At 37.6% G+C, this 144179-nt stretch overlaps 1 pseudogene; it reads right to left on the bottom strand.

Moving 5' to 3' along the window:
- Positions 1–121159: 121159 nt before the first annotated feature.
- Positions 121160–122871, bottom strand: LOC149220651 (ribosomal RNA small subunit methyltransferase, mitochondrial pseudogene; annotated as a pseudogene).
- Positions 122872–144179: the final 21308 nt, after the last annotated feature.

The raw sequence follows: 144179 nt of genomic DNA, 5'->3' as shown, positions 1-144179 counted from the left end.
AGAAGTAAGAATAAATACACAGATACACAAGAATTGGATCAAAACAATCTTTATTAGATGTAATCGTTCAAATACAAACTCTTTTTCTCTGTGCATGCAGTTGCAGGGGCCCACGCACTCAGCCTCCAGACTTACCAAGGTATCTGTGCACTCAGCTGCAGCAACCTTCCCCTTCGCCTAATTACAAGAAAGAGACCTTTCCCACCTTAGCTTACTTGCCCTCACAAGGATTTCTATCAATCCAATCATCCCTTAGACTCTCTGTGACTCTTTTATTTATGGCCTTTCTTTTACAATACCATGGTCCACGGACCATGGGTGAGTCTCAAAACCTTCCTATCACCTACCCACCTAAGGGACTAAAGCCCCTTTGACTCTGACTATCTTCACGCTCCACTTCCACATTTCGTAGAGACTTTACATCTTTACAAAAAGAAATTACAAAATTTACCAAAATTTACCCTAGGGACCCCATCCTAATAGGCCCCCAACACAATTTGGTGACTCGTCCTCGAGTCACTCACTAGCACTACAATCTTGTCCTAGAGTTCATGGAACTCCATCTTCAGAACCTACATATCAGTTGTGCCCTACATAGCTGCCTGTTGTACTTCCTCAATGAGCTTCTTTGTAGTGGGGCCTTCCATCACTAGGCCCATAGTCCTTTATGTCTGTTGGACGCCCTTTAACTTGTTCTTCACAAACATACTGAGATGTCTAGCTTCCTCTATCCAAGGTTGGGTTATGTCCCTTAGAATGGCCTCTTTCTTCCATTACGCAGCCTTCTTACCTCGTCATTCCCACTTTCGGGAAGTGTAGTTTATAGTCTCGTATTTCCTTGCAGCTGCCTAGAGTACTAAGACTATCCCACCATCATATAGTCATTGTGCAGGGGCAGGATCACCCTTATTTAATTTCAATCGACTGCCATTGACTCTTCCTAGAAACAATTATCCATTCATCTTTGCGAGCTGTACTGCGCCACCATATATAATTTCCTTTACCACATAGGGTCTGAGCCAATGCATTTGAAACTTTCCTGGAAATTTCGTAAAATTGTTGTCATATATTAAGACCAAATCATGAACCTGGAAGGTGTGCTGCTTTATATGTCAATTGTGCCATGCCTTCTCACGCTCCTTTTTCACTTGTTGGTGAAATCTTGCTAAAAACCGATCCTCCTCCAATTCCATCAACTGCACGAGGCCCTTCTCCATAGTCTTGCGATCAACCATATTGATCAGCACTACAATCCGCAAACTTGGCACAATATATTCCATGGGCATCACAACGTCCTACCATAGACCAACCTGAAAGGGTTTGGCCTGTCAGCTTTTTACAGGTAGTTCTATATGCCCACAGAACTACTAGTATGTGCACATCCTAGTCATTTTTCTTCATGTAGCAAACCTTCGTTAGATCGCTCTCCAGAATTTTTTTGAAGGCTTCAACTGTACCATTAGCTTGAGGATGATAGGGCATAATTCTCTAATGATACACATAGAATTATTCAAGCATCATGATAATCGTTTCATTTAAGAAATTCATACCCCAATCACTCATTAATATCTTAAGACAACCAAATCATGACAAGATATACTCAAAGATAAACTTCACGGTGGTAGCTACGGTATAGTCCTTTACCAGCTGCACTTCCACCCATTGCATCAAGTATTCAGTCGTTGTAATATTATATCGTTCTCCAGTATTCCTCCTTGGAGGTTGGATCATACCCACAAAATCAATCACCCACTTATCAAATTCCTAAAGTTATCTCTGGATTACAGGGCAATTCGTCCCTCTTCGCAATGGTCTCCCTATCCTTTAGCAAGCATTGCATGACCTACAATATGATTTTTCATCCTTATGCATCGTTCGCCACCAAAGTACTGCACCCAGGATCTTCTGCACAGTCGTTCCTCCTGCATAGTGGCCTCCTCCCACTCCTCCATGTGCTTCTGCGAGGATGCTTGGTCATTCAAACTCTGGGACATATCAGCGCAATGTCTCATCGCAGCCCATTTTATATAGGTGTCTAGTGATCATAGACAAATCAGCTGCATGAACCACCCACTCCTTCTTTTGTTGCGTAGAATATCCTTCTATGGCTATGTTAGTTGTTAAAAACTAGATTATGTCATCAAAGTGATCATCTACGACACGAACAGCAAAGAGCTGCGCATTAGGCAACCCTTCTTCCAAACTAGTAGGCTCATCACCAATCTCAATCCAAGAGAGATGATCAGGACAAAAATTCAATCGTCTAGGCTTGAAAATTACCTCAAAATCGTACCCCTGAAAGAGAAACATCCATCTGTAGATCTTCCCCCACAACATAGGCTTATTGACCAGGTATTTTAGAGTAGAATGGTCTATATACATCTTGAAGTGTGCACCTAACATGTCAGAATTTCTATAGCGCATACACCATAGCTAGTCCCTCGTGCTCTTTAGTCGAGTAATTCTTCTCTCCCTTATAAAACTTCCAACTCGCAAATGTTATAGGATGATCAATTTCACCTTCACCTCATTAGGTCAACACCGCACCTAGTGCAATACAAGAAGCATCCACATGCACATGAAAATCCTTTTTCTAATCGGGGAATACTAGAATGGGCATGGTGAGAATCTTTTTCTTCAAAATATCTAAACTGTAATCACATTCTTCATCCCAGCATAATGTCACGTCTTTCTTCAGCAACTTCTCCATTTGCACAGTGATTTGCACATATGCCTTAATAAACATTCTATAATATCTTGTATGGTGCAATGTCGCGTGCAGTTGTTTTACATTCTTCGAGGCCTCCAAATTGACAATAAATGTGGTCTTTGCAGGATCCACCATCAATACCTTCTTGCAAACCACACAACCTACCAATATCCCATAAGGAACACACAAGATGCATTTTTTCAAATTCAGGGTGATCTGATGTCTGTGATAAGTGTCCAACATAAGGCACATAATTGCAAAGTGGCGTTTTACCAACCCAAATACAGTCCAATCATAAAAATACACTTCTAAAAATTTGTGGATGAATTCCTTAAAAGTTGCAATTACTACCTGTGATAAGATCACAGGTCCATTCTTCAATCCAAATGGCATTACCGTATATTGAAAACATCCCCATTCTATCACAAAGGTGGTCTTGATGCAATCCTCCAATGCGATCTTGATTTGATGGGACCCCGAGAACCCATCAGTGAATGAATAGGCTTCCTTCCCTCCAACATTCTTCAGGAATTCATTTGTAAATGGTGTTGGAAATGGGTCATGAACGCACGCATTCCTTAGATCTACGCATATATGGATTTCATCCTGTTGTTGTTTCTCCTGAACTGCCATAGGACTTACCTAATCTAATTCCTCCACTAGCTCAATGATCCCAACTTCGAGCATCTTGTCCAACTCCTTGCCCACATTTTCCTTATATTTGGATTCAAACTAATCTTCATCACACAAGTCCCCTACTATCCCCTCTAGATCTGAAAACTTGGTGGGAAACAAGTCCTGGTATTCGCGCAACAGTTCTGTGACCTTATCAACTATATCCTCATCCCAATAGTCACATATTTTAGAAAACTTCGACTGCGCATCTGATCCAATGTTTACCTGTCTAGTCTTCAAAGGTTCTACTATGTCAGGGATTGCTGCTTTGGGTCCTTCAACTTCACATTTTCCCTCAGACTCTGAAATGTTGATATTTCTAGGATCATCTTCTTCTTCTTCTACGGTCACGTTATAGCATTCCAGCACATGGTGCAGTTGTGTATTCCAGTTTCGTTGAACCCATTCTACCGGGTCCTCAGGCACTCTAAAGATTGCAACCTTAATTTATTTGATCTCTTCATCAATACATTCGAAGCCATCCTCAAAGCAGAAGGTTAACAAGAAACTCTCCCTACAGATATCCCACTCGGTTGTTCCATGGAATAGCTCCATTTCCAGGTACCAATTCATCGGAATGGTATCCAAAGAATGACAAAATATGTGCACCCATTCAGGCTAAGGTTCCTCTCCCCAAGCTTTAATCCACCTCACCAAATTCTTGCACAAATTGTCTTTTCTATTATATCTCTCTGTCATACGAGTATTGGCATACCCCAACCTTAGCTTCATCATTCGTCGATATTCCTTACAGTCGGTGAAGCTATCCTTATGCGTACCCCACCAGTGGGAAGGCGTAGCACGCAGTGCCATATCTAATGCCTGGAACCGATGTTCTTCTGGCACCTCCCTTTCAAACTTATCAAGAAATAAATTAACATCATCTAAACCATCATAGTGAGGTAGATTTCCTACCTCCATAGATACCTAGTGGAGTGCTTTTGTCAACATGTTGCAACGCAGCGAGGAGACTTCATGTAATATGTTCTACCAATGCTCAAGCTCTTCGTTGAAATCTAAAGTGTAGGAGCTATATTTATCCCCGTAATTCGTCCATCTGTTGTAGTCTAAATGGTTAAGATACTTGACTCTCACTCGAGAAACTCAGGTTCAAGTCCTGGCAATGGAACCATTTGTTGGCTTGATGGGGCCTAACCTAGGTTCAACATTAGCTGCTTCAACCAAAAACACCCTAATTGTTAGCCCTTTGAGTAACAACCTGCATAAAGTAGGCTGCAGTCTCACTTGAAGCAGTATTGGGGGATGACAGAACCAGGTTTCTGCATCCATAGGCTTGTGTGATAGGTTCTTGCGGTTCCTAGGGTTTAGTGCTACCTTCGCAAACCCTAATCCTTCCGAAATAGATAATTACAGTAATTCACTTAAACAACTTCCAAATCTTCGTGAAGGCATTTAATTATTCATAACATGTATAATTTGTATTGATCTACTACTTTCACACACAAATTAAGCATTCATTCATATAAAGTGCAATATAGAGCGAAAATACAGAAAAGTGCAGAAGTAAGAATAAATACACATATGCATAAGAATTGGACCAAAATAGTCTTTATTAGATGTAATAATTTAGATACAGACTATTTTTCCCTGCACACTCAGCTGCAGGAGCCTTCCCCTTCTCCTAAGTACAGGAAAGAGACCTTTCCTGCCTTAGTTTACTTGCCCTTACAAGGATTTCTGTCAATATGGACATCCCTAAGACTCACTATGACTCTTCTATTTATAGGCTTGCTTTTACAATACCATGGTCCGCGGACCATGGCCGGGTCTCAAAACCTTCCTATCACCTACCCACCTAAGAAAATAAAGCCACTTTGACTCTAGATATCTTCATGCTCTACTTCCACATTTCACAAAGACTTTACATCTTTACAAAAAGTAATTAATTTTTTTTTACCAAAATCTACCCTAGGGACCCAATCCCAAAAACGACCCTGGGAAGTTGATGTACCAATTTACCCCAACGGGGCCCACATTCATTTAATGCTTCATCTCTTGGCGTTTTATTTTTGGATGTTTATGGTTTTCCATTGTTTATCAATAATAAATAGGCATTCAAGCCTATATTAACACAATTCAAAATGGATGTAGCCACCACATCTCTTCTCAAAGATAAGATGCCATCACATGTGTGATCTGTATTACAAACTTGAAGGTTTATGGAAAATCTACAAGTAATTTTTTATGACTTTTAGGAAATGGAGCAAGTTGAAAAAGCACATAAATTAGTGTTTTAAACTCAGTTTGCAGCAAATAAATAGAGACAAATAAACCATACACAACACTACAAGATAGAAAATTGATAAAGGAGTTCACCCCTCCTGGGCTACATCTCCTGGTCCAACTTCCAATGTTGGGCCTCTTTAATTAAGTGATCAATTTTTTTATTACATGGTTTTATAGTGCTCAAAATACAAAAATAATGTCTCCAATGGCTCCAAAAGACCCAAAAACCCCTAGTAGGGCTCTTGTTGGGCTCAAACAGGCCAAACACTTCTCAAGTTATGGCTCTTGGAAGTTTTGGAGCAAATTGTTCTACAAACTGGCAGAATTGGCTGTCACATTTTCCACCCTTCGGCATCCCACCAAGCGACAATTTCGCTTGGTGCTAGCGAGATTCGTGTCGCAAACAGTGCATTTTTTCGAACAGTTAAATCGTTTAATAACTCTTATGCGCCGAAATTTGAGCACCCACTCCTGGTTTTATTGAACCATAAGGCTAAGGGTCAGGCTAATAGCGTGCCCCCACTGGGAAGGCTCCTCCATTCACACTGTTAATTCCACGATGACCACAGGACCTGGCGGTCAGTCCTTATCCTTTGCGACTTCCTCACCATCTCCTAATGAACTCCACTATGGGTTCTATGGTGCCCATCTGTCTTGGGTTAGGGCCTTAAGCTCTGTCCCCCATATTTTGCACCTTATCCTCCATCTAGGGTCCTATGAGTTGTTATATGACCATGGGTCAGTCCCTACATTTCACTCCCCTGAACTCTATTCTCGGTCCTATGCTTTTCCACAGTGACCGCTGGTTCAAGTTACGCCCTGAGCTTCTTGATCTCTTCTCCCATTGGGTTCATGTCGGGTGTTGGATGACCAGGGACCAGCACTTAGTCCCAACCCCTGCCGCTAATGCACATTTGACTTGTCTTTAACATAAACCATTGATCTTGATAGGTTAAGTAACATGTTGATGGCACAATGGTAGAGCTTGGAAATGTTGAAAGGCAGGGCATGTGTTCGATCCTGCCTGGCTTGCGGGCTAACCCTATACAATTTTATTTAATGTGGAGGTTCCACGTGGCGGCCTCTAGTTCATCCACGTGGCATCCTCTCACAGTCCATGAAACAACCTCCAACTAATAAAAACTAACCACTTGGAAAAAACACATTTTGACACTTGGCAACACCTGATTAGCCCGATGGTACACCCAATTAGACTGTTGACTCAATTGTACGAACTACCTAGTCAGCAATCTAGTCAACAACCTACAAAATTTTTAATTGTTTAGAAAAATGGTCAGAACATGATATCCTAAGTATAAGATTTTGGTTTTGAGTGATTCAAGTTGTGTTGGATTCATAATGGAGAGAATTTTTGAACACTTTCACTTTTTATCACTTTATTGATCCCTTGGATCAATCCTCCCCATTGGAATCCTTTGGACCACCAAAAGATTATTTTCACTCAATAGATAGGTGAGGAGACAAATTCCTTACCCTTTCAATCCAATCCATTTGGCTTTGACTGGATTAGTTCCCTTGAGTCCTGCGTCAAGGTATTTGACATTACCTCTTCATCAAGGCCTTATTTTTCTATCAAGGATAGTATCTTGCTGCAATTTTTCAAGATAATCAACAGAAAAGTCTTTGATTGTTGGAATATGAACATGCTCTCTAGGGAAAATTTAAGGATGGAAAATTATCTTGAAGTTCAAAAAAATTGGCGAATCTCACTAGTCCTTAATATGAAAACTACAAAATGCTTATTGATGTATTCGTAAAACTATTCAAATTTATAATGATTTTATATATACCCTTTATATAATGTTAGCTATTTTAATGTAAAATAATTTTATATTGTAAAATTTTGGCGAATCATTTTTTATAAAAAAATGGAAATTGGCGAATCTTTTTTTTTGGAAAAATCATGGAAAATTAGCCCATCTACAAATATTAGCCCCTAAAATTTTCCATGAATTTCTCTCCTTGATCTTCAATCAAAGGAGGCTCATATAACCTTATATTCTCAACATTAACAACTACATATATTTTCATAAATGGAAGCAAATCTAACCAGAATGTATTACTACCAATATTTTCTAAAATATTAAAATGTTCATATATGATTGGTTTTTTTTTTTTGCCTTCTCCTTGAAGCCTTTCCTTGATAATGTAAAGCCAAACTTCATCTCCAACTTGAAAACTTTGGTCAACACGATGCTTGACATGTCTTGTCTTGTACTTGGCTTGAATATTTTCCAACTATTCTTAAACCATTTGATGCACAAATTGAACTTGTTCAATGAAGCACTTGGCCTTGTCTATGTCATTGTTTCCTTCAATAGAAACATCTTTCCGAAAGATAAAATCTTAGGAATAATTTCGTAAATATCTGAAGCATGCTTGAAATGGATATGTTTGAGTCGAAGAATGCTTGGCCCTATTGGAAGCATGCTAGATGTAGTGCAACTGTTCATCCCAAATATTGGGATGTTTGTTGCAATAACCACGAAGGAGATGTACTATTGTTTTGTTCACCACTTGTGTTTGGCTATCATTTTGTGGATGGAATGATGTTCTCTTCTTCAACTTTGTGTCAATGAGTCCCCATAAACTTAACCGAAATTTCCCGACAAATCAAGAATCTCGATCAGAAATAATAGATGTGGACAACCCAAAATGAACCCATACATTTTGAAAGAACATTTGTGTAGTCTGTTCAGTTGTAACCTACTTCTTACAAGGCATCAAAATACACATTTTTCTAAAATTATCCATGACAACATAAAGATAATCATGACCTTTCCTAGACATAGGTAGCCCTCCCACAAAATCCATAGAAAAACTTTCACAAGGACGGGAAGGAATAAGAAGTGGAGTATACAATCCCAAATTTCTATTTCTAGGCTTACTTGTAGCACACAAAGAACATCCTCTTACATATCATGACACACTTTCATTCATATGAGGCCAATAACAATATCTCTGTAATTGTGCCACTATTTTTCCTACACCAAAGTGGCCAACAATAAGAGAAGTATGTGCTTCCCTTATGATGTTGACTCTTTCACCCTGTGGAATACATAGCTTTCCAATATGATACAACAATTTATCATGAACATGATAATCCAATTCTTCTACTTGGTTGTCTTGACACAAAGTTTCAAATACATCCTTAAAATCTTCATCTCTAGCATATTGTTCAACATATCTCTCTTGAATGATAGAATTATAGTGCTTAAGAATGACATATGCACTAATAATTAGTCTAGATAACATATCAACAACTTTGTTATAGATACCTTTCTTATACCTAATTACCAAATAGAATTGTTGTAAGAAACACATCCATCTAAAATTCCTCACTCGTTGTAGCTTGGTTTGTGATTGCAAAGGTTGATGGTCAGTGTGAATGATTGTTTCCTTACCCATCAGATAATGTTTCCATATTTTCACACTTTGCACTAAAGCATACAACTATTTGTCATATGTTGGATAGTTAATCACTACACTGGTAAAGGTTTTAGAATGATAACAGATAATCTTACCATGTTGCATCAAATTCGCTCCCATGTCATAGTCATTTGCATCGGTTTGTATCTCAAATGATTTCTTAAGATACGTAAGTGTAAGAACTGGTGTTGTACTGATTCTATCTTTCAATGCATCGAAGGATCTTTGTTGCTTTCCTCCCCATTGACAAAACTTGTTTCACACTTGTGAAAGCATGTAATGGAGCTACAATTAATGAAAACTTAGAAATAAACTTTCTTCAATATTGGGTTGATCCCAAAAATCTTCTAACCTCTGTTGCAGTATTGTATTTAGGCCAATTCAAAATTACTTCGACCTTTGAGGGATCAATCTTCAATTCACCCCGTCTAACAATATGACCCAAATAAACTAAAGAGGTTTTCCGAAATTCACATTTAGACATATTCAAAAACAATATTTATTTCTTTAAGAAATCTAGAACTTGCCTAACATGCTTGACATGCTCTTCACGAGTCTTTCTGAAAATCAAAATATCATCTAAGTGGCCTATAACAAAATCATCCAGAAATGGCCTCAACACATAATTCATAACTCTCATGAATGTTGTAGGATCATTGCAAAGTCCAAATGGCATAACCCATCATTCAAACAAACCATGCTTTGTTTTGAAAGATGTCTTCCAAATATCTCCTTCAACAATCCTAATATGATGATAACCACTTCTCAAGTCCAGCTTAGTGAAATAAACATCATCTTCCAATTGATCTAACAAATCATCGATATGAGAAAGAGGATAGAGGTTCTTTACCGTGATTTTATTCAATGTTCTAAGATCCACACACATGCGCCATGTACCATCCTTATTTGGAACCAAAAGAATAAGAGACCCACAAGGAGATGTTCTTGGTATGATGACCCCTTTGTTAAGCGACTCTTGGATTTTCTTTTTAATTTTTGCATTTTCCATAACTGACATTAGGTACATGGCAATATTTGGCAGAGGTGCATCCTACTGCAATTGAATCTCATGTTGGATTCCTATTTTAGGAAGCAATCCTTCTGGTTCCTAGAACATCTTATCATATGTGTTAACAACTTCAATTGAATCAGATTTAAGTTTTGCATCACATCCTTGGAAGGCTTCAGATTCAACATCATCTTTGGGTTTGATCACCAACAATACAAAATTATTACTAGCATTAACAAGCCTCTTCATTTGTCTAACATTTACAAGAGACAAATTCTTTTTCTTGCGATGTGCTCTAACAATATATTCAAACTCATATTGAAACAAATGACACTTGTTCTCATGGTCATAAAATATGGCTTTCCTATCATATAAGTATGGACTTCCCAAAACAATACCACATACGTCCAGTGAAACAACATCAAGCTCTACCTCATCAATAAAGTTTGCAGTGGTGACAAATTTAAATTTGCATTTTCTTGTCACTTGCAATTTGGTATTGTCACACACCCAACCCAAAGGATAAGGTTTAGGATGAGGAATGGTTTCCAAATTTAGTTTCTTGACAATGGCTTCTGAAATATGGTTGGCTTGGGATCCACTATCAAACAAAGTATCTACTTTGTTAGTTTTTGTTATGACACTAACATGGAAAAAGATCAATTCTTTTTTTTTTTCCATTTTGAGTTTCAATGGGCTTGCTAGAAGAACTTGTACTTGAAATAGAATCATTACCTTTCAATCCCATGGCTGCGATTTTGGTCTCATCACTAGAATCGAATCCTAGATCTCGTTGAATTGTTGCAACAATATTTTGTTTCCCCTTGTTGTTAAATTTTTTTGATCTCAACTCTAGATGAAGTTTCCAACAATGTTCTTCATCATGGCCTTCTTTTGAACAATGTTTACATGTGAGTTTTTCTCCATCTTTCTTGACTGCAACATTCTTTTTACCCTCTCCTTTGAACTTCCCATTTCCTTTCTCTCCAAATTTGAATGGATTTTTTTTAGTCTCTTGAGGAACATTTTTCCCTCTTGCTTCTAAATGAGTTTCATGTACACACACTTCATCTAGATTTTTATCGTTAAACATAAGAATTGTATGCCTCAAGTAACTATGTAAACCACCTATCTATTTAAGGAGAGTGTCTTGAGAGGATAACTCTACACCCAAAATGAGAGATCTTATTCTAAACTCTTAGGTATAACTTTGAACACTCATACCTTTTGCTTGTCTAATGTTTTTCCAGGCCATTATTTCTTTCTACATATAAGCTAATGGACACAATTGTCTCCTTAATGCAACTATGAAATCATTTTAAGACACTTAGCCTAGTTTGGGAGATATCGCAGTTCACTTCCCTAGCAACGCAAAAGTCCTTGAGCCGCAAGTTAGGGCTGCACAAAAGCCAATTATACCATTTCGCAAAGGTACTGAAGGGTGGAATAGAGGGCTAAGAAACCTGCACGAAGGCAGGTATAACCAGAATAAACCGACATCACAACCATCTCTGGGTGCGGAAACTTGGTTCCAGCATCCCCCCATACTGCTTCGGATGAGACTTCAATCCGGGCTCTGCGGGCTGATGCCAAAAGGGCCAGTAGTGTAGGGATTTGTTTGGCTAATTAGCACTAAACCTGGGTTAGGCCCCCTCAAGCCAACAAATGGTTCTGTTGTTGAGACAGAAATATGCATAAAAGATGTGTGATGTTGTATCACTGGAATCCAACTAAGAAGGAGATTGGAGACTGGTTGCATAGAAAAATCCACGAATTTGCGGCACAGGAGGACAGAAACCCGCGGCTGATAAGGGAACAATGGTTGGACTGGTACCTATATACAGAGATCCACGAAATCCTTTTCTTCTCTTTCCCTATTGAGCTATACGAGTGGATCACGAAGCTAGCAGATAGCCAAGGAAGGTGGAAACTTGGTGGTCCTATTGTGTGGACCCCAGAGCTAGTGCGAAGGTTGGAAGCATCGAAAGATAAGATCGCCCGCGCTGTCGATCATTGGCTCGAGTCATAGGAGGATTTGTTACTGAATTCACGATCAACACCTCAGTCAGCTATAGCGAGGTGGAGAAACACTTTTTCAAAGGACCATGAGGTAAGTACATAAAATCTTTGAATACTTGGATTAAAATGTTGTTGTGCGAAAAATGGGTTATGAAGCTACCTTGATGTTCGGGACTACGCGAAGCGGAAAATTTTACAGAAACGAAGGAAATAAGGGTCCATAGTATAGCCCCTTGATTTCACCTCCACGAAGGGACGAAGAAGAGAGAGTGTAGGTTTCTCCGTGAAGCGCTATTTACTTAATAAGACGAGGATTCCCGCGAATACCACCTCAACCCACGCCACCTTCGACTTCACCGCCATCGCCTCTAACTTCACCCATACCACCTCCACCTCCATCGCGGTTCATTATGGAAAATACAATGAAGTTTCCTTTGTTCAAAGGCTTGGGAAATGAGGATCTGGACCAATTTTGGTTCATTGTGAGGGCTATATGGGAAGATCAAGGTGTTACAAATGATCACATAAAGAAGGAAACACTGGTTAGTGCTCTGCAATAACGCGTGTGCTAACCTGGTATATTAATTACTCTAACGATAACTCAAATGTTGGAGTAGCAAACATCCAGGCAGCACTAAATAGGGAGTTTAACCAGCCTAAATCTGAGGCGCAATTGATTGTGGGATTCAAAGAGATCGTGATCCAACCAGACGAGGTGCCTTGGGAACTAGATCAGAGGTTGAAATGTACAATCCACAAAGCCAACATGAATTTGAGAGATGGACAACATCGCGAGTGGTTTGTGGCTTCGCTACTACCACACTTAAGAAGTGCGTTATCACAGTAGAAGATAACAACTCAGGCAGAGGCCTTGGAGATTGTCATGAGACTACATGAGACTCTGATGCAAGATCCTAATCTAGGAGTTCAGCAGATCCATGTGTAGCTAAAGAATCTGTGCTTTGAGATGCAAGGTCTAAAGCAGGACAAGACGGTTTGACCAGAGGTACGTGAGGAATTATGGTGCTTGAAATGAAATAGTTCAGGTCATGACAAAGACCATTGCCCAATCTTTGCGAATTACCTTACAGGGGGAGGACTGATTCCTTTAAGGCTGGAAGCTCAAGCAAGACCTAGCACGGGGCATGCATTGTGGTGTGTTATTTATAAAGTAGCCGGAAAACATGCCACAGATAACTGTCACTTGCTACATAAGTATGTACAAGCACTGCAACAGCTGTTCTACAACTTTTTTAGGTTGGTAAGACATGATAAACGTACTTGCAGGAGCTATGAATTAATGATGGATAGAACTCCCGCCTACAGGGTTTAGGCCGAAACGTGGCCCCTCGACCAGAATGCAGGAATGGCGCGGATAGGATTTCAGGGGCACAGACCAGGCTAAGGCAGAGTGTTGGAATATAATCCCAACATCTACATTTATTTTTTAGCCTAAGTATCCTTGACTTAGCCACATGCACTAAAAATCATGTTCACACTTGGTTTTTGGTAAACTAGCTCGGTGGACCAACTTTCCCTTGTTTTTTGCCTTTAAAGGCTTAATATTATGGAAATATTGGTCCAACCACTTTCCTAAACCATTTAGACATCTAAGTGCATGTTCACACCTAACCACACCTCATCCACTTGAGTTATTTGAGGATTGGCACCCCACATGAAGATTCCCCCTTAAATCAAGGGATTTGGTCCCCCGGACCATTTTAGCATGTTTTAAAGTTGCCTTCCTTGGGAAATGTGCCCCTCCTCATGCTTTCCTCATGTATGATAGTTGGCATAGGTTTTCTTGAGTCATTTTTGCTATTTTAGGCATCCGTTTAGCTTTTCTTAACCTTTTCTAGTTTTTTACTAGTTTTTTCCTAGTTTTCTAGATTCGGCAATTTCTATATAACCACCTCCCTTTGGGATTAGAGGTTTGGTTTCTCATGTATTACTATTGTTCATTAATTTAATACATTTATTTTATGGAGAAAATTCTTTCTCTCCTCTCTTGAATATAAGCAAATTACTTGTGTTTAATTTAACTAGAATTCTAGATCTATCAGAATTTCTGCAGGAATCCTACATGGTATCGGAGCTAGTTCGAATCTAGTGGATTGTACACGGTTTAATTTGTAGGTATATATCATCAGGAGGCACAGCAAGCAGCAATGGATCATCTCTCTCAGCCCACAAAACTTGTTCTAAACCCTTTCAATTACTTCGAATGGAAGACAGAGATTACTCTGCTCCTCCGAAGCAAAGGGCTTTACAGGGTAACAATGGGAACGGAGACTAAACCGACTTTTGCAGTGGAGAAGATAGAGTATTTCAATAAATTAGATTAAGCAATTGGGCTAATATGCCTATCAATTTCCATATAACTCCTCTTTCATGTCAGTCAATCCACTACTCCCGATGCGGTCTAGACCACATTAGAAGGACTATTCGGCATGCAGGATGAAATGAGAGTGCATCAACTGGAGAATGAACTGATATCCCTCGGTCCAACTCATTTCAGAAACCTGGAAGAATACTTCACCAAGTTTAAACCCCTCCTCGTTGAACTTTATGCATGTGGATTCAAGAAAGAGGAAGATCAACTCATCCTTTCGATTCTCTCAAAATTAGGCCCTGAATATTTCGTATTTGTATCGTCTTTTCAAGCATCTAAATTGACTCAGGAAAAATGGAAAATTACTCCATTGAATGAATTCATTTCAGTATTGACTCAAGAGAAAGCTAAGTTATTCCAAATGGGTGCCATCAAGCATTCAAAGAACCAAGCACTTGCGGCTACTGATGCTCCAAAGAGCACTGGAAGAGACAAGAAAAAAGGGAAGGGTAAATTTAATGAATCGAAGAAGAAGAGACTCGTACAATCTTCAAAGAGCTCTTCTTTGCCTAAGGGTAAGAATAAGGAAAGAACACTTTGCAGCTACTATTCCAAAGGTTTTCATCCCGAAGAAAATTGCATGAGGAAAACAATCAATGAGATGGCTAAGCAATTGCAGCAGCACAATCTCACCATGCCCAAGAATGCAAAGAAGAAGGATGATAACAGAACGGGAGATGGGAGAGGGAGATCACAAGATGGTCATGCTTTAATGGTTGTCACATCCACTCCATCAGCTTGGATCCTTGATTCAAGTGCATCACACCATATGGATGCATCAAAAGATAAATTTTCCTCCGTCGAAGAAAGCACCAGATCCCCAATTTACTTGGGATATGCCACACCCGCAAAGGTGTGCGAAGAAGGAATTGTAGACCTTGAAGGGGGCTGCTTCACAAATGTGCTTCATGTTCCCTCACTGTCTACAAATCTTCTCTCGATATATCAAATCACTCATTCCGGCTCTAGAAGGAAGGTGGAGTTCACTCTGGACTCCGCAGTGATTACCGACATTTCCACGGGCTCACAACTTGCACATGGAATTGCAGATCACAGTTCTTGTTTGTATTTCTTCTCCCACTTTGTTCCTAAATCTATTAGCACTATATTTCTGTCACAATCTAATGATATCAGCAGGTTATGGCATGAAATATTTGGCCATCTAAACTATAATTACTTGCATCAACTCAGCAAGGAAAACATGGTAGAAGGATTGCCCGTTATTAAATTCACAAGCGGTGTATGTCAAGGATGCATTCTTGGCAAGCATCTGAAGCAAAAGTTTGACAAAGGGAAGGCACATAGAGCTTCTTCACCTCTTGGGCTGATTCACAGTGACATCACGGGCCCATTCCCACAGCCTTCAATCAGTAAGGCTCAATATGTACTCACCTTCATAGATTATTTCTCTCACTTTACTTGGGTATTTTTTTGAAATTAAAATCGGAAGTATTTGAATTCCTTATAGAATTTAAAGCACTTGCTAAGAATGAGTCTGGGTGTAAGATTAAGATACTCCATACTGATAATGGGGGGGAATATGTCAACAAAGATGTGCAGAAACTTTGTATTGATGCAGGTATACAACTACAACACACAATGACATATACACCACCACAAAATGGTGTCGTGGAGAGGAAAAACTGGTCGTTAAAAGAGATAGCCAATTGTATGCTACAGTCCAAATCATTAGCTCCTAAGATATGGGCTAAAGCTATTAATTTTGTAGCATACATTTAGAACCACATTCCTCACAAAGCACTCAAAGGCACCACTCCATTTGAATGTTGGACCAGTAAGAAACCGAAAGTGTTGCACTTTCGTATTTTTGGTTCACGAGCATGGGCTCATATTCCGACAGATAAGAAGAAGGCTTTGGAGCCTCAAAGTGTTGAATGTATCTTTTTTGGATATCCTAACAGTGTCAAAGGATATATATTTCTAGACTCTCACAATGAAAAGTTCCTTGTAGCTCAAAGTGTGAAGTTTGAAGAAGAATCACTGCATGATTTTTCAGCAGACCCTGCTGAGGAACCGCTTATTGCCACTGATGAGGAGGAGTCTGAAACTTCTTCGAGAACTTCAGAGCAACCATAAAAGAAGCATATTGGGTCTGATTCAGAGGATGAGGAGCATGTCATGTTTGCTCCAACTCAGCTGCCAACTTGGGCAAAGAAAACCCTGCAAGATGCGGGTGAACTAGTCGGTGATCCTGCAGATGCAAGAAGGAATAGATCACAGTTTTTTGGGGCTCCTCAAGCCATGGTTGCCCCCGAACCATTACTTCCCATAAATTTATATATGCCACTTGGTTTAGATCCATAGTCACACTCTGAGGCTACTGGAAACCTGCTTTGGGAGGCTGCCATGGAAGAAGAGTACTCTGCTCTCATGGAAAACAACACATGGGACTTGGTTCCACTTCCGAAAGGAAGAAAGATTGTTTGATGTTGATGGATCTATCGAACAAATATTTCTGCAGATGGTGATATCAAAAAGTACAAAGCTCGACTTGTTTCAAAATCATACTCATAGGTACATGGCATAGACTACACAGAGACATTTGCACATGTTGCAAAAATGGACTCCATTCGACTAGTTTTAGCCATTGCTACTTCTCGCAGATGGGAAGTTCATCACATGGATGTGAAGAGTTCATTTATTCATGGAGATATCAAGGAGGAGATATATATGTAGCAGCCACAGAGATACATTTAGAACTCTTCCCTCGTTTGCAGATTAAAGAAATCTTTGTATGGCCTAAAACAGGCTCCCAGATCCTGGTATGCAAAGATGGATTCTTTCCTGCTTTCCATTCGATTCATTCGATGCAAATCTGATCCGAATGTTTATTTGCTGCAAAATGATGATCCCATTTTGCTGATAGTACTTTATGTAGATGATTTACTGATGACAGGGAACCTTACCTCAGCTATTGATTCGGCAAAATCAGCATTGCACGATCGATTTTCCATGATAGATTTGGGACTGTTGCACTACTTTCTTGGTCTTGAAGTTCTCAGCTTACTTAAAAGATGAAGATGGTATAGTCTAAGTATGCATCAGATCTACTTTTCCTCTTTCAGATGATAGAATGCAAGCCAACAACATCTCCCTTTCTTTCGGGGATCAAATTTGAGGATGCGGGTACTACACCTTTGGTGGACAGTACACTGTATCGATAGTTGGTTGGGAGTTTGTTGTATCTTACTCACACCTGACCTGATATATCTTTTGTAGTAGGAGTTTGTTCCAGATATATGCAAGAGCCCCATGAGCTTCACTGGAAAGCTAAAAAGAAAATCCTTAGATATGTGAAAGGTACTTCCAGTTTTGGTTTCTTTTATGCTGCAAATTGCCCACTTTCATTGATTGGGTACATATGTTCTAATTGGGTTGGCGATGGTACAGACTCAAGTCCACCTCTAGTTATGTTTTCAACTTTGGTTCAGGGCCTTTTTGTTGGTCTAGCAAGAATCAATCCATGATTTCTTTATCTACAACCAAGGCAGAGTATAGAGGTGCAGTGAATGCAGCTACATAGGTTGTTTGGTTGCAGGGACTTCTCTTCGAGTTTGGTATTCAGTATCCACTTCCGGTTGTCATATTCTGTGACAATCAGGGGTCCATTCAAATATTGATTAATCTAGTTCAGAGGCAGAGGACCAATCACATCAAGATTCACATGCATTACATCCGTGAGTTGATCCGTGACCGAGTCATATCACTGCAGTACTGCCCCACTGAGCAACAGGTTACAGACATCTTCACCAAGTCTTTCCCTAAAAATATTTTTTTAGAACTGAGAGCTATGCTTGTAGTGGTGGAGACAGTTGAGTAAGACATTCTGGCCACTTATCCCTTTTTTCCTCTTTTGGGGGAGGGGGGTGGGGGGTGTTCCCACGAGGTTTTCCCTCTTTCTTCATTTTATGAGGATCTTTTATTTATTGTACCTGAGAACCTAACATGGAATCCTGGCCAGGACTCAGTTTAGATAAGTGAGTTAGGATGAAGGGGGGTGTTGGAATATAATACTAACATCTACATTTATTTTTTAACCTAAGTATCCTTGACTTAGCCACATGCACTAAAAATCATGTTCACACTTGGTTTTTGGTAAACTAGCTTGGTGGACCAACTTTCCCTTGTTTTTTGCCTTTAAAGGCTTAATATTATGGAAATATTGGTCCAACCACTATCCTAAACCATTTATACATCTAAGTGCATCTTCACACCTAACCACACCTCATCCACTTGAGTTATTTGAGGATTGGAGCCCCACATGAAGATTCCTCCTTAAATCAAGGGATTTGGTCCCCCAGACCATTTTAGCATGTTTTAAAGTTGCCTTCCTTGGGAAATGCACCCATCCTCATGCTTTCCTTGTGGCTGATAGTTGGCATAGGTTTCCTTGAGTCATTGTTGCTATTTTAGGCCTCCCTTTAGCTTTTCTTAGCCTTTTCTAGTTTTTTACTAGGTTTTTCCTAGTTTTCTAGATTCGGCAATTTCTATATAACCACCTCCCTTTAGGATTAGAGGTTTGGTTGATCATGTATTACTATTGTTCATTAATTTAATACATTGATTTTATGGAGCAAATTCTTTCTCTCCTCTCTTGAATATAAGCAAATTACTTGTGTTTAATTTAGCTAGAATTCTAGATCTATCAGAGTTTCTGCAAGAATTCTACACTGAGAAGGACCTCGTAGAGGTCGAGGACAGTTGTTTTGCTACAATTGTGGAGGAATAGGACACTATGCCCACTATTGCACTAATCAAATTCATCCTTCATGCAATTATTTCACGTTGTTTGACCATGAAATAGAAAACTATCCTATGCTGATAGCTAGGATACGAGACAAAGGGGCGCTACCACCTCCACCGACTCAGAACCTATAGATGATGAGGTCTGAGCTGCATGAGGAGGATCTGAATGTAAACATAGTGCTCAGGAGTGGGATCGTAGTAGGGGATGACAAGGGGAAACAACTAGAAGACAGTACATGGGCTCACAAAGCCCCAACAAAAGAGGTTGAATTCGACTTGGAGAACGCTCGTATAGCCTTCATGGAATCTAAGAAGAGCTTCGTTGAGGCCTCCACCTCAGGAAGAAAGGATGAGCCTGAGTCGGAGATGGACCCTTCTATGCTCACAACTTTCTTGGAAACCTATATGAAGTTACTGTGTGACAGTAAGGCTGTGAAATGGTTACAAGAACTCATCAATAGATGTGCTGGGACCACACCAGGTGAGCCGCATGTAGTGAGAAAAATTGGCAAGCATAAAATGAGGACGGGACAGGAGATGAGACTAACAGTAGAAATAGGAGAGTATGAAATGGATCAGGTCATTTTGGACCTGGGGACAAATGCGAATGTCCTACCAAAATAGACTTGGGAACGAATGGGGAGACCTGTGTTGCAATGGTCTCTGATTCAGCTAAGGATGGTGAATCAGCGGAAAATCATCCCCATGGGGCGACTGCAGGTGGAGACCGTGGATATCAAGGGATAAGCGTGCTGGCGGATTTTGAAGTAATAAAGATAGTGGATGAAACCAATCCCTACCCTATGCTCCTAGGAATTAACTGGGCTACTGATATGAACAAGGTAATCAATCTGAAGAAGTGAAAGATGATCTTTGAGAAGAGGTCACTACACGTAATAATACCCCTGGATCTTGCTGAAGGATCACGCTATACGGAACCAGTCTGTGATTATGAGAGTGATGATGATCTGGACTGCATCTATAAGATAATAGCGCGAGACTAAGACTGGGTGAATCCCACTGTGGATGGAAAGATTACATGGGATCGCGAGAGTTCCTACACTTCGGATTCCGACGAAGAAATAGAACGCATCGGTTACACGAAGTAACTATGCTAAATTGCAACATCATGACCCGGTCGATGCGTTGTGTGTCGTCAAAGGCAAGAAATATGGCTATTTATGATGCTCCAAATGAGGTAGACATCTTTGTGGATGCATTTGAAAGGGAGATACTAGAAACGCAATGCTCCCAGGCCTTGGACTGGGCACTGCGCGCTACGCCCAAAAGATGGTGGGGTATGCAAAAGGGAAGCTTTGATGATTGGCACAAATGTAGGAGGATGATGAGAACACAATTTGGGAAGCCTAAGATGGGACTAGCAGGCAAGTACAATGGGCAGAATGATCCACGCGTGCATCTGGCCAAATGGACGCAGACTTATGGAGAAAAGCCCCAACCTGAGTGGGTGCACCTATTCTATCATACCCTGGATGTTATCCCAATGAATTGGTATATAGAAATAGAGCTCCACCATGGGACAGGTGATTGGGATATCCTATGCAAGGATTCATGATGACATTCAGTTTCAAGGACGGGTTTGACAGTATTTATGAGGCGCTACAAAAGGTGAAAGCAGCCATATTTAGGATACCACAGGATCCTTTAAACCTAATTTAGCCTGAATGGGCTACTCAGCTGAGTCACGCACTCAAATGTTATAATGTAACTACTAAAGATGAGGATGAGGATCCATGGAAGATTAAAATTCCGGAAACAGAAGGCCATCGCGAGGTTCAAGGACTGCAGATTGAGAATCCTGATATAATCGCACTAGTGAAAACAAAACAAGTGAACATTGGTACAGAGGAAAAACCAAAATTCGTGAAGATTGGAGACTACTGGGATGATGCAATGGTGGATAAGGTCGCTAAATTTCTCCGTGAATACCAGGACTTATTCCCTACCAAGTTTACAGATCTAAAAGGAATAATCAGAGACCTAGTAGTGATGAAGATCACGTTAAAACCTAACGTGAAGCCAGTTAAGCAGAGGCCTTACCACCTCAATCCGAAATACAAGGAGAAGGTCCGCTCAGAGCTAGACAAGATGCTAGCAGCATGCATCATTGAGCCTGTGGAAGAATTTGATTGGGTAAGCCCCATGGTGGTGCAAGAGAAAAATCAGAAGGATGAGCTAAGGATATGTGTGGATCTCAGAAAACTGAATGACGCTTATGTGTGTTATCCTTTCCCGACTCTGTTCACGGATGAAGTGTTGGATAATGTAGGTGGCTAAGAATCATATTCCTTCACTAATGGGTTGTCTAGGTACCACCAAATCAAAATCACACCGGAGGATAGGAGCAAGACAACCTTCGCGACTGAGTGGGTTTTTTTTTTAATACACCGTAACGCTGTTTCGATTAAAGAATGTGCTTGCAATCTTTTAGCACGTGGTTGTTGCGGCATTCAAGAAATTTATTCATAAGTTCATGGAGGTATATTTTGATGACTAGACTGTATTTGGGCTAGTTAAGCACCACGTAGCAAGCTTGCGCCTGATGCTGGATACCTGTCGAAGATACCAGATCATGCTCAATCTCAAGAAGTGTCTGTTTTGTGTTCCTTTTGGGAACCTATTGGGGCATGTGGTTTGCATAAAAGGATTGATGGTAGACCCTGTGAAGATCGCGGTGATACTGAACTTGGAAGTGTCGAGGAGTGTGAAACAGTTATGTGCTACTCTGGGACATACGGGATATTACAGAAATTTTATCAAAGGCTATGCCCAGATCACCGCACCGATGGAAAAATTGTTGAATAAGGATGTCACACTCTATTGGAATGATGACTATAAAAAAAGCTTCGATATATTGAAATAAAATATGGTCACCACGCCGATTCTAATCTTCCTGGACTGGAAGAAAGAGTTTCATGTACATGTTGACACGTCATGTATAGCACTGGGGGAAATACTAACACAAGATGGTGGAGAAGGCTTGGACCATCCTATTGCGTTCGCAAGCTGTAGATTATCCAAAGAAGAGAATAACTATTCTACAACTAAATGCAAAGGGCTAGCTATGGTGTATGCGCTCTAGAAGTACCGACACTGCTTCCTAGGAGGCCATTTTAAGATGTATAGGGATCACTCCACAGTGAAGTACTTGGTTAATAAGCCTGTGTTGGGGGGGCGAATCTGCAGATGGCTCTTATTTTTCTAAGAGTATGATTTTGAAGTTGTTGTGAAGCCTAGATGATTGAACGCAGGACCAGACCATCTGTTGCGCATCGAAACAGGGGAGGAACCTACTAACTTGAAAGAAGGATTTCCTGACGCACATCTATTTGCAGTATGTGTCACAAATGGTCATTTCAAGGATATAATACACTTCCTAACAACAGGAACTGCACCTAAAGGATACTCTATCCAGCAAAAGAAGGAATTAGTGGTGCGCGTGGTAGATTTCTCTGTCATTGTTGGGCATCTATACAAGGTGGGGACTGATGAGATATTGCAACAATATGTACCTGAGTTTGAACGAAACAACATCCTCATGGACACTCATGGAGGTGTCGCGGGAGGACATTATGCAGGGAGAACAACTGCACAAAAGATTCTATACGTAGGGTTGTTCTGGCCAAGCATTCATCAGGATTCAAAATCATATTGCAAGGCGTGTGATGTATGTCAAAGAACAGGCAGGCCATCGTAGAGGGATGAAATGCCTTTGAATCCACAAATGAAATTGCAAACTTTCGAGAATTGGGCAATAGATTTCGTAGGACCCATTCAGCCACAAGGGAAGACATGGGTAAGGTACATTATCACAGTGACGAAGTATTTGACTTATTGGGTAGAATTGCAGCTGGTGAAGGATTGCACAGGGACGACGGCCACGAAGATCCTATTTGAGCATGTACTGCCATATTTGGATGCCCATGGATCTTGATGAGTGATCATGGTACGCACTTCCTGAATGAGACGATCAGTGCACTAACGGAGGAATTTCAGGTATATCACTAGAAGAGCACACCTTATCAGCCACAAGCTAACAGGACACTAGAGGCGTTCAACAAAGTGATTGAAAACGCACTAACCAAGGTTTGCAATGCTCAATGAAGTGATTGGGACCTACGCATCCCTGCAATATTGTGGGCCTATCTAACAACATGCAAGAAGTTGAGGGGACAAACCCCTTTTAGGCTTGTCTATGGTGTGGAAGCCATAATGCCTATGGAATACATCATGTCTAGTCTGTTCATAGCAGCACTCACATGTATAATGGATCGCGGAGCCCTGGAAGAGAGGCTCGTGCAACTGGATAAGATCGAAGAAGAAATATTTTTGGCTGGGTTTCACCAACATATCCAAAAGGTGTCCAAAAGCAGCGTGAAAAGGCATTGCATGATCGACACATCAAGCTACGCACATTTAAGGTAAATGATCTAGTTTTGTTGCATGATAGTAAGTTTGATAAATTCCCCGGAAAATTCAAGAGGCACTCATTAGGGCCTTATGTTATTAAGAATATTACTGACGGAGGAGTGGTATAGTTGGTCAAGTTAAATGGAGAGCCCTTCCCAGGAAAGGTGAATGGCAGTCGCTTGAAGCCATACACCGGCAGTCCGACCATGTGACTAAATGAAAGTAGCATAGTCTTAGCGCTCCAGGTAGCTGAAAGGAGACGCGAGACTATAAAATACACTGCCCAGGTTGGGGAGCTGCACGATTTTACGATTGCGCAAAGCATGGAAGTGTCACATGATCCGTGACAGTGTGATGGCAGTTGTACTACTCATGGAAATAGCGCGCAGGTCCGCAGCAGGCACTTAAGGTGAAATTTATGGATTAGATTCTTGAAAATCTGTCACCAATCTAGCATTAATGGGCTGAATTTGAGGAGAACGGTCATATTTGAATTCAAAAGGCCCTATAAATTACAAGTGGTTATCCAGCGAAAAACACTTGGCATTTTGGAAATTCAGTTGTCGCGCTATCAGGTGTGTATGGACCGTGTGAATTTTTGAACAATCATTCGAGGTCTTAACCACCCTACAGGAGGACCCGAATGTAAAGCGCTTAGATACAGAGGCGCGCAGCTACAACAAAGACATGATGAGGTCAAAGGGACCGCACAGACGGTCGCCCTTACTTCGATGCTTGCACGGATGCAAGAGGCAAAGGTGCTTAATGAATAGGTGGATGTCACTTGGCACAAAGAAACGATCCTAAAAGAACACCTACAACCATGGATAGACGAGGCATATATGATCACAGCTTCCATTGAAGGAAAGCTCGCAACACTGCAGGCAACTCAACAGAAGATTCAGGGTGGCATTTCAACAGTAGTCACCGAGGAGAGAATGGAAGAAGTCCAGCAGGCAGTCGCTCAGTGCGCTGTCGAGGTTGCGGTCATCCAAACGGAGCTGGGAGGTCTTCGCACCTACAGAGTGACTCGAGGGTGAGTCACGATGTTTGTGTTGGGGGCCTATTAGGCACGAGATCCCCGAAGGGTAGTTTTGGGGCTAAAAGTCCATATTTTGGTCAAATTTTGTAATCCAAGTGTAAAGATTTCACATTTTATGGTCACGGAGCGCATAGGTGTTAAAGAGTCATAGGGTTGTCCGCCCTTATTTTGGAAATGTAATGTCAGTTGTAGAATATCTACCCATGGTCTGTGGATCATGGAATTGTATAAATAGAGCTAAGCTCTAAGTAGTTTGATAGCAATCAGCAAGAATAGAATATGGATAAGAAGATATGATGTATGAGAGATAGCTCTGAGATATAAATCTAAGTTTGGGTCGTAGCATAGGTAGAGGCTCTACAACTGAGGTTGCAGAGGCCTAGGGTAGAAGTCTGCATCTGAGTGCACCTACCCCTGCAGCTGAGTGCACAAGGCGGGTTCAGTCTGTAATCATCCGAAATTATCAATAAAGAGAAGTATTCTACAATTTTTGCATCTTTATTTCCAGTTTATTCATCTTGTTGTGTTGGGTATGAATTTCACTTATAATTCTTATATGATGCGCGAATGTATGTAAATGTGTTGGTTAAGTGAACGTAAGTAAGAACATCTATTTACACAAAGATAACTAAGATCGGCTAATAAGATAAGTAACACACTTAACCTACTTTGGGAGATATCACAGTTCACTGCCCTAGTAGCGCGAAAGTCCCTGAGCTGCAGGTTAGGGCTGCGCAAAAGCCAATTGTACCCTTTTGTGAAGGTATTGAAGGGTGGAACAGAGGGCTAAGAAACCTGCATGAAGGCAGGTATAACCGGAATAAACTGACATCACAACCATCTCTGGGTGCGGAAACTTGGTTCTAGCATCCCCCCATACTGCTTTGGGTGAGACTTCAGTCCGCGCTCTATGGGATGATGCTGAAAGGGCTAGTAGTGTAGGGATTTGTTTGGATAATTAACGTTGAACCTGGGTCAGGCCCCCTCAAGCCAACATCAACCTTTAAAAAAGGTATTTTAAAATGTCATTTTGGATTTCTTGGAGGAGTATGTGAAGGGGTTGAAATGGGTAGGATGAAGGTGAAGATGGAGGTGAAGGAGGAGGAGAAGATGGAGGTGGAGGTGGAGGCTTACTCCTATCTCCTCCATTACTTTTTGTTATATTTGAGATCACTCTTTGCAACCTTATGTTCCTTTCTTCAAACAAAACTTTCACCATTTCAAACATTTCAAAGGATGATTTTCTGAAAGTTCTCTCATCCTCAGACATAATTTCTTATTCTTCTTCATGTGCCATGAATGGTGAAAATTGAGGTGTCTGTGGCTTCCTTGAACCCACTTGAGGATTTGTCTCTTCAAGCACTCTTCCTCTTTTCATATTCAACCTTGTAAGCATCAGAAAACATTTGCAAGAAAAATCAAACCTTCAAAATAACTAGAGATCTCATACCAAACTAATCTATATTACAAACTTGAAGGTTTATGGAAAATTTACAAGTTTTTATGTCTTTTAGGTAATGGATAAAGTTGCAAAAGCATATAAATTAGTGTTTTAAACTCAGTTTGTAGAAAATAAACAAAGACAAATAGACCATACACAGCAACACATGGCATAAAATTGATAAAGGAGTTCACCCCTCCTCGGCTACATCTCTTGGTCCAGCTTCCAATGTTCGGCATCTTCAATTAAGTGCTCAAATTTGTGATTACATAATTCTACAGTGCTCAAAATGTAAAAATAATGTCTCCAATGGCTCCAGAAGACCCAAAAATCCCTAGCCGAGCTCTTGTTGGGCTCAAAAAGGCCAAACATTTCTCAAATTGTGGCTCTTGAAAGTTTTGTAGCAAATTGTTCTACAAACTGGCAAAATTGGCTAAGAGTCATACGTTTTCTTCCCTTCAGCAGCTCGTCAGCCAACAATTTTTCCTAGCACCGGCGGCATTCGTGGTGCAAATGGTGCGTTTTGTCAAATGGTTAAATCATCTATTAACTCTTATCCACCGAAATTTGAGCACACGCTCCTGGTTGTATTGAACCATAAGGCTGGGGGTCGGGTTGGCTCATCCATTAGTGTCATTGGTTCCACAATGACCACGGGACCTAGGGGTCAGCCCTTGTCCTACGTGCCTTCCTCACCAGCTCCCAATGGACTCCACTACGGATTTTATGGTGTCCATATGTCTTGGGATAGGGCCTTAAGCCCTGCCCCCCCCATCTTTTGCACCTTATCCTCCGCCCAGGGTCTTGCGAGCTGCTATATAACCATGGGTCGGTCCTTACATTCTGCTCCCCTCAACTCAGTGCTTGGTCCTATTCTCTGTCACGGTGATCACGGGTTGGGGTTAAGCCCCAATCCCCTTGGTCTCTACTCTTTTCGAGGTCACGTGGGGTGCCAAATGACTATGGGCTAGAGCTTAGTCCCATCCCCTCCTGCCAATGCACATTTGACTTGTCTTTAACATAAACTCGACGGCCTGATAGGTTAAGTAACACGTTCATGGCATAGTGGTAGAGCTCGACAATGTTGGAAGACAAGTCATGTGTTCGATCCTGCATGGCCTGCGGGTTGATCCCATACAATTTTATTCAACTTGGAGGTGCCACGTGGCAGTCTCTGGTTAGGCCACGTGGAATCCTCTCATTGGTCCATGAAACAACCTCCAACTAATAAAAACTGACCACTTGGATAAACCACATTTTGACACTTGGAAACACCTTATTGGCTCAATGGTACACTAAGTTAGATTGTTGAATCAACTGTACGGACTGCCCATTCAGCAGTCCAGTCAGCAACTTGCAAAATTTTTAGTTGTTTAGAAAAACGATCAGAACACGATATCTTGACCCTACAATGTCAGTTTTGAGTGGTTCAAGTTGCATTGGATTTAGAATGGAGAGCACTATGTTTTGGAACCAGTTTTGAGCACTTTCAAACACTTTCATTTTTGAGCACTTTACTAATCCCTTATATCAATGAGCTAGTTTATTTCCATTTTGCATGTAAACAATTTTCAATACTTTGTTATTAATGAATTGAAGTTTTGTTTTTGCTACATCTTTGTGTTTATATTTATATCTGTATTTCATTTCGTTCCTTCATAAATATTGATCATAGAACATGTCACTTCAAGTTTCTTGAAGCATATGAAAGTATTAAATGTCATTCCTTTCGGTATGCTTGAAGAAATAAATCTACATATTTGTGGCAGAATATGACATTTTCTAATGTCACAAGGGAGAGATGATAAAGCATTCAATATTATTACAACCTTTACTCAATCTAGCCACCATGTTTATTGGAATTTCTATGGATTTCATTATGGGATTATGAAAATTAAATAATAAATTAGGGATCATGGTAGTCATTAATTATCTTTGTAAATATGATCACTTGTATGCATTACAACACACCTTCAAGGCCTTGAATGTCACGTAACTATTCATGGAATGTATTTTTTAAATCCATGCCATGCCTCAATCAATTACTAGAGATGATGAGTTGAGCTTCACTATAAATGTTTGGTGGGAGTTGTTTCAATGTCAAGGTACCCAACTAAATCTTAACACATTATATGAACCCAAAATAAATGGTTAGATATACATGACCAATAAGTGTTGAAAGTTTATTGACATGTTTTTCCTCATAGTTATAAGCCCAATGCATATAGTGGTTACTTTTCAAAGAATAATGGTAAAATAACACCGATCACAATGCTACTCAAATGATCCCCTTTAAAATTGTCTATGGAAAAAATATCCTATCAACTTTCTCCTACTTACTACGCCTATTTAAAATTTAAGAAGTGACCAAAAACTTTATAACCCATACTAACATTATTTGTACCTTAAAGATATTTTGGTGTTACTCCATAACCAATTGAAGAAATAAACTTATCAACCTAAAGTGAACCCCTAAAATTTAGGTTCTAACAAAAAAATAACCCAACCAAATGTTAGAACCTAAATCTAGGCCAACGCTACGAAAAGAAAATATTGAATAATATCTTATTATAAAGTAATTTCTCAACTCTCTCCTCCTTAACTAAGTCATTGTTTACTATACTCAAGTTTAAATCACTTACAATTTCCAACTCACCTAAATTGATTATCATACATGATAAGGACAAAACCCATTACAACTTTAAAACATGTGAAAGTCTTAAAAAAATACTTTAAATAAGAAATTTATTTATAATTAAATATCTTATAATTAAATATCTTGTTTTTTGATAGATATTTATTTTTATTAGTTAATTTATTATAATGATTTATTAAAAATATTTTATCTAACTAATTTTTATAAATAATAAAAAACGATTTTAAAAAATATCCAATTTTTAAGGTTACATTGGAAACTTAATTTTTTAAAATTTCAACCTTTTGGGTGGCACATGCCATCATTTGACTGCATTCGAGAGATTGGGTTTTCTAAATCATCAATTTTTCAAAACTTTGAGTCAAAATTTAAAATTAGAAAGACATTATGGGTCCCCTTCCTATGTCATGCTTTGCCATTCCTAAACTTTCATTTTCGTAACCATCATTCCCACCTTGAGTTCCACTCAATTATTTAAATTCGATTCCTCGTAACATTTTAAGTAACATTTTATAACAAATAAATGGTTTTTTAATGACTGTCATACTTAGAAATATGAGGAAAAATCAAAAGGATCTCGTCATTGATTTTCTCCAACCGACAATGGACAACAGGGGAGAGTCGTTTCACCATCATTGGATGGATCTTGACATTGGTGGAAGAAGAATTAAAAAAATGAATGTTTTCCCCTTCATGGTGGTGGGAAGGAAGAATTGAAATGATTATTCCAATTCATGGGGGAGAAACATGAAACATTATTCAACTATATCAACATATCATATATCAGCGAGGTAGATGAAGTTAGATTACCTTTTTTGGGATATATATATATAATTTTTAGAAAAACTTAATTGATGTGTAATTAAGTGTGTTAAGTAAATTGTGTTTTTAGTATTGCAACAATAATGTTGTAATTTTAAGGATCTCAATTTTAATTATCAATGTGGGGTTTGTACCAACTTAAGAGTGGTTGACACCATATGTGCAGCATGCACTATCTTCTTCTCTCACCAATTTTTATGCAAATGGAAAGTATTGAAATGAAGGTTAGATGCACAAAGACCAAGTTAAGATGTTAACTAAGTTATGCTACAACAAAAATAGATTTATGGAAAAGGAAATGGCACACATACTTCTATGCTACTAGCAATGAATGAAAAAGCACACTTTCTGAATGGAACACACATCTATGTTATCCGCAATAATTGGAAAAACACACATGCTAGAAATAAATGACAGAGAATCAAAACCCTAATTTTCAAAAGAAAACAATATTAAGAAAGCAATTTACAAAGGCACCTATGGACAACTTTATTAGGTCTTGATTGGTCAGATTAATTGTCTTTTAAATAAGGACAAATTAACCATGCTCACACATAAATTGTCAACAAGGGTAGGTCTTTTACTTCAAGTCTATTGTGAAAAGTATATGCAGGAACAATGTATAACTAGCTCTAGTGACATCAACCCTTAAAATGTTGTTGCAATCATCACTCTCAACACTCAGAAATCATCATTGTCACACTCACACAAATCACTCAATCACTTAGTCACTACTTGCAAAGGAAAAGTAACACTCATCCACTCTACTCTTAATTTAATAAAAGAACACATTTAACCAAACTGAGAAGAATTTTGAACAATCACACAACAATGCATCAATATGAACCTCCAAACTGTAACAATGAATTAATACTTAGCACACATGATCATGAGTGGACCAATCTGGAACTTAAATTGTTACACAAGTAACTAAAACCACTATTCTACAATTCAATCAGTTAGTAACTTCAATGCATCAAAAGATCAATTACAATAACAATGAAGGAATTATACATCAAAACAGAGAGAAACTAAACATACATATGATAGCACCTTACTAACTCAACAATCCCTACAAAAGAGGAGGGTTTTTCCTCCTTAGTAGGGAGTTGGTACACACATCTCACAGGCCAATCAATAAAGAAGTAAGATGCCACAAGTCATAAGAGTTGCATTGATATTAGGGGTGATTATGTTTACATAGTGTTCTCCAAAATCACAATGTAAATGCCACCCCCGCAAGGCAGAGGGCTTCCTCTTTTATAAATTAAAATATATCTATCTTTGAAATGTAACCAATCATGAGAATCTCTTGATTCTTTGATTACACAAAACAAGAAACATATTACAACAATTTTCTATGAATATAAAATACTGTAATAGTCTTTCCAAAATACAAAAAGGCCAATAACTGGAATTCCAAACTGCTTCGATCAATATTGGTAGTATCATTAATATTTTTTGCTGACAGAATGGCCGATGCTGACCTGACCAAGTAACAAACCAAGTCGATCGTTGCCATAATCGTTGGAAAAACAGAGGATCTAAGATAAAGAGTATTAGCACAACAACAACAATGTCAACACAAATTTGACTTTGGAATTAGTAGGACAAAAACTAGAACATAACATCCATGCAACAGCATCTTTAGTGAACCAAGATTCCCCTGAAACAATCCCTTTTCATTTTTGTTAATAAAATAATTGCCTAAAATAGTCAACCTCACATGAAAATACAAGAAAAGTTAATATAGTAAGATCATATGAAAAAGAAACATACATTGGTAAGAGGGCAACGAATAAGGTAATAGGGTATAGCATTTAAGGTCAAAATAATGAGAAAGATAGGAAAAATAAGTACAAAAAGGTGCCAATTCAACGTCCCAACATCTCCCCTTAACTAAAGAAACTACAGGTTCTCATGCAGACTTATTCAGTGATATTTTAATGTGTGTTGTGAATGTAGTTCAGAAAAATTGTATGATGCTGCTATATCATCCTCGAGAAAGAAACAAATCCAACCACCATCCTACATTTGATGAATCAAGTTGATATGAACGTTGATACTCAAGTATAATAAGACAAATTAATGGAAACTTGAATCTAAATCCCAACCAACTAGATCCACATTTTCTAACACAGTCAAAATACTAAGGAATCCTAGAGAGTGCATGTATAAATTTCTGAATACAATATGGGTCCTCATTTTTTATATTTTTGTCACAAGTCTCCCATCTTAACCTACTTCCATCAAGTGCATCTTGCTTCAGCAGCTTAATACTCCTGAAAAAATGTTCCATACTTTGTTCTTTATCTCCATAATTTTATTATGTGCTTTAAGAGAGTCCAAAATTTTATTGAATTCTCCCAATACCACATCAGTGGACCCTGGTTCATTTCGAAAATACAACAAAGTGGTCTTCAAATTTTTTGTTACAATATTTTGGGCTACCTTCCAACTGACTTGGTTCTATATGAAAGAAGTAAAATCCCTCAATGGAATTCTTCCTACATAAGGTGTAAAATTGAACTTTGTATCTCCAAAGAAAACATACTCATGTAGTTATAGTTCACACAACAAATATTGTTCCAAAACGTTGGTCTGTTGAAATGTTTCTAGGAAAGTATGGGGATTAGTCATTTTGTATGGTCTTTTCTCCTTAATGGTTGTCAGTTTAAAAAAATGTTTCTCCGGTAAGAACAAATGGTAAGAAGGATGGGGGTTCCTACAACTTAATTCCTATCATCATCTCTCCTTTTATAGTTTATTTTTCCACCTCCTATAAAAATGCAACTTAACCTAATGAAGTACAACCTTTCTACTGAAAATAAAAATGATCCATCCGAAGTTAATGTTGTTACCCTAGCAACAACTTCTTCTGTAACAACAATTCACCATCCTCTTACTGTCGAACCATGCTCATTCAAGTTCTATGCAAATTCAAGAGAAATTTGATCATCAAACCCTTGAAATCTATCAAAATATGTGATAAATATTGCATTTTGAAATATTTTGCAGTCTCTTGGATGGTTATCCAAATCCTTGGTTGAATTTAGTTCCTGTCTGACTACTACTCTACCCATAACTCAAAGAAACCATAGCAAACACAACACTTAAAGTTCCAAAATATTGTTGCAAGTTCAACAATCCTTCATGGAGATGCTCATCGAGAGACAAATTTTGAGTTCATTGGAATTACCATATTTTAACTATGGAAGGCTTTAATTAAAATAAAGTATTGGTCATCGCATGCCATAATTGGAGGGTAATCCAAATGATTTGGGGAGAATTGTCAATAGCCATGTCAATTTTTATTGGGAAACGACGACAAGATAAATAAATGCAGGTTTAAATTGGAAATATGTTCAATCGGAAAGATGATAATATATCGTAGAGTAATTAGTACAATTCATCCCTTGCAACTTTCATATGATGGCCATCCTCGGCCTTTATAATAGATAAATCACGTCACCCTCAATATTAATAATGCAAGTATATGATTAGAGGTTTTGTCGGTGATAGACTTAACGATAACGCTACCATGGTGAATTTAACAGTGGTGTTGACTTATCTAAAGATGTGTAACAAAAGACTCGTGGAAAAGTGTCCTTTGGTGAATTATGATGTGACTATAATGGTATAAAGAAGTTGTGTGTTAGCAAGAATTATAAGTATAAGCATAAATCTATGAATGAAAAGCATGATCAAGAGTAGAAAGTACAAGTGGTATGTCTCCATTAACAACTTGTAATGCTTAGTAGTTACAAACACACATGATCTAAAGCAAGAATAGATTATGATAATCAACAAGTATATCTAGTCTATAGCAATATTAGATTGTAATAATTAGTAGGTAGAGGTACATCTAGTCTTTAGCAAGAAAAAACTTATAGTGGTTGACAAATGCATTGATCCATAACAACACCAATAATCCTTTCTCTATATCAACAAAATTTTAGCAACAACAAAACAATTACATGTAAAACAAAAAAGATATAAGAGGACTATAATTACAAAAATAAGGATGTGTTGACTGCCAACGAGTTAGTTTTTTGTCACCACTTTTGTCTAACCATGCCCCAAAAGGGTTTTTGACCATTAGACACTTATTTTTATTTATTTATTTATTTTTATTTTCTTTTACTTCTTCTTTTTTCCTTTTTTTTTCTTTTTTTTTCTTTTTTTTCTATAATAGGAAAAATCAAATTAAATACTTGGCGGTGTGGGAATGTCTTCATTTGCCCCAACAACTTCAAGTTATGAATTTGAGAAATTGCTAATGAATGAATCCTTAGAAGTTTTTTTGTGGTACACATGAAGACTATGTCCGTTGGCAAGCATAGATGTTTGCGACTTGTCAATGGTTGTCAATCGTATAGTTCCATTATTGAAAATTGCATCCACTTCATAAGGATGTAGCCACCTAGTAAAAATCTTCCCTTTAAAATATTTAAATATTGAATCATACACAAAGCCCAATCACCTTTTTGAAACACCTTTTTCTTGATAAATTTATCATACCACTTGACACATTATTGTTGAATAATATTAGTGCATTGCATAACAACCAAAAAGATGTATCCTAACTCATTCAACAACTCCAATCAGTGCTTTTGTGTTTTCATTAAATCCACATTTACCAGGAAGTTCTGAGTGTCTTTATTTAAAATTCAATTGGAAAGATATGATTCTTACCATACACAAGTTAATAGAGAGAGAAAATTATGGTATTTCACCAAGTGGTCCTATAATCCCATAATACCTCCAGAAATCTTTTAAACTAGTCTCATCAGTGGCCCATCATAGTCTAAGTAAGAGTTGCTTCAAGCACATTATTAGTATTCTCCACTTTCTCATTAGCTTGTGGATGTGTTGATGTTTCGATCACCAAACTCCAAAAACTTTCCTACACATGAATTTTTGAACCTACTGAGGATCTAACGATCTATCATTCTATAGTCACTTCATGATCAATTAATGTTATGCTAAGTGTTTAAGTCTTCTTCTCAGTTTCTAAGTGTCAAATCGCTTGCTCACATGCTAAGTTTGTAATGATTTCATGAGTGCATTTATTAACGCAAGATTGAAGGCATAACACAGTCCAGTAATATAATGCATATGCAATGTTCAACATATATCGATAGTTAGTGCACACTTTCATTGACACTTTTTCACTTTTTGTTGCGATTGTACTTATATTTTGGTGGGCTTTTCTAATTGTTTCTTTTGCACACATCCACTTTCACAAGTGTCGCTTTCATGTTTACGACTATTAATTTTGCTTGTTTTCACTTAAATAGTGTCATATTTATGTTATATTCACTTTTTGTTGTGTCTCTTTCAATATCGTTTGCACTTGCAAGTGTCGTTTTCACTTTTCTCTTACTGTCGCAAGTGTCATATTTTGGCATGGGAAGTGGTGCACATTGAAAAAGTGGATTTATGGTTCATTTCAAGGGGTAAAGTTGGTGTTGATGAGTCCTATTTATCATATAGACACGTATTACACTCATTCCCAAATTTTCATGCATTGTTGTACTAGTGTCATCATTGCGTCGCAAAGTTCATGCTAAGTATCACACTTAGAGGATCATATTGTATCACACTTAGAGGATCATATTGTATCACACTAAGTATTCTCGTCACATTGAGGGGATCATATTGTTCTTGTGCACTGATTATTCATTGTTGTGTCATCAATTTTTCTGAGTGTGTGATCATTCATAAGTTCAAACCTAGTTTAACGTATATTTCGTTGATCCCACACTTAGTCAAATTTTCTAAAGTTCCTGCCTGATCAACTTGACCTCACTTAGCCACCTAGAACTGTGCACTACGCAATGTCAACCCTCAAGATAATCCTTTGCCTCTTGGAACTGTGTAATATGTATTTCTTTCTTCCAAGAACTACACATTGTGCAGGCTCAGTGCTCAACCACAACTATGTAGTTCATCCTCCCAATCAGCTTCCTTATGTGCACTACGCAGTGGCAAGCCTCAAGCTATCCTCCTTCCTACTTGAGATGTGAAATTGTGCAATCCCTAGGCCTCTCTCTCTCATGTACTATGCATTGGGAAACTTTAAGACTCAAGAATGCCTCATAGAGCTCCTCAACTATGCATTCATCTTTCCTAGGCCTCTAAAACTAAACATTGTGCAGTTTGAAGCTTCATCCCATCATTCCTGGCCTCTGGAATTGTGTACTATGCAATCCTTGAGTCTTCCTCCCTGTCCAGTGCCTAGTCCCAACTCAATCAGTCATTTTCAGGAAGCAAGATAGACTAGGATATTTTCGTACTAATGTCATCTTATCATGAGTGGATTCCACTTGCAGGTACTACATCTTGACATGACAGGATGATGCTTGGAGAGGAAGAGAAGGAGATCATACAAGAAGACACTTGTGAAGCTGGAACCATGAAGAAGTCATTGAGCAAGAAGATGAAGGGACACTAGCTTACCACAAAATATCAAATATCTAGATCACATGAATACTCCATATCAATCAGCCCCTTGGAGGATGAAGATGAAACACATGTAAGATCCATCATGAAAATGAAAAGAAAGCAACAAAAGGAGAAACTTGGAAATTCCACATCATCATGAAGTTCCATATCATCATTATTAAGAGCCATCTAAAGAGTCACATTTGTCATAGTGTCTTGTCACATGATTTTTGGAATGTAATTATGTAATTCTCAAAAATGAGAAAATGTAAAATGTGTGCAAGACGAAGGGTCCCACTAGGAATATGAAGAGTCACTAGAAATTTCCAAAGTCATATAAAAGCCCAAATGTAATGTAAGAATTCTAAAAATCATTTTAGAACCTAAAGAGTCATGAGGGAGGTCAAGAGTCACATGGGAGGTGGAGAGTCACCTCATTTTTTATAAATAAACCCTCATAACTCAAGAAAATGGAACTTTTGGGACTTGAACTTCCCACCTTGGCTTCTCTAGCATTGACATAGGAGAGAATATCTTTCTTTGGAAGAGCAAGTGGTGACTTAATGTTCCATTATTAGGGCTAGTGCGGCAACATTATACTTGTATGTCTTGGCACTCCACTTAATACTTGAAGCTCGATGAGCCAACACATTTTCATGCATGTATCGTGAATGTCGTAATATTATTATTTAGATGTTTTTGTTATATGTTTCGTTCATATGTACTAAGGAAATTGAACTATTTTGGTGGCTTTGGTACTTATCTTGTTGAGGGTGTGTTTTTTTTGCCTTTATGATCATGGTTGTATTGTTAATTACTTTGTAGGTTAACTAATGATCCTCTTGTTCTCTTATGCATCTTCTTTAGGATAGTACTATTACTTTTCTTCTAGAGGTTCACTTTCTTCTTCCTTTCCATGAAATCCCCTTATATACATTGCAATTTTATACCACACAACATCATCTTACTTGCTTGTGTTAAACAATGTTTGTATAAACACTTATGTTAATAATGGTAGCTAAGAAAAATCCCTAAGAAAAATGGAAACCGACCATATTTCTAGCACCATCAATAGTTGGTGGAAGGAGGGATAGATGACAAGTTGTTCTCGTTGATTTTGTTTTGACTCTCTTATCTCAAATGGATCTTTCCCAAATCATAATGCCAGAGTGTTTTTTCTATCCTATCTCCTGGTAAATTTTCATCTCCACAGAACAGTCTAATGACTTGTCTAAATTTAGGTTTGATGGCGAGGGTGGTACATTTATAGCCAAATATATATCTCCATTTCTTGGTTTCTGTAAATCTCAGGAAATTGATGATGAAGATGGTGTGTGTATATTAGTCACCCTCACTCTTGAAGGTCGAGTTAAGAAATGGGTTCATACCTTTCCAACTGCTTCTATTCATTCATTTGATTGATTCCTCAAGGATCTTCATCAATAATTTGACAAATATGATTATCAATATGTATGTGATAGGATTGATCCACTCAAAATCAAATCTGACGAATCTATACAGGATTTTATTAATCGGTTTCTTCACCTTTGTTACGAGTTTCATGCAGAATATTTTAATTATAATTTTATTGGTGAAAGGTTTCAGAGCTTGATTATTCTCTCCATGAAATCATTTACATTTAAACCTTTCAATGATTCCCCTATTGCAAATTATGTTGATCATGAGACACCCAAAATTTGTGAGGGGGGACCTGCTATCCCTTTTTTTCCTTGTCCTCCTCCTTTTCCAATATCAATTTGGGTGTCTCCTAGTTAATATGTTGAAGTTGGAAATATGAAAATTGAATTACTAACACATCCATTCAACCTCCCCCCATTTCCCATGATCTAATTCCTATTGAGGATAACTTAGAATGGTTCAATAATTGCATAGATCCTGAAGTGAAAGTTTATCCCTTGGGTTTTGAAGATCATATCAGTACAAATAAGTCTAATATTTAATCTAATCCAAATGAGAACTTGGTTGCCTAAAGGGATACCCTTCAACCTCTACTATCTATGTCTCATGATTCCTTGTTTCATGATCCACTCGACCCACCTACTTCAACTCTTAATGATGTTCAACCTCTTGTTTCAAGAAGTGATCATATACAAGGTAGTTTCATTTCACAGGTAGAGGAGAAAAGTGGTGAAAATATGTTTCATATTTCTTGCCTTTTCTAGGATGAAAATGTTGCATTTTTGGCTTATCACCAATCTCACAATATTGATAACCTATAAATGACTCCATATACTTCTTTCAAGTTGATACTTTTGAAAACCATGACCATGACATCCATGTTTCCATTAAAACATGTGGTGATGGGTATCCAAGTACATCGAGCGATGCCTTTCCTACTTTTGAGCACTTCGATTTTTATGGTATCAATTCAGAATATGCTTCTCATAGTTTGCAGTCTTCATTTATGGAACATGGTCCTTTTTAAATTCATAATGATTCTGAAATTTCTTTGAGTCATGCATCTCCATATATAAAATTTCAAGAAATAAGTTGTCAGGCTTTTGAATCTTCAATATACCCTATTGAAGAAAGGTAAGATCAATCTAAATTTTACATTGGTATGCATGTATTCAATCATTATGATGATGAAAATAATCTCATGGGGTATAACATGCATGATCAATCTGATTTAGTTACAATTGGCATTTCTCCTCCTGAGTCTTTTCATCCTCCCTCACCTCTAGCACACTACTCATTGTACCCAGATATGTGTGATAAGTTTGTTATACCAGCAGTCTCTCTAAATCATTTAGATCTTTATCTAGTTGGTCATGGTTGCAATCAAGTATAGGATGGTGTGATTCTATCATCAAAGGATGAAAATATTGAATCTATTATTCATGATTTGTTCAATTTTAAATATTTTATAAGTCAGGAGGAAGATGTTACAAATTTGAACAATCAAGGGATTTTTTTGTCTAATGTACCTCAATGCTCTATCCATCAAGAATATGATATGTTTAATCTTAAGTCTGATCAAACTAGTGGAATTAATAGTGTTTTCATTGATACATATGATGATAATGGTGCATATTTACCTGTTGATTTTTCTAAGCCACCCAAATTCGATGATCCACCATCAGAAAGTTTAGAGACCATTTAGGAAGTCGAGGCACTTCAACCCTTGTTGATTGTTACGTCAGGTTCTCACAATCCTGTTGAGATATTTGACTAATTTGGATCCATATTTTCATGCATAAATCTTTATTCAAGATTCATCCACTGGAGGTGAGCTCATTCTTGAAGGACTTTTAGTGTTTTCAAGCTAATCCCCTAAACCTTCAAGATAGAGTTTTTTATCAGATCGAATATTCTTGTTTGGTTAATTTTATATCATGTGAATGTCTTGCACCACACTCATATTTGGAAGCATATCTTATACGGATACACGCAACTTGAAAGCTTGTTATTCATACCCGTCTTGTGTATGTTCCTCTCTATTAAACACTTCCAAGATCAATTACTTTCATACCCGTCTTGTGTATGTTATGAAGCTAATCATATTTTGGGTACAATATCTCTTCTTGAATGCTAGAAAATTCTTGAGTCGTTTGCTGCATCAAAACCCTTGTGTTTATATGAATACCTAGTTTGATTTTACCCTTGCTTCCAATCTTTTGCCAGCTTGTTATCCTTATTAGTTTCCCAGATTTGTAATTTTAGAAATCATCCTTAATACCTTAATATTTAATATTGCTAGCATGGTGTCTAATCAAGTTCAAAGGGAACCAATGGAGAATCAAATATATTATAGTCACCAATCTGATCATGATACTAGATATAACAATTATCTCTCAATTAATCATTGTCTCATTATCATACCTGATGATAGTTATTTTACATTGATTATTTTTGTTGAACCTAGTGATCGCCATGGTTTATAATTTCATGATTCTAATGATTGTCAGATAGTTGAGGCACTTCAGCATGAGATGATAATTATATTAGGTTCTCACCATCTTGAGAAGGATTCTGAATAAGATCAGATCAATTCCCATCAAAATATTCTCTTTGCGATTTGAATGTGTTAATTGAAAATTCATTTTTTCATGAGCATCAGGGTTTTCAAATTTGTTGTTCTAGATATCATGATCCAATCACTAAATGTTCATAGAAATCTTACTTGGCAAGCTTTGTCACAAATAACAAGTTTCAATCTTTCTTGATGTTTGCTAAAATTGAAAAACACAAATGAATGTACTTCCATGAGAGGCCCTAAAGGTTTGTATGATCATGATTTCAAATAACAAGGTAAAGATCGAAGCTAGTTAAAGGTAGTTAGTATGTCACCTTATTTTGTTAATAAGTGGTACCTTCAATACATTGTCCAAGCTCTTTAGATTATTTCCTTTACTCTTGCACAATTCTTTATATTGCTTTTAATTGCTTGTATCTTTGTGATTGCATGTCGAGAGCAGTTACAGTGGCTACACTGGAAATTCCATTACACTTAGAAGTAGGATTACTTCTATCCCTCTAGGTTAGAAGTAGGATTAGGTGCATTTAGTCCCCTAGTTTCATTACATGACCTTTGCATTTTACTTTTCACTAGTACTTGCATTTGGTTTGTTTTATTTGTTTGTCTTCCATGTTGCTTTACATTCAAGGTTTACTTCCACATTTCTTTCATTTGTTTTCTTACTATGCCTTTTCTTATCTTTCTTGCTTTTGTTTAATAAGACTTTGCATGAAAATTCTCTCACTTGGATCAAAAGACAATGTGGAAAAACTTGAAAAGGGAAATTATGACGACGAGAAATGCTTGGCTTATCTGTCATCCTCTTCTCTATCTTAGGTTTACATATATTTAAATTTGATGATGTCTAAATGGAAAATACGATCTTTTCCAGAAGGAAATCCTTTGGTCAAACTACGAAGCTCGTATCTTTATTATGATCTTCATTCTGACTTGACCTTGTATTTGAATGGTGTTTTTCTTGCCGATCCAATCTATTAGAAGAAGGGAAATGGGAAAATCAATAACAAGCAAACTAATATTAGAGGTATATATAACCTTATATGAGCGAACAACCTCTTATTCTCTCAATAATTCAGGATCCCTCTTCCACACCATGAAATAATAAGTGCTTAAGCACAATTCTCTTAATAAATAAATAAAGGGCGGAAGAAGAGAAAGGCTTTATGCATAGAGAGATGAAGCAAGTAACTTTGTCGGGGTACTTTTTCAGGATTGTTGGCAATGAAGCAATGCTTTTGTTTTTTTATAGTGACTCCATTGGGGTACTATCCAGGCCTACTTGCAATGGAGCAACACCATAAATGAAAACTAAGACTTGGATTATCTTAAAATCACAATTTTATTTTACCCTGCTCCTAAATCAAACAATTGTGATTTGGCAAGCTTTGTGAATGTGTTTAGATAAGAAAAGCAATAGAGGAGACTATAAACATAACCAAGTGAAATGGGGGATCCAAGGTAATCCATGCGACGAATCAGTACTTTCTAAAAGACTAAGGCCTTGTACTTAAGGATAAAAGTTGAACAGAGAAGCTGGAGTTTTACCAGTATATTTCCAAGTGTTGATGCTACAATCAACACCCTCCAAAATATTTCCTACACATGAATTTTGGAGCCTACTGAGGATCTAATGATCCGTCGTTCCATAGTCACTTCATGATCAATTAACATTGTGCTAAGTGCTTAAGTCTTCTTCTTAGTTTCTAAGTGTGGAAGTCATTTGCTTACATGATCATTATGTAATGAGTTCCTGAGCGCATTTCTTTATGCAAGATTGAATAGGCATAAAAAATTCTATCAAGATAGTTGCAATGTTAAACCTCTGTTGATAATGAGTGCACACTTTTATTGAAAGTCTCTCACTTTTGGTTGTGATTGTACTTCTATTTCAGTGAGTTTTTCCAACTATCGCTTTTGCTCACTTTCGCTTTCAGAAGTGTCACTTTCATGTTTAATACTATCACTTTTTCTTGTTTTTAATTTAATAAGTGTTGTTTTCATGTTATGTTTTCTCTAGAATGTGTCTCTTTCAATATCATTCACATTTGCAAGTGTCGTTTTCACTTTTCTCTTATTGTCGCAAGTGTCATCTTTTGGCATGGGAAGTGTCAAGCATCGAAAAATCAGAGTTATGGTTCATTTAAAGGGGTAAATTTGGTGCCGATGAGTCCTATTTATAATATATACCTATATTACACTCATTCCCAAACCTTTATGCACTATCGCACTAGTGTCATCATTGTCATCTCAAATTTCATCATAAGTGTTTCACTTAGAGGAGGTTGTCGTATTCTCATCACATTGAGGGGATCATGATTTTTCTTGTGTACTAAGTGTTTAATGTTGCATAGTAACTTTTTCTAAGTGTGTGTGATCATTCATAAGTTCAAACCTATTTTTACTTCTATCTCACTGATCCCACATTTAGTTAAATTCTGGAAAGTTCCTCCCCAATCAACTTGACTTGACTTAGCCCCCTGGAACTGCGCTTTGCATACTATAAACCCTCAAGTTGATCCCTTGCCTCCTAGAACCACGCAATGCATAATTCCTACCTTCAAGGACTATGCATTGTGCAGTCCCAGTGCTCAACCCTAGCCCATTAACCTCCACAACTGCATAGTTCATCCTCCCAGTGAGCTTCCTTTTGTGCACCACGTAGTGGTAAGCCTCAAGTAGTCATCTTGCCTCCTTAAGCTGTAGAATTATGCAATCCCTAGGCCTCTCTCTCTCTCCTATATTGCACATTGGGAAACTTCAAGGCTCAATACTTCCTCACAGAGCTCCTCAACTATGTAGTCATATTTCCCAGACCTCCATAACTGTGCATTTCATATTCTTAATATTTTTTCCATCACTCCTAGCCCCTGGAACTATGCATTGCACAATCCTTGAGTCTTCCTTCCTATCTAATGCCTAGTCCCAGCTCAATCATTTTCATGAAGAAATTTAGACTAGGATATTTCCGGACTAATTTCATCTTTTCATGAGTGGATTCCACTTGCAGGTAATACATATTGACATTACAGGATGATGCTCGAAGAGGAAGAGAAGGATATCATACAAGAAGACACTTGTGAAGTTGGAACCATGGAGAATTCATTGAGTAAGAAGATGAAGGGACACTAGCTTACCACATAAGATAAAAGATATAGATCACATAAAGACTCCATATCAATCAGCCCCTTAGAGGATGAAGATGAAACACATGCAAGATCCATCATGAAAATGTAAATAAAGAAAAAAAAATGAGCAGCTTGGCATGCCACATCATCATGAAGTTTTATGTCATCATTGTCAAGAGTCATCTCAAGAGTCACATATATCATATTGTCTTCCCACATCATTTATGGAATGTAATTATTTAATTCTCCAAAATGAGAAAATGTAAAATGTGTGGAAGACAAAGGGTCCCACATGGAATATGAAGAGTCACTAGAAATTTCTAAAGTCATGTAGAAGCTCAAATGTCATGTAAGAATTTGAAAAAACATTGTAGAAACTCCATAGTCATGTGGAAGGTTAAGAGTCACATGGGAGGTGGAGAGTCACCTCATTTCTTATAAATATACCCTCTTAACTCACTAAAATGGAACTTTTGGGACTTGAACTTCCCACCTTGGCTTCTCTTGGGGCTAGTGTGACAAAATTGTACTTGTATATCATGGCATTTCCACTTAATACTTGAAGCTCGATGAGCCAACACATTTTCATGCATGTATTGTGAATGTTGTAAGACTATTCTTTAGATGTTTTTGTTCAATGTTTTGTTCATACATACTAAGGAAATTGAACTATTTTGGTGGCTTTGGTATTTATCTTATTGAAGGTGTGTTGTATTTTGTTTTATGATTGCAGTTTTATGGTGAACTACTTTTTAGGTTAACTAATTATCCGCTTATGCTCTTGTGTGTCCCTTTTAGGATAATATTGTTAGCTCTACTACAGATTCAGTGTCTGAGGGTCAAAATCAGGTTGGAAAAGGCTGGTTTTGGTTTCTAAGGACCTGGCAGTACAATTTTGCCCTTCCCCTTCTCATTGGCCTCATTCCCTTATAACCTCGTACCTCTGTTTCCTCCTTTTTCTTTAGTTCTTTTTGTTTCCTTTAAAACCCATTTTTCCCTTTAAACTCCCGAGCATATTTGTTTTGATTCTATAAACCCCAAAAAACTTTAAACCTTGAATTAACCTTTGTTTTTGCATGAGCCTGGGCTTTATCGTTTTAATCTTTTAACCTGTGCATATAATAAAGTTCATGACCCTTAGTTTTAATATAGCCCGGGCTCGTGGTTTTATTTGTCACATCACCTGTCCCATCGCCTGTCATATCAACAAAAATGTGTTGTAGCCCGCCACCATCCGATTATCCCGCATTCCATCCAATGGTTATCGCGACCCCCGCTTCATCAATCCGCTCGTTCGATAGCCCCCGGGAAAGTGGTTTTCCCCGCCATTCTCCCAACCACGTGTTTTCATTTCATTGCATCATGCCGCTTTGTACGTATACCGCCTTTGCCCGAAGAGCAGTGCGATGAAACCGTTTACTGCCATCCAGTACGGTTCCCACCCGCTAACCCTTTCACACCTCCGTCGCCCGTCAACCGTCGGATCGGCCCAACCATGATCCAACGGCCCACGTTATTTTCATACATATGTCTCCCGATAGCTTCCCTATATCAATATTCACCATTTGATTTTCTGGATCCACGACTAATATTTAATCCTGCCCCTGTTTGCTTTCAGTGCCTCCCACTAGTAAATCTTGGCCATCCTTTTTGCCATCCGACGGCCAGTGTTCCTCCTCAGCCCTTCGTTCATTTTTGATGTATATTACTATGTTCTTGGCCAATTTTGGGCGCACAGAGAAGCAAGTTATGATCCAGCTACCTGCATTTAATCATCAGCTACCACAGTCAAGGAACAACATGGTCAAGGATGAGAAAGGACATCCTCGAGCAGTTCAACCATGCAATAGTTATGGAAGTTTATCCAGTCAACATTCCACCTTTTCAAGGAGCACATTGAAGTACCAAAAAATGTCAAATTTTTTAATCAAAACAATCAGAATGTATCAGAGGCCCATATCTTTGTGTAAATGTGGTTGGTGGTCCATTAAGACCCCTCCACTCATAGGCTAACTGAGATTTTTTGTAAATAGATTCTATATATACCCAAAAAAACCATGTAATCAGTTTGATGAGTGTGAGATGAGTGCTAATTTTGTTGTAGGCTTCAACTTTTGAAGACTGTAACTACTGTGAGACCTGCAGTGTATGGTCTTCATTTCCAACTAATGCAGGCTTCTTTTGCTATCATTTGCTCACTTTTCACTTCTTCTATGTTCCAAGCTATGCCTATTTTGCAATTATTCACGTACTGTGAATGTTTAGCATCAGAGGGGTTGCCATCCCAACTCTGTGTTAGGATTTAGCATGTATCATTGAATTTTCTTGCAGGGTTCTGTTGTTTTGATACCAGAGAGATGTCATCCTATCTATGTATTAGATAATAGATTTACAGACCTCCTTACTGGTTGCAGCTGGCCATCACAGGATCCTGTGTATCTGCTGGTGTAGTCAGTCTTCTCCATCATCACATTTTTTTCAAACTGTGAGTAATTGGTGGTTAAAAGCCTTGTAGTTTGGGGGTGTTCACCCATGTTAAAATTGGCAACCAGGGAAAAACTTCATGTGGGTCATCTTATTCATGGCTAATAATATTTTTATTAGATTCCTCTCATTGAGAGGTGTAGGATTGATATAAATATCATCCAATTCCGATAAGTATTCATGGAGATATGAATTTATTTTGATTATGGAATTATTATCAAGCCGACCTACATCTCATGTAGGCTCAGAAGCCCAACAGTCGCATCTATTCACCCACCAACGTTGCGTATAAATATAAGAGGACTTTTCCTCATTTGGACTCACTCATCTCATCACATCTCTCTCTCTCTACTGCGCAGATATGAGTCTCTTCTCTACTGCGCTGAAATGGGTCTCTCTCTCTCACACATGTGAAGCCGGAAGCTGTTGAATTTGAAGCTGCAACTGCAGAAGTAAAGATTGACTTGCGTGGCCTAGAAGGTCTCCTCTTTGGAACTGCGTTGTAGGTTCATCTGAACCTCCTTTGAAAGTTGCAACTTTTGGTGGTGGAATGAAGTCAATCCGACGAACGGTTTGCAAGATATCGACTGCCCTAGTTTGAAGCCGTAAACTGCTGAAACTGAAGGTGCAACTGCAGAAGTAAAGATTGACTTGCGTGGCCTAGAAGATCTCCTCTTTGGAACTGTGTTGTAGGTTCATCTGAACCTCCTTTGAAAGCCGCAACTTTTGGTGGTGGAATGAAGTCAATCCGACGAACGGTTTGCAAGATATCGACTGCCCTAGTTTGAAGCCGGAAACTGCTAAAACTGAAGCTGCAACTGCAGAAGTAAAGATTAACTTGCGTGGCCTAGAAGATATCCTCATCTAAACTGTGTTGTAGGTTCATCTGAACCTCCTCTGGAAGCCAAAACTTTTGGTAGTGGAATGAAGTCAATCCGACGGTCGGTTTGTGAGATATGGTCTGCGCTAGTTTGATAATGAAGTCGCTAATGCTGATGCTACTGATCTAGTGTTTGCTACTGCTGATATGAATCAGATTTATTGTACTATTTCTCTATGCTGAATTATTGAAGATAAAAGAAGATTTGATCAAAGGGTTTCCCCACACATTGTGGGGTTTGTCCCTGGCTAGCCGCCACATCTTGTGTCTCTTGTCTTGGCTTGTTTTCTGTCGATCGTTTAATGTTCTATCTGCACTTTACTTTATGTACATGTGATTGCTAATTGATGGAATATAATAAGAAAAAGAAGTAAATTGTTATAAGCATAGAACATACCATAACTTAACATGGTATCAGAGTTGAGGTGAAGACAAAGCCCGAGCCAGAGCAAGAGCAATCATTGAAGAGAAGATTGGCAAGGCTATCCTAAAAGAACTATGGGGTCCTCAACACTCTTTCCTGCCGAAAACAAGCTCCGTGAGAAAGCTGAATATCACGGATGGAAGATGTCTATCGATCTAACCCTTGAAGATCAAGGAGTGCTGGACCATGTAAGAGGCAATATTGTTGAGCCTTCATCAAATGCATCTGCTGCTGCCCGAAACAAATGGAAAAATGGAGAAGTCAAAACAAAGAAGATCATCCGAGACTCTATCGACAAGCGCTTGGTGGCCTACATCTCTGATCTAGACACCTCCAAGGAAATCTACAATAGACTGGTGAGTTTACTTAAAGTTAATGATGCATATCAAGTTTTGTTTCTTAGAAATAAGCTGAGGTAAATCAAGAAGAGTAAGGATGAAAGTATGCAAGAATACTTCTTAAGAATCACCGAGATCAAGAACGATCTCCTATCTATTGGGGAAACCATTACTAACAAAGAAATGGCACTCACAGCTCTCGTAGGATTACCATCTGAATGGTATGTGTTCAGGACTACTCTTCTGAACAATAATGTAATTCCTAGTTTTGAGGAATTAATGGCTAGATGCATTCAAGAAGAAACAAGGGAATAAGTGCAAGAAATGCCCATCAGGGAAAATTTTAAGAACCCCCCATAAATTTATAAATATAATAAATGGGCGAATCTCCATGGTATATAAGAAAAATGAAAGGCGATTTTATCAATAATATAATATGTATATATAATTTTTTGGCGAATCTCTCACCAGGCATGGTGAGTATTTTACTCAATTATAAAATCTTGTAAGATCTTGGCGAGTCTTTCACTAAATAATAAAACTTTGTAAAGTCCTAGTGAATCATAGCATAGGCTACATGCTGGTTTAATTCCCCCATTTAAATAGGCTACATTCCAGGTGAATACCATGGGTCAATACCATGTGCCATTTTGGTGAATACCATGGGTCAATACCATGTGCCATTTTTATTTTTATTAATTCTAATATTAGGGTTAATAATGGTTTTTTGCATGGTATTAATAACAATCTAGTCCATGGTATTTGTCCCATAGTATTTTGGCCATAGGTTTCACCTAAATATAACCCATTTTTTGAGTGTTCGTAAATATAAGGTGACTTATGGAGTAAATATAAAAAAATGTTTTATTTGTTTACCATACCTCTTGTTTATTTATATTTTTATTAATTTACCATACCTCTTTTACAAATATGGTATTTGGCCCATAGGATTCACTTAAATAAAACCTCTTTCTAGGGTTATGGACTAAATATAAAAAGAGGTTTTATTTATTTACCATATGTCTAGTTTATTTATATTTTTATTTATTCACCATACCTTTTGAGTAAGTATAAAAAGACGTTTTATTTATTTACCATACCTCCACTTTACTTATATTTTTATTTGTTTACACCCTTACATGTATATAAGGTGACTTATGGAGTAAATATAAAAAATGTTTTATTTATTTACCATACCTCTCATTTATTTATATTTTTATTAATTTACCATACCTCTTTTATAAATATGGTATTTGGCCCATAGGATTCACTTAAATAAACATTCTTGAAAATGGGCGAATGGATTCACTTAAATAGAACCTATTCTTGAAAATGGGCGAATGGAAGGTTGTAAGTCCTAATTTCAAGGGCTAAATTTACCTTTTTTACCCTCTCCCTTAAAATAAGGTGGGCTATTTGAGGTGATTTGTAAAAATGTACTATGATACAAAATATTTTCCCACTAAAAAATTAAAACCCCTTAATTTCGCCAAAGGGCGAACATTCGCCCCTAAAATTATCCTTGATGCCCATGCCTAAAGGTCCTCCTGCTGCCTCTTCTTCTCATGCAAAGAGAAGAAAGTACTCACATCGGGACGATGATCAAAATCCCTCTGATGGCAAATCAAAGGAATGACAAATTCAATAGCAAAGGTAAGAGGAGAGCTGGGGATCGAGGAAGAGGACAACCATTCAAGAAGGCTAGAAAGTCCAAGATGTATTAAATGCACCTAACCTCAAAAGGAACCTAGTGTCCATCTTGGCAATGGAAGACAGAGGCTACAAGGTAACCTTCAGCAATGGCAAGGTATGTATATGGAAAAATAATGTTAAAAATGCCTTTATTCTTGGGTTTAGTGTTGATTCATTATATCAGGTCGATGGAAGTCCGCTAGGTGTCATGTCTTGTGACACAACACTTTAGTCCGAACTTTGGCATCAGAGGTTTTCCCACCTTCATTACAAAGCTCTACCCGATGTAAGACAGATGGTAACAGGGATGCCCGAATTCCAAGTAGAGAAAGAAGGTGTATGTTCGGGATGTGCCAAAGGAAATCTCAAAAGGGGACCATTCCCCTCAAGCCAAAGCAAGACCTCTGATATATTACAGTTGGTTCACTCAAGCATACCTGAGGTTGGCATTAAGAGGGAGACTACTACACCACCTACTCCTGAGCAGAATGGTGTGGTGGGAAGGAAGAACCACACGATGATGGAAGCTGTCCAGGCCATGCTACATGATCAAAGACTTCCAAAGTTTCTATGGGTTGAAACTACAATCACTGCCGTATATGTACAAAATCGATGCCCTCATCAAGCATTGGGTTCCTAAACTCCTGAAGAAATGTTCACCACCGGTCAAAGGGAAGTCGTGATTAGTCATGATGTCACCTTTGACAAAGATATGGCTCTCAGCAAGGTGGAAAATCTGCTGACTTTGAGGAGCTCTCAAGAAGCCGACACCAGGGAACCGAAAGAAAAGGATGATGAATCAATGTCTGATGTAGAAGAACCCATGGATCTGATTGATCCTCATCCACATGAGCCTTCCTCTTCTAGGAAGATACCTTCATGGCTTAGGGGGATACTTGATGATGCTGAAGGACATGCTACACCCTGAGGAACCTTCCATCAAAGTAAGAAACTTAACAGGTATCAGGGATACCTGACCAACATGAGCACGATCATACAAAATGAACCTTCATCATTCTTAGATGTAATCAAGAATTAACTATGGAAGGATGCTATGACCATAGAATATGAGTCTATTATGGAGAATGATGTCTGGGAAGTAGTTCCCAGACCCCGGAGAAGACAATTGTTACTTCAAAATGGTTTTACAAGATAAAGCATGCAGCAGATGGAAGCACAGAAAAGTATAAGGCTCGTTTTGTTGCTCGAGGTTTCTCCCAAAAGGAAGGTATAGACTATGATATTTGCACCTGTTGCTAGATATATGACCATCCGCTTGATCATAGCCCTTGTGGCTTCACAAGGATGGAACCTACATCAGATGGATGTTAAGACCGTGTTCTTGTATGGTTCTATCAAAGAAGAGGTCTATGTGGAGCAACCTGAATGATTTGAGATTTATGTTTGAAAATCTCATGTATGTAGGTTGAAGAAGGCTCTCTATGGGCTGAAGCAAGCACCCTGAGCATGGTATGAGAGGATCGATAGCTACTTGATGAAGCTGGGATTCACTAGGAGTGAAGCTGATCCTAACCTTTACTTTAAGGTTGAAGATGACAAGCCTCTCATACTGGTGTTGTATGTGGATGACCTCTTTCTAACATGTGCAAACCCTCTCATTCACAAATGTAAGAGGGAGATGGCTTCTGAATTTAAATGAAGGACCAAGGACTTGAAGTGTGGCAGAAGCCAAGGGAAATTTTCCTATCTCAAGGAAAATATGTGGTAAATATATTGGAAAGATTCTGTATGATGGACTGCAAGCCTGTGACTACCTCGAGGATCTTAACTTTTAGAAGTTATATGGCAGTGATGTCGGACCAGACTTGGGAAATGCCTTTGAGTTTCAAAATCTCATTCGCATTGATGTTCTTGGTGAACCTCCTTCCGAACATATGTTTTGAAGTTAGCATTGTGAGCTCATATTTGGTTGAGCCTCACTGGATTGATGCCAGGAATCTTCTGAGATGTCTTCAGGACACAATCTCTCATGGATTAAGATACACTGCCGGAGATGTGATACTACTTGGATATACTAATGTTGATTGGGCAGGCAGTGTGGTGGACCGTAAGAGCACTTCTGGGTAGGGTTTCACCTTGGGGTCTGCTTCGATATCCTGGATGAGCAGGAAGCAGAAGTCGGTGGCTTTGAGCATCGCCGAAGTAGGATATATTGTTGCTAGCATAACCTCGTGTGAGGCAGTCTAGTTGCGAAAGCTCTTCAGTGAGCTGTTTGGATTTACATTGGATACCACTGTGATTCTCGGTAACAACTAGAGGTGGGATTAGATTATTGAGGAATCATGTATTCGTGAATTGCTCCAGCAGATAGACATCATCTGGGATATGGTAAGTCGATGAGCAAGGAAGCTCCATCACATTAAGATGATGTACAGGTTGATACACCTTGTCAAATCCTCAAGGAAAGATCTAATCTGTGATTTTCCAAAACGACTTGGAGTCGGCAAGAAACCCTTGTACAAGGGTCCTGCATGTTGCATACATTGAGCTCTGGGAGCTCTGAGGGCTTGCGGTTCCTACTGGAGCAACATATGACCACAGGGTGACTCACCCTCCCCTAGTGGCACACACTAGAACAAGATGATTCGCTCTCTTGTGGGACAAGATGATTCGCTCTCTTCTGGAACAGGATGATTCGCTCTCCTCTATAGCAGGATGATTAGTTCTCCTGTGAGGCCTAGATTGATGTGTTCTCCATGGCAGCCTGGATTGATGTGTTCTCCACGGTGATTGTAGCAGGATTGATGTGTTCTCCTGTGAGGTCTGGATTGATGTGTTCTCCATGGAAATTGTAGCAGGATTGATGTGTTCTCCTATGAGGCCTGGATTGATGTGTTCTCCATGGCAGCCTGGATTGATGTGTTCTCCACGGCGATTGTAGCAGGATTGATGTGTTCTCCTGTGAGGCCTGGATTGATGTGTTCTCCATGGCAATTGTAGCAGGATTGATGTGTTCTCCTGTGAGGCCTGAATTGATGTGTTCTCCATGGCAATTAAAGCAGGATTGATGTGTTCTCCTGTGAGGATAGGATTGATTAGTTCTCTTGTTGAGGCATCCTACCCATGTAGTCTGGGACTCATGGGAAGTACCTCTAATCTGATCAATGAGCAGGGAAATGAAGTTAGGGACCATAGTAGTACCGATGGACGCATCGTTGTAACTACCGTACTCCCTACGCTAGGATGACCTCCATTGATATGGGATCAATGATACTGGTCTGAGACCAGTGGTAGGAGTTGTACCATACTATGACGCTGACTTCGGTTCGGTTGAGACTGTTCTGGGATCAGTGGTACATACTCTGAGACTGACTTTGAGTCAGTGGAGGATGATATTGGTCTGGGACCATTGGAGTTGTACTCACTATGACGCTGACTTTGGGTTGGTTGAGACTGGTCTAGGACCAGTGGTACATACTCTGAGACTGACTTTGAGTCAGTATGATACATCCTCGATCATTTCTTCTTCTTCATAATTCGGACAAAAGCAGAGTAGAACAGAACAATGCAAGAGTAGAGCAGAACATAACAAAATAGTACAGATCAGTGCAGGGCAGAACAAGACAAAGTAGAACAGGAAAAATAGAGCAGAGCAGGGCAAGGGTCAGGATGTACAAGGCAGTGCATTTGATGGATGAATAGTAACGACCGATAGACAGATTGCAGATGAAGTTCTCCATGGTTGAGAGGGAGTGTTAAAATTGGCAACCAGGGCAAAACTTCATGTGGGTCATCTTATTCATGGCTAATAATATTTTTATTAGATTCCTCTCGTCGAGAGGTGTAGGATTGATATAAAGATCATCCAATTCCGATAAGTATTCATGGAGATATGAATTTATTTTGATTATGGAATTATTATCAAGCCGACCTACATCTCATGTAGGCTCAGAAGCCCAACAGTCGCATCTATTCACCCACCAACGTTGTGTATAAATATAAGAGGACTTTTCCTCATTTGGACTCACTCATCTCATCACATCTCTCTCTCTCTACTGCGCAGATATGAGTCTCTTCTCTACTGCGCTGAAATGGGTCTCTCTCTCTCTCACATGTGAAGCCGGAAGCTGTTGAATTTGAAGCTGCAACTGCAGAAGTAAAGATTGACTTGCGTGGCCTAGAAGATCTCCTCTTTGGAACTGCACTATAGGTTCATCTGAACCTCCTTTGAAATTCGTAACTTTTGGTGGTGGAATGAAGTCAATCCGACGAACGGTTTGCAAGATATCGACTGCCCTAGTTTGAAGCCGAAAACTGCTGAAACTGAAGCTGCAACTGCAGAATTAAAGATTGACTTGCGTGGCCTAGAAGATCTCCTCTTTGGAAATGCGTTGTAGGTTCATCTGAACCTCCTTTGAAAGCTGCAACTTTTGGTGGTGCAATGAAGTCAATCCGACGAACGGTTTGCAAGATATCGACTACCCTAGTTTGAAGCCGGAAACTGCTGAAACTGAAGCTGCAACTGCAGAAGTAAAGGTTGACTTGCGTGGCCTAGAATATCTCCTCATCTGAACTATGCTGTAGGTTCATCTGAACCTCTTCTGGAAGCCGAAACTTTTGGTGGTGGAATGAAGTCAATCCGACGGTCGGTTTGTGAGATATGGTCTGCCCTAGTTTGATAATGAAGCCGCTAATGCTGATGCTACTGATCTAGGATTTGCTACTGCTGATATGAATCAGATTTATTGTACTATTTCTCTCTGCTGAATTATTGAAGATAAAAGAAGATTTGATCAAAGGGTTTCCCCACGCATTGTGGGGTTTGTCCCTGGCTAGCCGCCACATCTTGTGTCTCTTATCTTGGCTTGTTTTCTGTCAATCGTTTAATGTTCTATCTGCACTTTACTTTATGTACATGCTATTGCTAATCGATGGAATATAATAAGAAAAATAAGTAAACTGTTATAAGCAAAGAACATACCATAACTTAACAACCCATGTCTGGGGTCAGTCATAGTAGGAGTGGTTATCTGGCTTGAATATACAACATTTATTTCATTCATCCATCATTTTATCCAACATTTTGTTGAGTTTATAATGTTACCGAGCATCACTGATATACAACCTAGGTGAGTTTCTTGGGGTGATAACATTAATTGGCGTCGTTGCCGAGGAGAGGAGAATCGAAGCTCAGCTTCCCTGGGAGAACGACACAACTTCAAGCTTTGTTGACAGACAAGGTTTGAACATAGTTTCTGTTTGTAATCATCTGTCGGGCGACTCCATTGGAGGAAGACCATCATTTGGCGACTCCACATTGAAGTTCTGGCTCATTTTGTGACACACACTCGAAGAAATCCTCAAAAATATCTGGCTGAACCAGTACCTGAACCTCAGAGGATTGTTAAATCAAAGAAAGCTTCACAGAAAGGGGCATCAAGATCAGGTAAGCCTAAGAAATCTCATCCATCTCTGAAAGACACAGTTATTGCTAAGGATATACAGATTGAGCATCTAGAAAACAGCTCTGTTAATAAAGAAAAACCTTCAGAGATTAGTTCAGCCCCTTGTACAGTTAGTTCCCCTTTGAATTTCAGTCCTAAGAAAGTTTCCCATCTATTCCAAAACATCCCTTTATCTCTACCATCCATCACATTACTTCCTACTCCTTCATCTGCTAGTATCCTTCCACACATTCCAATCATGGAAGGATAGCAAGCACCTACGAGGATTGAGAGAATTGTAGCTTCTAGATATGGACCTTTGGTGTTTCCTGTGCCTTTGAATCCTATGCTTGTCGGAGAATATCATAAATATATTCCTAAATTCACTGGTACAGAGGGAGTAACAACAGAAGAACACCTTGAAGCTTTTTACAGTTATGTTGATAATCTAGATATAAGTGAGAATGATGTGTGGATGAGAGTTTTTGTCCAGAGCCTTGATGGAGAGGCTAGGAAGTGGTTTAGAGAATTACCCCAGAGATCAATAACAGATATTGAAGCATTAGATGATGCATTTTTGAAGCAGTGGGGAGATAAAAAGGACTTGTTGTATTATCGGACAGAGTTTGGTAATCTGAAGAGGGAAAATGGGGAATCAATACATGATTTTAATAAAAGATTCAATAGAATGTATAGTAAGATACCAGCTAAGGTAAAACCTACTCCTGCATTTTCCAAACTCACTTATGCGAATGCTTTTGATTCAAACTTTTGCCTGTTATTGAGAGAAAGGAGATGTGCTACACTGGCAGACATGTAGGATGTAGCCTTAGAAGTAGAATCCAATATTATGGCTGCATAGAAACTAAAGAGTCAAGCTGATAGAAGAAGACAGAAAAATCAGGCATCTACTTCTTCTGCATCATCTTCAAAGCCTAAATTAGATAAAATGACTAAGATGATAGAGTCATTGGCAGTTGAAATTTCTAAGCTGAAAGTGGAACAGAACTCAGGGAAAACAAGGTAGCAAAATACATTTGCTCCAAGAAATCAGAATCCATTCAGAAGAGCAAATGAACAGTTACAAATAATGCAAAGGGTTGAAGAAACAAAGGAAGATCAGAAAGTTAAGGCCTCTTTCTAAAATATAGTCATGGAGGAAGAACAATTTGAAGAAGATGAGGATGAAATTCGCTGCATGGAAGATAAAGGCAGTGCTGCATTTTTTACATTGGATGAATATGAAGAATCTTTGTTGCAAGAACAAAATAGTCAAGAGTGGGACAAAGGAGCTGTTCTACAAACCGCAGACCAACAGAGATACAATTTAACGTATAATGCAAAAAATGCCAAAGAAAATCCTGCACAAAGAGCTGCTGTCCAAATTGAACCACTGAATGTCAAACAAAGAAAGCCTACAGCTGATCCAATCATCCTCAAAGCTCCAGTTCAAGAGGTAAATATTTTTGATAAGTCATCTTCTTCTTTCAGCTTTGAGTCAGAGGTTTAAAAATTGAAAATGTTTGTGCCTCTGGTTGAGTTGGTGAAGGGTGAATTATTTAGAAAGCCTATCCTTGAAGCCCTTGAGCTAGAAACCAAACAAACCTCCACTGACTCTGTTAATTTGCAAGATGACAAGCCTGCCATTGTGCTCAGCCCTATGATTGAACCTACTGATAATAATTCTCCTTCTTTTTATATTTCTTTGACCATTCATGATAAAATCCTCCACAATTTCCTGCTAGACACAGGGGCCAGCCACAATCTAATGCCTAAAACTGTCATGGAAGAGTTGGGCCTTGATATCACTAGACCCTATCATGATTTATTTTCTTTTGATTCAAGGAAGGTGAAATGTCTTGGATTGATTAAAGATCTGGCTATTACCCTAACTTAGCTGCCCATGAAGAGTATGATGATGGATATTGTGGTAACAGATGTACCTCCCAAGTTTGGTATGTTGTTGTCTAGAGGGAGGATGAAGAGACTAGGTGGGACACTACAAAATGATATATCTTATGCCACTATCCTGATGTTGGGAGGAGAAAGCAGGAGGTTATACAGAGAAGCACAGCTGGAGAGACTGCAGGAGGAGTGATGCTAGTATCTCCACAACAAGAAAGTATTCAGCTGTCTTTCGAATTGGTTTTTCAGGTGAAAAATAATATAACAGAGTATGAGGCTTTGTTGTTGGGCCTTAATGCAGCAAAAGACAGAGGTATCAAAAAACTGAAAGTGTTTGGAGATGCTGATCTGATAATTCAGAAAGTTAATAAAACATTTCAAGCAAGGAACCCAAGGCTAAAAGCATACAGAGATGAGGTATGGAGAATTAGAGACTCTTTTGATTTTTTCTATATTTCATATATTCCTAGAGCCCAAAATCAGCTTGTTGATTCCCTAGTTATGTCTGCTAGCCTATTTATTCCTCCTATGCCTCCAGAACTAGTATATGAAGTCCAAATGAAATATAGACCTTCCTTGCCTGACAATGTCCATCATTGGAAAGTTTTTGAAGATGATAATGAGTTCAACAGGTTCCTTCAAGTCATTGATGAATTTTCAGAGATGCAAATTGACCAAGAAAAAGATTCCTTGGAAGAAAAACCCCAGTCCCAGCTTAGAAATAAAATTGATAAAAACAGCATAGTCCAGCTTCCTAGTAACCATATTCCTAAGAGTCTAATTCCTCTTGAAATATTGTTTGACCAAAATGATGTGCCTTACAAGGCTGCCCAAAAGGAAGACCAATCTGCAGTCTGTAAGCATGATATAGGAAGTCAAGGTCAGTCTAAATATGTGAATTTTTCCACTCATCTGTCTGTTGATCAAAGTGTTGAGTACTGCAATTTAATGAGGCAATTTGCTGATGTGTTTGCCTGGGAGTATAGTGATTTGAAAACATATGATAAGAATATATTCAGCACAAAATCCCTCTAGAAAAAGACACTGTTCCTTTCAAACAGAAGCTGAGACCAATAAATCCAATGCTTCTTCCACTGATTGAGAAAGAAATTAAAAATTTGCTGGCTGCCAAGATCATAGTTCCTCATAGATATTCCAAATGGGTGGCTAATTTGGTGGCCGTGAGGAAGAAGAGTGGAGAAATCAGACTGTGTGTTGATTTCCAAAATTTAAACAAATGCTCCAAGAAATACAACTATCCTTTGTCGAAGATGGATAATTTGCTGCAAAAGGTCTCAGGAGCTAAAGTGATGTCATTTTTAGATGGATTTTCAGGTTTTAATCAGATTGTTGTGCACCCAGATGATCAGGAAAAGACTGCGTTTATGCTCCTTGGGGCACTTTCATGTATGCCAAAATACCATTTGGATTGATGAATGTTGGAGCCACTTGTCAGAGAGCTATGGAAATAGAATTTGTGGGGGAGAAGGATAAATTTGTCCTCATCTACCTTGATGATATAACAGTTTACTCCAGCAGTCATCAAAATCATTTACAGCATTTGAAAAAATTGTTCTTGAAGTGCAGGAGGTTTGGAATATCAGTCAATCCCAAAAAATCCCAATTTGCCTTGAATGAAGGCAAGCTGTTAGGACATGTTGTGTCTATTGTAGGTGTTCAAATTGACCCAGAAAGAGTCAAAGAAATTCAGGCTTTGACTGTCCCCAGATCAAAGAAGGATATTCAGTCCTTTCTCGGCAAAATAATTTTGTGAGGAGGTTTATTCTGAATTTTGCAGAGCTGGTAAAGCATGTGACCTCCACGTTGAAGAAAGGAGAAGAGGTAAGATGGAACGAAGCAGCAAGAAAATCATTTGAGTCAATTAAGAAAGCTATAATGGAAGCTCCCACATTAATAAGTCCTAACTACAATAAGGAGTTTCATCTGTTTTCATTTGCCTCTGAAGAAACCATTGTAGCTGTTTTATTGCAGCAAGATGAAAAAGGTTCAGAACATCCAGTAGCATTTTTCAGCAAGAATTTGAGGGATGTTGAACTGAGATATGATATTATAGAAAAACAAGAATATGTTCTTATTAAATCCTTAAAGGCTTTCAAAGTTTATGTCTTGCATTCAAAAATAATTGCATATGTGCCTTCTGTTGTAATTAAAGATGTCCTAACTCAACCTGATGTTGATGGAAGAAGGGCAAAATGGATCGCTAAAATGATAGAATTTAATATAGAGCTGAAGCCCACCAAGCTGGTCAGAGGTCAGCGTCTTGCCAAATTATTAGCTAAAGAAAATGGAAGGTCTTTGCACATTGATTTCCTATGCATGATAGCAGAAAATGGTCAAGTAGAAGAAGAGGAAAATGCAGCTCAAACAGTGAAAGAACAGTCAGTGGCCAAGAATCTAGCTTCATGTAACTGGTATGCTGCAATAATTAATTTTTTGCTGAAGCTAGAAATCCCTTCAGAATTTACTCAAAGTCAAGCAAGAACTTTAAAACTCAGGGCAGCAAAATATTGCATCAATAACAACTTGCTCTACTGGAGGGATCCATCAGGAATATTTTTAAGGTGTCTGGACAAAGAATAGTCAAAAGAAGTGATGCAGCAATTTCATAACAGCATATGTGGAGGGCATCATTATTGGAAAACCACAGCCCACAAAATTCTTAGAGTTGGGTACTATTGGCCCACTTTATTTTTTGATGTATTTGTTCTTGTTAAATCTTGTGACAAGTGCCAAAGATTTGAAGGAAAGCAGTAGTTGAAATCCCTGCCCCTAAAACCAATTCAGGAAAAAGGACCTTTTCAGCAATGGGGTTTGGATTTCATCGGTGAAATCAATCCGCATTCCATTGGCCAGCACAGGTGGATATTAGTAGCCACTGAGTATTTCACAAAATGGATTGAAGCAGTCCCTGCAAGGAAGGCTGATCATAATGTGGTCATAAAGCTTTTGATATAGAATATATTTAGTAGATTTGGTTGTCCGCATAAACTAGTAACAGATAATGTAGCAGCCTTCAAGGCAAAAGAGTTGGTGGAAATGTGTGACTCAATGGGCATTAAATTGATTCATTCTACCTCATATTATCCATAGGGAAATGGTCTAGCAGAATCCTCTAATAAGAGTCTGATCAGGATAATTAAAAAGTTGTTAGAGGATAATAAAAAGAATTGGGATTCAAAGCTCAAGTATGCACTATGGGCTGACAGAGTGACCATCAACAAATCCATAGGGAGTTCCCCATTCAAACTGGTGTATAGCACTGAGGCTGTATTCCCAGTTCAGTTAACTCTCCCCGTGGCAAAATTCCTTCAAATAGAGCAGTATGAAGAAGAAGACATGGCAAGAAGAATCACTGATTTGATAGAGTTACATCAGATTAGAGAGCAGCTGGTGGAAAAGGCTGCAACACATCAGAAGAGAATCAAGGAAGCCTTTGATAAGAAGGCAAAAAGAAGTAATTTTTAGGTTGGTGATTTGGTATTGAAATGGGATGCACTGAAGGAAAAGAAAGGCAATCATGGCAAATTTGATGCTTTCTGGACATGGCCTTTCATCATTTCACAAGTTCAAGGGAACAACACCTTCATACTGAAAAGTATGGGGGAAGAACCAGTTTTTTGATGGCCCAGTTAATCGGCATTTTCTGAAATTTTATAGGATTTAAGGTCTTTGGCCTTAAAAGCTATAAAATAGTTTGTTTTATCAGTGTTGGTATAGGTTCATTCAAACTCCATGCCCAATGGAACACTAGGAATTTTGGTTAGTTTATTTTCAGTTGGAAATGCATTGGTCTGCAAGTTCTTGAGACCTCACAGGGAGGGTCTCATCCCCAAAAGGAGCCAGTGTTAGCTCTGCTACAGATTCAGTGTCTGAGGGTCAAAATCAGGTTGGAAAAGGCTGGTTTTGGTTGTTAAGGACTTGGCAGTACAATTTTTCCCTTCCCATTCTCATTGGCCTCATTCCCTTATAACTTTGTACCTTTGTTTCCTCCTTTTTCTTTAGTTCTTTTTGTTTCCTTTAAAACCCATTTTTCCCTTTAAACTCCCGGGCATATTTTTTTTGATTCTATAAACCCCGAAAACCTTTAAACCTTGAATTAACCTTTGTTTTAGCGTGAGCCTGGGATTTATCGTTTTAATCTTTTAACCGATGCATATAATAAAGTTCATGACCCTTAGTTTTAATATAGCCTGGGCCCGTGGTTTTATTTGTCACATCACCTGTCCCATCGCCTGTCATATCTACCAAAATATGTTGTAGCCCGCCGCCATCCAATTATCCCACATTTCATCCAATGGTTATCTTCGCCAATCTGCTCATTCGATAGTCCCAGGGAAAGTGGTTTTCACCGCCATTCTCCCATCCACATGTTTTCATTTCATTGCATCGTGTTGCTTCGTTCGTACACTGTCTTTTCCTGAAGAGCGGTGCGATGAAACTGTTTACTACCATCCAATATGGTTCCCACCCGCTAACCCTTTCACACCTCCATTGCCCGTCAACTGTCGGATCAACCCAACCATGATCCGATGGTCCTCGTTCTTTCATACATATGTCTCTCGATAGCTTCCCTGTATCGATCTTCACGATTCGATTTGATGGATCCACTGCTAATATTTAATCCTTCCCCTGTTTGCTTTCAGTGCCTCCCACTAGTAAATCTTGGCCATCCTTTTTGCCATCTGACGGCTAGTGTTCCTCCTCGGCCCTTCGTTCATTTTTTATGTATATTACTGTGTTTTTGGCCAATTTTGGGTGTGCGGAGAAGCAAGTTATGATCCAACTACCTGCATTTAATCATTAGCTACCACAGTCAAGGAACAGCACGGTCAAGGACGAGAAAGGACATCCTCGAGCAGTTCAACCATGCAGCAGTTATGGAAGTTTATCTAGTCAACATTCCACCTGTTCAAGGAGCACACCGAAGTACCAAAAAATGTCAAATTTGTTAATCAAAACAGTCAGAATGTATCAGAGGCCCATATTTGTGTGTAAATGTGGTTGGTGGTCCATTAAGACCCCTCCATGCATAGGCTAGCTGAGATTTTTTGTAAACAGATTCTATATATACCCAAAAAAATGATGTAATCAGTTTGATGAGTGTGAGATGAGTGCTAACTGTGTTGTAAGCTTCAACTTCTAGAGACTGTAACTACTGGGAGACCTGCAGCATCTGGTCTCCATTTCCAACTAATACAGGCTTCTTTTGCTATCATTTTCTCACTTTAAACTTCTTCTATGTTCTGGGCTATGTCTGTTTTGCAACTATTCATGTACTATGAATGTTTATCATCAAAGGGGCTCTCATCCCACCTCTGTGTTAGGATTTAGCATGTATCATTGAATTTTCTTGCAGGGTTCTGTTGTTTTGATACCAGAGAGCTATCACCCTGTCTGTGTATTAGATAATAGATTTACAGACCTCCTTACTGGTTGCAGCTAGCCATCACAGGATCCTGTGTATCTGCTGGTGTAGTCAGTCTTCTCCATCATCACATTTTGTTTAAACTGTGAGTAATTGGTGGTTAAAAGCCTTGTAGTTTGGGGGTGTTCATCCGTTTCTGGGGTCAGTCATAGTAGGAGTGGTTATCTGGCTTGAATATACAACATTTCTTTCATTCATCCATCATTTTATCCAACATTTTGTTGAGTTTATAATGTTCCGGAGCATCACTGATATACAACCTAGGTGAGTTTCTTGGGGTGATAACAAATACTATTACTTTGCTTTTAGAGGATCACTTTCTTCCTCCTTGTCATTAAAGTACCTTATATACATTGCAATTTTCTGCCTCATTGTGTCGGCGTACTTGCTTTTCTCAAATAATGTTTGTATAACCTCATATGTTAATAATGGAAGCCAAGGAAAATACCTAGGGGCAATGGAAAATGATTGTATTTCCGATTGGGGCTCCTACACCAAACGATGTGAGGTCTAATTGGGATTTCACATCGAGGAGACCCCCTTGGTTGACAGATTTCCAACGTCGTTAATAAGTTGATAAGGAGAAGTAACTTGGTGACGAATCTTTTACTTCTTGACAAGGTCATGTATCATCTAAAAATTAAATTTTTCTCCTCCAACTATAACTATCTCCTTTCGCACTCCATACTGAACAAATATATCCTCAAATAGAAGATTTGAAATAACTCGCTCAATGGCTTTAGTTAGTGCTTTAGCCTCAAACCATTTGGTGAACTGTTATGTGTTGACCGCAGTGTAGGAATTCTTCAACGATGGGGGATTGATTGTTCCCATGAAATATAAAGCCCATCTCTCAAAAGATTCCACCACCAACTAAGGTTGTAATGACATTTCATTTGATCATCTGGGTTGGCCCATCCTCTAGAAGATATCACATCCTTGTACATACATCCTTGCATCTTGGAATATGGTTGTGACTCATAAAATGTCATGGATATTCCACTGGAAAGTTCCACATAACAGATCTGATAAAATTGTACCTAAAAATCCAAGATCTATACAATTACAATTTTATTTCTCTTTAGCTTTAGAAATTTGTAGATCACTATTAATAATGTATGCATGTGAATTAAAATTATGCAGAAAATATAGAATAGCGAAATAAAATCTCACACACACATTTTACACAAGATATGACCCAGGAAACCCTTTTAGGATAAAAACACAGTTGTAACATGAGGTTGCTTTGCCATCTTTCTCTAAATATAAAATGTTTGCAAGTACAAAGAAGTATGGCTTATTGCATGTGGGCTATTGTAGTGCACAAATCCTCTTTGTGTAATATATATCCTATCCTTCTCGACTATTTTTTCTTAGCTACTGTACAAATTCACTCAAAAGAATGGAACCCCTTTTCCTCTTATTGGTCTAATTAAAACACAACCTTATAGCCTACCAGTGGTTAGGTTTGACTGACTACACTCTTAACCATAGTTACAATATATACTCTTCTACATATTTCTTCCTCATAATCACATGGATAGCCTATTTTCCATGAATAATGAGGGTTTACATGGCATCCTCTCCATTTATGGTGGTGAAAATAAGAAGGTCAAGTTTTGATTGGTGTAACTTTCACATATCGACTCTGATTGATGTGATTCTTGTGTCATTAGAAAGGTATCTATGTGATCCGCATTGCACATTGATCTTCCCGGCTTAGCGATTTCAAACCCTATGTGTGCCATCCTGTCTTGGTTCCCGGGGTCTCCTGCTCCTGGGACTTGGTCTCCTGCGGCTGGCCAGTGATGGCCCTTCTGGAGTCTCCTCCAAAGGGAGTTTCAACCCCTGCATATCTTCCTGAATCTGTAGCCCAGACGGGAGAAAATGCAGAAGCCTTTGCCTCTCTGATCTCCTCCCTTGGAATGCCTCGAAACAAGCCTTCAATATCCAAGTTTATTAAGAAGATTGATGAAATCCCTAAAATAATCCTCCCCCCTTCCTTCCCTTGTTGTGTTGCTCTCTCTATTTTCGAACATGGGTTGGCAGGATAATTTACTGGGCTTTGGCCCTCACCTTGATCGGTTCTCAAATGGGTGGAAAGAAACTAGACCTCCTCCATTTTGGGGAAAATCTCGATCAGATTCTATGGAAGAGGTTACTTCACCTTCCATTTCGAAACAAAATAGGACAGAGACTTAATCTTTAGAAATGGTCTGTATTTCATGGACTCAAGAGGGCTTTATTTAAGTAGATGGACTCCAGACTTCGATTCAGAGTTTGACATGATGAATGTAGTGCCAGTGTGGGTAAGGCTCCCACATCTTCCTCTACACTGTTGGGGAGATGAATATGTTAAATAAATAGGAAATGCAGTGGGGAAATATATTGACAGAAGTGAGCCAAAGGAAAACATGCATGCCTGCGTAAGAATATGTGTGGAAGTTTATCTGGGGAAATGACATCCGGAACCAGCCAAGATCAAAGTTGATAGCTGGGTTCACATTCAACAGCTGGATTATGAACAAATTCCATTCAAATGCAAGGTATGTCATGAATATGGTAATTTTGCATATAGATGTGCTAAAAAACAAGAAATGAAAGAAACAAAAAAATAAGGAACCAAAATGGGAGCAAGTCAAGAAGAAAAATATAGCAACCAAATCATTTTCCCAACCCTCTATAGTATCCATTCTTCCTCCCTTGACCCCCCCCCCCCTTTCCCCCTCTTCCTCCCCTTCCTGACCTATTCCATCCAAAGATCTTGCCTCTCCCTTTGCTTCCCTTCCTCCTTCTATCCCTCCCCCCTTATCGGATCTATTGGTTTCTTATCCCTTTGGCTCCCTTGCAGGCCTAGATATCCCTTCCTTCCTAACCTCCCCTCCTACCCTTCCCCTCTAATCCCTCCCCTTCCTCACCCATCCCCTCCCATAGCCATTCTCACTCCTCCTTAGACCAAATAATCACTTGTACCCTCTCCAAAGAGATCCTCTCCTCTATTGACCACCCTAAAAGGTCCGGCAAAAAAACCAACAAAGAAATCAGAGATGAAGTTGTGGAAAAGGAAATCGATCTGGGCACCCAACAATCGCTGGATACATTCTTAGAATAAAACAAGGAGCAAAACGCACACCCCATTAGAGGGAAATGCCCCTCTACCCACAACATCAAGTGATAATGAATATAGTATCCTGGAATTGCAAAGGAATGGGAAGTATGCCAAAAATTAAGGAAATGAAAGATTTCATACCTTTAGAGAAACCAAATAATTTTATGATCTAGGAGACAAAGACAAATGAAAAGGAAATGGAAACAATGACACAAGAAACAAAAATTTATCAAACTTCAATTCCAGCGACCAGAGCTTCACGAGGAATATGCACATTATGGAAAATAAAGAACTGGGATCTCATTCAGCAAAAAAAGAGTTGCATTGGATAAAAACTGACTTGGAAAAAAAAACAAAAGAGAAATATGGTATTATAAATATTTATGCCCCTAATCATTATAGGGATAAGGAAGCTTATGGCAGGAAAAACAAGTATATTGCGAGTTGTATAAGAAAAACAGAAAGGAAGAGGAAGAGTGGAGACTAAATTCCTGAAGTTTATGGCTCAAAGCAGGAGACAAGAGTACAATGTTCTTCCATAATATGGCTAGAATAAGGAGAAATCAAAATCAAATAGACAACATAAAAGATAACGAAGGCAAAGAAGTTAGAGGACATGAGGAAATAAAGAAGGAGGCTTATAGATATTACAAAAAATTGTTATCATCCCCAAATTCAAATAATGAGTATGATGAATATCTATAGCATATTCCCAACAAAATCAGTGAAGTAGAAAACAATGAATTCCCAAGAGAAATTGAAGAAAAGGAAGTTGTTGTTGTTGTGTGGGACTTTCATCTGGATAAGGCCCCAGGCCCAGATGGGTTTCCTATTTCCTTCTATAAAAAAAACTGGAGCATTATCAAAAAATATTTGATAAGAATGATCATAAATGTCTTTGGTAAATTCAAGATAGGAGGATTCACAAACTCTTCTTTCTTAGCCCTCATCCCAAAAGACTCGAAATCCAATTCATTTAGTAGATTCAAGCCCATTTCCCTGTGTAATTCCTCCTACAAAATTATAACAAAGATTCTGACAAATAGAATAAAAGTAGTGCTTCTAGAAATAATATTAGAAAACCATGGAGGATTTGTCCCAAAAAGATAAATCCTGGACAACATTCTAATAGTGCAGGAAGCACTGCACTCCAACCTTCTGAAAAAGAAGAAGGAATGATTGTTAAGCTTGACATGGAAAATGCCTTTGATAGGGTTAACATAAGTTTCCTTGCAGCTGTCCTACATAGATTTTGTTTCTCAAAAAAGGTTATATATATAATAAAAGCCTCTATTGTGGGACCTTGGATTGCACCATTGGTCAATGGAAGACCAAGTAAATATTTTCAAAGTTGAAGGGGGATGCACCAAGGTTGTCCTCTCTCCCCTTTTTTATATATCATAATGGCAGACTCTCTGAGCAGAAACCTTGAGAAATGTAGACAATATAGGACCATAACATGTTTTTCAATCTCTCCACAAGTAAAAATCATAAACCACTCTCTTTTTGCAGATGATACCTTGGTCATGGGAGGGGCCTCTTTCATAATGGCAAGAAGAACAAAAAAGGTTCTCAATAGATTCATGGAAGCCTTTGGAGGTATTATAAGCAATCAGAAATGCAGAATCTATGGTTGGAATACACCTCCTCGCATTCTCCAAAAAATCTTAGAAATTCTAGAAATTCCTTTTCAAGAAAAATGGAGCCATTTTCAATATCTTTGCCTCCCTATTTCAAAATAAAACTTGAAGACCGAGATATGGAAAAATTATATTGAGAAAATGAAACAAAAAGTGCAGAATTGAAGTATGATCTAGCTCAATATGGCAGGAAGGGTGGTATTAATTAAGGCATTACTTATAGCTCTCCCAATTTACCAGTATGCAACAATACTAGCCTTGGCAAGTATACACAAACAAATTGAGCAAGTAATCAGGGGGTTTCTATGGCAAGGAGGTAAAATAGAGACAAAGAAGCATATCCTTGTGAAATGGGATGAAGTAACTCTGCCTTATGAGAAAGGTGGGTTGGAAATAAGACTTCCTGGGATAGTGAATTTGGAACTTGGAGCAAAAATATCTTGGAAATTTATAACAAGAAAGAGCAGCAGGTGGAAGAAAATCCCGGAAAAAAATTAAAAAAAAAAAATGTATATATATATATATATATATACATATATATATATATATATATACATACATACATATATATATATACATACATACATACATACATACATACATACATACATACATACATATATATATATATATATATATATATATATATATATATATATATATATATATATATAGATATATATATATATGAACCACAATAGAGTCCACTTATTGGGAAAAGGTTATCCAACTAGGCCCTGCACCCAGGTCTGGAACCTGATTAAAAAAATTGTATCTCTCATTAAAGAAAACTCTTCCATGATCCTTGGGAATGGTAAACTCATCAAAATCTGGAAGGACAAAATAATGGGAAATCAACCTATAGTCTGTCAAGAAAATATTCAGGATCTAAGAAGGTGGATGAAAACAAAAGGAATCGCTACTATGGAGGACATCTCTCTTTAGAGAGGTGGAGAATGGGGAGATTGGAGGATTCTCAACCTTCCTTAAGGCCTTGTCCCTCAGTGGAAGTCCCTAATCACTCATCTTAAGGGGGTTGCTCCTCTGAATCTAGACTTAAAAGATACTATTCGATGGGATCATGACGAAGGGGATTTCTCAGTGAAATCTGGATATGCCACCTTACATCATCATGGAAATCGAGACTGGGATTTCTAGAAAATGGCATGGAAAATTGAATCCCTGCCAAAAATCAAAGTGCTCATGTGGACACTTCTTAAAGGAAAAATTCTGACCGCTGATAATATTAAAAAGAAAGGTTATGAAGGCCCATCATGTTGCGCAATGTATCAAGGGAGTGAAGAAAATATACAACATCTCTTTTTGGGTTGCCCCTTTGCTCGTGTCTGCTGGAAAAGGACAATTAGTCCCTTGGAGGTTAGTACTCTGCAATCACAACCTTTACATGAGCTTTTATTATCCTAGGGAAAAAAGTATCCATATTCTTTAAAAAATAAAGAAACAATAAAAAGATATTGGTTGAGTTTGCCCTCATTTATGTGTTGGAAAATTTGGTTAGCAAGAAATTAGAGGATCTTTAAAGATTGCACCCTAAACACTGGAACAATTTTGGCTAAAACATGGAGCATGAAAACTGAATTCATCAAATCCAAAGGAGCTAAAGCAATAGATGTCAACACATGCAACAAGAGGAAAGAGTATGGGCTGAATTCGCGATGAGCAAGTAACAAAAAATAAACATCAGTAAATCTCCTAACAACATTCAGAACTAGAAAATCATAATTAAGAAAGAGGAATTCAAAACATGGTTAGAAAACTTAAATAGGCCCTGCTTACTATTTGACGGAGCTTCTAAATCCAACCCAGGTAAGGCTAGAGCGGGAGGTATACTTTTCTACCTAGGAGGGAAAAATCCCATCACATATGAATGAGGATTAAGAGAACTAACCAACAATAGGGTAGAAGCATATGGCCTCCTCTTGGAAACGGAAATCTTAAGATAGTGAAGTACAAAGAATCGGTTATAATGGGGGACTATTAAATAATAATCCATTCGATGGTGGAAAGTAGATGCCCCAAGGACAAGGATTTGAGTAAAATAACAAAAAGGGTGGAAAAAAAATTGCAGTTTCTCGATGAAGTCACCTTCAAGCATATCCTTAGAGAAAATAATTGTATCACTGACAAGCAGGCTAATTTGGTTGTCAATTGTTCTGTGGGAGAATCTATAATTGATAATGAGGTTGCTCAGAAACCTATTCCATAGAACCTCGCGCCTCCATGTGCAGAGAATAACACCCAATACTAGAACTTCAAGGTGGAAAACAGTCACTTTAGCTCAAAAGGCTCGAATTCGGAAGATCAGGAAACCTAAGGAAACCTCCAAGAATAGACAGTATAGTCAATCTATGGCTATCAAGCAAATCACAGCTACTCAATCATCCCGTGAAAGGCTAAAGATCTATTTCCTGAAGAGGCCCACTGCGCATCTTTATATTCTCCCCCTCCATTGGTTTGATATTATCTTTATCATCTTCGCCCTCCCTTTCTTTCCTCTCTGTCTCAGAAGTCGTAATATAATTTCATGTAACTCTTGTTGCGCCCCTTTGGGGAATGATTTTATCTACTTTACCTTAGTCTCGCTTCTTCCCTTCGCACAACTTTGGAGGCATATTTCCAGATCCATTTTCCTTTGCACAACTCTAGTGGCCCTCGCCTTCGCGTAGTTCTGGAGGCTGATTTCTGGAATATTTTGCCACCGTGCAGCTTTGGTGGCCCTCGCCTTTGCGTAGCTTTGGTGGCCCTTTCCTTCTAGACTCCTTAGCCTTCGTCTAGCTCTAGGGGATTCTGCTTTCAACACCCTTCTTCCCTCTCCTTGGAACTTTTTTTCTTTGCAGGCTTGTCCAGTGGAAGTTTTCGTTCTTGTCCATTTTTATTACTTCCTCTTCTTCTCACTGCTAGATCGGCCGCTTTCATCCCTTCGAGAATATGGAATGGAACTCGCTTGCAAATGTTCCAAAGTGAAAAAACTACACAGTCAATAGAGCTAACAAATTCATGACTGACCAGGTCAAATAAATGGTCAAAGATTACAAATTTGAAGCAAAATCTTAGAATTCCTTCCTAAAGAGACAACTAGAAGAGCAAACGAAAGAAATTTTAGCTCTAAAAAAAAAGTGTAAGCATCTGCAGGATATGATCAACTACTTGAAGAGATTACTTGTTAATTAGACAAGAGACAATTCTAACATTCAAAGTAGCAAGAACTGGCCTTAGTCCCATCAGGAACCCTCAGTCAACAAAAATTGGTAGTTTTTTCTCCATTCCTCTCTTTCCTGCAAAGGTCTTCCGCTAAAAGTTTTTTTATGTTATGTAAGTGTATATTATTATCGAAACAATATGTAAGTATTTATAATGATAGTGCAATTAGTAACCTTAGAAACAAAAGGGGAAGGGCTTGGAAGATAGGGATTGTTTTCCCTCTGTTTTTCTTCTAGAAAGCCTCTCTCTATTCTGCCTTGATGTAATGGGAGCATGCCTCTCTCTTTTTTTTTTGGAATATACATCTAGTAACCGACTTTGTAAAAAAAAGCATCTATGTGTATAATAGTAAAAAAAGTATTGGTGTTAATACAACAAATTTTTACTCCCAAAAAATGTCATTTGATGCTTCAAGACACTCCCAAAAGTTTTGAGACCCCAATTTTCCAAATTGGGTCTCACTGGTTTTGAGTGCTTAGAATTGATTCTTATATTTTTTCCACTTTTAAAGAATCGAGATGGATGAAAAAAAATTTAATGATCCAATGTAGATCACACCTCCCCATTTTTGAAGGATTCTTGTCCCTAAAAGCTTCTATTGAATGAGGTGAGCAAATTTTTCATCCACCTTCTCTTCGGTGTACCATTTAGATTTTCCTAGAAGTTTCCTTTCAAACCAATCTTCCAAAGGTCATGCTTCCCCTATCTTGTAGTTTTGGAAATTCTTCTACAAAACCATATCTTCTATCAACTATTCTTGAGCATCTGGTACCAAATCCTCCACATAAGATATGACTTGTTCGTCTCCCTGATCTTGCATGGCTGGTTCATACAGTTTCAGATTCTCTACATTCACAACTAAGTAAATGCACATATATGGTGGTAAACTAAATTGATAGGAATTATCACGGACCTTTCCCAGTATCTCAAAGGGACCATACCTCAGAACCTTAATTTTCTTACTAGCCCTCTGTAACCTCTCCTTGTTCAACTGTAGCCATACTTTTTCTCCCACTTTGAACGATTTCTCAGTCCTATGCTGATCATGACTGGCCTGATATTTCTCCTATGACTTTTTTGGTGTCTCTTGTACCTTTATATGGATATTATTGATCTTCTTTATAAATTTTTCATCCCTCAATGCGTCTCTTGTAATATCTTCCCTCACTCTTTGTTGCTTCCCATATGAAATGTCCAAAGGTGAAGGCAGAAAATATCCAAAACAAGTTTCAAATGGGGAGTTTCCTGTAGAAGTGTGGACTACTATGTTGTAATAATGTTTTATACATACATATTTTCATCCCAATTCTTCAGATGCTTCTGTTTGTATCCCCTTAGAAACTGTACCAAATTCATGTTAACTACTTTTTTCTTCCCACTATCTGTGGATGGAATGTTATGGAACCCTTCAAATTTATCTCCATCTTCTCCCATAATGTAGTCTAAAATGCACTAAGAAATATTATGCCCCTATCTAAAATGATGCTCCTTGGTATCCCAAAGTCCACCCGTACCTGTCCAAAGAAAAATTTTGTTGCTTCTTGCCCACTGATAGTATTTTTACAAGGCAGCAGAATACGCACCTTAATAAACATGTCATCTACAACAAATAGGTAATCATGTCCCTTCTTGTTTGTTGGTAAATCTCACACAAATTCCATGTAAATTCTTTCCCAAGGATGAGTGGATACAAGTAACGGATGATATAGACCCATTTTCCTATTGCTAGGTTTGTTGATACAAAAAATCATGCATCCTCTTATGAACCTAGCTACCTATTATTTCATATATGGCCAATACACATACCTCTACAAGTTGGCCATGATCTTCCCTACCCCAAATTTCCCCGCAACATTGTAGGTACGAGCCTCTCTAATCAACTACAATCATTCACATTTATGAACACATAGGTTATCCAGACTGCAGAGTAACCCATCCTCGAGATGGTTGTCAATGGAGATGATAGTATCTCCATTGTGCACATGACTCTGATTTTGCAACTATTGAAACACCTCCTTGAAGGCATCATCCTATGAATATGCCTCTCTATATGCATAATGGGTGAATGGGACTGTCATGTGGAAAGAGTCAATTTTGCGGACAAAACCGACCTCCCTAGAAAACAAGGCTTTTCTAGTGACAAACAAAACAATCAAGCACTATCTTTCCCTAAATATGCATTTAAAATAAAAGCAACCAGGTGTTTAAGGCTTACCTCTAGTCCAACGCTTGTTTGTAGCAGCCAAGCCTCTTCGATCTAAATGAGCTCCTTCTCCTTGAAGCCTGCATTCACTAACAAGAAAACGATTACATAGCACCTGAATAACTCATATAATAAAGCATATTCATCATAAATACCAAGGAGTTTATGAAACAAATTATATATAACAACTTGTTGAGAAAAATGAACTTAATTGCATTAATTGGAAACAAAAGAAACCATTACAACCTGTTCCTTGGTGTTGTGCAGGTCCCTCCCAGGGTCCAGCAAGAGTTCTCCTTTACTTTGATCAGCTCACCCACTTCCAAATGAAGCTAAGAAAGGATTGGAATCTCTCCTCTCAAGCTCTATAAGGGAGTCCTAATTTCAGCAGCATCTACCCTTAGGAATGTTCAACTTTCAACCTCCCCTCCCTCTGGCCCAATGCCTGTATTTATAATGCTTTGGAGGAAGTTAATCAGGTCCACCATGAATGGGATAAGCCCCTCTTTCATTGGGATATCTCCCCTCTTCATGGGATAAGTTCCTCTTTCATTGGGATGCATGAACCATCTGGAGGCGCTCAATCCACGTCAAACCATCTTCTAGAATGCTCTAGAATCGACCACAAGTAATTTTTTTGAAGTAAAACTTGCGCCTTTTGACCTTTACAGGAGTACGCACCCACCCCTTTATAGACAGAGCGTACAAGTACGCAGGTATTATGAACTTGAGGTGCGTACACGCAGGTAAGAGTAAGAGAAACTGCGTAACCAGAGTTATATTGACTTTTAAAGACTTTCTCTCTTTTTTGGAGTTTGACATGAGGAGCAGAGGTATAAGACTTGCCAAGGAGGACAGTATGACTATTGATGGAGCCATACTGACTGCAAATAGTCATGGTGACAAATTTTAGTGTAACAGATTGCCCCCTAAAGTGCGAAGCCTGTAGTAGATTAGGGTTTCATATCATCTAGGAAGGGTGAAGCACTTTATCATTTCAAGGATTATCTTGTGGAGAGCCCAGTTGGAACCTGCAAATATTCAACACAAAATACATATATGAGATCATATCATCGCTGAGGTAGGCATTCCCATACTCAGATCAAAAACTTAACTAACAAACTAACCACTGCTCTGATATAGGAATGATTTCGCAGTACATCATAATCATAGACACATGTACACACAATATGGACGCAACCATCTGTTTATAATTAGTCTACTATATAATGAATACAAAACTCCTTGCAGCCTGGATGGCGGAAACTAGATCCAGGGTCTTCATTTCTACTTCCCGAAATAGTACGATTCTATCCACGCGAATAAATGAGTTGATGTCAAACATGGTAGAAACCACTTGATTACCAGTCAATGATGTAAACTGTTAACAAGTGTGAGAGAGACCACCAGTGATGTCAATGGTTCTCAAAGTACCCAGTACAATCTGTGAGATGTGAATGAATGTGTTGATGTCGAACATGTCACAGAATCCTTCGACCGAAAGTCAATTATGTAAATTGTCGTGAAAGGCGAGAAACCTGCCATTGATGCATGCAGATTTCAGGGTACTGACGATTCCTAGATCATCTTTCTAGATAATGTGTTGATGTCGATAGAAAGCGATCCGTTGTAGCAAGCCCACAACACGAAATCATAGATCAAGTTGAAGAAATGTAGCTGTAAGGACTGACTCAGAGATGGTTAAGATGGATGACAGATATTTTGCAGATGAATGTTTTATTTGCAGTGACCTCTTGAACACATAACGACACAACAAATGGCTTGGTGACAATTGACCCAGAGTTAATACTCGGAAACCGGCTGAAGACTTTCAATGTGGTTTGATCAAGTGTGAGGCAAAGGATTTCCCAACCCAGGTGAAGGAAAAGTGTCGTGTTCAAGAGTGGTGATAAGGTTTTTCTGATACAAAGGATAACAAATAGGCTCATTTTTCTCTCTTTTCCCCCACCATTTCTGGCAAGTACCTCTTTATTTTTTTACAAGCTTGAGGAGGATAACATTTGCTTGATTATAAGCTCATCCTTCGGATGAGTCCAACTTAGTTTAGATTCAAACCCTAAGAAGGAGTGGTCCGTTCCTGTTTGTAATCGAACAGGTCCTTTACTGTGAAATTTTAACGAGTCCAGTATAGGAGAAACTCGGCGTTTTTCAATTTTAGAGAGTCTGAAAAACTTAAGAAGACTCCAGGGTTGACTTTTTTCGTAAGTTTGTGTCTCCCAAGCCCGAAAATGTATAAAACAATACTTGAGAGAACCGCTTGATATTTACGACCAAGGAGTACTTTCATGATTAGTGTCTCTGATCTGAAAAGTAAAAAGCGACCAAGGACACGTCATTTTATTTCCAATATCGAATTTGAAACGAAAAAAATCCGGCAATCTTTTCATGTTTTTACGGTCAGAAAAGGGTTGTAATAGGACCGTCTTTTAATTCTGTTTTAACGAGTGTAAAAGAAACGCTCGGCAATCTTTTCATGTTTTAGGAGTCAGAAAAGGGCTTAAAGATGACTCTGATGTTTTTGTTTGTAAAAAATGACAATTTTCCCTGAAAATCCTTTATCCTATAGAAAAACCAACACATTACTCATACCTGTTGAAGATAGATAAAAATACTTTGAAAAATACCTTTTCATGGTGAAAAATAAACAAATTTACCATTTATTTACCCAAAAAACCTATAAAAAGGGCTTTTACCAATTCATTTTTACCATTTTACTGTTGAGGAGAGAAAAAGGGCTTTTGGCAAGAAACTTCCCGTGGACATTGCAGAGAATCCGACCGTCGAAATCGAATGTCGTCTCTTTCAGGTATTCTACAACATCCTCCTCTTCAATTTCATCCGTTTAGAATTCTTTTTTAGGCCCCTAATTTCATTTTTTGGAGGTTTTGGGGTTTCAAAGACCGCCTCTCGGGGTACGCAGGCATCACACTAGGGACCCGCGTACCCCGACATTTTCTCAGTTAGAAAAATGTCGGGAGTACACACCTTGCCTTCAGGGAACCTGCCTACCCATGCTCTGTTCCTAAAGGCGGGGTGCGTACCCCGCGCAACGAGTTTTCAAACCCAAAATTCTCCAAATTAGACCAAAATGTTTTGATTTCATGGAATCTAATGGATGTTTTCTGGTGTGTAGATTGTTCACCATGCTTGATTGGCGCGAGAGAGAGCACGAAGATGTTGATTTGGCCGCCATTAATCATCAACCCTCAATTGATGCTTTGAAGGCATGCAGCCTTTATAAATACTGGGCCATACCTGGCATGAGGGCCCAAGTGAGCTTTCTAGAGTGGCTGGTAGAAAGATGGAACGTTCAAGACCAGTGTTTTTATATTGGAGGACGCCAGCTCGAGATGGAGCCCACAGATATTTAATTTCTCACTGGTTTTCCCAAGAGATGTGAACACTTGACTCTTTTCAGGACTAAGCCTGGTGGCTAGTCCATCGCTAGTCTCCGACTAGAGTGGTGTAACACTCAGACGTAGGACAAGGGGATAGAGATCAAAACTATATCCTGACCTGAACTTAAGGTGATTGCCTTTACAGTTACCAGACTTTGCGGGGCTGCCGCTTTACACATTGCTACTGGATCCCAGATGCGGATGGCTATTGATTGCTATCGAGGTACCATTTTCAACTGGTGTGATGCTGTGTTGGCCAATATAAAAGGCCAACTGACTAGAGCCAAAAACGGACAGCTAAAGAATTTTGGTTATGGGCCTTTAGTTGTGAGTTTTGGCTTGGAGAGGGTTCTGATGTTGATCCCACAGCAGCTCACTGTTGGTGTTGGGCTTCCTCGAGAGCCCAAATTGATGCGATGGGTTGCGGTTATGGCCCGTCATCCTGACGAGGGAACGGAGGTTGTCCGATTTACTCCGGAGTACTTTCACTGGTTAGAAGACCAGGTCTTTTCTATACAGGATTTTCCTTATGCCGGAGTTGATTTTCGTGGAGATCCGGACATGGTTCTTCCACCGGGAGAACAATGGGATGATACAGGTAACTTCATTTTCCGAAAAGTTTTTAAACTATCTATATTTTCTTTTTGTTTTATATCGTCTCAAAACTGACAGTAATAATTTTCAAAATGCAGATGTAGGCCCACGACGTCCAGCCAATCTCCGGCCTTACGAGAGGAGACTACCAGTTGCAACGGCACCGGCCCCACAGGACGAGGCCACAGAGACTTTAGCTGAGTTGGAAAGTGACCTAGAGCGTATTACAGCAGATTTACCAAAGACTACCATAGATGATATTCCAATCAGGCTTCAGCGCTATGTAGTCGGGGTCCCAGGACCTTTTAGGAGGTTCTTGTGTAGGGTAGCCCGTGTAGTGGTGTCATATAGAGATCATCACCAGTGATTGGATGGTCGTTTTTGTAGACACATGTGACATTTTGGTTTTTTGTACTTATCATTTTTGTCCATCATAAGGTGTTTTTCAACCTATGATCGAAGACGATGTATTTTTTGACACACTCCTATTTATATATATCATTATTACCGGCTTATCTTGTAAATCATGTTATGGAATGGTTTTAAATTTACATGTATGATTATTGCAAATGTATATTTAACATTCGAGAAGCAATTGCATCTACTAATGTATTTAAAGACCTTGGAATATGCTGATATTCAATGTAATCAAACTCATGTTCCAAGAGACGCACTCTCAAAAATAACCTTAATAACACTGGATTTCTAATGGCATACACTCTATTAAGCTGTAATACAACGAGTTCAGAATCTAACCTCACTATCAAACTCCGAATCCCAAATGAAATAGATTCAGACAATAACTCAATCACTGCACTATATTCGGCAATGTTGTTTGTTGTTTGACCGAGGCTCACCCCATGCATAGATACTAACTCGTCAGAGGGCGAATAGATAACCCAAGTTGTGAAAGAGATATTCCGTGTACTACGACAAGCACCATCAACAAAACCAATGTATGTTTGGAGAGGCATTGACATCTTCATCATCAAGAGTAAAACCAAGATAAGCCAGAATAACGACGAAAAACACACTTTCTAAGCTAAGCACATCGTTTAAACTAACAAACGCACCAGCTAGAAAGAAAAACTAACCTAACTAAAAATCTCCATACCCATCTTTTAAGCATAATACCTCTTTAGGTAAAGTCCATTTATGGGTTTATCCAAAGAGTCCCCGTCAAAGTCTACCAGCTCATAGGCCCCTTTTGCTAGCTTTCGCTTGACAATATAGGGCCCATGCTACATAGGAACGAATTTTCCAGCACCTAATTTATCATTAGCTTGATCATATAATAACACTAGGTCTCCTTCCAAAAAAATTCGAGGGGTCACATTTCGATCATACTAAGCTTTCATACATTTTGTGTGAGTCTCGATCGCCAATGCAGCATCACGTCGATTCTCATCTAATTGAGCTAAGTATAATAAACGCTTTTCCTCTTCGGAAGTAGCTGGAAGTAACTCGATGGCCATTTGCAGTGACAGGATTTCGCATTCAATGGGTAGCACAGCTTCCAAACCATAAACTAGTTGGAAAGGAGTGAACCCTGTTGATGTTTTCACTGAGGTTCGATACGCCCAAAGCGCTAAAAATAACATGTTGTGCCAATTTGACCGATGAATACCAATGATTCGTCGGATCATGATAACTAAAACTTTGTTGATGGACTCAACCAGACCATTCGCTTGTGGATAATAAGGAGTTGAACTATCATGACATAAACCAAGCTGGCCTGTAAGTTCTGTCGTCATAACGTTTTGAAAATGGCGCCCATGGTCAGTGATTATCACTTGTGGGACACCAAACCTAGCAATTATATGATTGAATACGAAAATTGCAGTTGTCTTGCCGTCTGCCTCGAATGTAGGCATCGCCTCGGCCCACTTAGTAAAATAATCTACCGCAAGGATGATATACGCATGCCCCCCGGCCGAGTGAGGGTTACATGTAATAAAATCGATACCCCATTTGGCAAAAGGACCAACAGCAATTATAGGGTGGAGAGGAGCAGGTGGAGCGCGCATCTTTCGATCAAACACTTGATAGTTATGGCATTTTCGGACCGCAGTAATACAATCTTTAAATAAGGACGCCAGAAGTAGCCAGCGCGTAATATCTTTTGGGCTGTGGCATACCCAGACATATGACCGCCACACGCTCCAGAGTGACAGTAATTTAGAACCCTTTCAGCCTCTTCATGAGTTAAACAACATCGAAAGATAGAGTCCGCCCCACGTCGATAAAGAGTATCTCCAATAATTTTGTAATGTTGGGACTGGAATCGAATTTTCCGACGTTCCGACTTTGAAACTTTGGGCAGAAAGGATTGGGTCTGGAGATAGACGATGATATCCCCATACCACGGATCTAAAGTGCTGATTAGAAACAAAGATTCATCTGCAATGGGCTCCTCTGCCACAGTTTCCGTATCAGCACGCGGGAAGTCACACATTAACTCTGCAAAAACTAAATATTTCTTAGACTTAGATTTCTCAAACTCCAAGTCGAACTCCTGCAGGATAACAATCCATTTAGAGTACTTTCCCCCTAGAAATTATTTGGTCAGAATGTAGATCATAGGGTTGCAATCTGAAATGTCTGTAGTTTTACAAAGTAAAATATAGTGACGAAAACGTTGGACGGCTTGAACGGCTGCCAATGCCAATTTATCCACAAGTGAGTATTTTAGCTCAGTGAGATTTAACGTTCGACTAAGGTAATATATCACATGTTCCGTTCCGAATTCATCTTCCTGAACTAAGACCATTCTAATGGTGGAATGAGCGGCGGCGAGGTACAAAAAGTAATCCTGGTTGTAGTTGGGAGGATGCAACAACAGTGCATGGGTCAACGCGTGTTTGAGTGCATCAAAAGATTTCTGAGCTATCTCATCCCAAGAGAATTGAGCGTTCTGTTTCAACAACCGTGTAAAACCCTTTGTAACCTCGGTGTAGTTAGGAATGAATCGTCGTAAAAAGTTTGCTTTCCCCTACAAACTTTGGAGTTGGCGAAGACTCGAAGGAGGAGGCAATTTGATGATAGCTTCTACCTTCGAGGGATCGACGCGAATGCCAGCTTTTGAAACTACAAATCCTAGAAATCATCCCACTTCTATATAGAAGACACATTTGTGTGGGTTCAACTGAATACGTAATGCCTACACCTCATGAAGATTTCTCGTAAATGGACAAGGTGATCAGCTCGATGTAACGAATGAGTAGGCAAATCATCGAGATACGGTTGCACAATGTGTTTGATGTCATGAAACGCATAAGACATCACCCTTTGAAAAGTTGCTCTGGCGTTCTTTAGTCAAAAAGGCAATTTGCAATAAGCAAATGTCCCCCATGGACAAATGAAAGTCGTTTTTGGTTGATTGGCAGGTAGAATATTGATTTGATTGTAACCGGAAAAACCGTCCATAAAGGAAAATATTTCGCTGTCAGCACAATCATCAATGATTTGATCGATATAGGGTGTTGGGTAGTTGTCCTTTGGACAAGCTAGATTAATGTCCCTATAATCGATGCATATTCTTATTGTTCCCTGTTTTTTGTTAACCGGAACAATATTCGATACCCAATCCGTTAATGGGATCGGATAAATGAAACCTACTTTCAACAGTTTCTCAACTTCTTATTTAATTGCAGCAGCTTTTCGTGGGTGAATCTGACGAAAACGTTGCCGGACGGGTTTAGCATCCGGGTAAGTCATGATCTCATGAACAACAATCGCGGGATCAATTCCCAGCATTTCCTCATAGGACCAGGAAAACACGTTGCAGAATTCTTGAAATAGGGCCTTGTATGTCTGAATCTCGTCATCTGAACACGAGGCACCTATATGAATGTTTTCAACAATTCCGGGCTTAACTGAAATGTCAATGGGAATAGTTCGAGAGATGTTCCCTAAATTCAGCTCTGAATCAGGATGTTTCATGGGATTCTGAGCTTCCTTGACATATTCAGCTGTAAAAATTGATGAGAAATCATTTTCAAAACGATCATCCTCGGGTAAAAATGAAGATCTATGATGGAGATTGTCCCATGGTAAATCATATATACACAGGACTTCACGAAGTTGCTCATCAGATGACACAACTTCGGGAAACGCTATTAACTCCGAGGTTGATGTGAAAAGTGATTCCTCACGGACCACATTCATTAGGTCAATTTTGGTTGAACACGGGTCAGTAAAAGACTGCACGGCTTCATAGGCAATTTCATATGGACTCAAAGGCATAGAATTACCAAATGAGTCTATTTCAGATTCAGAAGGAACGATCCAAGGATCATCATAAAAAACAGTGTCGGATGTAATCATATGAATGGTTGCAAATGAAGATGATGCGTTGAGCGGAGGAAAAGGAAAAGTTCCCAGTAAATCGGCATCTTTAACTAATCCTACACCAACATCCTTATATGGGATAGTCGTTTTACCGACATGCTGAATACTCTCTGAAGAGGTTGGGTCGGAAGAAAAGTAAGTCAACTGATCTATTGTTACGATCTTTCCATTATGTGGGAACTTTATTACGCGGAAGACCGATGAAACGACCGCTGTCATAGCGTAAGACCAACTTCGACCCAAGAGAAGGTTGTAGTCTAGAGGGGCATCAACCACCTCCACATCTAGACTAACGGTTTTTCCTTCAACCCCTATAGGAAAATCCTGTAGAATGCCAAAAGGATGAAACCCATGGCCATCAAAGGCCTTAAGAATTTTCGGGGATTGATTTAGTGAAGGAGAACCAAGCGATCTCCAACACTGTATCGACATAATACATGTTGAAGCTCCCTCATCAATTACAGTCCACTAAATAGGCCTGTTTTTGACTATCACTGGGATCTGGAAAGCCATTTGATGAGGCAAACGCGGTGCACTATTTTCTAGATCAAAGATTATTAGGTTCGGGTCCTGCACATCAATAGCTCCTATAGCTGACAAAAGTAATTTGCGCTGTGTTGGACATGATTGCAGCATTTCCAAAGCCGACATTGTTGAGGGTGAAACAGCTAAGTCCTCAACAATGTTATAATTTTGGGCCACTCTCGCATGTGGATTGAAAGCAGACCTTCGAAGTACACCCTTGGTGGGTGGCTTGATTACTAAGTCTGGATTAGGTTTCTCGATATGTAGTGGATCAGAACCGGGAGCTGAGGTTGATGGATTAGAATGAGAAGATTCTGCTTCTTTGCCATAAACAAGACTTTTACTACCATAATCTTGCGATCGAGTCGCAATCCTTACATGGGACATCATCAAAATGGGTTCTTCATTGGCACTCGAGGAAGAACCTATCATTTTGTTATCTTTCGGAAATGGATCCTTCAAGACAGCAGGAATTTGGGAACCTTTGACGATTTTCACAACCTCTGCTCGATGAGGGCAGTCTCTTGTAAAATTTTCCTCTTCACAAATGAGACATGGATAACAAGGCTTGCGCTTTTCATCATTGGATTCTGCCTTTTCAGTTTTCTCCTTTAGAGTTTTGTCTGATTTATTCTTCTTCTTCCCTTTCTTCTTCCCACCGGGTTTTGATTTAGCCGTAGATGACTCTACAGCGTGAATATCGGCGGAGAGTTCAGCAGAAGAATCTCCTGTCGGAGAGTCTGGTAAGGTTATAATAGGAGAAGAATTCTTAGAGGATTTCTTCTTGCTTTTAGGGTTCACCGTACCAATCATGCCATCAGCAGCATGAGACCCTGACGGAGCAACAACGATTTGATTTGACTTAGGAAGATCTGGGATCTTTTCGTGTAACGTACCTGACTTAGTGTAAACTAAGTCAAGGTACTGCGCTTGAGCAATCACTTGCTCCTCAGTAACTACTCCGGCCTTAGCTACGTCTTCAGTAATCTTCGGTAACAATGATTTAACAAACCATTCAGCTAAGATCTGGTCCGGGATAAAAACTTTCACTAATCGCCTTCGACGTCTCCATTCATGAATATGATCGGAAATATAAGTGGACGTCGATTGCTTTAATGAAGTTAGTAACTCCGTGCCATTATCATATCTGACCGGCAACTGAAAATGAGTTAAAAATGAAGTAGCTAACTGGCTAAAACCAATGAGAGTGCGCTGGAAAAGACGTAAGCGGATCGAATCATCCGAGATGGAATTAGAGGCACACCAGAGGTGGTAAGTCATCACATGATTCGACGGGTCCTCTCCAGACTTACCCTCGAACTTGGGAATGTCACTGGGCAAATTATTTGGCATTGGTGGCCAAAATGGAAGATAATTAATTGGATCGTTCATTAGGCGCGACAAGTCTGGTAAATCCAAAGTTGCGATAAATGGTAGCTGCCGATTAGGATCCCTAAAACTCTGGGTCACTATACCAGCCCCAGAGGATATCCAGGATAACTAGGAATAGGAATCGCGTTCGGGATATTGTATCCTCCTGGAAAACCAGGATTAACCGGACCGTACTGGGGTTGTTGTGGTTGTTGATAAGTGTACCCAGGATACGGTTGATACTGGTAAACTGGCTACTGGACAGCAGGACTGAATTGGTACTGTCCCTGGTACGGTTGATAAGTGAATTGTGGTTGACTTGTGACAACCGTACTTAAACCAGGTTGTCCTACAGGCATCTGAACCGTAGTTTGAATCGTGGATCCAGACGATGGTAAAGATGTCTGAGGAGTAGATACAGGAACAATAGAAACCGGAGTTGTCGATACTCCAGAAGTAAGTGGGGTAGATGGAACAGATGTTGCGGCAGTTGCAGCAGTCGTTTGAGATGGAGTACGAGGCGAAATAGGCCTAGATTGAGAAACTACCAAAGGTACAGAAGTTTGAATATTAGACTGGACTGGTTTCTGGGGTGAACCAAAAACTAAGGGTTGTCCAGTTTGAGATGACAACTGTACATTTGGCTGTAACACCTATTGAACTTGCGATGGATCCCACACTATGCTCATTCCGGGGCATTGACCCATAACAGGTTGAGAATATTGAGATCCATAACCGGGTTGAGGGTAGGATTGATAATTGAAAGGTACATTTCTTGTTCCTTGAACATAAGATTGACCTTGGGGTGGTTGGAAACCTTGATTTGAATACTGACCTTGGGGTAGATACCCTTGAGGCATGTACTGATACTGGGGTTGACCTTGAGGTATAAATTGATACTGGGGTTGACCTTGGGGTACATATTGAGTCTGGGGTTGACCTTGAGGAATGTAATGTATCGTAGGCATGTACTGTCCTTGAGGTTTCCCCCCAGATGCAAATTGTGTACCTTGAGGCTGCTCCCCAGGCGTTAATTGAGGCTGCCCCCCAGGCGGTAACTGGCCACCTTGAGGTTGAGAAGCGGGAATAAAACCTGACATCAGAAGAATGTCTTCTACGCTCAACGGCTTTGCGCCATTGCTTCCAGTGAATATCCTTTGTTCAATGGGTTGAGGAGATACTCCCGAAAAAGTACCAGCAAGTGACTGATACCCAGAGGGAACAGAAGGACCGCCGTACAAAAACGATTCAGGCGATTGAGTAAACATGGACGACTGACCTGACATATTTATGGGAGTATAAATACCCCTAGGTGGATAAGAAGCACGAGGTGGTGAAAAACTTGACACTAAGTTGTCCAAATAATTAGTTAGAGAAAGATACCAAGTAGTATTTCTAGGTGGACTATAAAAAATTGATTCACGCTTCCTTAGATCAATAGTAGGTTGATTTTCAGGGATAGGGATGCCTATTTCTTCTTCCGGAGCAAGTTCTTCAATAGCTATCAAACCAGAAGGAAGATTTTCAGTGATGAATCTTTCTACCCTAGGTGAATTAGGAGCACTAGAAGTTGGAGAGACTAACCCCGATGTTGGAGTAACAGGTTCAGATATCTCAAGTTCTTTGCCTATATCACTAGTAGATGAAAAGCTACCAACAAGTTCAGAAACTGAAACAACTTCAGGATTATAACCTGTTTCTAGAGTTTGGTAATCAGGATGAACAACCAACGAAGACTCTCCTTCTTCAGGTGACCCTACTTTACTTCCACTAGGAGTTACGAGGACTTTCAAACCTTCGTAATGACCCGGGACTTCTTTAGGAGGTTGGCCCCGAAGTCTACGGGACTTCCTCAACAAATCAGCCACGGTTACAACCTCAGGAGACTGGCCCCGAAGTCTACGGGACTATCTTGGTAATTCAGCCACAACTAAAAACTTTTAACTACTGCACACGCAAACAAAGTAAAATCTCAAAGCAAACTGCCTAAAGTCTCTAAAGAACCAAACAAATTCGAATCACACGCCTAAAGAATCTAGGGCGTCAAATCACACACAAACAGTAACCTTCCGAACCGAAAACACTAGTTGGTGATGAAATCCAACATCGCAAAATTCAGTACAGAAGTGGCGGGTGGAACAGTTACCCCGGCAACCTGCTTAATGAATAGAGTGGACCAAGTTCCTCCACTTTAACCGTCTCAAGTGAAGCGAACCCCCCAGAAAATCGAAGTGAGTCTAGCCAACGTCTGCTCCAGGTAAAGTGGGATCTTCCCTCCACCGTCACCTTAGGAAGAATCCTAAAGATAATAGTCACTAAGGTCACCAACAACAACAAATATACTTGGGGGAACAGTCTATGATCCGATACACATGCAAGGGCAGAGTAACAAGCTCAATCCCCTTGCCGGCTCCTTGACAATAATCCAAGGTTTACCGACAAGTGACCCCAGGCTCCTCGACAATGGTTAATCCGAGGTTTACCGTTTGTAGTACGTGCATATCTGGCGTCGTTCCCAATGAAGGAGGATTGATTCCCTCTGGTTCGGACACGATCTCGTGCTTCTCCTTTAAGAGGAGCTTTCCCAGAGCATAAATGTAACTATTGGATTTATCCTACCGCAAGATAAGCTACTTGTTTGTTTTCACTGTCTTGGAGAGTTAATTACTCTCATACTCCAAAACACTAGCCTGATCTATGTTGGTGTATCAGAGCCCTATTAAATAAAAAGTTACTAAGTTAATTTTACTTTAAGCGTTAATTTTTATGGCTTTTCTTTAAGACAAAAGGTAGCGGAGATGAAACTGATGGTGTGTAGACTCGACTGAAATCCACTAAAAAGATGCACCTAGGATGAAACAAAACAATCTTTCCTTTTCAATGAATTCCCTAGCTAAGAGAGTTGGAGAATGCAACATTTATAAAGACAACTTTCTTGGCAATGAAAATCAAAGAAAAAATCTCTTTATCTTTTCCAAAGCACACAACACAAGACCACTAATTATTTCACGAAAACTTCCTTTCTCTTTTCAAAGACTTCAAATGCTACTAAAACAAACTTTCTTCAAAAGAGATTTTGTATTTTTCCTATTTTAACAAAGCATGTAAAACTACTTAACAAAAATCAATTTTAAAATCTATGAAAATCTAAGAGAAATTTACCTAAAAGCAATTCTAAGAGAAATTTACCTAAAAGCAAATATAATGAGGTAAAAGCCTACAAAATATAATTCTAGGTTGTTTTACTCAGTTACAATTCAACCAAGGACTAATTCATGCAGAATCATAAATCAGTCAAAAACAAAAATAAAAAGCTCTTGTTCTTTTTCTTAAGAATGAAATTCATAGCTTAACAAACAAGCCTTCTCGAAATTCCGCAAAGAGACAACACAACGGTAGGTTTCTCAAACAAAGGTGGATTTTACGAAAGGTCCGACTCCTAAGAAGACTGAAAAGACCAGGGATATCCAAGTTTTTTACAACTTCTAAAGCCAGAGTCACTACAAGACCAATACAAAAATCAAACCTAGGGCTAGAATTTCTATGAACTTCACTAAAACCCTTGATGCTAATGAAACAAGCTTAGATGAAAACTTCTGACAGGTAACCAGTGGATCTAGGCAGCAATAAATAAACTATAAACAAAATCTAATAGGAAAAAAGGAAAAATTGAAATTTTCTAAACTTTTGACAGGGTACGCAGGCAGCCTGTTATCACAGGTGCGGCCATGCTCTGTGTACAAAGAAGAAGTGCGTACAGGTACGCACTGTGCTTAATGCAGAGGGTGCGTACTGCTCTCAAAATCAAGAAAAATAAAAACTAACTCAACCCTAAGCTATTCCACCCAAATTCACAGTCAATCAGTGAAAAACTAGAAAGAAATCAGATTTTCTCAAATCAAAGTATCAATCAAAAGAGAAATCAATCAAATCCATGGATTCCCCAGCGGAGTCACCATTTTGTCATGCGGAAAGAGTCAATTTTGAGGACAAAACCGACCTCCCTAGAAAACAAGGCTTTTCTAGTGACAAACAAAACAATCAAGCACTATCTTTCCCTAAATATGCATTTAAAATAAAAGAAACCAGGTGTTTAAGGCTTACCTCTAGTCCAACGCTTGTTTGTAGCAACCAAGCCTCTTCGATCCAGATGAGCTCCTTCTCCTTGAAGCCTGCATTCACTAACAAGCAAACGATTACATAGCACCTGAATAACTCATATAATAAAACATATTCATCATAAAGACCAAGGAGTTTATGAAACAAAATATATATAACAACTTGTTGAGAAAAATGAACTTAATTGCATTAATTGGAAACAAAAGAAACCATTACAACAAGTGCCTTGGTGTTGTGCAGGTCCCTCCCAGGGTCTAGCAAGAGTTCTCCTTTACTTTGATCAGCTCACCCACTTCCAAATGAAGCTAAGAAAGGATTGGAATTTCTCCTCTCAAGCTCTATAAGGGAGTCCTAATTTCAGCGGCATCTACCCTTAGGAATGTTCAACTTTCAACCTCCCCTCCCTCTGGCCCAATGCCTATATTTATAATGCTTTGGAGGAATTTAATCAGGTCCACCATGAATGGGATAAGCCCCTCTTTCATTGGGATAGCTCCCCTCTTCATGGGATAAGTTCCTCTTTCATTGGGATGCATGAACCATCTGGAGGCGCTTAATCCACGTCAAACCATCTTCTAGAATGCTCTAGAATCAACCATAAGTAAGTTTTTTGAAGTAAAACTTATGCCTTTTGACCTTTACAGGAGTACGCACCCACCCCTTTACAGACAGAGCGTACAAGTACGCAGGTATTATGAACTTGAGGTGCGTACACGCAGGTAAGAGTAAGAGAAACTGCGTAACCAGAGTTATATTGACTTTTAAAGACTTTCTCTCTTTTTTGGAGTTTGACATGAGGAGCAAAGGTATAAGACTTACCAAGGAGGACAGTATGACTATTGATGGAGCCATACTGACTGCAAATAGTCATGGTGACAAATTTTAGTGTAACAGGGACCATGTGCATAAGAGTTCCCAAAGCTATGATATTTGGTGTGGGTGGCCTTGAAAACATGTAGGCTAACTTGTTTATGTTTCTATTCTTATACTTAATCACTAAATGTAACTATTGTTGCAACCTTGCCCATTTGTAATGTACGATCTGTTGTAGATTACTCTGGGCTTGCAAGTATTGTAGTAGCTAGTTTTATGTGTGGATTAGTGTCTCTTTTCCCATAAGAGAGTGCTTCCACTTCTTGACATCTTGCACCGGGGCATAGAGCTCCTTGCCATAGGTAAGTTAGTTAGGAACTGCCCCATGAAATACTTTAAAATGGTAGCATACATGGCTTCCTCCATGCATCAAGACCACTCCCATAGCATACCCAATAGCATTTGTCTCCACTTCAAAGGGATGTTGCAATTTTGTTAATCCTAGAACTAATGCATGACTGATATTGTTCTTTATCTCCTCAAAATACCTATGTTGACCCTTTCCCCACTATAAACTCTTGCCACTTGTTGTTATGGTGTGAAGCAGTGCTACTGCCGCTGAAAATAAGGCTATGAATTTACTTAGGTACTATGTTTCGCTAATGAAAATCCTAACCTCAAAAACATTAGTAGACACTGTCTATTTCATGATGGCATCCATCTTGGTAGGAACTATCTTCAAATTTCCTCCTATCATATATTGTTGTGAAAACTCACACATATTGAGATTTTCTAGCAGTTGGTGCTTCTTTAATGTATCTAACACCTACATCAAATGTGAAATGTGCTCCTCCCAGGTAGCATCGTATATGAATATATCATACAAATAGATAATAACAAATGAATCTATAAAATGGCACATTACATCATTCATCATTCTCATAAATGTAGTTGGTGCATTGCATAGGCTAAATGGCATGATTAACCACTCATACAAACCTTGCTTGGTTTTGAAGGTGATATTCTAGGTATCTTATTCTTTGACTCGAACTTGGTGATATCCATACTTTAATTCCATCTTGGTGAAGTATTTTACTTACTGTAACTGATCGAGTAGATCATCTATCCTGGGAAAGGGGCACCTATTCTTGAACATGATTTTGTTCAACACCATGTTATCTATAAACATTTGCTAAGTGCCATCCTTCTTTGGCACAATGATGATGGTGATGTACTCAGTTGAATGACACCATGTCCTAATAGTTGTTGCAACTATTTCTTCACCTCACTTTCTTCTATAACATACTACCTACACATCCCAATGTTTGGCAATGGAGAGTCTGATAATAGTTGGATCTCATGCTCTATTTGCCTCTTAGGTGGTAACCCTTTAGTCTCCCAAAAAACATCCCTGTATTCCTATAGAACTCTTTTATATGTTGTTTTTTTTCTTAGTACACCCCTCCAGGAATTCCCTGCCTCTTACTGACTCTCCTACAAACTAATTTTCTCTTAAAAACAAAAAATAAAACTTCTTGCTAGAACTGATCAATTTCTTGGCTTGGTTGGAACTCGCCAACAAAATTTTTGACTTGCCTTTGTGTGCATTAATGGTAAAAAAAATTCCATCCTTGAGAAGTCTATATTGGTTGCCTCTTTGCATCAATATTGCATCTTGCATGTACATGTAGGGACTCCTAGGAATGACTCCACATACATCAAGGGGAACCACATCTAGTTCTAATTCATCAATAAAATTAGCACTAATAGAAAATCTAATTCTTCATTTTTTAGTTACCTTCAACTTTGCATCCTTATTTACCCATCCCAATGGATATCGGCTTGGATGATCATGAAATTCCAACCCAAACTTCTTTACCAACTCTACTACAATGAGATTCACCTACAATCTTAAGTCAAATAGAGTGTCAATATTAGTCTTATTGACTTGTATCTTTATATGGAAGTGTTTAGTCATTTATTTATCTTCTCGTTGTTGAAGGATACTTAGATTCACCTCCTTATGTATTGATGTACAAACGATCTTCTCATCCACATTTGAGTTGCTTTCAACTTGTTTTCTCAAATTAGTGGCCATGATACTCTTCTTCTTATTATATTTCTTTTTGTTCTTTGGGTTAAGATCTAGATGAAACTTCCAACACTTCTCCTTTTTATGGCCATCAATGTTGCAGTGGTTGTGGTGGTTATTGGGATATTTTCACTAGTGAGTTGTGGTTGTTGTCTTTTTATCTTTTCCCCCTATGTTTCTTATTCCCATCCTTAGAAGTGTTTTGTTACTCCTTCTGATTCAATCCACTTGATTTCAATTTATTCAAGCCTATTTTCTCTAGGTACTATGCCTATACACAAGCCTTGTCCACTAATTACTTGAGGAGTACATCTGGCATCATTGGGGAGATACCCAACATTATGGTCATCGTTTTTAACTCTATGGTATTCTCTTGCACTCTTTTCCCCAGCTTTTGCCTGAAGTAGTTCCACTGGATCCACTAGTCCTCTACATACCCAACATGGTAAAAATGTGACTTAATGATGGTTTTAAATTCCTTTCACTTGGTCATTGGAGGCTCTCCCTCCAACCTTAGGGTATATGTGTGGATTTCCCACCAATTTATTGCAGGGCCCTCCAATTTTTGTTGCATGAAAGAATATTTTGTTCTTTCACTTTGATGGACACTCAAATATGCTTATAGTTGCTGAAACTAGTGATTTAGCTTCAAAGCATCAATCTTGTCATGGTATAGCTTGATATGAACCTTTTCTTCCATTTTAAATAATGGTTGTGATTGATTCATGACACTCAAACTGGGTTGATCTTTTTTGGGTTCTTCCTTCGGCTGGTTCTTCATTTTTTCTTGATCTCTTGATCCCCCTTCTAATTTTTCCTTTGCACCTAGACCCCCATCTTCTCCAAATATTTTTAGCTTTGATTAGGGCCACAATGAGGATATTTTCATTACAATTTATATCTACGACTTCTTATTCCAGCCCCGAAAACCTCTCCTCTATAGGATCACAAGGGTTATTCACAGATTCTTCGGCCATGATTAAGGTATTACGACTTTTGGCATAGTTAATCTATATCCCCTGCAAACATGCATAATATACCCAAATAAACCTACTTTTATACCAATATGATCCGTAAATTTTCATGGATATTCCACAGGAAATTTCATCGCACCAAATTTGAAAAAAAATTATGCTTAAAAATCAAATATCTACACTATTACAATTTTATCTCTTTAGATTTATAAATATGTAGATTACTAGTAATATTGTATGCATGAGAATTAAAAATATATAGAAAATATAGAACAAATAAATAAAATATCTCACACATATTTGAAACAATATATGACCTGGGAAACCCTTTCGGGAGAAAAACCCAGTGGAAGGTGAGGTTGCTCTACTCTCCTTATCTAAATAGAAAATGTACGCTAGTACAAAGAGGTATGTCTTGTGGGATACTACTGTGCAAAAATTATCTTTGTGTGATTTATATTTTATCCCTCTTGACTATTTTTACTCAACTAGAGAACAAATTCGCTCAAAAGCATGGAACCCCTTTTCCTTGTAGTGGTGTAGTTATAGCACAACCCGATAGTCTAATAGTGCTTAGGTTTAACTACCTCAACACTTAAACATAGTTGCAATATAGACTCTTCTAGGGTATTATTCATCATAATAATGTGTCTAGTCCCTTTTCAATGAATAATGGGGGCTCACGTGGCATCCTCTCGAATTATGGTGGTGAAAATATAAGGTCAACTTCTCGGTGGCATAACTTTTGAATAAAGACTTTGATTGACTCAATTATTGCATTTTTGGAAAGGTATCTATGTGTAGAATAGGAAAAAGAGGTGCGGCATTATAGAAACAAAATTTTACCCCCAAAAATCATCATTTGATGCCTCAAAATGTTCCTTTAAGGTTTCAATTAACCCCAATTTGCTAAACTGCGTCTTGCTAGTAAAAATGGTCCTCAAAGTTAACTCCTCCACCTTTTCCACACTGAAATCATTGAGATGGATGAAAAACAAGATAATGATCCAATCTGGATTAGGTTGGAAAAAAATATCCTACCTGAAGCACTTTATGGCCCATTCTCTTATCTACAAATTGGCCTCCAAAGGGATCATCATGGCAGGCCTTCAAAATGTAATGGATCTCATCTTCTCTCCAACGCCTTTTGATTTAACGAATTGAACCAGTGTGAAAGAGGTATCCATCCAACCAAAATTATTGGTCACTTTGTGGAATGATATTTCTCTTTTCCCTTGGAGAAAAATGACACAATTTTTTTCCTATAGTGAGGTAATTGGCAATATATACATACCAAGGTGAGTAAGTAGAATTTGCAAAGTGATATTCATTTGGGAAAGAATATTCTACAAGAAAATCATCACTACTGTTAGGCAATATAGAAATAAAATTATTGATAACATTATCCCTCACAGACCTATCTATAATAGTAATGCCAAACTCTTGCAATAATAATAACCATATAGTGGTCCTAGAATTAATGGTTGGTTTGTTCATTAAAAACCTAATAGCAGAATGATCAATATACACAAAAGTTTGATAACCAATAATATAGTGACTAAACTTGTTGATAACATGTATAACAAAAATAAATTCCTTTTCGGTCACTGTATAATTTAATTCTATAGGGGTTAAATTCTTGCTGATATAGTAGATGGAATAAGGTTTATTATTTTCATGATGTCCCACCAAAACTCTAATGGTTGTATTAGAATCATCTGTTAAGATGTGAAATGACATATTCTAGTTTGGTACTTGCAACATAGGATTTGTTGTTACACATATTTTAAGACCTACAAACAAATTCTTACACTCGTCATTCCATATAAACTCTATCTTTTATAATTAGGGAAAATAATGGAGAAGTAATTTTAGCAAAGTTTTCTATAAAATTTCTATAGTAGCCTACATGCCTTAAAATAACCTCCTTTTATATCTTAGGAGTAGGTATATTCATAATTACCTCAATATTTGTTGGATCTACCTGTACACATGCAACATAGAGATAGTGTCTGAGTACGATTCCTTCATTCATCATCATGTGACACTTTTCAGTGTTGAGAGAGAGATGGGTCTTTATGCAGTGCTTAATTTCCTTTTCAAGGTTTCCTAATGCTCCATGAAACTCATCACCATAAGGTGTAAAATCTGTTGGAAACTAGATCACTAATGGGGGGGTGAATTAGTAATGACGGCCTTTATATCAATTTTAAATATGTTTACCACAATATCAAATAATCATGCACATTCACAACATTATCTTAACTAAATATGAAATCAGCAATAAACTCAAAACATAATAACCATGAGAAACATCAACACAAGCATGCAAACATAAGAACACAAGTATTTCTGGTGACAACCCTTTCGTACATGTTATACAGCAATTTGCTGCACTCCCTATCTCATACCCAGAGCTGTCAAAATTTGCCCAAAATGTCGCAAAGTGACAAAAGCTATCAATGAATTCACCATAAAAAATTGATCAGAGAATCCCGCAAGAAAAGAAGAAGAAATGCCTTGAAGTAATTCTGGAAGAGCTTGTAAAAAAACCCCATTTACAAGCCCAATGCTACTTTTATCGGGCAAACCTGTGCTGGTACCCTTTGGTCTAACTAGTGACTAGAAATGGCAACACGACTTTGGATCGGAAAATCTGTGTTGATCCTCTTCAGGTAGTTTCTCCAAAAATGGAGCAAAATCTTCTCTTACTAGAATCCTCGAGAATGATGATATGGTTATTGTTGAATAAGGATATGGTTTATTTCTCCCATTTTGAGTCATTGATCCTACCTTTAGATATCTTCCCCTTAATATGTGTAACTTCTTCCTACTTTTGTGGATCCCTAACTCCTCTACTTCCCTATAAATGCATTCCCTTACACCCTCAAATGGTTGGTCAGATTAGATTGGTCATGCTGCTCCTAAATTGTGCCTAATTGATGCCAATTTGTTAAGGAGAAAGGAGAGCTTGATAATTCTTGGCTTGGACTTGGAAACCCATCCAAAGGAGGCTTCCAACATCAAGGCAGTGGTTGTATGCTTCCCTCTTGTGTTTATTATTAATACAATGCATGTTTACTTTCCATAAGCGTGTAAACGATTACCTGCTTAATATGATGATCCTTGATCTGTCATATGGTTTACATTAGAATGCATATGACATGTTTTTCTTGTGTTGTATTTGTTTGATCTCTCTTGTAGGAGTTTGTTTACAACATAATGGTGAGGATCGATATTTGGAAGTGAGGAGATTGAGATCGACATCAAAAAGTGACGACATAGGAGTGAGGTAGGCCATCTTTTATCTCTCATGTCATTCTAATTTAAAATAGGAGATTTTTGCATGTATTTGTTTTAGTTGTTACTAGGTCCACTCATTGGACTAGAGGGATCACTTCTATCCGTAGAACGGATTGCCTAGTTAAAAAATTGGCGACTCCACTGGGAAGCCTATAGCCCTTTCAACCCTCCTTTTGCATTTGGAATTTTTTATTAGTTTGGAAACCTTTCAATGATCCTTGGTTTTTAGTGCCTTTGAGTCTATACTTTGAGTAGTCGATCATTTACGGTATCAAGTCTAGGGTTTTCGTCAATATCTACTTGTTTTTCCTAAAATTTCCTTGCTCAAAGTGTTTTTATCAGTTACAGTCACGCTGACAGTGATGATGTTTCCCAGTATAGTAGCGCTAGAAACCCTATCTTCCATTGTATGCCCATGCTATTCCATTTTCTCGTCCAACACAGATTTTTCTATGTAAAGTAGTGCTTCCGGCATGGATTTTTCTATGTAAAGTAGCATTGATGACCCTGTCAGCACGAATTTTGCTATGTAAAGTAGTGTTGATCCTTAAAATTGAAAATTTTTAGGGTTTATGCTAAAATCCTAGTGTGTCCTTATCTCTAAGGTCATCCTCTTGTTCTGTGTGCATTAATTTTTTTTATTTGTGTTAGTTCCTTTGTGGTGTGCAAAAGTCCCTCCCATTGTTTGAAGTGGTGAAAGTAAATTTTGGTTGAGTCTTTGATTATTTGAGTCAATTAGAATTGTTGTTTTCTAGTTATATGTTTGGAAGGAATATTGATTTGTTGTGGTTTGAGCATTATTAGTTCTTTTGAGACCATAAAGAAATTTATTTTGCATTCATTTAGTTTTCATCTCATAATTTACTTTTCGTAAAGTGCATTAGATCACATTGCATTGAAAAGTCATTTTTTCATATTTATCATTCGACACAAGGTATATTATTTTGTTATTGAAAGATAAAAGTGCATCGTGTGCATTCTCATTCATTGAAAGAAAAATTGGAATCATTTTTCTTTTGGTGGTTGTATTTGGAAAATAAAAGTGAAAGATCTAGTTAGGAAATCTTTGTTTGTTGAATTCTTCGTTGTTGCGTCATTGTTTGAATTTCTTCCCTTACTAGATTAGATTTCATCGAAATGGAAAGAATCATTTTCTCATCATAGTTACATCATAGGTGTTAAGGTGACATCTTTTTGAGCCTTAAAACTGAAACTTATTCCAAGATCAACATTAAAATTTACCTCAATTAACCTAAGGAGCATTTGGAATGTTAACACAAACATTTAGAGGTCTAGGCTAGGGGCATGTTCCAGTGTTGTTAAATGTAGGAGCTATCGTTATTTTCCAACATTGTATCCTGGGGGAGAAATCCCATTCCACGTACGAAAGTGTATAGGACCGTTCTTGAGGACTTTCAGGTATATTGGAGGCGCTCCATGCATGGTAAGTATATCAGAACACTCTCATCAAATGGTACACATTAGACAACACTACTACAGACTTCATTCCCACGTACCATCACATATATTTTGGGAGTTCTTATCCATCCATAGGTAACCGAGTCTTCTGCCTCGTATATTGTGATACACTAAACACAACATTTGGGGAGATTGGTTATCATACGTTAAGTTCTTGTTTCGCCAAGGTTTATATTGCATTTCACGATTTCTTGGTAAACATGTATGCCTAGTTACCCCTTTTCTTATTTCTTTATTGTTAATTTATAAAATTAGTTGACTACGAAATAATATCCTTCCTGTGGAAAGACTCCTTAGTATATCTTAGGTTGAGTCTAATGGCAACTATTCTCGATTCTACCAACCAAGGAAACCCCTCTAGTGGGAATCCTAGTACTTTTCATTCTTTTGGAAATGTTGGTTCTCCCTATATGGAAACATTTTCTCTTCCTGGATTTACCATTGGTTTGCCAGTTTGGTTATTTTCAACCCCTATGGTTCCAAATGTCCAAATGTCTCCTCAACTGAGCTCTCCTCCACCTGAATCATATCAACCTCCAATTGATCTTAAAGTTGACCCTTTTCATTATTCGCCCATTCAATATTATTCCTCTTCCTATTCTTCGTTTGGTGAAAACATGTAAGTTAGTAACTAAGTGGATAAGAAGAAAAATAAGAAAGGGGGCAACCAAGAAGTTGATGCTAATAATGCAATTGATGTTGATAAGCCTTCCAATCAACCTCATAAAGTGAAATTCCCTTGCAAGATTTGTAAGGGTGCCCACCTTCTTTGAGAATGTCCTGGTATTCCCAAGATATTAGAAGAGTGGTCCACAGGTTCACATGAACCTTTGTCATCAGCCTCTGGAGATCATGCTAGGGATAAATCTTCAACTAGTGACAATAAATCCCATGGGAAAAAGGGAAAAGTCAAATTTCCCTATAGGTTATGTGAAGGGCATCATCCTATTCACCTTTGTCCTTATATGGATGAAGCCTCTAACGTGTTGGATAACCTTACAGCTTCTCAACCTCGTCTTCTGACTGGTTATAGAAAGCTTTCCCTTGACCCTCCACTAGTAAACCAAGTGATTAATCAGAGTTCATCTCTAGCCAATCCCACTCTCTCTGAAAGTGAATCCAATGATTCCATTCCTGACCAACCATTGTTCAAGAAAGTGGTTGACCTGATTCCACTTTCAGTTGATCATATCTATCCTATAGAGAGTGAAGTTAATACCACTCAGGTTCTCCTTGTTTCTTCAGATTCCAAAGAATTAGGGGGTAATACTCATGTTCCCACGGTACATGGGAGAGATCCTCCTATTCCCATGGTATAGGGGGCGATCCTCCTATTCCATGGTATAGGGGGCGATCCTCCCATTCTTGTATCACAAGAGGGAAGTTCTCCCATTTCGATGGCACCCTCTCCAAATAGTCTAGTTTTGAGTAGAGTTGACTGGTAGGATATCACCTTCCTTCTTATGTGCCTTTTTAGATCACAATACAAGCTTATAATATACCCATACCTGGAAAAAGCATAGATGAAGGTGCATCTGTTAGTATTATGTCTTCAACTACTTTTCAAGCTTTAGGTTCTCCGTAGCTTGTGCCCATTACCCAGAATCTACTAGCTTTTAATAAAGGAACCAATCAATTGTTAGGGATCCTTCCTAAGTTACCTATTACTTTGGGAGAAAAAAGTGTCTATCTCGATGTGATGGTTGTCGAAGGCCCTTTTGATTTTAATTTACTCCTCGATTGTGACTATGTTTATGTCATGGGAGCTCTTGTCTCTTCTCTCTTTCATGTCATATGTTTCTCGCATGAAGGAAGAATTGTGGCCATTGATCAACTTTTGTTCATTGGTCCTAATTTGACTCCCGATCAACCATCTTCCCTAAATGGTCCTTTATTGCAAGTGGTATCAACCCCACCACAAGTTAATTATGTGGCCACCTATTCCATGCCCCTGTCTATTGATTATCTAATCAGTAATATAGTGCATTATGTATTGGGGGAATTGGAACCTGGTCTTTCCATTAGATCCCTTGACATGTATCCCTTCCAGAGCATTTTTCTCCCATCTGATGAGAACCTCTTGGAAGATATAACCTCTTATAGGACGTAATCAAGGTACCATGAGGACAATTCTTTTATTATGTTAACCTCATTAAGAAATGAAATATGTGTCATGAGGATAGTTCTTTTACTATGTCAACCTCTTAAAAAAAAAAAAATAGGCCCCCATGAGGATAGTTATTTTACTATGTCAACCTCGTTAAAAAATGAAATAGGTCCCCATAAGGATAGCTCTTTTAGTACATCAACCTCATTAAAAAACGAAACAAGGTGTCAAAGAAGAGTTACTCTACTTGTGTCAAGCTCATTAAACAATGAAACAAGGTGTCATGAGCATGGTTCTTTTCCTATGTCAAGCTCGTTAAAAAATGAAATGAATCCCCTTTCAATTCGAGTCTTTGATTAGATCTTGTAAATTCCCAGTCAAGTATTTCACTTGATCTCATAAGTAAACTTTCATTCAATCTACCTGTTAGTAACTACTATTCTACTTATGTGAATGAAATGAATCTTAGGGGGCATGTACCTCAAATTGCGTCATTATGTTGGGGGCATGCAAACTCATCTCAAGCATAGTTTATCTTTGTTTCAAGCTTGTGTTAAAATGAAACCAAATCCAATCATGGTTTGTCTCTGTTTCAAGGTTGTGAAAAAACGAAAACCATATTCAAGTATCCTCAATAATAGTTTCCCATGTTTCAAGCTTGTGTAAAAATGAAACCATTTCCCACTTTACCTCTCATGATTGCCATTTTTATCAACCTGTTTTTACCATATGAGCCTTGGTTTTTTCATTCCATCACCACCATCTCTTTGGCCAATCATACACTTTCACTTGGTTGTTCTACCCTTTCCTGAGGAACATCTTCGATGAGTGGTCTTATTAGTTGGCCTCTTGACCTTTACATGTTTTGAGTTGTTCCATCATGACCAGAACCCGTTGCTATCCTTTTATACCACTCGTTCCTCCAGGTGGAGTCATCTTTCATCTATTTTCTGACTCTCAAAATATGGAAATATTGTCGAGCACTTTTCTTTTCGAACTCATTAAATTAAATGAAAGGACATCTACTCAGTATAAGTTTAACCCTTTTATGGACTGAGATAAACTAGCTACAAAAAAGGAATACCTTAGTCGAATATGGCTAAGAGGTTTTCTTGAATATTGTTTTCTACCTTTTTGGATTCGAGAGACTATCTATAAAAATGGACCTCTAAACATGAAAAATATGTCGAGTTACCCCTCTGTCAGACTCGTAAAACTAAAAAGGCAAAGGACTTGTCATCACGACGAGACTGAGCTACTCCTTCCTAGGGCTCGTTAAGAATACTAGTATGGATTCATCCAAGGATGAACTTATAGGAAAATTATATGGTAACATCTTCAACCTTGGGATTAAAAATAAAGAGGTACTCTCTAGAAATAGTGGGGAAAAAATGGAAGTAAACATATATCCTTTATTTTGTATAAATGCAACATGTCACTCTTGAACATGACACTTATTTGTTACTCATGTTGGGTTTTAGTTTATCCTCAATTCATCACTTTCCTCTCTGGGTTTTGGGAATCCATTTTCCTCTTATTTGATTATATCATATTGTCATCATGACCTTTGATGCTATGTTGATTCAAATTCTACCAAAGTCTGGAGTTCTGTCAATGATATGTTCAAGAGAAGTCCCATCGACAATTCGAACCACTTATACACTATTTGAATTTTCTGCAACAATCCTGAATCACTCTTACCAACTCTGCTAAACCCTATGTTTCGTGTCGATGATCTGGGAAACATTATGGGCCTCCTTCAACAGATGACTTCCTTTCAACTTCATCTCATTATCCAGGAAGATGATCTAGAAACTCGTTTGCAGTACCTTGGATCTTGCATGCCTCAATGGAAGGTTCTTCGCATTCGACGATAGGCTCACATCATTGGCTTTCGATCGGATGATTATAAGAGTGTTCTACTTTAGATTACTTATTCACACTCATGGAATGTGTTGTTGTACCTTGAGAGCCATTTTCACTATTGGTGGTTTCTCTCGTACCTGTTAACGATTTACATCATTGACCGGTAATCAGGTGGTTTCTACAATGTTCAACTCTGACACGTTGATTCACATGGTTAGATTTGTACTTTGGTTAGATCATGACAAATATGAAGACCCTAGATTTCATCTAATAAATCCAGGTTGCGTGGAGTTATTTAGTATTCATGATTGTATACATGATCCTTTCTAGTTGGATGGTTGTGTCCATGCCATCGATCCCTACATATGATCCTTTCTAGTCGGATAGTTGCGTCCATTCCATGGATCCATACACATGATCCTTTCTATTCGGATGGTTGCGCCCATGTTGTGGATTCATGTATTGTTAAATTCCTACTCAGAGATTTCATATATGTTGTATTATGTTTGATTTGCAGGTCTCCTAGCAGTAGTTCTCCAAAGTCCTTATCTTGACTTGTAAAGAACTTCAACCATCACTTCTTGTTTTGACTTCATGCTTTAGGGGGAATCTGTTATACAATAATTTGTCACACCCCCTATCTCATACCCTGATCTGTTGAACTTTGCCAAAAATGTTGCAAAGTGAAGAAAGGTGTCAATGAATTCACCATGAAAAACATTGATCAAAACATCCATGAAGAAAAGAAGAAGAAATGCCTTGAAGTAATTCTAGAAGATCTTGTAAAAAAACCCTATTTGCAAGCCCACTACTACTTTTAGCAGAAAAAATTGTGCCGGTACCCTTTGGTATAACTAGTGACTAGCGCTGGCAACGAGACTTTGGATAAGAAAATCCACGGTGATCCTCTTCACGTTGTTTATCCAAATGGAGCAGAAGCTTCTCTTACTAGAAGCCTTGATAACAGTGAGTTGGTTATTGTTGAATAAGGATATGGTTGATTTCTCCCATTTTGAGTCCTTGATCTTACCTTTAGGGATCTTCCCCTTAAGATGTGGACCTTACTCCCCCTTTTCTGGATACCTAACTCCATATCCTTCCCTATCAATGCATTCCCTTACACCCTCAAATGGTTGGTCAAACTAGATTGGTCATGATGCTACTAAATTGTGCCTAATTGTTGCCAATTTATGAAGGATAAAAGGGATCTTGAGAAGTCTTGGCTTGGACTTGGAAACCCATCCCGAAGGAGGCTTCCAGCATCAAGGAAGTGGTTGTATGCTTCCATCTTGTGTTTATTATTAATACAATGCATTTTTACTTTCCATAAGCTTGTAAACAATTAATTTCTTAGTATGATACTCCTTGATATGTCATATGGTTTACAACAGAATGCATATGCTATTTTTTTTCCTTTTTTGTCTTTTTTTTATCTCTCTTGCAGGTGTTCTTTCACAATATAATAGCGAGGATCGAGCTTGGAAGTGAGGAGATCAAGATCGACATAAAAAAGTGACCGCATAGGAGTGAGGTAGGCCATATTTCCTCTCTCATTTCATTCGGATTTAAACTAGAAGATTTTTTCATGTATTTTTTTTAGTTGTTACTAGATCCACTCATTAGACTAGAGAGATAACTTCTATCTGTAAAAGGTATTGCCTAGTTAACAGGAAGAAAACTACCCTGCTACTGTGCTACTCAATTCTTTTATTATTTTGCTGAAGAAATTGCATATGGATTAGATCACACCCATAATCCAGAAGACTTGGCTTCGTTCATAGTATGTTGGCACCTATCAAACAAGAAAAAAATTTCTCTCACTGATCTACGAAAATCTATCCATTGGAAGCTCCCATGACCAACGATCCTTGCCCAAATACCATTGCATTATCAAAATCCTATTGGATAGAGAAATATCTTCCTTCTATTGAATCCACAAAATCACTATCTACTATAAAGCCTCCATGCCTTCACTTCTTCCATGTGAACCACCTTTCATAAATGTTTCATAATATGGCTCTCAATCTTCTCAACATGAGCAACCCAACAACACCATCGTTCTGCAATATAAAATATGAACAAAAAATATGACTCAGAGGGGGGAAATATCACATCAATTTTATGCACACTAATACACCACAAGATTCCAATCCTTCTCCACTCTGACTACTACCATCTGCAACACAAAAAATCTGAAATTATCCTCAAATCATTCTCTGAATTTTGCATACACAATTATGATAAAACACTGCAAAAATATGTGAGCATCTACTACTATCTCTACTCACTCTCAATTCCCTCACAATGGAATAATATCACACTCTCAAGACAACCAACCAAATAGACTCAATTCCTTCCTCTATTTATCATTTTTCTGTGTTGATTAACTTGGTAAATGCTATAGGTTATGGACCACTCAACATTTCTTTTCACACACTTCATATTTGGTTGAGATAGGCTTCTTGACCAAATCAACCACCAACTCCACTAGCCTTTTGATATATTTAACCTTAATAAGCTTCTAGAGACCCCACAACTTAATTTGACCTTTCTCTAGAAATTTCTAATCATAAACTTCACAATAATACCTAAATCAGGTGAGTTTTGTAAGGAATGCAGATAAATTATCGTGAAAAACCTCGGTCGCACACACAACATAGGCTAGATTCAAACAGAGCTCCTCAGTTGCTCCCACGGGCCTATCTTCCAATTACTGGAGCTTTTTAGTCACTCCTATGACCCATTATCCATGTGACTGGGGCAGAGGATGGTCAAAAACATCTTTCCTCAGCTCAAAATCTGCCCAAACTTCTTCTAGAGCTTGAAAAGCCTTTGTAAGACCTATAGAAGTCACTGAAACCTCTGCAACACTTCACCAAGTCACTACCACATCACTATCATCATCATGAGTCAAACTAGGTTGACTTGGATGCCAACCAACAACCATACTAGCACCTGGGCCATCAAACTGTTCCCTAAGAACTCTGCCATCAGTATGCAACTCTACAACATGTTAGACATCCTCCAACATGTGTACAACCATCTCAAGCATTCACTGGTACTTTTATATCCTCTCCAAGCCCAGTGTATAACATCATCAACATGAGATACCTAATCCAGGACATGGAGACCTAATGAACAAGGATCCTCAACTCTAACTCCTACAACAACCTCCAACACTTGTATGCAGCAACATGATCAAGAATATCATCACATCTTCCGAGCTAGTACAAGCTAGTAGACATGTCAAGGTCCATATACACATCATCCATACACAAGGCACCTACAACCACACATACACATGCATAACCAATTCACTTGCAACCCAAACAACCAGGTTGACCTCAATGCCAACCAACAACACACTTGTAGGACCGCAACACACATCAATTCCAACAAAATCATTCATAAAGAATTACAAATAATTATTAACCAAATCAATGAAAATCCATATCATAACACATTAAAAAGTTGCAAGTGCATTATAAGGTCCAAAATGGAGGACCCTATAGGAAAATGTAACCCAAGTGCATATGAATGTGGTCTTCTCCTGACATTTAGGAGCAATTTGGATTTGGTTATAGCCAATAAACCCATCAAGGAACGAAAAAACTATTTTCCAGACAAGGTATCAAGGACCTAGTCAATACAGGGTAGCGGCAAGTGGTCCTTTTGAATGGAATTACTAAGCTCTCTGTAATCGACATGGATTCTCCACTTACCATTCTTTTTTGGAACAATCACAAGTGGAGATACCCATTGATTGTCAAAAATTTGGTATATAAAATTTTCATTCAATGTTTTTTGAAGCTCTTCCTTAACAACATCCCTCAAGACATGATTCATTCCTTTTTAAGGCTAATGGACAAGCTGGATCCTTCTTTCAAATAAATGTGATGAGTAAATACACCTAGATGGATGCCCTTCATGTCATTATATGTTGGGTTGTGTTATATTCTTTCCATGACTAACTGACGTAGTTAAACGGGGGGTTAGAGGGCGGCGGGTAGGCCCCCTCTACGGGGTCCGGGGCAGGGCCCCGGGAAATTTTTTTTTGGACCCTATATTAGGTTGGGCGAACCTACCTATGGTTTTGTGCATGATTTTCGCACATGGTATTGGACGCGATGGTTTTTCGATCCATGGTATTGGATGCTTCGGCATGTATAAATATGTATTGTAACATTGAAAGGAATATAATGAAAAATCAAGCTGGTAGTCCCAGTTTTGGGATTCAGGGAAAAATCTCTGTGCATATGTGTTTTATGGGTTATGCTCTCGCATTGTTTATTTTCTTTGTTTAAGAATTCGTATGCAGGTAATTTCTGTACAGGGTTAAAACCTACATTATAGTCCCATCGAAATGCCTCTTTATACTTTCTTAGCAATTGTATCAATTTTTTTGTTTGTGTAGGGGATAAATTGGATTGATATTCAAGGTTTTTCTAGTTTCTTTCTCCATTGGAATAGTCTTAAGGATATGGGTAGTAGATATCTATTCCATAGTAAGATCATCAACAAATTCTTCCTCATCATTTTTTTCCTTTATATAACTCAACAATTGAGATATTGGATGTGTAATACCAAAGAGGTCATTAATAAAACTATTAATCACATCATCCTCAATCTCATTTTTAAAATATAAGGCTTTCCCAATCGTGATAATTAAACATGTATCATTTTCCTCTAGTTTGAATTCAGGCCATAAGGGATTCTCAAATTTCGTACTTGGTTTAACTTGGGGATAATGAACAAGATTCTTAGTGGTGTTCCCATCATATATGATCATAAACCTAGATATGAAACTAATAAAGGCATCTGCAGTAGCCAAATAGGTTCTGCCTAAGGTCAAAGGATGACCTCCTAGGCATTTTTTAGGCTATAAAACTAAAACATCTACTAGGTACTCCCAACAATCAACTGAAATAACAATGTCTTCCAATATCCATTCAGGCCAAATTTTAGACCTGTCATCCAGTTCTAACATAGTCAGTTTTGGCCTTAAATTAGTGAACCCAAATAGTTCAAAAATATCCCTAGTCATTATATTAATTGCAGCTCCTAAATCAACCAAGGTATTTGGAATAGTTGTTCCTCCAATATGAATAGTTACTATTGGATTTCTTCGGTCCTCATACTTGGTAGGTGGAACTTATCCTAATGTTAATTTTGACAATTTTCCTACCACATGCATAGTAGGAGGATCTCTAGGTATTGTTCTAGGTTTCTTTACACATAATTCCCTCACTATTTTTTCATAACTTGGAACATATCGGGTGGCTTGGAGTAGTGCGATGAGAACATATAAAAATTTTAATTCTTTCAAAAATTCAAATTTCAGTTGAGGGGTATCTTTTAGGATATGGTGGGTGAAGAATAGTGTCAATATCGATAGTAGCTTCACCTATTAAAATCCCTCCAACAGTAGTATCAATAGTTTTCTTAGAGGTTTCAACTATTATAGTAGTACCAACAATGTTAGTAGTGTCAACTATTTTGGACAATTCAATTATTACAGGAATTGAGACATCAGTTGTTACAATTGTTCTAGCTGTCTATTGTCACAATGATGTTGGATGATATGTTTTTGTATGATTAGTTTTGTTGGGCTAATAATAATTACAGATTTATAAACAAGTGCTTGCTTCTTGCTTTATGTGTTGAGGTTTCCTTAGTTGTTGGTGCTTGCAAATAGGTAAATTTCCTTAAGTTAAACAATACATTCATGAGAAAAATAGCTTCAAAAATGAATAATGAACAAAAAACATGTACAGTGTAGCAAACCATCAAAGAGACACATTAACATATTTTTTTGATGAAGGATTTCACCCCTCCTGGGCTACATCTCCTTGGTCCAGCTTCCATGGCTTAGGCCTCTGTATAAGCTCAATGTGGAGAAAATTTTGTTTACAAAATCTCTATGGCTCTTGATACTTGCACCAATGTGTTCAGAAGGTCCAAATTAGCCAAAAACAATTCTTTTTTATCTCAATTTGGTTGAAAATTTGAGTAAGTTATGGCTCAAGCAGTTTTTCCTAGAAAATCTCCGTTATATCTGGAGAGACTCCAGTTAAGTCCACCAAGTTTGGTGGCAGTTCCAAATTTTGTGGGGCCGCCATAAATTCCGCTAACTTAATCAATGGATTAATTAACTTCTAATCTCGAATATGGCACTAATCGCACTTAATGGTGGCGTTGGCCCTTGGACGTGTGGTTGAAGTTCATATGGGGTGGGGGTTGGCTCCCACCACCCCATCGTCGACATCAAGCTATGGTATAAAATATTGTGCATTGCCCCTCTTTTCAATTGTGTACCCGGTGGTCGGTTGGTAATGAACATGATTTAGGAGGGGGGGGGGAGGTCGTGGGTTCCATTCCCCCTCCCTCCACTCCTCATTTAATTTTGCCAACCGATATAGTTTGGACTTTATATATTAAAATGTGCCATTCGAAATTTTCGTGGACTTTGGACTTTGATTAAATACATACCATAAAACATTTAAATGCCATTAAATATGCAGATTTGTAATGTTTTATATATATATATATATATATATATATATATATATATATAGTTTAAAAAATATATAATATAAATATATAATATATATATAATATATAATAATATATAAATAAAAACAAATTCAAAATTCCAACTTAGGATAATTAGGCAATTTCACAGTCACATAACTAAACTGGTGAATCCGGAGGTGACACTTATCGCAGCCCCATTGGGTGAAAACTGAAGAAGATTTCCCTTGCTCATTGGACTGCCATGTCATCATTATGTCCCATTCTGCAATTTTTTTCGTTGTTTAGGAAAATGAATAGTAGGCCTTTTCTCCTTCATGCAGACTCTGTTTTCGACGAAATGAATTGCATTGTGATCATCTTGACGAGACGAACACAACCATATAGTTTTGGAGCCAATCTAAGAACTTGAATTTTGAGCTAAATACTGAGCACCTAATCATTCCTCCCCACTAGAAGCCTTTTGGAACCCAAAGGATATTATTATCTGACAAGTATATGAGGGTAAAACCCCCTCACCTTTCCAAGCTCGATCCAATTGTCTTTTGACAAATTTGTTTCCTTGAGCTCCTCTCTAAGGAAATCAACATTCACTTGCCTTGAGGACCCCATTCTATACATGTATTTGTCTTTGCCCTTTTCAAGTTTATCTTGCACTGTTTCTTGCACCATTTTCAGTCGTTCATAGAAACTCATGGTTTTGTCCATGTGGTGATCAAAAGCAATATCCTTCTTACCAAGACGACATAACAAAATGTAATGCAAAAGGATGACAAATTTCACTACTTGGTTTTCCTTACTCAAGCCCGATTGTACATCTTGAAAGTATGAAATTTTCTGAACATAACTTTCATGTAAAACATAATGACACTTGAATACAACAATTACATAACCAATAGGCCTAAAAGGCATAACAATTAACTCGTTGCTTATACCTCTTTTCTACCTTCGAACCAAGTGAAATTTTTGACAAGTATCCATCCAATGAAAGTGCATGGATCGTTGCAACTTAATCTTTACACCATGAAAATCTTCTGAATGAAATAAGATGGTGAAATTGCTAGCAAAAACTTGAAACTCAAATGAACCTTTCAAGTTTGAAAGAGCATAAAAAAGAATTGAACTGATCTTTTGGTTTGAAGCGACACATGCCTCTTGTTGTTTTCCTCCCCAATGGAAGACTTTGCACACACATGACAATGCATGCCAAGAAGCTCCAAAAGAATAAATGTCAACAACAACTCTCCTCCAACATTGGGCTACTCCCAACAAACCTCTTATCAAAATGACGATCTTGGGTGTTGACCAATCAACAATGGCATCCAACTTGGAGAGGCTTGCCTTCAACCTAGCTCCTCCAATATCATGGTCCAAATGCACCAAAGAAGTGAAACCCAAGTTGTACTTTGATATATTCAAAACATCAAACAATTTTCCTTCATAGATGACATGTGCATAAGAAAACTTTCTCAACATGTTTATGTCACCCAAGTGGACAATTTCTTCAAGAAAGGACTCTTTTTTTCCATAATTCAAATTCATGTATGTAATAGAAGTGCTACAAAGAACATACAACATTAAAATCCATAAAAACCATTCTTGTTTGGTGTTATGTATATTATTGCACTCACCTCTTTTTACAACTTTGCTTTAGCAAAAACTACTCTTTCTGTCCTCTTTCTTGAAATACTTACCATTCCTCTTTGGTACCATAACCATCGGTGCACAACATGGTGTAAGGGATGATTGAATGATCCCATTGTTCAACAAAATTTTGCATTGCATTGGTGTCTCTACACTTTGCAATTTTGTCAACCCTTGCATGCTAACATCACAAAGAGAAACCTCTTGCTGCAAATATATTTCATGTGAAGTTTCTTTCTCCTTGAAGGACGATTCTTTCACAACCTGAAATACTTCATCACTCTAATTAACTGAACCAACCAAATCAGAATTGAAACTTGCATTACATGCAACAAAAATTTCATAAACAATATCATCATTTGGCTTGAACATGAGAAGTACTAAAATTTTACATGAATTCACTAGTCTTTTTGCCTCCCCTGCATTAACCAAAGAAATGTCCAACTTTTTGCGATGGGCTCTCACTATGTACTCCACACTATCCTTGAATAAGTGATACTTGTTTTCATGGTGGTAAAAGATTATTGTCATACAAATATGGACTACCCAACACCACACCTGAAATATCAAGCGGTACCACATCTAACTCTACTTCGTCAACAAAATTTTCAGTGATTGCAAACTTAAACAAACATTTTCTTGTAACTTGTAAACTGGTGTTTCTTGTTATCCATCCCAAACGGTATGGTTTATGGTGAGGTACAGTTTCAACATTCAATCTGTTGACTATGTCTTCAGAGACTATATTCGCTTGTGACCCACTATCGAAGAGTGTGCCAATCTTGGTGTGTTTAGATATGATCATAACATGAAATAACTCAATTCATCTCTTTTCATCTAGAGTAGTAATAGTGTTACAATTTTGTGAACTAGTGCTTGCAATATCTTGTTTTCCTTTGATTCCCTTGACAGTGATTTTGTTTTCATCACCTGATTCAGAACCTAAATCTTCTTGAGTGATAGAAGTGGTTTTATATTTCCCTTTATTTTTGAACTTATTTGGTCTCATTTCTAGATGTAATTCCAGCAATTATCCTCATTATGTCCCTCTTTTGAACAGTGTTTACAGATAACTTTATCCCCTTCTTTCTTCACACTTTCATTCTTCTTTCCCTTCCATTTTCCTCCTTTCTCTTTCTCCTTACCCTTAGGTGGATTTTTATTACTACTCTCTTCATAAGTGTTCTTTCCTCTAGATTCAAGATGCGTGGCTTGCACACATACTTCATCTAAATTAGTTGGATTGAACATAAGAATAATGTGTTTAAGATAGGAATGTAAACCCCCAATATATTTCAGTAGTGTATCTTGAGAATTCAAATTCACTCCTAATAACAAAACCCTTTTTCTAAACTCTTGTGTATAATCTTGGACTGTTTGACCTTTAAGCTGCCTAATTCTACCAACTAATAATGGCTTTTTGAATATAGGCTAAAGGATAAAACTGTCTTTTAATTGTAGAAACAAATTCAGCCCAAGAAATGAATATCTTAACATGGATTCTCATTTCCTCTTGAGTCTTTGTTTCCCACCAAAAGTGCAGTTCCTTCTAGCCTCAGTGAATCCAATTAGATCTTTATGTCATCTTATTGAAGGTGCTGAATTCTGCAGTATACCTCTAACTATCAAATCCAATTGTCCAACTTTTCTCCATTCACCTCTCCATTGTACATGGAAAGTTCGAATTTTATGTCCAATTTCAGTAGTGGAGTTTTTCCTTTTGGGGTTTTGGAATGAGTATGGGCAGTTACAGTGGTGGTAATGGAAGATGATGTTGTGTAAGATGGTGAAGATGATGAGGAAGATGATGAGGATGGTGGATATGGAGGAAACTTTCCACCATTCCCTTTGGAATCCTTCTTCTCATTTTTTTTTCCCTTTTAGATTCCTTCTCCATGTGGATTTTTAGAACTCTCCCCAACCATTCTAGTGTTCCTCTCTTCATACATGACTTTAACCATATCAGTTAAAGTGTAGAAAGATTTATTGAATTCTTCCTCTTTTGAAGAGGTACCTTCAGGCTCTCTTTCTCCAGACATAATGGCTATGGATTCAGGCTCAGAAATTTGTACTCATTGTACCTCTTCAATCTCAATTGAAGGAAAAACTTGAGGAGTTTCAAGTGCACCTAGAATTGGAACTTTGGGTGTTGGAGATTGTGGCCTTATGTTTCTACTTCTTCTGGGCATTACCTCGGGAGTTTCAACCAATAAATTCCCTTCTCCTCTCTACAACTTTAAGCTTGTAAGCATCACAATTTTGCAACCATTAAAACCATAATTTCACAAATTCAAGCAATCAAGCAATTCAACCTTGTGCTCTGTTACCAACTTGATATGTTTTGTATGATTATTTTTGTTGTGCTAATAACAATTATAGATTTATAAACTTGTCCTTGCTTCTTACTTTATGTGTTGAGGTTTCCTTAGTTGTTGGTGCTTACAAACAGGTAAATTTCCTTAAGTTAAACAAGACATTCATGAGAAAAATAGATTCAAAAATGAATAATGAACATCAAACGTGTACAATGCAACAAACCATCAAAGAGACACATTAACACAATGTTTTGATGAAGGAGTTCACCCCTCCTGGGCTACATCTCCTTGGTCCAGCTTCCATGGCTTGGGCCTCTATGTTATCTCAATGTAGCAAAAATTATGTTTACAAAGCTCTATGGCTCCTGATACTCACACCAATGTCTTGAAATGGTCCAAATTAGCCAAAATCACTTCTTTTTTATCTAAATTTGGTCGAAAATTGAGTAAGTTATGGCTCAAACATTTTTTCCTAGAAAACCTCTGCTAACTCTGGAGAGACTCCAGTTAATTCCACCAAGTTTGGTGGCGGATCTGGATTTGGTGGCTCCGCCATAAATTCCACCAACTTAATCAATGGATTAATTAACTTCTAATCTCGATTATGTTTCTAATCGAGCTTAATGGTGGTGCTGGCCCTTGAATGTGTGGTTGAAGGTCATATGGGGTGGGGGCTAGCCCGGAGGGCTAGCTGCCACCACCCTACCATCGACATCAATCTACGGTATAAAATATTATGAGCTACCCCTCCTTTTAATTACGCGCCCAGTGGTTGGTTGGTAATGTACAATATTTAAGGGGGGGAGGTCGTGGGATCCATTCCCCCTCCCTCCACTCCTAATTTTCATTAGAAAAGGGAAATTACATATTGTAGATGCAATACGCATACGTGTATGTAAGGTTGAGCACCTATCAAGTAAGAGAATATCAAAATAGCTCAGTGCACTCCACGCAGGGAGGCTTTGCCTTCAGTATTGTTCATGATAAAGGTAATAAAAAATATCCTCACAGAGAGTAAGTATGTTTGTCATTTATATACATCTGATAATTTAGAAACATAATACTATTAACATGTGAAAAAATAAAAAAAGCTCCTACTGAGACAAAATATATATAATATATAGTTTAAAAACTATATAATATAAATAATAATTATATATAATATATAATAATATTTAAATAAAAACAAATTCAAATTCCAACTTAGGATAATTAGGCAATTTCACGGTCACATAACTAAACTGGTGAATCCGGAGGTGACACTTGTCACAGATCCATTGGGCAAAAAATGAATAAGCTTCCCCTTGCTGACTAGACTGCTGACTGGACTTCCATGTCATCATTCTGTCCCATTTTGCAATTTTTTTCACTGTTTAGGAAAATGAACAACATGCCTTTTCTCCTTCATTCGGATTTTGTTTTCGATGAAATGAATTGCGTTGCAATCGTCTTGATGAGATGGACGCAACCATATAATTTTCAATCCAATTTGAGAACTTTTAATTTTGAGTTAAATACTGAGCACTTGATCACCCTAACTGATTCAACCTACTCTATTCCAAATGACTCTTGAATTCAAGTTTCCCCCCTTGGAGAATTATCCTCTTCGTAATCAAGGGACTTTTAGGTTCATTATTCTCTCTAATCTTAATTGTACTTCATTTCATTCCATAGGTGAGATACATTAAGTGCGAAGAACTAATCTTTCAATTTGTTGCACCACCTTATTATTAGGGTTAGGGTTATGTTGTAGAGGAAATTGAGGTTGTAAAGGAGGGCTACTTACTAGAACATTAGAGGGAAGTTGCAATTGTTTTTGTTGCATTGGAAATGGAATAGGTGGTTGATTATAGAAAGTGGCTTCTCACCATGCTTGAGGCCATGGAAGAGGTTTGTTTTAAAGAGAAGGTCATTGGGGCCATGGAATAGGATACTAGACCATAGAGGGATTAGGGGGTTGACATGATGCTCGAGGGTATTGCATTTACTGAGGAAATTGCTGATAATTATATAAATTATACCATGAATTAAAAGAGGAAAAAGGATCCTAAATCATACCACATGGCCAAGGTTGGCATGGTTTCTTGTAACCAATGAAGTATGTTGTTTGAACTTCCTCCCCTAATTCATTATAAACTCCTTTTTAGTCCTGGAATTATGGGAACTGCTCTTAAGTGGGAACTCCCTAAGAGAGTGCTTCTTCCTGCACTTAGGGAAAAATATGGACAAATCTTGTTCTGCTTCATTGTGTTTTCTTCTTTCCCACAACATATCAAACTGAGAAGTCAGGATGCTCATAATATAATTTTTAAATTCCTCCAATAAGTTCCCAATATTTTACCTAGTTACACTGTCAATGGTTGACCTCTATTCTCTGGCAAAGACATCTCATATTGAGACTTTACATTTTGTTGATCCTCTAGAAATTCTCAAGTAAATCTCAAAATGTCATCATAATATTATTTATATATATTTCCCTTTCCCTTAATATTAAGCATATATAGGTGGTCGTCTTTTGTTCATTTGTCCAAAATAGTCTTCAGGATGTCCTTACTTATATTACTATCCTTGGATATTCAAAGATTATAATGGATACGTTCTATATAGTCTTCTAAACTTTCCTCATCTCGTTGGGAAATTTTGAACAATTCTTCCCTTTAATCCCTTTTCTATAGTAGTCCTGATACTTATCCAATAATTTTTTCTTCATATCATCCCATGAAGAAATAGTAAAAATCCTAGTCCCATAAACCACCTCAAAGTTGCTCCTTTTGGTGTACCAGGGAATAATATTAGTTTATGGGCATTAGGGGCATAATAATAAATTCTACATGGGACATAAAATTCCAAAAGTAATGTATTTGGATCTTCACTAATAGTACATTGGAAAATTGGAAGGGGTGATAAAGGAATATTTTTCATTGGATACTGCCCCTCCACATATCCAATGGAAAAATTAAAGGAAGTAATCATTTATTTTGCCATCTTTTCCATCTTCCATATTTTAAAATAAGGGATAATAAGCATTTACCTTTTCAATTGAAAATAATTCCCCATCGGTGGTTCAAGCTACTCAAACTATCCATATGGTTTAGGTTGTTCAAGTTGTTTCACAACACTTTCTACAATAGAGTGATCAACAAGTTGTTTCAAAGCACTACCTGTAATAGAGTGATTAGTTGTTTGTTTCATAGTAGTAACTACAATAGAGTGGTCATCAGTTTGTTTCATAGCACTACCTGCAATAGTGTGATCAATATATTATTTCACAACATTACTTGCAACAAATTTATCAACAGGGTGTTTTATAGCACTACCTGAATCTAGGATGTAATAATCAAGTGGTTGTTATTATAGACTCACTTTCAATTTACATTCATCTGTGTCCCCTTGTCCTTTCACCAAGATTTGATATTCTACCTGTACTGACAAAGATGGACTATAGACTCTTGGGTTTGCCTCTGATGTTGAGGGATCATAAAATTCCACCTCCTTGATGTGTGTGCCCAGCACAAATGATTCAGGAGATATTGGCCTTTGTGGAGTAGCATTCTTCTTAGATAGTGCCCACTACATGGATGATTTTTCTTAATCTTTTCAAAGAAACTCATGTATGTATGTTACTCTTCCCAAATATTGGTTCATCATATTTCTCCCACGTCCTCTTCTATCAACATGGTTAGTTTCTTTAGGTAACCATGTTTTTCTTCTCCTCTATTTATTCCATCCAATCTTATGTTCCTTGACTCCGTACAAGGTTGAGCCCACTTCAATGTGTTGAAGCAATGCATAGGTTCTTACCTCTCATCTTACTTCCCTATCACCACAGATCCAAGAACACATCTAACACACTATTAATCAGTGCATGCAAATAATTTGAGTCACACATATGCACCTATAATAGCCTACTCAGAAATGGAGACAAAAAATTTGGTTAGATTAATTGTAATTTAAATAAGGATCACTATGCTCACACATAAATTGTTAACTAGGGTAGGTCTTTTATTTCAAGGTTATTGTGCAAAGTATATGCAAGAACAATGCATAACTTTCTCTAGTCACATCAACCCTTAAAATGTTGTTGCAATCATCACTATCAGCACTCAAAAATCATCACTATAACGCTCACACAAATCCCATAATCACTCAATCACTCTTTTCAAAGGAAAAGTAACAGTCATCCACTCGAATTTCAATTCAATAAAAGAAAAAATACAACCAAACTAAAAAGCACTTTGTAATAGTGACACAATGATGCATTAGTAGAAACATCCAAACTATAGCAACAAAATAATACATAGCACACATGATCATGAGTGGACAGGTCTAGAACTTAAGTTATTACACAACTAATTGAAACCATTATTCTGCAATTCAATTAGTTAGTAACCATAATGCATTAAAAGATCAATAACAGAAACAGTGTAATACTTATACATCAAAACTAAGAGAAACTAAACATACATTTGTAGTACCGTACTAACTCAATAATCCCTACCAAAGAGGAGGGTCCTTCCTTCTTAAGAGGGAGATGGTACACACAACTCATGAGCTAATCAATAAAGAAGTAAGATGCCACAAATCATAAGAGTTGCATTGATATTAGGAATGATTGTGTTTACACAATTTTCTCCAAAATCACAATGTTGATGCAACCACCTATGACGTAGAGGGATTCCTCTTATATATATATATATATATATATATATATATATATATATATATATATATATATATATATATATATATATATATATATATATATAGATATATATATATATATATATATATATATATTTGAAATGTAATAAATCACATGAATCACTCGATTATCAGATTATCCAAATCAAGAAACAAATTACAATAGTTTTCTATGAATACAAAATACTGTAACAATCTTTCCAAAATACAAAAAGACCAATAACTGGAAGTCATAACTATTTTAATTAATCTTGGTTGTATCATAAATAAATAAATTGTTGTGTTGGTGTAGTGGTCAACACTAACTTGATCAAATGGCAACCCAAGTTGATTATTGCCATCATTTTTGGAAAAACAAAGGATTTGGGAGACAAAGTATTAACACAACAACAACGATATCAACACATCTTTAACTCTAGAATTAGCAAGACGAAAACTAGAACATAACATCCTTGTAATAAAACCGTCATCGATCCAAGCTTTCCACAAAATAGTCCCTTGTCATTTTTGTTAATAAAATTTCCTAAAACTATCTGCCTCACATCAAAATAAAAGCAAAACTAATATAGTAAGGTGAGATGAAAAAGAAACATTCATTGGTAAAAGGGCAATGAATAAGGTATCAGGGTATATATTTTAAGTTAAAAATGATGAGAAAGATAGGCAAAACAAGTACAAAAAGGTGTAAATTCCATGTCCCAATAGTCTCTATACTTCTAAGTTTCATCATCATGTCCTAGAGGTCTTGTAATACATAAAGGAGGTCAAACCAAGTGTCTATTGCAACGCTAAGCAAGAAAAGAGTGTTGGTTAGAGGTTGATACATGTACCTCTATTTTTCTATAAGAGACAAACCATCAAAGATGTAAACTAATTAGGATGTGAATTTGAGATGAGGAAAAGAGGTGGAAATGCTAGGAAATTATATTATTCAATTGATCAAAGCTCAAGGAAACTTGATTCAATCTCAACCCTTATGAAATAAATCTCTGTGTGTTTTCTATGGTTGTAAAACTAGTTATATAGTAAAATAGTGAACAAAAAAATTTATAACAACAAGAGAAATGAAATAGAAGAAAACTTGAAATTTCATTAATAAGTGCTAAATTTTCTAATAGTTGCATAAATAACGTATAAGGAAGAATTGTTCTAAGAACCTCCTACTTAACCATGCATAAAAACCTTGAAAATGTAACTTTCAGAAATGCTAGAAAATGAACAAATGCAAAGTATAACACTAACAAAAGTACAGGAGGGCTATGAATCCTCTAGGTTGGGTCCATGCCAATGATGCTTAGATTATTTAAAGGATAACAAAGCTATGATTTGGAATAAAACATTGCTTCCCTTATCTGAAAAATTTCTCTTACATTACAGGAATGAAAAACTCGTTTCAAAATACAAAACACATAATATCGCTTTCTAATTCTCCCTTTTCTCTATATCTCCCATTGGGAATACTCAATCCTCTTATTTATACATAAAGTGTGGAGCCACCTCCTCAAGTGGAGGGTTGGATTTCCATCCAAAAATTCCTAAAAAATGGGATTTCATTCTTGGTCCACCTTACAACAATAAGAGGGGGCATTAAATTCCATGAGCCAACTGAATTTAAGTCTTCTTGTTGCAGGGAACAAGTCCCTAAAATCTCTTCAATGCTGGATCTATTAGAATCTACTCAACATTTCTTTAAATCCTACACAATAAAATATGAAAACCACATTGAACTCTTCTAAGAACCCATTAAGCTAGGAAAATATATCATTAAGTGCAAAAGGTGGGTTCAAACATAGTTTTATGCACTTAGGAGTGGATTGATGGGATTTATAATTAACCTATTTTGGAGGTCCATCATACCCCACTATTGGAAGTGTTTCTCACCCTTGAGAAACTCATTATTCTTCTCTTATTTTCTCTTGTTCATTCATTTCCCTTATGACCTGCTTAGTTTCCCAAGATGAATTGGTTGTGGTTTCCCTTACTGGGTGAAATCTTGCATTATATTCTATATACTTCCACTCTCGGTACTTTTCTTGCTGGATTTAGTGTTCTTGGAGCCCTAACAGTAAAGGTGGATTGGACCTTAGCCCTATCCACTGAACTCCAAGTCCTTGGATGATTTTTTTTATACAAAAGGGTCCTTTCTAGTGCTACTTGCAACCGATCATGAGAGTGGTACTCCCTTATATTCATGCTATGGGATAACCTTTTCCATCTTCTCTAGCAACCCTGTGAGATTTCTTCCCCCAATAATGTGAAAGTGTACTCAAAATGGAGGACAAATTATACCTATCTCTTCTTCCAAATATATTGTATTTCATGGTCCTTGTAAGGATAACATGGGATGTTGTAAGTATGGATGGGTATGGATGCTCAAGTTTGATCCATAGTGGTTATTTTAGTTCCCCATCCAATATTATTTTTACTTCTTATGTCCTTAGTTATTCATGTATCAACGAGGATGCTAGTGCTAGTAGCTCTACATCCCCTAGGTATGGGCTAGGATCCCATATGGACATGGTAGTAAGTAGAAGGTTGTGGACATAGATCGCAACAATCTTAGCCTTATCTTCCATGCTACAACCTAGGAAACAATCTATGAGATGTTTAGCTTCTTGTAGTTATATTGTTCCCTTTCTAGTATTTGGTTAATCTAGAACCTCCCATTATTCCTTTAGGGATAGTGAATAAGCCCTTGAAGGATTCCTACAACTGATAACTTTCAAAGAGAGTTGTGCCATAGTCCCAAAGGATGTCTCCATTGGTAAAATTTGAGCATCCTTGGCCTTCAACAACTCTTGTGACTATTACAATTGATTCCTTAGCTATTGGTTTTCTTTTTTAAGTTGATTTATTCTCTTTTCCTCATTTATTCTTAAGAAGGCCATTTCCTCCCTCATCTTATTTACTTCATCCTCCATTTTAGCAATGTTAACTATCCATTTATCCTCTACTATCCTTTTCAATTTGTGTGTTTCCACCTTGGCCTTTTCTACTTCAATCACTAAATGGGGTACCAAATATACAGGGAGCATCCTCCTTAATGTCCCTGCAATAAGGGGATCATACATTAGTGGTCAGGAGCATAAGGAAGATGACTTCCTTGGGTAGATTGTTTTGCAACCTTCTTTGTCTCTTGTAGCTCTATGGGTTGTCCTTGTAGATGTATAGGTTGTTACTGTGGATGGACTTGCTACCCTATTACTTCAAGCAATACTAACATTCTTCCTTGCTGTGAATTTTCTCCCTATGCTTGTGGCTTTGGTAGTCCATGTACCTCCTCCTCCCTTAGCTTTTTCCCTTCATGACTGGGTGTTTCTTCAATTGTTATGGGAGTAGTGGAGGGTGGTTTAGGTTTCCCACTAAACTTGATTATGGTACTCTTTCTTCTTGTATAAACAATTTGTTGGCTAGGCTTGCTCACCTTGGACTTTTTAGGGGTGTGTTGTGGCCACGACACCCCGCCTTTTTATTTTTTCAAAAATTAAGGTGTCCCTCCATATAATATTGGTTAATGTTAAATATGCCTTGTTTTGTTTCTTCCTCCTTCAGAGTTTGATCAAGTCTTGGCACATTTTTTTTTATCACCTAATTTTCCTTCACTTTCCCAAGAGCTTTTTAATGACTCGTAACTTCCTTAATTTCGATACTTGGTTTCAAGAAGTTGTCATAATCTCCACATAACATCTTCATAATACTTACCTGTTTAAAAATGTACAAATATATATATATATAGAGAGAGAGAGAGAGAGATAATAAAATAATATTTTTATATTAAATATAATATAACATATTTTTATAATTTTTTTTTTTGTTGACTAGCGGAATCAGCAACGGCGGTGGTATCGTACTCGCGTTACATGGGGTCGAATCCCACGACTGCCACTATAACCTCTAAGAGGAACCGCCCAGCCCGCAAGAACATCCCTCGGTTAAGATAAGACTCGAATTTGTGACCTGCACAACGGCACGGATGACTTAGCAAATCATCCGCTAGCCACGAGACCAAACTTCTGCAAGCATATTTTTATAATTTTATAAACCATGCATTTCTTAATTTATATATATATATATATATAATACCAAAAAATACCACATAAATACACAATCAAACATTATTAAATACATTATACAAAGGCAATGTATTTATATTAATACATGCATTCATCATATATCCATGTGTTTTTATTATGCTAATGCATAATGAAAATTCAAGCTAATGAATATTTTAAACCTATACATGAAATCATAATAAAACTCACGTAACATGTAAATAACAATAGTGTGAATATTGAGTAATGAATATATGATAAATGCTTTATATTATATTCATATTGTAGATTATGTATAATATAAAGCACGTGATGCTTTGTTTTATGATCGCACTTATATAATAACCATGAAAAATCCTCGAAGGTGCTCAAATATGAACTCGGCCATAAATGTGAACGTGTGGATATAAAGAGAATGCATATAAAAAGGAATTGGAAATCATGACCCCACAAAAATTATCATATGAGCGAAATGTGGTGTAGATTTTTATTGCTTATTCAGCGATAAACTACAGAAATGTCGGCCTCACCATTGAAACAATTAATTTACTTCAATCACCACAGAGATCGCAATCAGTGATCAAATTTGAAGGGCAGGTCTTAATTTCATTTAGAAGGGCACATATTTAGGTCGCACTTCTATAATGAAAAGCATAAAAAAAAAGAGCAATTCAATTGACAACAGTAAATTATTTTCAAATTTCTTTTTATTTTTTCACAGGAAAATGGTGGAACAACAACCCCATGGATGTTGTATATAAGGCAGGTCTGATATGAGCCACAGGAAAATGGTGGAACAACAACCCCATGGATGTTGTATATAAGGCAGGTCTGATATGAGCCACAACTAATATATCGAATGCATTTACCATTAATGGATAAAAAGGAGACCTATATTCATGCTCCAGTTTAGATAAGGATTAATTTTGTAGGAAATTTTTGTGACCAAAACGTTCAAGCCAATATACAAGTAGCTCAATCAAATTTAAGTTTATTGCATGAACGAAAAAATTTAGTAAAATTCGAAATAGGTTTAGGATTCAACAAACGAATGTACAAATGTGTATATGTTTTTGGTATCTCCTTTTTTAATATGAAAACATACCAGGAATTGGGAATCCGCAAACAAATCAAATCCAGTATGTTAGGAAGCTTGTTGAATGCGCTCCTCTCCAAGCATAAATTGTGCTTAAACCTTGCTTGAAAGTCGTTTGCTGAATGATGAATCTATGCTCCTCTCCAACTTAAATCGTCATCAAACCTTGCTTTAGGAAACCTTCAAGCACAACCCAATGAAATTACAGACCTAATACATGGCCCATATTGACATCTAGTCGCTCTCAATTGAAACTACCAAATGTAATGGTATCAAGGGATAGTTGTGACATAATAATTAATAAGAACTTCTATCATATGCACAATTAAAAAAAAAAACTCGAAAAGAAACTGTTGTTTTTGAATTGGGAACAACTGCCAAATGTAATGGTATTAAAAGGTAATTGTGACATAATAATTAACTAGCATTTGCATCAGATGTTGCAAAGGAAACGTCGTAAGGCATAAATTGAAGAACACAAATACAACACAAGATTACTTTGATAAATAATAAAAATATATTGACCACTCAAATCAATGCCCCATTAACTGGAACCACTTAGTAGACATATCTATCAACATTGGGATTATACACAATGATCAAGAAATTTCCCATATACAAACAACACCTTCCACAACAACCTTTTGTCACGTCCACATTTTAAAAAACGCCTTGGAACATGATTGGAATCTCCCATATTGTCTTTTTCATTATGTAGATAAATCTTCCCTATTGCTATTTTCATCATGAATATTGTTAGTTCATTGTTGTAAAGTGTTAGTGTGTTAAAATATACAAACAGCACGTTCCACAACAACCTTTTGTCACATCCACATTTTAAAAAATGCCTTGGAACGTGATTGGAATCTCCCATATTGCCTTTTTCATTACGCAGAAAATCCTTCGATCAAATCTTGTGTAATGTGCAAGACTAATCTTTGTGGGGAAGTCACCGTTGTACACTATGATCCTTTAGAGCCTTTCAGGATTTTAGACTCTCTTTCAAAATGTTGGTATTTATATCGGGGCCTACCTTCTAAAGAGTGGTTGTTACCGACGGAGTCACAGATGAGGCTTTATTTAATGAGCAAGGAATATTTTCCCTCGTACTCCAACTTTAGAGTGCAAGACACTAAAAAAATTATGTAGCTGAAAGTGATCCATCTTCAAGATATTTTTCCTGTCAGTTACGAACAAAATGTTTAAAACCTCAGTTCTGCGAAGAACTCTGTTAAGCTGGAATGTAAGAGTTTGCCTTGTATTTGACAAGAGCTTGAGAAAAACTTCGCAGAGGAAATCGTTCAATAGGAGGGTTTCCTTTTCCCTTTTTCAGTTATATCTGTGATCATGAGTTTCCATTAACCCACAAGTTTCTTCGGATCAAGGTCTGATCCGTGAGTATTGAAAACTGTTTTTAGCACAAATTCACCTTAACATAAGCAGGTTTCAGTCTTTTAACATACATCTCATAAGTCCTGACTAATGAGACAACCGACTAGGCTAAACTGCTGAAACCTATGTGATTCCATTCTAACTAACTTGAATGCATGCTGAGACGAATTGATTCAAGGTAAAATATTTGCAAAAACAATAGTTCCCAGAAGAAAAGGTTTCAAACATGTTGAAGAAAATAAATATGAAGAGATCGAAAAAACATAACTAATTTATATTGAAACGCCTGTCTGCTTAAAGTATTTCTTGCAAAGAAAAACCGAAGATGATTTGTCCTTTTAACTAAAAAGGAAAAATTCCTCCATTTGCTCATACAATGCAAATGTACCTATACTGTTTGTTGATAAATTGCTGCCATCCATGCTCTAAATGCCTTTAAAGAAGATAATCTTGGGGAGCAAATAAACAATAGCAGGGATATATGCCTTCAAGATTAAAATTGATGAACAGGAAGATTGCACCGAGAGTCTTATTCTTTCTGGTGAAACACATCAGAGTGAATCTATTCCATTCACTCAAGTCGACTGGAGGAGGCCATGCCCTTGGTTCGATTCTCACAATAGAGGAATCCACTTTAGGGCATGGCATAAAATGCCTCTTGCTCACATCCATAAGGAGCTTGGTACTGGCCAGAAGATCCACATTGACAGCCAGGCGATTGAAAAGGGAATCACCAGGCTTTGCCATGAGGCGGTGGCCAAATTCCTTCTGAAGCATGAGGGTGGCACTTCGAAACTTGGGCATGGTGGACAAAAGCTTGAAGATGAGCGGAGATGATATCTGGTAAGATATAGTGGCTACACATATGTCAAAAGTTGGCAAGTCTGTTCGTAGTATGTCCCCTCGCACCAACTGTCCATAACAGAAAAGAAAAAGGAGATAGTCATATTAGAGAAGAGCAACTTTGATTTATCGTAATCCAAAAAATTAATAAGGTATCACCAAAGACAGCAATCACAAGGAACAAAAAAGGAATTGCAAGAGACTATTATGAAGACATCACAAGGGAACCTGCAAAGCACATAGCTTAGGCTAACCTTGCAGTAAACAAAATCTCTTTCCAGTGCATTTTCCTTGTAAATCTGGCAGAAATTTTGCCAGAATCTTGGAATTACAGGTTTGAATTGCATAAATTTAATACTGAGGTGCCCAATTGGACATAAGGGGGTAGGGAATCCATCTGCAACATCAAATTTGCAAAAAGAAGAAGTTTTTTATTGCCAAAATTGGCATTTTTCATTGCCAGACAGAAAGTGCGGTACGTTACAAGATTATGGCTTCCCAAAGCACACAGGTACTTCTAAGCATCATTAGATTGGAGAAAGGTAGTAACTGAAGAAAAGAAGGCTGCTATCACATAAGAATGAGGACTTCACCCCATAGCCAATTTTCATCGCATAGGCATGAGAAATTCACCCTAAAACCAGTTTTCACATTGGCAAAGATTTGAAAAAGTTTTAATGTATGTGGTATTTCACAAATAAACCTTCTTCAGTATTGTTGTCAATGTAAGATTTTTTTTTGGTTGATGTTTCCAGTTTACAAATGCAGCAAGCGCACCCTTCTCCATTATGGGATTATCACGATGAACTGAAGTCAGGTCATGCAGAAAGCATGCCCATTTCCATTATGTGAATATCACAACGAACTATAGCAGGCTGACAACAGATATTCGAAAACATATGTCTCAGTGATTGTGGTAGAAGACCTACACCTTCCCCATCCACATGGAGCCGGAGCCTGAGCCGCTGCTTACACAGGTGCATAGAAGCAACAACTCATGAAGGGAAAACATGTCTCTGAGGATTTGAAACTTGGGGTGGGCATGAAGAGTCACAATCCATGTGGAATTGACATATTGTTAATGAGGTAAATAAGGTGAATGAATGTAAAAACAAGATGCAAAGGAAATTGGAACTCACCTCCAATCTCTGAGCCATTTCGGTCCCCTTTATGCATTTGTGAACTACTTCGATCATCCGGGGATCGATCTCGAGTGCGATGACTCTGTGGGCGGCCTGCAGCAACTCTAGGGTTAGATTTCTAGTACCCGGGCCAATTTCCAGGACGGTATCGCTTTCTCTCATGTCCGCTTTCTCAACGATGGATTTGAGAACACTGGGATTTGTGAGAATGTGGGATTTGTGAGAATGTGCTGCCTGCTCAGTACAGCCTTGGGATCAATGAACTCCACCCACAGACAGTACAAGAAAAGCCCGCCAACAGGGTTAGTGGGATGCATGTAGCACTAGAGAGCCCGGTTCCGCTGCCCTGATGAAATTATTCGATCTGCCAAATGAAACGCCCAAACCGTTTGGGCAACCCTTTTGAATCAACAATCAACGGCTGAAATTGTTGCAATCGTCTAACATATAATCGTGTGGCTTACACGATGACAGGTAAGCAGAGAGGGGAGTTGATTTTAGAGGGAAACGCGTTACGACGTAATAAGAACTTGCATCATATGCACAATTAGAAAAAACAACTCAAAAGGAAACTGTTGTTTTTCAAATGGGAGTTTCTAAAATGGGACTTAAGTTTTAACATGAAAAGAAATTTACAAATTCAACATTCCTAAAATTCTAATTTTTTCATTCCTAAAATTCTAATTTCAGGAAAAATGAAATTTAAAAAAAATTGACAATTTGACAGCACTTCTTAAAAAATTTTAAGATATTATTCCAATTTTTTTTTAAATGAAAAAAATCAATTTTTAAATTTTTTTTTACTGGTAAAATTTTCTTCTTACTTCTCTGACTTTCCAGAGACCCTTTGAAGGGCTCTGACGTGTTCAATTTTGATCCCTGATCGCAATGATATGCCTCAATCGATCTGAGTGCTCACACCAACCACTAAGGTCTCATCTTAATTTTGGTTGAGGGGTATCTTTTCCTAAAATTTATCCTTTAGGACATGATGGGTGAACAATAGTCTCAATACTGATGGTAGCTTTGCGTATGAAAATCCCTCCAATAGTGGTATCAATAGTTTTCTGAGAGGGTTCAACTATTATAATAGCATCAATAGTGATAGTAGTGTCAACTATTTTAGATGATTCAATTGTTAGAGGAATTGAGACATTAGTTGTTGTTCCAGTTGTTTGTTGTCACGATGATGTTGGCTCTAATTGATTCAACCTATTTTATACTAAATGACTCTGGAATTGAAGTTTCTCCCCTTGGAGAATTATCCTCTTCGTAACTGAGGGAACTTTTAGGTTCACTATTCTCCTTGATCTTAATCGTACTTCATTTCTTTCCATAGGTGAGATATAGTAATTGTGAAGAACTAATCTTTCAATTTGTTGCACCACCATATTATTAGGGTTAGGGTTATGTTGTAGAGGAAATTGAGGCTGTAAAGGAGGGCTACTTACTAGCACATTAGAGGGAAGTTGCAATTGTTTTTGTTGCATTGGAAATGGAATAGGTTGTTGATAAGAAAAGGTGCCTTCTCACCACGCTTGAGGCCATGGAAGAGGTTTGTTTGGAAGAGAAGGTTGTTGGGGCCATGGAATAGGATACTATACCATAGAGGGATTATGGGGTTGACATGATGCTCGAGGGTATTGCATTTGCTGAGGAAATTGTTGATAATTATATAAATTAGACCATGAATTAAAAGAGGAAAAAGGATCCTAAATCATACCAAGTGGCCAAGGTTGGCATGGTTTCTTGGAACCAATGAAGTATGTTGTTTCAACTTCCTCCCCTAATTCATTATAAACTCCTTTTAGTCCTAGAAATGGTGGGAATTGCTCTTAAGTGGGAACTCCCTAAGACAGTGCTTCTTCTTGCACTTAGGGAAAAATATGGACAAATCTTGTTCTACTTCATTGTGTTTTTTTCTTTCCCGCAACATATCAAAATTAGAAGTAAAGATACTCTGATCCAGGTGGATATTGGTGGCCACCTGCCAAGTCCACCTGGACCCCCACCATTGTCTTTCTCAGCATTTTCAGTTTCCTTAATTGTAGCACAACTTACTATTTTTAGCAGTTTTTTAGGTCCTGAACTTCCGAAGCCGTTTTGAGGCCTTAAACGACGTTTTTTGGGGAATCCGGGGGCAACATCGGTCCATTCCATTCCAACAATGATAGTGCTCGGATAGATCTTTCTAATGAGCTATTGTACGCGTCAAACGGAGATCATATGCCAAAGTTACAACCCCGGGAAGTTGATGTACCAATTTACCCCAAACGGGGCCCACAGTTTGGCGTTTCATCTCCTAGGGTTAGGTTTTGGAATGTTAAGGGTTTTTCAATTGTTTCTCAACAATAAATAGGCCTTCGAGCCTCATTGTAACACAGTTCAGAGGCATGTAGCCATCACATCTCTTCTCAGAGATAAGCTACCATCGCCCTAGCTGGTTTATTTCCATTTCTGGTTGTAAGCATATTTCAGTATTTTCCATTAATGAAATGAAGTATTATTTCCGTTGCATCTTTTTGTATATGGTTATCTCTATAATTTGTTGCGTTCCTATTTAAATCCGGATCATACTCATAATATAATTTTTAAATTCCTCCAATAAGTTCCCAATCTTTTACCTAGTTACTCTGCCATTGGCTGACCTCTATATTTTGGCAAAGACATCTCATATTGAGACTTTACTTTTTGTTGATCCTCTATAACTTCTCAAGCAAAGCTCAACAATGTCATCATAATATTATTTATATATATCTCCCTTTCCCATAAGATTAAGCATATCTATGTGGTCATCCTTCATTCCTTTGTCCAAAATAGTCTTCATGATGTCCTTACTTATATTACTACCCTGGGATCTTCAAAGATTATAATGGATACATTCTATATAGTCTTCTAAACTTTCCTCATCCCATTGGGACATTCTGAACAATTCTTCCCTTTGATCCCTTTTCTATAGTAGTCCTAATACTTATCCAAGAAATTTTTCTTCATATCAACCCATGAAGAAATAGTGAAACTCCTAATCCCATAAACCACCTCAAAGTTGCTACTTTTGGTGTACCAAGGAATAATATTAGTTTATGGGCATCAAAAGCATAATAATAACTTCTACATGGGACATAAGATTCCAAAAAGAATGTATTTGGATTTTCACTAATAGTACATTAGAAAATTAGAAGGGGTGATAAAGGAATATTTTTCATTGGAAACTGCCCCTCCACATCTCCAATGGGAAAACTAAAGGAATTAATTGTTTCGTCTGACATCTTTTCCACCTTCCGTGTTTTAAAATAAGGGATAATAAGCATCTACCTTTTCAATTGAAAATAATCCCCCATCGTTTGTTCAAGCTACTCAAATTTTCCAGATGATTTAGGTTGTTCAAGTTGTTTCACAACACTTTCTACAACTAAGTGATCAACACGTTATTTCAGAGCACTACCTGTAATAGAGTGGTTAGTTGTTTGTTTCATAGTACTACCTGCAATAGAGTGGTCATTAGGTTGTTTCATAGCAGTACCTGCAACAAAGTGATCAATATGTTATTTCACAACATTACTTGCAACAAATTGACCAACCGGGTGTTTTATAGCACTACCTTAATATAGGATGTAATAATCAAGTGGTTGTTACTTTGGACTCACTTCCAATTTACATTATCTGTGTCCCCTTTTCCTTTCATCAAGATTTGATATTCTTCATGTACTGACAAAGATGGACTATAGACTCTTGGGCTTGCCTCTGAGGCTGATGATTCATAAAATTCCACCTCCTTGATGTGTGTTCCCAACAAAGATGATTCAGGAGATATTGGCCTTTGTGGAGCAGCTTTGTTTAACCCTTTCTTCTTGGATATTGTCCCCTACATGGATGATTTTTCTTCATCTTTTCAAATCAACTCCTGTATGTATGTTACTCTTCCCAAATATTGATTCATCATCTTTCTCCCACGTCCTCTTCTACCTACATGGTTAGTTTCTTTAGGTAACCATGTTTTTCTTCTTCTTTATTCATGCCATCCAAATCTTATGTGCCTTGACTCCTTATGAGGTTGGGCCCACTTCAATGTGTTGAAGCGATGCATAGGTTCTTACCTCTCATCTTACTTCCCTATCACCTCAGATCCAAGAACACATCTAGCACACTCTTAATCAATGCATGCAAATAATTTGAGTCACACATATGCACCTATAATAGCCTACACAGAAATGGAGACAAAAAATTTGGTTAGATTAATTGTATTTTAAATAAGGATCGCTATGCTCACACATAAATTGTTAACCAGGTAGGTATTTTATTTCAAGGTTATTGTGCAAAGTATATGCAAGAACAATGTATAACGTGCTCTAGTGACATCAACCCTTAAAATTTTGTTGCAATCATCACTCTCAACACTCATAAATCGTCACTATAATGCTCACACAAATCACTTAATCACTCAATCACTACTTGAAGAGGAAAAGTAACAGTCATCCACTTGAATTTCAATTCAATAAAAGAAAAAATACAACCAAACTAAAAAGCACTTTGTAATAGTGACACAACGATGCATTAATAGGAACCTCCAAACTATAATAATGAATTAATACATAGCACACATGATCATGAGTGGACACTTCTAGAACTTAAGTTGTTACATAATTAATTGAAACTATTATTCTGCAACTCAATCAGTTAGTAACTATAATGCATTTAAAAAAGATCAATAACAGAAATAGTGTAATACTTATACATCAAAACTAAGAGAAAGTAAACATACATTTGTAGTACCTTACTAACTCAATAATCCCTACCAAAGAGGAGGGTCCTTCCTCCTTAAGAGGGAGATGGTACACACAACTCATGAGCTAATCAATAAAGAAGTAAGATGCAATAAATCATAAGAGTTGCATTGATATTAGGAATGATTGTGTTTACACATTTTTCTCCAAAATCACAATGTTGATGCGACCACCTATGAAGTAGAGGGATTCCTCTTATATATATATATATATATATATATATATATATATATATATATATATATATATATATATATATATATATATATATATATATATATATATATATATATATATATATATATATATATATATATATATAACTTTGAAATGTAATAGATCGTGAGAATCACTTGATTCTCAGATTATCCAAATCAAGAAACAAATTACAATCGTTTGCTATGAATACAAAATATTGTAACAATCTTTACAAAATACAAAAATACCAATAACCAAAAGTCGTAACTACTTTAAACAATGTTTGTTGTATCATCAATAAATAAATTATTGTGTTGGTGTAGTGATCAATGTTGACTTGATCAAATGGAAACCAAAGTTGACTGTTGCCATCATTTTTGGAAAAAAAGAGGATTTGGGAGACAAAGTATCAACATAACAACAATAATATCAACGCATCTTTAACTCTAGAATTAGCAGGACAAAACTGGAACATAACATCCTGTAATAACACCTTCATCGATCCAAGCTTTCCACAAAATAGTCCCTTGTCATTTTTGTTAATAAAATTTCCTAAAACTGTCTGCCTCACATCAAAATACAAGAAAAACTAATATAGTAAGGTGACATAAAAAAGAAACATACATTGGTCAAAGGGCGATGAATAAGGTATTAGGGTATATATTTTAAGTTAAAAATGATGAGAAAGATAGGCAAAACAAGTACAAAAAGGTGGAAATTCCACATCCCAATAGCCTCTATACTTCTAAATTTCATCATAAATGTCATAAAGGTCTTGTAATACATAAAGGAGGTCAAACCAAGTGTCTATTGCAAAGCTAAGCAAGAAAAGAGTGTTGGTTAGAGGCTACTACAAGTATCTCTATTTTGCTATAAGAGACAAACCATCAAGCATGTAGACTAATTAGGTTGTGAATTTGAGATGAGGAAAATAGGTGGAAATGCTAGGAAATTATATTATTCAATTGATCAAAGCTCAAGGCAACTTGATTCAATCTCAACCCTTATGAAATCAATCTCTGTGTTTTTTCTATGGTTGTAAAACAGTTACACAATAAAATAGTGAACAAAAAAAATTATAACAACAAGAGAAATGAAATAGAAGAAAACTTGAAATTTCATTGATAAGTGCTAAATTTTCTAATAGTTGCATAAATAACGTATAAGGAAGAATTGTTCTAAGAACCTACTACTTAATCATGCATAGAAACCTTGAAAATGTAACTTTCAGAAATGCTATAAAATGAAAAATTGCAAAGTATAACGCTAACAAAAGTACAGGAGGGCTATGAATCCTCTAGGTTGGTTCCATCCCAAGGATTCTTAGAGTATTTAAAGGAGAACCAAGCTATGATTTTGAATAAAAAATTGCTTCCATTATCTAAAAAAATTCTCTTACATTAGAAGAATGCAAAATTTGTTTGAGAATAAAAAACACATAATATCGCTTTCTACTTCTCCCTTTTCTCTATATCTCCCCTTGGGAAAACTCAAACCTCTTATTTATACATAAAGTGTGGAGCTACCTCCTCGAGAGGAGGGTTGGATTTCCATCCAAAAATTCCTAAAAAATGGGATTTCTTTCCTGGCCCACCTTACAACAATAGGAGGGGGCATTAAATTCCATGAACCAGTCGAGTTTAAGCCTTCTTGTTGCAGGGAACAAGTCCCTAAAATCTCTCCAACACTGGATCTCTTAGAATCTACTCAACATCTCTTTAAATCCTACACAGTAAATATGAAAACCACATTGAACTCTTCTAAGAACCCATTAAGATAGGAAAATATATCATTAAGTGAAAATGGTGGGTTCGAACATAGTTTTATGTGCTTAGGAGTGGATTGATGGGCCTTATAGTTTACCTATTTTGGAGGCCCATCATACCCCCTACTGGAAATGTTTCTCGCCCTTGAGAAACACATTCTTCTTCTCTTATTTTCTCTTGTTAATTCATTTCCTTTATGACCTGCTTAGTTTCCCAAGCTGAATTGGTTGCGGTTTCCCTTACTCGCTGAAATCCTTCATTATATTCTATATACTTCCACTCTCGGGACTCTTCTTGTTGGATTTAGTGTTCTTGGATCCCTAACAGTAAAGGTGGATTGAACCTTATCCCTATCCACCGAACTCCAAGTCCTTGAATGATTTTCTTATATAAAGGAATCCTTTCTAGTGCTACTTGCAACCAATCAAGAGAGTGGTACTCCCTTATATTCATTCTATGGGATAACCTTTTCCATATTCTCTAGCAACCTTGTGAGATTTCTTCCCTCAATAGTGTGAAAGTGTACAAAAAATGGAGGATAACTTCTACGTGTCTCTTCTTCCAAATATATTCTATTTCACGGTCTTTGTAAGGATAACATGGGATGTTGTAAGTATGGATGGGGATGGATGCCCAAGTTTGATCCATAATGGTTATTTTAGTTCCGCATCCAATATTATTTTTACTTCTTGTGTCCTAAATTATTCATGTCTCAACTAGGATGCTAGTGCCAGTAGCTCTACATCCCCTAGCTATGGGTTGGGATCCCATATGGACATGGTAGTAAGTAGAAGGTTGTGGGCATAGATCACAACAATCTTAGCCTTATCTTCCATGCTACAACCTAGGAAAAAATCTATGCAATGTTTAGCTTCTTGCAGCTAGATTGTTCCCTGTCTGGTATTTGGTTAATCTAGAACCTCTCATTATTCATTTAGGAATAGTGAATAAGTCCTTGAAGGATTATTGCAACTGATAACTTCCAAAGAGAGGTGTGCCATACTCCCCAAGGATGTCTCCATTGCTAAAATTTGAGCGTCCACTGCCTTCAACAACTATTGTGACTATTGTAATTGATTCTTTAGTTGTAGGTTTTCTTTTTCAAGTAGATTTCTTCTCTTTTCCTCATTTATTCTTAAGAAGGCCATTTCCTCCCTCATCTTGTTTACTTCATCCTCCATTTTAGCAAATTTAACTATCCATTTATCCTCTACTATCCTTTTCAATTTGTGTGTTTCCATCTTGGCCTTTTCTACTTCAATCACTAAATGGGGTACCAAATATGCAGGGAGCATCCTCCTTGATGTTCCTGCATTATGGTATCATACATTAGTGGCCAGGAGCATAAGGAAGATGACTTCCTTAGGGTATATTATTTTGCAACCTTCTCTGTCTCCTCTAGCTCTATGGGTTATCCTTGTAGATATATAGGTTGTTAATATGGATGGACTTGCTTCCCTATTACTTCAAGCAATAGTAACATTCTTCCTTGTTGTGAATTTTATCCCTATGCTTGTGTCTTCGGTAGTCCTTGTACCTCCTCCTCCTATAGCTTTTTCCCTTCATGACTCGGTGTTTCTTCAATTATTATGGGAGTAGTGGAGGGTGGTTTACGTTTCCCACTAAACTTGATTATGGTACTCTTTCTTCTTATATAAACAATTTGTTGGCTAGGCATGCTCACCTTGGGCTTGGTAGGGGTGTGTTGTGGCCACAACACCCCCCTTTTTATTTTTCTAAAAATTAAGGGGTCCCTCCATATAATGTTGGTTAATGTTAAATATGCCTTGTTTTGTTTCTTCCTCCTTAAGAGTTTGATCAAGTCTTGACACATTGTTTTTGTTGCCTAGTTTTCCTTCACTTTCCCAAGAGCTTTTCAATGACTCGTAATACTCATCTCTTTAAAAATGTAGAAAAATAAATATATATAATTAATATAAAATAATCATTTTTCTATTATATATAATAGAATATATTTTTATAATTTTATAAAGAATGTATTTCTTAATATATATATAGATATAACCAAAAAAACCACATAAGTACCCAATCAAACATTATTAAAAATACATTATACAAAGGTAATGTATTTATATTAATACATGCATTCATCATATATCGATGTGTGTTTTATACATTATACGAAGGCAATGTATTTATATTAATACATGCATTCATCATATATCGATGTGTATTATATTATTCTAATGAATAATGAAAATTCAAGCTAATGAATATTTTAAACCTATACATGAAATCATAATAAAACTCACGTAACATTTAAATAACAATGTGAATATTGAGTAATGAATATATTATAAATGCTTTATATTATATTCATATTGTAGATTATTTATAATATAAAGCACGTGATTCTTTGTTTTATGTTCGTACTTATATAATAACCATGAAAAATCCTCGAAGGTGCTCAAATATGAACTCAGCCTTAAATCATTACAGGTTGAACGTGTAGATAAAAAGAGAGTGCATATAAAAAGTAAAAGGAAATCAGGGCGCCACACAAATGACCATATGAGCGATGTGGTGTAGATGTGGGTTTTACACACAAGAAAAATTATTTTTATTTGTCAAAGTTCATCAAAATGGTCAAAGTCGTCCCTCTTTGGGAACAAGTCAGCGTGGGCTTCTAAGAGCCACCTATTTGACCCTCTTGGAGAACGATATATAAGATGCAATTCAACTCAATTGAAGATCATTCATTTACACACAAGAAGTACATCTGAAGCATGCAAAGGAGGACAAAAAACATATTTTAAAGGAGAGAGAATTGAAGTCAAAGAAGAGATAATTTTGCTTGATAGAATTTCATACTTGAAGGATGAATTTTTTTTTGTGCTATTGTAGGCCCAATATTTCAGGGGCTGAAATTTCAAGCGCTAACTAGATTTGGGAAAGTTTGACCACGTTTAACTTTGATATTGGAGGTGACCTGGGGAAGGGTTTGACTTAGCATTTTGGGGCAGTTTTGGTCTTGGACTTGGATATCTCATTTAGATATGGTTCTATAAGAGAAGGATTTTGGTTGGGTTTTTTATATGGAAACAAGAGCACACAACAAAGATCTAATCAGAGACAACACAAATGGAAGAATACATTATAGAGACCAAAATTCACCATGGAGAAGAAATCACAATTCACATTACATTGGATGGCAAGTTTGGCCTTGCTTGCATTGCTTAGGTTGAGGCAAGAGTACATATTTATAGATCATCCGAGGCTCTATGAACATGTTTTTCGCATGTGCACAAGGCAGTGTCTAAAAGTTGATGGGCAGTGGAGTTGTTGGCAGAAGACAAAGTGGGCGGTCACTATTAGGAGAGTCAGTGTCAGACAATGTTGGATTCATTGGGTTTCACCTTTAACATTCTCTCGCTTGAAACCAAATGGAGAGTCCTAAATCAAGTCACACAGAGTCCTACCATGCCTCTACATAACTCATGTTTATTTCTTGGTAGAATCATAGTAAGCATATCGACAGGGTTCCTATCTGTATGGATCATTTCCAAGGATAATTATCCTTCCTCCAATACATGCTGGATCCAATGGTACCTTAAGTTAATGTGCTTGGTTTTTGAGTGAAATGTTGGGTTTTTCTCCAAGTGAATGGAACTCTGACTATCACAATATAGCACATACTTGTCTTGCTTTATTCCTGTCTCTCATAGGAATTGTTGCATCCACAACATCTCTTTATAAGCTTTTGTTGCAACTATGTACTCTGCCTCTGTTGTAGAGAGAGCTACTATTCATTGTAGCCTTGACACCCAAGATACTATTGTACCTGCAAATGTATACAAATAACTTATAGTGGACTTTTTGGTACTCCATATCTCTAGCCATATATGCATCTGTAAATCCTTCAAGCGTAGTCTCATTATGACCAAAACATAAACAGTAATGATTGGTACCTTTGAGATACCTCAAAATCCATTTTACTACTTGTCAATGTTGTTTTCCTAGATTGGCAAAGAACTTTTTCACTACTCCCACTGAATATGCAATGTATGGTTGTGTGCATACCATGGCATACATCAAGCTGCCAACTGCTGAAGCATAAAGAAACTTGTTCATTTCTTCCTTCTCCTTGTCATCACTAGGACATAACTCAATACTCAGCTTGAAGTGAGTTACAAGGGCTGTACTAACTAGCTTGGCATCCTTCATATTAAACTTGTCAAACACCTTGATATATTCTTCTTGTGACAAGCACAATATTTTTTTTTCCAGTCATGCATGATCCTCATGCCCAATATTTGTTGTGTTGGACCCAAATTCTTCATTGCAAATTGGCCGCCCAAATCTTTCTTCAACCTATTGATCATATTCTTATCATGACCAATAAAAAACATGCCATCCACATATAATAGTAATATTATATACTTTCGTTGATCATACCTCTTGATATAGATACAATGGTCAACTTCCAAACTATAAAAACCATGTTCCAACATGATTGAACCAAATTTATTATACCATTGTCGAGCTTCCTATTTCATTCCATAGAGGCTCTTCTTCAATTTGCAAACTATGTCTTCTTTGCCTTTTTTTATGAAGCCTTCTGGACGCTCCATATAAATTTCTTCCTCCAATTCACCATGAAGAAAAGTAGTTTTTACATCTAATTGATCACATTCTAAGTCTAAAGCAACAACAAGACCAAGAATGACTATGATGGATGACATTTTGACAACAAGAGAGAAAATCTTAGTGAAGTCAATACCTTCTTTTTGGGCTAATCCCTTCACCACCAACCTTGCTTTATACCTCTCCCTCTTTTCATCACCTTCATGCTTAATCTTGTATATCCATTTGTTTTGTAGACCCTTTATACCTTTTGGGAGATTTACCATTTCCCGAGTTTTATTTTTCAGCAAAGATTTCACTTCTTCCTGCATTTCTTTCTTTCATTCTTTATTGTGCTCAACTTTACATGCCTCTTGAAAACAATCGGGCTCACCTTCATCAATTAATAAAATATAGTTTGAAGGAGGATACCTTTGCAAAGACTTATGAGGCCTAGAAGATATGCAAACCAACTGTGATGGTGTGTTATCAGGTCGAATCTCCTATAAAGGTTCCTACAAGGTTCCTTCTTCTTGATGTTCATCACTTTCCACTTGTTGTCCTTCTTGCTCTTGAATTTGTTGTCCATTTTCTTGCATTGGTGGGATATTTTCATGCCACTCTTCAAACCTGTCAATAACTTTCTTAACCTCCAGCTCACCTACATACCTCTTTTTTTTTTTTGACTCATTAATATAACATCCTCGCTTCTAATAACTTTATGTTTGACTCAATCCCATAGATGATAACCAAATTATTCATCCACATATCCCAAAAAAATGCATTTCATAGATTTATCATCTAGCTTAGTTCTATTTTCTTTGGGAATATTTACAAATGCTTCACATCCAAAGATTTTCAAATGAGAATAATTCAACTTCTTACCAGTCCAAACATCTTCAGGAATGCCACAATCCAAGGTTGTAGTAGGAGATCAATTTATAAGGTAACAACCCATCCTTATTGATTCTGCCCAAAAATCCTTCTCCAAACCATAATTTCACAACATACTCCTCACTTTCTCCATAATGGTGCAATTCATCCTTTCTGCAACACCATTTTGTTGAGGAGTACTAGGCACAGTCTTCTCATGCTTTATGCCAAACTTATTACAATGTTCCTTGAATGATTTTGAGAAATATTCTCCACCATTATCTATTCTCAAGCACTTGAGCAATTTTTTAGTTTCTCTTTCAATAACAACACGGAATTTTTGAAATATTTCAAACACTTTACTTTTTATTTTCACAGGGTAGGCTCAAACCTTCTTGGATGCATCATCTATAAATGTTACAAAATATGATGCTCCTCCTAATGACTTAATGTTAAGAGGCCCAAACACATGTGAGTGTATCAATTTTAACAAATTTTTCTTTCTATCATGACCACCTTTAAGGAATGAAACCCTTCTTTGTCTACCATATACATAATGCTCACAAAGATCAAGGTTATAGGATTTCAAACCTAGTAGTAAGTATTTACCAACAAGGATTTTTAAGCCCTTCTCACTCATGTGACCCAAGTGCTTATGCCACAAATCTACTAAATTTCCTTCTTTTGTGACAACAAAATTTGATTTTCCTATCATTTCCTCTAATGTAAATAATGTTCCTATCTTGGATCCTCTAGCCATGCCCAATGCTCCTTTGCTAATTTCCCAACCTCCTTTTCCAAAGCTTGTGCAATAACCTTTATCATCTAGTTTTCCCATAGAGATCAAACTCATGTGCATTTCCAATACATGCTTGACCTGTTTCAACAATATATCTTGTCCATCCTTCATCTTGATCTCGACATCTGCCACTCCAACATACTGTAAAAATTATTATTCCCCAAATGCACTCTACCATAATCACTCGGATTACATGCAACAAAACTATATTTTCATGGGATTACATGGTGAGATTCCCCAAAGTCAAGGATCCAATCAAATCTGCTGTTAGATGTATATAAACATGCATATTTTATTGAAACAGTAAATAACACATCACTATTTGTGACTAGAGCAGTAGTCTCACCTTCATTTGTGTTGGATGACTTGTGATTTGTACTGGCCGGTTTCTAATCCTTTTTTCTTTTCTTCCCGACTCAATATTTTTTCTTCATGTGCCTTGGTTTACCATAATGAAATCAAATGAGTCTGCCCCTCCTTGATTTCGATCAGTCTCTCGATCTTGAATACCCTTGTTGGACGCGATCAATTCTACTACCACGATCATCTAGAGCTAGAGCTTCTCCCCCCTAGTTTTCCATAATTGAATTGCATCACAACTCCTCATTCATTGAACTATTTTTGACATCAACAAACTTTAGTGTTCCTACAGGTGATGAAGTTCTCATAGCTACAATTAAATTTTCTCAGTTGTCTCGCATATAACACATTAACAAAATAGCTCTAATTTCATTATCTAGAATGATTTTAACAATCGTAAGCTAACTAGTAATAATATTGAATTCATTCAAGTGTTCAGAAACTGAAGCACCCTCCTTCATCATGAGATTATATAGCTTCTTCATCAAGAACACTTGCTTTGTTGTCGTGTTCTTTTCATATAGATTGTGGAGCTTCTTCCATAATATTTTTGCCATCTTTTCTCTGAACACATTGAAATACACATTCTTTGCTAGATATTGGTGGATTGCCACAATTGCCTTTCTATCTAGCTTATCCCATTCTTCATTTGTCATATATGAGCGTTTCTTTACTATACCCTCAATCGGAATATCGTCCATCTGTGATTTCCATAGGGAAAAATTAGCCCCGATCAACTTTTCCATGCCAGTTAATGTTGTTGTCTCCATTTTTAATAAAATTCACATCCCATAAACAAAAATCCACTTAAAAAACAAGTCTTTAATTATTACACCTTTTTAAAATAAAAAACAAAAATCCATCACCTTTAAAAATTTCACCATCTAACAAATGATGACCTTTCCCTCCAAACTTAACATAATTGAGCATATGATAAAACATATATAATTATATATGTTTCAAAATAATTATCAAACATATATAATATATCATTATAAAACCATTTCGCTTGTTTAATACAAAAATACATATACAACATATCACTTCAAGTTAAAACGGAGCGTATCATCACCAAACCAAATATGAAAACCATTATTTCCAAGTGAATGAGAGAACTTATTGATATTGGCCCCAGTATGCTCTTCTTTACTGTGCGGATTCCCTGTAGATCCCTTTGAAGCATCCGAGATGGGTTTGATTATTGTAAAGGACTATAATAGGCAAAAGCATCCCATGCATAATGCACCTATATCGAAGGCATTTGTCGAGCGAGGGTTTTCATTTACATAGAGAACCAACACTTCTTGGGACCGATATCAAAACTGCAAATGTTGGCTCTGATACCAAATGATGGGAAAAAGAGCATACAATAGCAGATAAAATTGGAAAACACAAATTGAAAAACACATTATACAAAGTAAAATACACCATGGAGAAGAAATCACAATTCACATTACATAACAGGTTTTGCCTTGCTTACACTGTTCAGGCCGAGGAAAGAGTACATCTTTATAAAGGATTCAAGGATCCATGAACATGTATCTGCATGTGCACAAGGCAATGTCCAGAAGTCAGTGGGTGGTGGAGTTGTCGGCGGAAGACGGCATGGGTGTCAAACAGTATTGGATTCATTGGATTTCACATGTAATAGTTTTCTCTTTTTTGAAAATTTTTCTTGACTTGGAGCTTAATTTTTTGTCTTTTGTCTTTTATGTTTTTTATATTTTGCTATTATGTAATTACTTAATAACAAATTTGAAAAAAAAACGCATATCAATAACATGTATAATTACGATAATAAGAAATTCTATCATCTATTGAAATTCAATAGTAGAAATAAATCAATAAAATCTTTATGGTCTAATTTGATTGGTTAAAGAGTTCATTACACGATAGTAATGGAATCTGCTAACAAACACATCGACCAATCTTGTAATCAATTGGCGGCCAGCTCTGATGGAAAGATCTGTTTGTTAGCAATAAGTAAAAGCATTATGACATGTTCATTATGATATGTAAAAGAGAATTTATTATGAATCAAAAAAGACATATATTTGTGTTAAGTATTTTTGGAATTTTGAAAGAAAAAGAAAAAATATTTTTATTTCTTGTCAAAGTCCATCAAAATGGTCAAAGTCGCGCTTCCTTGGGAACAAGTCAGCTTGGGCCTCCAAGAGCCACCTATTCAACCCTCCTAGAAAACGATATATATGAGGCAGTTCGACTCAATTGAAGATCATTCATTTACACACAAGAAGTACATCTCAAGCATGCAAAAGAGGAGAAAAAACAGATTTTAAAGGAGATAGAATTGAAGTCAAAGAAGAGATAATTTTCTTGATTGAATTTCATACTTGAGGGATGATTTTTTTTTGTGCTATTGCAGGCCCAAAATTTCAGTGGCCGAAATTACAGGGCAAAAATTTCAAGAACTGACTAGATTTGGGATAGTTTGACCATGTTTGACTTTGACATTGGAGGTGACTTGGGGAAGGGTTTGAATTGGCATTTTGGCGGTAATTTTCATCTTGGTCTTGGATATCTCATTTTTATATGATTCTATAAGAGAAGGGTTTTTGTTGGGTTTTTTATGTGAACAAGAGCACACAACAAAGACCTAATTAGAGACAACACAAATGGAAGAATACATTATAGAGAGAAAAATACACCATGGAGAAGAAATCACAAGTCACATTACATTGGATGCCAGGCTTGGCCTTGCTTGCATTGCTCAGGTTGAGGCAAGAGTACATATTTATAGATGATCCAAGGCTCTATGAACATGTTTTTCGCATGTGCACAAGGCAGTGTCTAGAAGTCGGTGGGTGGTGGAGTCGTTGGCAGAAGACAACGTGGGTGGTCGCTATCACGAGAGTCGACGCCCGACAGTGTTGGATTCATTGGGTTTCACCTTTAACATTCTCCCACTTGAAACCAAATGAAAAGTCCAGAATCAAGTCACACTGAGTCCTACCATGCCTATACATAACTCATGTTTATTTCTTGGTAAATCATAGTAAGAATATCAATAGGGTTCCTATTTATATGGATCGTTTCCAAGGATAATTATTCTTCCTCCAATACATGTTGGATCCAATGGTACCTTAAGTTAATGTGCTTGGTTTTCGAGTTAAATGTTGGGTTTTTCACCAAGTGAATGGAACTTTGACTATCAGAATATAGCACATACTTGTCCTGCTTTATTCCTATCTCTCATAGGAATCATTGCATCCACAACATCTCTTTAAAAGCTTCTGTTGCAACTATGTACTATGCCTCTATTGTAGAGAGAGCTACTACTCTTTGTAGCCTTGACACCCAAGATACTATTGTACCTGCAAATGCATACAAATAGCTTATAGTGGAATTTCTAGTGCTCCATATCTCTAGACATATCTGCATCTGTAAATCCTTTAAGGATAGTCTCATTATGACCAAAACGTAAACAATAATTATTGGTGCCTTTGAGATACCTCAAAATCCATTTTACTGCTTGTCAATGTTGTTTGCCTAGATTAGCAAAGAACCTTCTCACTACTCCCACTGAATATGCAATGTCTGGTTGTGTGCATACCATGGCATACATCATGCTGCCAACTACTGAAGCATAAAGAATCTTGTTCATTTCTTCCTTCTCCTTTTCATCACTAGGACATAACTCAGTACTCAACTTGAAGTGAGTTGCAAGGGGTGTACCAACTGGCTTGGCATCCTTCATATTAAACCTAGTAAACACCTTCTTGATATATTTTTCTTGTGACAACCACAATTTTTTTTCTTCCTGCCATGCATGATCCTCATGCCCAATATTTGTTGTGTTGGACCCAAATCCTTCATTGCAAATTGTTTTCCCAAATCTTTTTTCAACCTATTGATCATATTCTTATCATGACCAATAATCAACATGTCATCCAAATATAATATTAAGATTATATACTTTCCTTGATCATACCTATTGATATAGACACAATGGTCATCTTCCAGACTGTAAAAACCATGTTCTAACATGATTGAATCAAATTTATTATACCATTGTCAAGCTTCCTATTTTAACCCATAGACACTCTTCAATCTGCAAACTAAGTCTTCCTTGCCTTTTTCTATGAAGCCTTCTAGCTGCTCCATATAAATTTCTTCCTCCAATTCACCATGAAGGAAAGTAGTTTTTACATCTAACTATTCACATTCTAAGTCTAAAGGAAAAACAAGACCAAGAATGACTCTGATGGATGACATTTTGACAACAAGCGAGAAAATATTAGTGAAGTCAATACCTTATTTTTTGGCTAATCTCTTCGCCAACAACCTTACTCTATACCTCTCCCTCTTTTCATCACCTCCGTGATTAATATTGTATATCCATTTGTTTTGTAAATCCTTTCTACCTTTTGGGAGATTTACCAATTCCCGAGTTTTATTTTTCAGCAAAGAGTTCATTTCTTCCTCCATTTCTTTCTTTCATTCTTTATTATGCTCAACTTTACATGCCTCTTGAAAACAATCAGGCTCACCTTCATCAATTAATAAAATATAGTTTGAAGGAGGATACCTTTGCGAAGGCTTATGAGGCCTAGAATATATGAAAACCAACTCTGGTGGTGTTTTATCAAGTTGAATCTCCTATAAAGGTTACTGCAAGGTTACTTCTTCTTGATCTTCATCACTTTCCACTTGTTGTCCTTCTTGCTTTTGAAGTTTTTGTCCATTTTCTTGCAATGGTAGGATCTTTTTATGTTGCTCTTCAAACCTGTCAATAACTTTCTTAACCTCCAGCTCACCTATATACCTCTTGAACAATTTTTACTCATTAAATATACCATCCCTGATTCAAATAACTTTATGTTTTACTCGATCCCATAGACGATAACCAAATTCTTCATCCACATATCCCAAAAAAATGCATTTCATAGATTTATCATCTAGATTCGTTCTATTTTCGTTAGGAATATTTACAAATGCTTCACATCAAAAGATTTTCAAATGAGAATAATTCAAATTCTTACCAGTCCAAATATCTTTGGGAATGGCACCATCCAAGGTTGTAGTAGGAGATCAATTTGTAAGGTAACAACTCATGCTTACTGATTCTACCCAAAAATCCTTCTCCAAACCATAATTTGACAACATACTCCTCACTTTCTCCATAACGGTGTGATTCATCCTTTCTGCAACACCATTTTTTGAGGAGTACTAGGCATAGTCTTCTCATGATTTATGCCAAACTTATTACAATATTCCTTGAATGATCTTGAGCAATATTCTCCACCATTATCTATTCTCAAGCACTTGAGAAATTTGTTAGTTTCTCTTTAAAAAACAACATGGAATTTTTGAAATATTTCAAACACTTCAATTTTGATTTTCATAGGGTAGGCCCAAACCTTCTTGGATGCATCATCTATAAATGTTACAAAATATGATGCTCCTCCTAATGACTTAATGTTAACGTGTCCAAACACATCCGAGTGTATCAATTTTAACATTTTTTTTTCTTTCTGTCATGGCCACTTTTAAGGAATGAAACCCTTCTTTGTCTACCATATATACAATGCTCACAAAGATCAAGATTATAGGATTTCAAACCTGGTAGTAAATATTTGCCAACAAGGACTTTTAAGCCCTTCTCGCTCATGTGACCCAAGCGCTTATGCCACAAATATGCTAAATTTCCTTCTTTTGCATCAACAAAATTTTATTTTTCTATCATTGCCTTTAATGTATACAATGTTCCTATCTTGGGTCCTCTAGCCATGATCAATGCTCCTTTGGTAATTTTCCAACCTCCTTTTCCAAAGCTTGTGTAATAACCTTTATCATCTAGTCGTCCCATAGAGATCAAACTCATGCACATTTAGAGTACATGCATGACTTGTTTCAACAATATATCTTGTCCATCCTTCATCTTGATCTCGACATCTCCCACTCCAACAATATTGTAAAAATGATTATTCCCAAAGTGCACTCTACCATAATCACTATGATTATATACAACCAAACTATCTTTTCATGGGGTTACATGGTGAGATGCCCCGAAGTCAAGTATCCAATCAAATCTACTGCTAGATGTATATAAACATGCATATTTTATTGAAACAATAAATAGCACATCACCATTTGTGAATACAACAACAGTCTCACCTTCATTTGTGTTGGATGACTTGTGATTTGTATTGGCCGGTTTTTTATCCTTTTGTCCTTTCTCCCAGACTCGATATTTTTTCTTCATGTTCCCTGGTTTACCACAATGAAAGAAAATGAGCCTACCCCTCCTTGATTTCGATCAGTCTCTCGATCTTGAACTCCCTTGTCGAACTCGATCAATTCTCCTACCATGATCATCTAGAGCTAGAGCTTCTCCCCCTAGTTTTCCACAATTGACTTGCATCACAACTCCTCATTCATTAAACTGTTGTTGACATCATCAAACTTCAATGTTCCCGCAGGTGATGAAGTGCTTGTAGCTACAATTAAATTTTCGCAGTTGTCTCACATATAACGCATTAACAAAATAGCTCTAATTTCATCATCTAGAATGATTTTATGAAAGTAAAACTGACTAGTAATAATATTTAATTCATTCAAGTGCTCAGCAACTGAAGCACCCTCCTTCATCATGAGATTATATAGCTTCTTCATCAAGAACACTTTCCTTGATGTCATGTTCTTTTCATATAGATCATCGACCTTCTTCCATAATCTTTTTGCCTTCTTTTCTCCAGACACATTGAAATACACATTCTTTGCTAGATATAGGTGGATTGCCGCAATTGCCTTTCTATCTAGGTTATCCCATTCTTCATTTGTCATAGATGAGGGTTTCTTTGCTATACCCTCAATTATAATATCCTCCATCTGTGATTTCCATAGGGAAAAATTAGCCCCGGTCAACTTCTCCATGTTAGTTAATGTTGTTGTCTCCATTTTCAATAAAATTCACATCCCATAAGCAAAAATCCACTTAAAAAATAAAGCTTTAATTATTACACTTTTTTAAAATTAAAAGCAAAAATCCATCTCCTTTAAAAATTTCACCATCTAACTTCCCTCCAAACTTAACATAATTGAACATATGATAAAACATATATAATTATATATGTTTCACAATAATTATCAAACATATATAATATATCATTATAAAACAATTTCACTCCTTTAATAAAAAATACATATACAACATACCACTTCAAGTTAAAACGGAGCGTATCATCACCAAACCAAATATGAAAACCATTATTTCCAAGTGATTGAGAGAACTTGTTGATGTTCGCCCCAGTATGCTCTTCTTTATTGGTCAGATTCCCTGCAAATCCCTCTGAAGCGCTCCAGCTGGGTTTTATTATTGTAAAGGACTAGGTAATAGACAAAAGCATCCAATGCACCTATATCAAAGGCATTCATCGAGCTAGGGACTTCATTTACATAGAGAACCAATACTTCTTTGGTAGTCACACTTCTTGGGACCGATATTAGAACTGCGAATGTTGGCTCTGATACCAATTGATGGGAACAAGTGCATACAACAACAAATATCTAATCAGAGACAACACAAATTGAAGAACACATTATAGGGAGTAACAATTATAAAGGAAAACAAATAATAATAAGGATTACATTACATAAAAGGTTTGGCCTTGCTTGCACTGCTTAGGCTGAGGAAAGAGTACATATTTATAGAGGATTCAAGGATCTATTAACATTTTTTATGCATGTGCACAATGCAATCTCTAGAAGTCAGTGGGCGGTGGAGTTGTTGGTGGAAGACGACATGGGCAGTGGTTGTTAGGAGAGTCAGCGTCAAACATTATTGGACTCATTGGGTTTCACATTTAACACTTTTCCCCCTTCTGGGGTTTTTCGTTGGCTTGGAGCCTAATTTCTGGTATCTCTTGTCTTTTGTGCATTATGTTTTCTATATTTTTCTATTGTGTACTTGCTTGATGACAAAACTAAACAAGAAAATACTAAGAAAAAAATGCATATCAATCACATGTAATTACCATAATAAAAAAATCTAACATCTATCGAAATTCAATAGTAGAAATAAATCAACAAAATCCTTAAGCTCCAAATTGATCGGTTAAGGAGTTCATTACACAATAGTAAATA

The sequence above is a fragment of the Pinus tabuliformis genome, chromosome Q (genome assembly GCF_031772625.1).
Source record: "Pinus tabuliformis cultivar Carrire ecotype Pingquan chromosome Q, CPIR1, whole genome shotgun sequence".
Lineage (NCBI taxonomy): Eukaryota > Viridiplantae > Streptophyta > Pinopsida > Pinales > Pinaceae > Pinus > Pinus tabuliformis.
This window is presented reverse-complemented; position numbering and strand designations above follow the sequence as displayed.